Source organism: Lissotriton vulgaris, chromosome 11, assembly GCF_964263255.1.
Source record: "Lissotriton vulgaris chromosome 11, aLisVul1.2, whole genome shotgun sequence".
Taxonomy (NCBI): Eukaryota; Metazoa; Chordata; class Amphibia; order Caudata; family Salamandridae; genus Lissotriton; species Lissotriton vulgaris.
Window position 1 is genome coordinate 1,016,360,870 of NC_141699.1, and position 144,179 is coordinate 1,016,505,048.

The following is a 144,179-nucleotide window of genomic DNA, read 5'->3' on the forward strand; positions in this document are numbered from 1 at the left end:
TGGGCTTTAGGTGACGGAGGATTAGGTCTTCCAGAAACAGCTCCGTGCTGTCCTCTTCCATTCCTTCCGGTACACCTACCACGCGGATGTTGCTCCTTCGGGCCCTCCCTTCCTGATCCTCGAGCTTCATCTCCATTTGTCGTTGTTGGTGAACGAGCTCGTTTACCCTGTCCTCCAGCCATTTTTCAGAGGCCTGCAGAGTCTTTATTTTCCCTTCATTAGTCTTGGACCGCTCAGTGGTTTTTCCCAAGTCCTCGCGCAGCAAAATGACCTCGATGGAGATCTTATCTATTTTTGTCTCGAGGTTAGCGCCTAGGGTTTGGATTGCGGTCATGATGGAAGTCAGGAACGGTTCCGCCTGTTCTTTACTGTCCTTTGCCGGCTTGGCAGATTGCTGTTGCGTTCTTGTTACCGCGTATTGGTCCAACTTGTTGGTTTGGGTCACCGGTCCCCCTTTAGGCCGCATGACGGAGCAGGGCCTTTCGGCGCTAGGCGTCCGCGCCTCCTGGCCGGGATATTACCTTCTGCGGGCCTGTGCTGGTGCAGGGCGCGGTCCGTACGTGAGCCAGCGACTACCGTGCCTCACCCTTTTCACTGGCGTAAATCCGGGCTCTGGCCTAATCACTGTTGTCCCGCTGCGCTTGGTGTCTGACGCACTCGAGCAAGGCACACAGTGTCTTCAAGATGTCCGCGCTCCTGCGAACATCAGCGCTCACCGGCGCTTCGGGCCCTCGTCCTCCTCTGATTGCGGCCTCCTTCGCTGCTCTAGTCCAGGAGACCGGTCCGGGTGTAGTTGGCCCTCAGTTTAGGCCATACGGTAGCAAGGGGTTCCGCTACCCGGCTCACTATCTGTGGGGACCGGACAACCCTGGGGCTCAGTCGCGCACGGCCTGTACGCAGCCCGGTGTCCACCTCGCGGGAGTGGCGTTGAGTCACAGCCCTTTCTTCTTGTCCCAGGCTTCTGCCAGCCTCCTGCCCACGTGTTAGGTACTGCGCCCCGTTCCAGTTAACCAGTCCCGGTGCCCAGACTCACTGTGCAGGTTCCACCCACGCCGGCTCTGCCGCACGTCAGCCCCGCTCTTGATGTAGGCCGCAGTCCTGGGCCTCAGTTTTGGTGGCTGGCCGGGTCTCGGCCCTCCCTTTGGACCCTTCGGGTGCTTGGAGCTCTATCCGTCGTTGTGGTCAAGGCGCCCCCTTCAGATTGCCCGCTGTCTTGGCGCCCCACTCACTGTATTCCAGAGCGCCACCCGCACTGGCGCTGCCGCCGCACGTCGGCCCCGCTCTCCGCACAGGCCGCAGTCCTGGGCCTCGATTTTGGCAGCTAGCGGCGTTCGGGCTCCACACCTTCGCAGGGCTGGGACGCCGGAGCTCCGGCCGCGGCGCTGCTGTCCTGGGGGGTCCCAGGGCTCCGCTTCAAAGGCGATGCTGTCGGCCTTTACCTGAGGAAGCTGGGGCGTCATTGACAGTACGCCCCAGCAAGGATTTATTAGCCGGATTTCAGGGGACAGTCACGGTCCCGGCGGGAGCTCTGAGTTAGGCGGCCATTTCAGTCGGCGCCTGGCCACGCCCCGACTCTGGTTCCTTTCTGTGTGTGCAGGATGCAGCCATTTGAAATGTGAGTTGGTCAGGGAGCAGCTTCATCCCAACCATCCTGTCAACATCTAGTCCCCCTGTTTGTCTCACTGCCTGGTACCAATAGCTAAGCTATTCACAGTCATGTGACCCAGTACCCTGGCAGCAGACACCAAATGGCTAAGGCTGGAAAATGCCAACTTTCTATAAATAGCACGTTCAGAATTGTGATTCAATATGTGACTTTACCATTAATGAGGATTTCAAATTACAATTCATTTGAGTGCAGAATGACAATCTCACCTGCTCCCATAAAAAAGTTAGCACTTATTAAATGTAATAAAGTATCCCAATATTATCCAATGGGAGAGATAGGACCAAGACTGTCTCTGTAAAGTCTAAACTGAGGAGGTATGGTGTAAAAATAACAATAGACTTGGATGTGGCCTGAGTAATTACAGTGGCTGGGATTCAATCAAGCACTCCACCCATCACTTTTTTTGCATTCTTTAATCTGTTTTTTTTCAACACTTCTACTGAATTGAAGAATTTTTATACAACTTGATAAATCTTTCCAAATATGTTCTTACCAGATTCCTATAATGGACCACTAATTTGAAATCCTAGATATTGTGCCTACTATTGTAGTTATCCTGGTATTCATATACAAAACAGATATCTGAAGTGAAGGTGTTATGATATTTTTGCATTATGAAAGATAGGGATACATTATTGGTGGTGGTAAATTAATTATGAAGATGAAACTGCAATCAGTAAATTCTGATCCTAGAGTTTATGGAATTTGCGGGGAAAAAATCTCCCATTATGGGGTTTCCTGCTCCAAATGAAAGTTAATTTTGGGTAAAGGGGTGAGTGTACCTGGGCCAAATATAAAATTAGACAAGTTGCAGAGAGTGGTCACAAATTGCTGCATGACCTTTTGTAATTGGTTTTTGACTTTGCAGATCAAACTATGTACTAATAGGTCTCATATGCCTAATGAATATTAATTAGGTATGTCACTAGGTGTGACCCACTGTGCTTAGATTCAAACAGAGGGATGGTGCTCTGCAAGGAACAGCAAACTACCATGCCTGTGCTTGCATTTCAAACAGTGAACTTTTTTTTGAAGCAGCTGTTGTCCCTTTTGTGAAACTTTTGGGGGAGCCCTCCAAGGTCATCCAACACCATTCACAATGATTTATGACTGCTGTATGAATTACTCTCCACCTCCTTTGAGGTGTTGGTAACTAATCAATGGTTTGTGACCATAATTACAATCACAAACCATTGATACATGAATATATGGCATATCTTGCATGTCTTTCTAAATTATGATATGTTGGATCTATAAAAGCCATTTTGCAAGTCAGAAAGTGTTCTCCAATTTGCGAAATGGGATTGATACACACCAAATTGACCTTTTACGTTTGCAAACCTTGTAATTTTTGTTATCTGTAAGGTTTTTGATCAGAAAATACCTTTGTATGTTTAGTGTGGCATTCCATCAGCTTTCTCATCTATATTTCGTTAGAATTTTTAGATGCAGGATGAATGGGTAACCATTAGGATCTGCAATCATTTCTTCCCAAAAGGTCATTTTGATTTGGGTAAAAATTCACATTTGCTTGAGACTCATATTAGCTAGCCCCACAAAATAACGGATAGAAGTGTTTTCAGTTCTACGTTTAGTGTAGGGATTTTGACATCATATTTGAAAAGATATTTTAAAGCCAACCTCTCCTATAGCTGGGAATACCTAGAGCCCTACTATTTATGTGGTGTACTTTCCCTGGTTCTTCCCAGCACACCTTAAAACAGGTGCGCCAGGCGCAAACAGGGAAAGTGCGCCCTATTTCATAGAATGCCCTGCCCCCAGGGCAACTGCGAACTTGCGCTGCCCTGGGGGTGGTGCATTCAGGTGGAAAACGGAGCGGCTTTTAAGCAGCCACTCCATGTTTCACTGTGCAGGCTGCAACCTGGCCGCACTTTTATAGGGGATTGAGGATCCCCTTGCCTACGGGTGCAGTGAGTGACTGCACCCGTCTGCAAGGGGATGTCTGGGAGGATCCACAGAACCCCCCTTTGCCCCTCCAGAAGGCTGCTATCAGCATGCACCCTAACAGCATCTTTACCTCTGCACCTACATCTATAATAGGGCGTGGGCACAGAGGCAAGGATTTCCTAATTTGCATAGGGCCACGCGCCCATGCAAATGAGGGAATGCCCTCTAGAGAATGCCATGGCGCTGTATGTGCACCAGCTTTTTCAGTATTACAAAAGGGGTTGCACAAGTGTCTGCCCCCATTTCTGTATTACCAAAGTGCCCTGGGGGCACACAAAGCACGTGCAAACGCCCATTATGCCCCCGGAGCACTTTGTATATTACAGCCCCGATGCTTAGAATGAAAATGGGTCATCCAAGGATGTGGCACCAGGCTCAGCAGCCCACAAATGTCTCAATTTACTTTCTCAGCCTGTGTAGATTTAGAATATTTAGGTTTGGCAGAGTGCAATTTAAGCATTAATAAATATCCATCCGTGTGCAAAAGCCTTTCATTCAGTTTACTGGCAAACATTATTTTGTATTTCGTGGAGAATAAACAGTGTCTAGAAGGTATGACATATTTTGCAGTTTGGCACAAAGATGCAGAAGACAAAAATTCTTGGCTTGGACTGTTGTCTATTTTCTGAACATTTAATTGTTTTCAACTTGGAGATATGCTACAGCTGTGTTGCAAAAAATCAGAAGATATTAAGGCATTTGAGTGCTATTAATTTAGAACTGGCTTTCAGAAACGCACTTTCTTTTGTGGCCAAACCAGCTGCACATTGTTGTAGGCTAAACATTAAAACTGCTTGTAGCTTGCCAAATCTATTTGAAAGGTTAGCAGATAGCATTTCGAGCAGTTGACATTTTTCAAAGGGACATTGTTAAGCATTGATCATAATGGTGGAATTTATCTGAAATTATATAATGATACGATTTTATTGAGTTTGCAAATGTTACAGGAAAGTCTGTAGGCCCAAATTGATACAGGTATAAGTATATGACTATAGCTTATGGATGTCTTATTTTGAATCCTAGGACTTGATTCATAAAGTAATTTCCTCTGGTAAAGCTCTGTCATGCATTCTGTCCATCAACTGTGTTTTTTGCAATTTTCACCCCGAGTGGGCTGGGTATGCTCAGACGTGAGTCCCATGCTCTCCACATCACTGGAGTCAAGCTATCCAGGCTGATGAAGGCTGATAGCCAGAAACCGGTCCTTGGATGCTTGATTCCAGTCTAGGAAAGACATGGCTTGGTAGTTCGGGCTGGACTGTTCCCATGAGGCACAGGGTCAAGGCTGATTTGCATATAGCCATTGTCTGACCTAGGGTGGTGTGGAGTGGATTTAGGCCCAGATCTTTGTACTGGGGTGAATGTAAGACATTGTTCTGCATTCTGTCCATTAACTGTGTTTTTTGCAAAGCTCTGTTATGACCAACGTTGTCCTTCCATTTCTGAAAGCCTGATATTATGCAGGAGTAAATCATAAGCAAATGGTGGGGTGTGGGCACATCAGGGGCCTCATTTACAAGAAACTAACGCATCACCATTGATGCATCAGTTTCCTTTCACCTGCTTCCAATGCCCTTGCAACACCATGGATGCGCTGTATTTACAACACAGAGCTCTATGGCCAACAGATTAACAGTTACATCAGATATTCTGGTGCATCTGTTGGAGCAGAAGTGGTGCATTGCTGGAGCTGGTCATAAAACTGACGCAACACCAGCAATGCACCATAACACATAGGCGAGTCCCATTGTAAAAGCCCTGTGTCAATCTTTATGCCTGGTCTGAGTAGGTGTAGGGATTTTGATGCAGCCAAGTCATAGAGTGATGCAGTGAAATGTTATAAATTACACTGTGCCACTTCTACGTGGCTTTTGCGTGGGAGCACCTACTCTGCATACATTATACCTGCTGTAGGTATAACATGACGCAGGACTCTACAAACTGACGCATTGGACCACATGAGTCAGTTTGTAGATAAAGAGCAGTGTGGCGGACTGATTGCACTTTTGCTGCATAAAAAATAAAATGTGCCGCAGCGGTAGTGCAAGGGGCTTGTAAATGATGCCCACCATATGTTAAGCTTTCTAAGCTTGTGAAGGCTAAAAACATGTGAGGTTGAGAGGGTTCACAAACTCCTCTGTGACCCCTTCCTACCCAGAAAATATGAAGAGTAAACCCTTTTCTAGGGTGGAAAGGGGCATAGCACATTCCTAAACTTCTAGCAGTTGTAGAAGAAGGAATTTCTCCTTGTGAAAAATATTTTCCCTAAAGAGAAATGAAGAGAAAGAAATGTGATTAGACATAAAAGTGCTAGAATTTGACAGTGAGCAATTTCACCCTGTGAACATCTACATATTTTTCAAAAGTTAGCACCTAGGAAAACATGTAATTCAAACAATGTAGGTGGATTACACCGGGAAAACTGAGACCCGAACACGACATATGGGGCCTCATTTATGAGGCTGTCCGTCACTTTTACGCCGCCAGTGCGTCACTTTTTGTGACGCACCAGTGGCGTAAAAAATGCGCCTTGTTGTGCCATATTTACAAAGTGACGCATCTGGGTAGATACATCATTTTGTAAACCCCTGCGCCACATTATACCTGCACCATGTATAATGTATGCAAGTGGGGTGTATTGACGCAAGGAAGGGTCGTAGAAGTGACGCAGGGAAACCTATAAGATTTCACTGCGCCACTTCTAGGATGCAAATGCCTCAATATCTTACGCCTGCCTCACAACAGGCGTATGACTGACGCAGGCCCTTTCACATGGGGCTTGCCCCATGTGAAAGGACGCATTGCTGGAGTTGCGTCACTTTTGTGACACACTCCAGCAATGTGTCACTTTTGCGCCATACAGATACGTCAGAAATACTGACGTATCTGTAACTCCTTGCGCAATGATGCATCATACTGTAAATATGACGCATCATTGGTGTCGCAAGGAGGGTGCAATGAAAAGTGCCACATCACTGTTTTCACGCAGTGATGCGTCACTTTTCATAAATGAGGCCCATGGGATGTAAATCTCTGCACTTTTTGTTTGCCAATAGGGCACCAGGTATAGTCTAGTAGGATCTTTCCGTAGTGTCTGTCAGTATTTTCTAAACCTCCTTAGGCCTCATTTAATATATTTTGAAGCACTGCAGAGCAGCAAGCCTTCCTGCTGAAATGCTGTGCGTCACAATATAAGAGCAGAAATGTGCCATATTTACAAGATACACCTCATTCCTGTCCTCCCCTGCACCAGCGCACAAACATTAGCTGTGAGCCAACGCAGACACCCTTGCACCATGGTGCAAGGGTGCCTGCATTGCAGGGATGATTGCTGGTGTGCAGGAAGGGGTACCTCCCTGCACAAATACAATGATTAATTGCGTTTTGCTCCATCTATGTGTGCTGCAGAATGACCCACGTCTGGGCATACCCATCCCACTCAGAGTGACAAAGGCAAAAAGAACAATTGATGGACAGAATGCAAAACAATGTCATACGGGCTGATGAGGGGTTGAACCCTTAAAATGGTCCTAAGATGCTTGTTTCCGGTCCAGGGAGGACCGGTCCAGGGAGGGTCTGTCTGTCTTCCCTGTGCCCCATTTTCTTGCCCCCTGATTGTACATGTTTTGCATGCCTTTTTCTCCCTTGTTTGTGCTCATTTTCGTGCCTTCTGCTCCCCTGATTGCACTCGTTTTTCTTGCCTTCTGCTCCCCTGATTGTACTCACTTTTCTGCCTCTGCTCCCCTGATTGTACCCGTTTTTTGTGCCTCTGCTCCCCTGATTGCACTCGTTCTACTTGGGTTCTGATCCCCTGATTGTACTCGTTTTTTTGCCTCTACTCCCCTTTGTGCCTCTATGCCACTCGTTTCCCCAGTTTTTTTTTTTACCTTTCTGGCCTTTCTTGGGACCTTTGTGCCTCTGTGCCACTCGTTTCCCCCCATTTTTTGTGACCTTTTCTGTCCCTTCTCGTGACCTTTCTGCGTCTGTGCCACTCGTTCCCCCCCCGTTTTCTGTGACCGTTCTGCCCTTTCTTGTGATCTTTCTGCCTCTGTGCCACTTGTTTCCCCTGTTTTCTGTGACCTTGTCTGCCCTTTCTTGAGACCTTTCAGCCTCTGTGCCACTCGTTTCCCCCGTTTTTGTGACCTTTCTGCCCTTTCCTGTGACCTTTCTGCCTCTGTGCCACTCGTTTCCCCCCTTTTTTTGTGACCTTTTCTGCACTTTCTTGTAACCTTTGTGCCTTTGTGCCACTCGTTTACCCCATTTTTTGTGACCTTTCTCTGCTTTTTGTGACCTTTGACCCTGCTTGCAGGCAGTTCCCCCCACGCCGCTGCTCGTCACCTGACTGCCTGGTTTCTTCCTCCTTGCTGCCTCCTTGTTTCCTGGGTTTTTCCCTCCCCTCTGCCCTGTGCACCAGTTCCCCCTGCCCACCGCCGCTCCCGATCTGCTGCATCCCTGTGGCGCCTCCCCTCCTGCACATCCATTCGCCTCCCCGCTCCCGCCTCCTAGCTGCTTCTCCTTCCCAAGCCACCTCATATGCAGGCAGGAAAGCAGACGCGCAGCGGACGCGCGCAGCGGACGCGCGCAGCGGGTGCGCGCGCCCATCCACAACTCGACCACGCCCAGTGCTAGAACCCCTGGACCCCGCAAACGCCACCACGCCAGAATCCACTACGGCGCCAGCACCTTCCACCCACTCAACGCCGTCCGAAACCACACCTGCTTCCAGGCCGCCCCGAAATGGACCCACGGACCCTTCTCCTTCCACACCTGCAGCTTCACCTATGACAGAACCACCAAACCTCCAAGGACTGGACCTAACTACCTCCGCTGCATACTCCTCAACACCCGCTCCACACGCAAACACGCCGTCGAGTTCTGGGATCTTCTCAACACCTCTGCCCCTGACCGAGACCTGGTGGAATGACTCCTCGGCACCTGACATCGCCATAGCCATTCCAGACGGTTACAAGATCAGCCTCAGGGATCGCGCCAACGGAATCAGAGGAGGTATAGTCATCGACCACAAGTCCACCCTCAACGTTGCCACCCAGGCTGACGACACGCTCAACACCACCGAACATCTCCACTTCCGGATCCACACCGAGCCCAACACCACCCTCAGAGGAACACTCAACTACAGACCCCCTGGAGCGCGGGCTCAGTTCAGCGACTCCATCGCTGACCTCGCCAGCACCCACACACTCGCCTCCACAGACTACATCCTCCTCGGGGACCTGAACTTCCACCTCGAGAACAACAACAACGCCAACTCCGCCACCCTGATCGACAACCTCGCTAACCTGGTCCTCAGACAACTCGTCACCGCACCCACCCACGCCGCCGGCCACACGCTGGATCCCGTCTTCTCCACAGGCACCCACGTCGCCTTCGACCACACCACCGAACTTCACTGGACCGACCAACGCTGCATCCATTTTACCTTCAAGAAACCAACCACGCACCACCGCACCTAATAGCTGCCTCGCCGCTGCTGAAGCAAAGTCACCAAAGACCAGCTGATCACCTCCCTCGCCAAGAACCCACCCACCCACCGACCCTACCAACCCAGACGCAGCAGCCCGAAACCTCAGAAAGTGGATCTTTGACTGCGCCAACACCCTTGCCCCACTCAAGAAACCCTCCAACAGCCACGCCAACAAGAGAGCCACCTGGTTCACCAACAAGCCCCAGACTTCTAAACGCGCATGCCGGAAACTAGAGAAGACATGGCTCCACGAACGCACACCAGACAACCACGCAGCCCACAAGGACGCCACCCACAGACACCACCACCTCATCAGATTAGCCAAGAGATCCTCCTTCAAAGATTGCTTGGATAACAACACACACAACAGCAAATAGCTCTTCAGCATCATGAAGGAACTCTCCAACCTCAGGGCCAACGCCAACGACATCCCGCCCTCCAAGAACTGTGCGACTCACTAGCCATCTTCTTCCACCGCAAGATCGCTGACATCCACGACAGCTTCAACACCACGACCGCCCCGTCTACACCAGACTCCACCTTTCCTGTGAACACCACCAGCGCCATTCGCCTGACCTCCTGGTCCAACATAAACGACGACGAGACACGCAAGGTCATGAACACCATTCACTCAGGATCTCCGTCTGACCCGTGCCCACACCACGTATTCAACAAAGCAGATGCAGCCATCGCACCCCAACTACGGAAGGTCATCAACATCTCCTTCGAAACAGCGACATTCCCGGAAAGCTGGAAGAACGCCAAAATCAACGCCCTCCTCAAGAAGCCCAAAGCGGACCCCAAGGACCTCAAGAACTTCCGGACCATCTCCCTGCTCCCGTTCCCAGCAAAGGTCATAGAGAAAATCGTCAACATGCAACTGGCCCACCACCTCGAAGACAACAACATCTTGGACCAGTCCCAGTCCGGATTCAGATGAAACCACAGCACCGAGACAGCCCTCATCGCTGCCACAGACGACATCAGGCGCCAACTAGACAATGGCGAAACATCAGCACTCGTCCTCCTGGACCTGTTAGTCGCCTTCGACATGGTCTGCCATCGCACTCTACAGACACGCCTCCTAGAAGCCAGAATCAAAGAGAAGTCTCTTGACTGGACCACCTCCTTCCTCTCCGGCAGAACCCAGAGCATCCGCCTCCCACCCTTCCGATCCGAAGCCACCAACATCATCTGCGGTGTCCCCCAGGGCTCATCCCACAGCCCAATGCAGTTCAACGTCTACATGGCCCTCCTCGCACAAGTGCAAACAAAACAGGTGATGGACCGAATGTGGATCAATGTCACACATTTATCCCAGTCCAAAGATCTGGGCCCAAATCCATCGTTTTTTTGCACTCCACACCACCCTGGGTTAGACAATGGCGATATGCAAATCAGCTCTGACCCTGTGCCCCATGGGAACAGTCCAGTCCAAACTACAAAAGCCATGTCCTTCCCAGAACGGAATCAAGCATCCGAGGACCGGAGCGGTTTCGAGGTAACACCTCTCATCAGCCCGGCTAGCTTGACTCCAGTGGTGTGGAGTGCCTGGGACCCACGTCTGAGCATCCCCAGCGCACTTATGGCGGTATTGCAAACAAAACAGGTGATGGACCGAATGTGGATCAATGTCACACATTCATCCCAGTCCAAAGATCTGGGCCCAAATCCATCGTTTTTTTGCACTCCACACCACCCTGGGTTAGAAAATGGCGATATGCAAATCAGCTCTCACCCTGTGCCCCATGGGAACAGTCCAGTCCGAACTACAAAAGCCATGTCCTTCCCAGAACGGAATCAAGCATCCGAGGACCGGAGGGGTTTCGAGGTAACACCTCTCATCAGCCCGGCTAGCTTGACTCCAGTGGTGTGGAGTGCCTGGGACCCACGTCTGAGCATCCCCAGCGCACTTATGGCGGTATTGCAAACAAAACAGGTGATGGACCGAATGTGGATCAATGTCACACATTCATCCCAGTCCAAAGATCTGGGCCCAAATCCATCGTTTTTTTGCACTTCACACCACCCTGGGTTAGACAATGGCGATATGCAAATCAGCTCTGACCCTGTGTCCCATGGGAACAGTCCAGTCCGAACTACAAAAGCCATGTCCTTCCCAGAACGGAATCAAGCATCCGAGGACCGGACCGGTTTCGAGGTAACACCTCTCATCAGCCCGGCTAGCTTGACTCCAGTGGTGTGGAGTGCCTGGGACCCACGTCTGAGCATCCCCAGCGCACTTATGGCGTATTGCAAACAAAACAGGTGATGGACCGAATGTGGATCAATGTCACACATTCACACATTCACACATGTCACACATTCATCCCAGTCCAAAGATCTGGGCCCAAATCCATCATTTTTTTGTACTCCACACCACCATGATCCACATTCGGTCCATCACCTGTTGTGTGACTACAACGCATCCAAAATGCCTCCGCCCGACTGATCGTCAACGTCCCCCACCGCAGCCACATCACCCCCCACCTGAGAGACCTACACTGGCTCTCCGTTGACCAGCCTACATGAACAGCAGTCTCAGCTTCCACACCCCCACCCACCAGCTCCACTCCGCCAGCCTCGCCCTCGCCGCTGTCCCCCCATCCAACGAACGACCTCCGGTGGCAGATCCTTCGCCTACCTCGCGGCCAAGACCTAGAACACCCTCCCTACCCACATACAGCAGACCCAAGACCTACTCGCCTTCAGAAGACTCCTCAAGACCTGGCTCTTCGAGCAGTAGCTGCACCCCCCTCCACTCCCCTCAGCTCCTTGGAAAACCTCACGGGTAATTAGCGCGCTTTACAAGTACTCTGATTGATTGATAGATTGATTGGCTTGACAGTTCAGGCTGGACTGTTCCCATGAGGCACAGGGTCAAGCCTGATTTGCATATGAGCAGGTCTAAACTGGGTTGTGGCATGGTGAGCATAGGAATGAGGGATGTAACCTAGATCTCTTGACTGGGGGTGAATGTTTTGATTTGTTCTGCATTCCGTCCATTGTGTGTCTTATGGGAGAAGCCCTACCTCTGCAGCATATAGAGTTGGCGCACACTCAATGTGCCCCTTGGAAGGAAGAAACAAGGGATCCTTTGGACCCCCAGACATTCACTTGCAGGCTGGTGTGGTCCCTCCCTGCACCCCTCCTGGAAGATCATGTCTGTCTCGCTCTGTAATGCAGACTGTGCTATCTTCTGCGCAGTAAAAAATCGACCTGTGGCTTCAAATAACCAGTGCACTTTTGACTACAAAACCAAAGCAGGCCTTGCAGGCATGATGCTTTACCAACATTTAGCAACATTGCAACCCTGCCTGTATTGAAACCTTTGCCAAGCGTGCACAATTATCTGAAGAACAGTTCACTGCTTAGCACGACAGATAAGCATTCAAATCTATTAATATAATTACATTTTGTGTACACATAATTAGAAGATTGCAACTACAAGTCCCAGAAGGCTCGGGGTCAGTGATCAAAAAGCAAGCAATTGTCCAAATGTACAGATTGAATAAGGATGGCGTCTTTTCTGTGTCTGTTGAAGTGTATTGCAGGAGTGTGGCGTGCATGCGCCATCTAGGGGTGGCACTGAGGTAGTATGAAGGAAAAGGAACATCAACTCAAACCTGGACAAATGTGGTGACTTTCTAAAAGTTATTTCATTCTAGCACACAATAGCATAATGGTGAGATAAAGCCTCCTACTTATTTTTTGCGCAATTTAACAAATCGACACTACAAAAAAAACCTATATATATATATTTTATTTTTTATTTTTTGTATAGGTAATAAAAACCATTACAAGCTTCTTGAAAAAAACACATTAAAAAGTATTTTGACATTGTTTTTAGAGGAATTTTCTCAAGGCCGGACAGAAAAGCAGGAAATTTAATTACGTGCCCCTTCGGGACTGCGCACACATGATGATGATGCGAGACCCAACTAAACTTTCTGGCGCTACCTCAAGGTACGTTGCATACATACTGCGCAAATGTTTACAAATAAAAGCTGAGGGTGATCCAACAAAAACTAAGATATTGAAAAATGCGTATTAAAACCAAGGTATCAAAGCTTTCAAGTCAATGCGAACGTGGGTGGTCCTATGGCTCCCTGAAGGGGTAGAAGGACCCCCAGAGGGCATAGAGTGGTTAGAGTCTGTCGCTGTTGCAGGGGTGCAATATACCAGTTAATGGGATTCGAATTAAAACAGGCATGTTGATTATATAAATTCATTGGGCTGGCCCAGTCGGTCAAGGGCCTCACGATTGCGAAGTGTTCATGCCCCCAAGAGTGAACAAAACGAATAAAGTGCTGTCTGGACTAATTCATTGGTTGGATAATTCTCAAGCTTTGCTATTAGTATGTGGAGCCCCCCCCCCTCCATGTGCTAAAAATGGGTAAAGAACTATCTAGATTGAAGACCCCCCACTCCCCCACTTCCAGGTATGCGGGCCAATACGTGCTTTCTAGACTGTGAATAAAAGGCTTTTTATTTTTATATAGAGCGAACTAGAACCGAGGCATCGGGTATCAGAGCGCTTTACATGAGTACCAGGGGGCATATTATCAAGGGGGTTTATCTCCGCTTTTTTGGCTTTAAAAGCCAAGAAAGCAAAGATAAAATTATCTCCCTATTACCTAGCTGTCGCTAACACCAGTTAGCGACAGCTAGTAAGAGATAGCGACCATCTTGGGCCCCACTTTGCATGTCAGTGATATTTATCACTAATGACATGCAAAGTGGGCGTGCCAAGATGTTAGCGACTGGAAACAGTCGCTAACATCGCTATCTCCTATTACCAACTTTTGTAGATATTCGCGTTATGCGCGAATATCTCCAAAAGCTAACACCTGCCCTGAGCAGTTCTTAGCCATGTTATCCAATGGGAGGTGGATAACATGGCTAAGAGACTTAGTTCGCTAATGCATGAATATCATTGACTTTTCAGCGATATTCATTCATTGCGGCTGATTTTTATCGGATTTGCGATAAACCTTGGTAATACCAAGGTTTATCTGCGATAAAAATCGCCGCAGCTCAGCGATAATTTTTTCACGCTAACCAAGCAATAGCGATAATTATCGCTATTGCTTGGTTATATGCCCCCCAGTTTCGTTACAGATGGACAACTTCATTTTTGTTAGGCAGGTGGGGATTAAGGGGCAGATTTACAAGGAATTGCTGCGCTGCGGCAACGAAAGCTGTTTGGCTGCGCCACGCTGCAGCACTTCCAAAGCACAGGAATGAAACATATTTACAATAATATGTGCAACATTCCTGTGCTCTCCCTTGCGCTGGCGCATAAATAGCTGCCTTGCACCGACACAGGCACTCTTGCACCAGGGTGCAAAGATGCCTGCGTCAATGGGAAATTGTTTTTGTGCAGGAAGGGGCACCTTCCTGCACAAAAACAATCACTACAAGCATTTTCCTCTTTCAATGTGTGCTGTAGCATACAGCACACATTGAAAGAGGAAAAAACTAGGAGAAATTAAAACATTTCTCTTCATTGCGCCTCCCCTGGGGAAACGTAGCATTCACACGCATTTCCAGATTTACGATTCCTTGTAAATCTGGAAATGTGGAAACGTGGAAATGTGGAAATTACCCCGCCACCACCAGAACCATCCTACACGAAGGGATGAAAGACGTTGCAGAGTGGATGAAGAACAGCCGCCTGAAACTGAACTCAGACAAGACAGAAGTCCTCATCCTGGGATCACCACCCTCCGCCTGGGACGACTCCTGGTGGCCCCCTGCCCTGGGCACCACTCCCAAGCCAACGGACCACGCACGCAACCTGGTCTTCATCCTGGACTCCTCCCTCTCGATGACCAGACAGGTCAACGCCGTCTCCTCATCGTGCTTCAACACCCTGCGCATGCTCCGCAAGATCTTCCGATGGATCCCCACCGAGACCAGGAAGACCGTCACCCAGGCACTCGTCACCAGCCGACTGGACTACGGGAACACCCTCTACGCCGGAACCACAGCCAAACTTCAGAAAAGACTCCAACGCATTCAGAACGCCTCCGCACGACTCGTCCTGGACATCCCCTGACACAGCCACATCTCCGACCACCTGAGAGACCTGCACTGGCTCCCCGTCAGCAAGAGGATCACGTTCAGGCTCCTCACCCACGCACACAAGGCTCTGCATGACCTGGGCCCCAAGTACCTCAACGACCGCCTGACCTTCTACGCGCCCCCCCCGCCAGCTACGATCGACCAGCCTCGCCCTCGCCGCCGTACCACGCATCCGCAGAGCCACCGCCAGAGGAAGATCCTTCTCCTACCTGGCAGCCAAGACTTGGAACTCCCTCCCCATCCACCTACGGCTGACCCAGGACCACCTCTCCTTCACGAAGTAGCTCAAGACCTGGCTGTTCGAGCAGTAGCAGACCCCCCTTCCCCAGCGCCTTGAGACCCTTCTGGGTGAGTAGCGCGCTATACAAATGCTTTGATTGATTGATTGGTTCCATGGGTGTTGTGTGGGAACACCCACAGCAACACCCATGGAACGCCCCTTTCATGCAAAGTGCTGCATGTAAAAGGGCCATATTTACAAGGACAGGAAAAGCCACGCAGGGTGGCTTTCCCTGTCCTTGTAAATATCGAAGAGTAAAATACGCCACCAGTAGGTCACAAAATGTGCCGTACTGGTGGCTTGTAGATCTGCCCTTAAGTGATTTGCCCAGAATCACAGAATGTTGAGCGCGGTTGCCTGATACTCGAACCCGGTTCCCCAGGTCCGAGGTCGACCGCTCCAGCCGTAAGGCTACATAACACCCTCATTAAGGGACTATCTACATGGGTTCACAATTGTAAAGTGTTCATGTTGAAATTATGCCCCCTATGCTAATTTCAAAAGCACACGGCAAGGTATGAATCTGTTCAAAATAGAATATATATTTGCTACAGCTCCCTAGAACCTAGGTACAGCATGTCAGCCTCCCTGCATGACAACAAGTCTGCTGCTTATATCATGCCCCATGATGAGCGAGTCTATTTCTTTTCTTTTCCAACAAAGCTCTTGTTTTCATTTGACCTCCCTGCTCACTGGGCCGTCAGCTGTCACTTTAAGTACCGCGCATGAAATCTTACAGAAATCCGTCTCCAATTTTCTCTGCTGACAGTTGTGATTCTTTTGAAAACCTAGCACCCACTGATGTAACAAAAATAATGTTTACCTCTTAAAAAATATATTCTTCCTCGGAGAGCTCTTAATCATGCCAGGCTTACCAGAGCGCACATTATGCTGGGCTGTTCTGTCTTATTAAACTACAGAAGGAGCACGTGATGTGTTTAATGATAACATATTGTTGATACCTCACTTACTTAATATGTCTGACATAGAAGTGTATTGAAGGGTTCATAGATTTAAGTTTGCACAGGATGTAGTCAGATGTTGATGCAAACAAAGGTGAAGCTAATTAACCATCAGTGCCCTGTTCTCTTGGTCCGGGGGTTTGCAGCACCGATTTCAGGAGACAGATACAATACATATTTTCTTTCAATAAATCTAAATTGACATAATTAATTAGTTTGTATATTTAACTGAAAACGTTGATTGAAACATGCCTTGTGGCCCTACATTGGACACCCCTCTACTGGTCAGTGTCTCATCAACTTTAGAGTGCATGGCAGGAAAATGGAACCTGAGACTGCAGGATTGACGTTGGCTTTGTTGGGGAGCGGTCCAAACACTACAGTGCTGCTCAACTGGAGGAGGAGTTGAAGCGCCACAAAGACGGTTCAGCGGGCCGATCGGTACCCTTCAGAACCCAGAAGAGGGCTTCTTCAAAGAAAACCAGCACATCCTTTTGGGATCATGGGTAAGATGAATGCTAGCGCGCAAGAAGGCGGTTCAGTTAACATTTGTGCTGCCACCTCATCAATTGATAACTATCTCATATCTGTATTGAGCACTATATATACTAAAATAGGTCCAGTAGGGCAAAGGGTTGATGTTGTGAGCCTGCATTCTGGTCAGCTGTCACCTGAACTTTAGAATGCAGCAGCCTGTTTGTAATCAGGAAGCTCTGACACTGGGGATGGTTGGTGTCCAGTCTGCAACCACAAAAGAAAATTCCAATAAAGGCTCTATGATATATTTAGACAATCCATGTGTTATCTCAAATGATTCTCCATTAAAGGTACCATGATATCATCTAACTCTCCTGCATTAAAAAGGAAAAAAGAAGGAGCGAGCGCAAGTATCTCAGAAGGATATAGGAAGTCCTATAGCAAATAGGATAAGGGACCGCCATCCTAGTGCGTGTATTACTGTTTCTAAGGTGGAGAAAGAGGTGAACCCTGATGTTCACGACCGGGATCTTCAGCAAGATGATCTGAGGGATTTTGCCATCGAATGCTTCGCAAAATTTGAGGAAATTGTTAAAAGGCTTTCGTGGTTCAATTTCAGACAAGTTTAAATCTTTGAGAGGCAAAATCTCTTGTAATTTACTAGCTAATCACTGGATGGTTCCTACTACTGTGTCTAAGCCTGGAAAGATTGCTCCTGTCTAAGTAGACTCAATCGATATGAGCACTAGTACCAATGCACATCTGGATATCAGAAACCCTCTGGAGGCTCCTTTTGATTTTAAAACTGGGTCCTGGAAGGAATTAAATGAACCAACAAAACATTCCCTGACAATGTCCCTTGTAGTTATTAGGAAATACACAAGAAGTAATTGTATTCTTCAATTGCCCCATGACTGTTCTCTGTATGTTATTGTTTTAGATGGGGTTCCTGTGCTTACAAATGGAAAGAGGGGATATTGCATTGACTTAAAATGCAAGGTGGTTCTTTGACTGAATTCTAATTCAGGGTTTCCTGGCAAATTTTGTTGTTGAAATTCTTTGAATCGGAAATGTCGGGTCAGTTGGTCACTGTCCTAAGCGATTGGAAGGAGACTGTGTGGTGACAAATAACAAAACAACTTTGCTGGTAAGAAATCTTTCACAACATTTGGTGAATGTCTCAGGCAGAGTTTAGACTCACCCCTTAGATTATGACTATAGGCTGTCCCCCAAGAATTCTGAAATGTGTAGAGATCTTGCATCCAGCCCTTCTACGAGGAAAACCAACCAGCCTGCGTATTGTAACAAGGAATAGATGTCCCCCCATCCCCAATAACTTAGTTGAAATTGACTGACTCTGATAACAAAGGCTCCTGATATGATGCCTTTGTTATCTTCTGATAAACCTGACTACAAAACAGAATCCTTAGCCTTACTTGAAAACCTTGATGCTAACCTTAATCCAGAGGAGCTCCCCTCAAAGTAAGGATTTAGATTGACCATTCTAAATGATCTAATTCAGGATGGCTGGCATTTATTAAAATTTAAGATCCTTTTTTAGTCAGGAATCGTTGATAACAGATATATTTTTTAAATAGATGGGTATCACTTTTTTTTTCTTTTACCCCTGCAATACCTTCCATAGTGTATAGGGTAATGGGGTCATGACCTCTTTAGAAGCTGTTCAAATTTTCATACATTGTGGGAGAAGTTATTTGATGTAATACCTGGTTTCGAGTGTTACATTTGACTGTCCCAGGCACATTGGATATCCTGTTTCTAGACTTTTACTATAATATTTTTGATCAACGGTCAACTGAGGTTATAGGCCAATTCAAGTTTTATTATTAAACGTAAATGTCAGACTTTTTTGAATATGGGCCGGGGACTTTAAAGTCACTGAATGATGACTTAGAGTCAAAGCAATTTTGCAACCTGACAGACACGAGTTTTGATGAAATTACTCACTTTTGGCATATCCCGTAAAGGAAGCGCTACTCAGATTATTATTCAAATACAAGTTGGTATTTGCAGTGATTTGCATCCATTGAATGACCATCAACCACTGACTTTTATTGGAAGCAGAAATTGTAGTACAATTGATTTCTTTTTAAACCCAATAGAGCTTCTTTCACTGTTCTCACATTTTAGGGTAAAAATGTATGTTGCCAGTAATCACATGAGAATTCTATGGGATAGGGTTGCTACAGATCACTTTATTACTCTGGTAATAAGAAATAATCAGACTGCTTTAGAGGCTTGTTTTAGTTTTGATGTGAATCTAAGTGCCATTACAGGTAGTTCCAATGTGTTGTGTTCTTCCATTTCACAAATCTTATCCGCAAATAAAGCATGAATGAAGTACAGTCCATTAGATGGCTTAATTGTGCCCATAGGTGTTCCCATAGGAAATTATAATGAGCTCTTAAGCCTACCACTAGGTATCATGAAGATATAAAAACTGCCTGTATGTTACATAAGAAGGAAGTCAAAGACAATAAAAGAGAAATAATAATTCAAGCATGGGACGATCTTGAGGCTGCTGGGGGACCTAAAGATAGTTGAGGGGCCTGGAGTGTAGTGCACCACCCTTATTTTACAGACAAAGTAGTCCTTGTGGTCAATTGTTTTATACCCACAAATACATGGGTTGATCCATTTTCTAAGGTATTTGGCAGGGAACTTGAAAACGAATCAATTGATAAAAAAGTAGGGATGAAATAATTGATACTAGTGTTGTGCCACCTTTGAGTTGATCTATCAATATGAAGTTATAACAGCAATTGAAAAAAGCTTATCGGGTAAGGCGCCAGGTCCGGCTGGAGTCCCAGTAGACGTTTTTAAAGAGAATATTCCATCATGGTCCCCAATAATAACAAGCATACAAAGGGCAATTTTCATTAGTCCAATCTCTGGGTGATGGAAAGAAGCTCTTATTCTACCTGTCATTAAGAAAGGGGACAGGAATCTCATGACATGCTATAGTCATATATCTTTGTGGCACTCGATTTCCAAAATCTTAGATCGTATTCTGCTTTATAAACTAGAGGCCTTGGCTGGGGAAAATCACCTTTCATAAGATGTTCAATTTGGGTTCTCCCCTTGGTGTGGTGATGGTTGATCAATCATTTTAATTATATCTTTAAATGGGAAAGTATATCGAAGCCAGTAGAGGACCCACACATTTGGCATTTATGGACATTTCTTATGCTTCTGATTCTGCAAATTGGTCCAAACAATGGTACATAATGTAAAGAGTGGGGGATGAGAAAGTCCCTTGTGGATCTGTTGAAACAGCTCTAATTGTGGAGTACTGCAAGGTTGTGTGTTGGCTCTTTTCTTGTTTCCTATTTATATTAATTGGTGGAGAGAGATCTTTTATTTAAAGGGAAGGATATGCTGCAAATTGAGACGCGACCTGCACCAATGTTTTATCTGCGGATGATGCTGTTCTCATTGCAAGAATTGCTAATGGCCTTCAAGTGTTACTGGATTTATTTACTCCTTATGTCAATGATTTGGATTTAGGATCCTTGAAGTTACACAAAATAATAGAAGCAGTTCTCAGATATGTCTTCTGCGATGTCCATGCCATAATTTGTCACATCAAAGCACTTTATTATTTTTGCTCTTAATATAGACATTTGCATAGGCAAGTTTTGGTACCAATTTTATGAACTACTGACATTAGGCAGCATAAGACTGGAATTATTTATTTATACTAATTAGTGTTGCGTCAAATCTATTTACAAATACTAATTATGTTAGAATTTCCCTAGCATACAGGAATAATTATGGAGCACTAAAATAGATATAATTATATGAATTTGTATTTGGTTTAATATTTGATAATTTTATTTTTGTTGTTCATGAAGGTTTCATTATCAGTATTCAGTGTATGAATTTTTAAATTCTCATATTTAGGTATCAGGCTATTGTATTCATTTGGATAAGTCACTTTAAGTTGGCTTGTACATTTTATGGGTAGTCCCTTTTAGGTTTTGTTAAAGTATAGTCTCTGCAATATTTAATATTTATGCACTGTGTTATATGTTATATAAAGTGTTTTTGTACTGAAGTTGATTTAATCAAGTCTTTATGTTTAATAATGCCTTTTTGTGGATGTATTCTTCTAAGGCTTGTAGCCGAATAAAATTGATGGTGATGATGATGAAATAATATTCAGTTTCTTCAGTCTTGAATGAAAACAGCTGTTAATATTGAACCATCAGCTTAAAGGAGCTCAAATCAGATTCATTCTATATGGTCCAGTGTTTATTTATAGACATTCAAGTGATAGATTACAAGGTATTAGCAAGGTATGCACTGGTACAACATGGTCACAAGTTACTGATGCAACACAGTTTTGAAGTAATGACAATATAAAGCTATTGAGGAATCCACTTCAATGCAAAATACTCACGAGTTACCGTAGCCAACCAACACATGTGAGAGAACATTATAAGATGGCTTAGATGTGGGTAGAGCAGGCAACTCCATGGTCTACAAGGATTCCATAAATCATAAACTTTGTAAGACTTCACTGTAATAACAACTTTTCAATACTCTAATCATCGCTAAACCTCACCACTCGAGCACACCATATAATTAAATCATAGTACAGCATAAACATCATTCCTTCACTTAAAATTCAGCAAGAGAGAAATCACACCCTGCATTACTCAGTCAGTCAAGATATCTTTATTCGGCTTATTTAAAAACCATACAAAGAAAAGAAGAATAAAATACATTACATATAACATTTTTCATAATACACATGATATAGGAATTTAACAACAATTTTAAGATTGTAATAAACAGTTAAAAAGGTTGTTTGACATAAATAACTAATCTTGACAGACAGCTTTCGCCCTTGAGGCGGCTACCAGAAATTTAGCAACGCAAAAGGTAATGTGGGGATTAGGTAGTAGTTGTAAGAAGAGCAAAGCCGGTCTCACCTGGGTGAAGCCGGCTTCCTTAAGAATTGGCAACAATACACAATACAATCTCATACTCCCTCCGCAGTGCCACCTTGTCTTATACTCTCACATGAGTCTCTAAGCAACACACAAACCATGATCATCACAAAACCAACAAGAAATCCCACCACTCATGCAGGGCCACACTAGATAGTATAAGACAATTTGAAGCCATGGCACCACACAAACCACACCAAATGATGTTCCACCTTAATATTGATTCAAGAATATCATTGGACAAAAATATAATTTCTAAAATAATTGTGGAGCCAAGAACATCCTGGAACATAATATAGAAGTTTGAATATCATTCCTTAAAGTAGTTTAAAAGAAAATCTATATAGTTATAATATTGTTTACTTTAATATTCTTATATGTCATTTTTTGTTCTATTTTGTAAGCTTACATTTTAGATGATAGCATTTTTTTTAGTACTATAACATTTTTTGCTATTGTAGTTTTGTTACATTATGTATTATATGTTAGAAGTTTTCATAAAATATATTTTGATAATATCATTTTTGTATTTGGTTGTGTTTTTTATTATTTAGGAGTTGTAAAGTTGAAGGGGAATAAGGACCTCATTACGATGACGGATGGACTTCAATCCATCCGCCATCGAATAGGATTTGGGACCGGACACCTACGAGGCGGCCTCCCAACAATCCGAATAATGATGCAACCGCAACCACAACAGTCACATTCCCTATCTTTTGTTTGAGGGCAGGGATGCGGCTAGCAGCCCCGCCGCAATACAAAAAATATGGAGTGTACACAACCCTATGTTCAACCTATCTATTTAAATCAACACATTTTGGGAATCTATGTTTCATTACATCCCTTTAATTCTTTATTAACTCCTTGGGAATTTTGTTTTCTATACCCAGATTATCTCCTACATCTTTTAACACGGAAGGTGTTAATCTTTTTTTCTTATAAGTTTGAAGGGATTCACAATTTGTTGTTAATGCATCTTTTAGGAGGGGTCTTTTTATTCTCTATGAAAATCTACAGTCCTGAAGATGGTCTCACTAACTTAATGCTAAAGAGACCAAACGTTGATGCGTTGCCAAATTTCTATATGAATTTGTTGATGTATGTGCTACTTTGTAACTGAAAACTTTGCATAGGATCTGGATATTTAAACACACTGATTTATGGTTCTGAAAACTATGTAAAATGAGATTATAACCATAGTGAATGTGCGTTTTTCTTTTAGACTGATCCAATTTTGAACCCTCTTTTATATAATAATAAATAATGGTTTGAATATCAAATCTTGAATAACTATAGCTGCCACTAAATTACTTTCGTTCGAAGAGTTATATTCCTTCGTAAATTATTTCCTTAAATAAATTTGAAGTGATATTTGGATGCCATATTTTGACATTTTGAATTATTTTTAAATTATCCATCATTTTGTATAAATTAATTCTTTTTGGTTCCTGTCTATTGATTGCTCTATTACTTACCCAAACCCCCAATGGAATACAGGGTTTCACTTTTTTTTGGATGTGCTATAACAAAGATGGCATTTTCTTGCTCTTAGCATTTTGGGGCCTGCAGCCTGTCATAGGTCACATAACTGGCTGTAACTGGCAGTTACACTTAGTGAATTCCTCCCACACAGTCATGCAATAGAGGGATTAGGTGTCCCTGAATGGGACATCTGCTGACTGGATGGGGCGGAACTGGGCACAGCCCCATTGCAACTGAATAGGTTGTGCTCTGCCTTCACATAAAGTACTAGTCACCACTGCATTCTTCCTGCTTCAAGCCTGGAGCCACTGCAGGTAAATCAGGAAATTCCAAGCACTTCAAATAAAAACCTCTAGAAATGTCTCCCAACTTCAAAGAAGGACAACATATAAAAATAAGGCCCTCAGACCCACTCTTCAGTTTGCTTTTTAGACCTGTCAAAGGACAGTCAGAGGACTACCTGCCACTATAACTAGGGCTGGGCGTAGTTTGCGAAGTAGCACTTCGCACTACGCAAGCTATGCATAGCACTACGCAAACTGTGTAGTAGGCTGTTCGCACTGTGCAAGATGCATTTTCAATGATTGCACAGTGCGGACAAGCATCCGGCACTGTGCAATCATTGAAAACGGCATCTTGCACAGTGCGAGCTGTAGTTTTCTGCCGCTCAAGTAGATTTTTACTGGAGCGACAGCTTTGTCAACGCGGACTGGTAGTTTCTCATCGTGAGCGGTTGCGAGCATAAGTGACCACTTGCATTGAGAAACCTGACCTCCCCGCATCGAGAATCTCGCCGGGAGGTTTATTTTCCACGCTTGCGACCAACAACTTGATGTTGCTGATCACAAACAAGGAAAAAGTCTTGCCCGCATGTCATTTTGCTTGCTCGCGGTCGCCAACTTGACGTTGAGGACCGCGAGCAAGCAAAAAATGACCGCAGCACTACGCTACGTGTGATCGCAATGTGCTACGTGCTGCTCGCGTAGTGCGAAGTAGCGCAAACTTTGCAAACTACGAGAGCGTAGCGTAGTGCTTGGCCCAGGCCTAACTATAACCTGTTGTGTGCTCCACAAGACTGCTTTTCTGCACCTGGAAGGACTGTGCTGCCTGCCTTGAACTCTTGGAGAACAGTCCTGCTGCATGAGCCCTGATTCTCTCCCTCAACCCAGGACTACCAAACTGACTCCAACAGCTAATTTTATGGCTTCCTGTTCAGAGCCACAGGGACATAACAGGCTCCCACCATCTTGAACCTGGACCTGGACCCAGCCTATGTGAGTCCTAAACCCCCAACTGGTGATACATCCATAAATAAGACATGGAATTTTTCTTAATTATAAATGTTATAAATATGTTACTCTCTAGGATCCTATGAGGTCTGCAGTGCACCTTACTGTGACTTCCCTTTCATTCATGTACCTCAGTCCACCACAATAATTCCATTAACCGCTTTTTGAATAAACTAAAGGAACATATGTTGAGTAAGTCTTTTTATCCAGTTTATTGTAGTAACCAATTTTCTATTGGTTGAAGGCATCTCATTCTCATGTATGGCAAGTTAATGCTTACCATTTGAAAAATGAAACATTAATCCTTTTCTGTAGTCTCTCATGTTGCTCTCTCACAGCTCATTTGTGTTGAATTTGAATATCACTGCATAAATGCATTTCATAACAAATCTGTCACTGAAAGTACTAAAATTCAATAAAGGGACCAGAGATATGACTTTTAAAGTTTTGACGCATCCTCAACACTTTTTTCAGTTTGAAGGCTTTATTCTTGTATCACATAATAAAATGCTTTAAGATTAATTAAATAGCAATATAACGTATCTATTACACTTTGAAAATGATGTCTAAGATAAAATAACTAAGAGGAAACTTAAAACAACTGGTTTTAGTTGGCGATAATAGCAGTATACATGGAAGCAGCTATTAGAAGAAGCCTATAGGAATTTAGAAATGAAACGAAAGAAAAAAGATTGGCGAAGAAGGGGTTAGGCAAGTCATACTAAATACATTCAGTTCATGCAATGAACATCTTACAATATATAATAGACCATGTAATAATAAAAAGAATACTATTACTGACTCAAATTGTGAACAATATCTTAAAAAGGGAAAGAGAGAATGTATCGAATTATGGAGGTTCATAGTCACCTTTCAACTGTTTGTTTGTGGAAACACTAGAAGTATCTAAACAATCTGTAATATGTGACCACATCATCTATCTTGAATTAAGTAATACTAGGGGCATGAATACAGTTTCTACTCTATGATTGTAACAAATTAAATATAATTACAATTTAAAAAAGCATTTACTAAATTCTTTCAATTAGTAGTTATGATTTGAAATGCAATTGCTGATAGTAAAACAATTTTATTAATGATAAACATAGATTATGACCAGATGTCAGACAAGCTATACAGAAAAATATCAACACTTTTAAATGAAAACTTAACATGAAAAATGTTATTAATTCGGTTCCAGGCTTGTTTCCAAACGTTTATAGTATTGAGGGACAAAAACATGTAAATAAATTCAGGATGATTAACATTGCAAAATCAGCAAATCGAAATGTTTTATACATGTTTTATATAGATTTAGGGTGACAAGTAAACCATTATTAATAAAGTACAATGTTTGAGTATTGTTTGCTCAAGGTTTCTGCAATTTAGACCAAATTTTATTCTACCAGAAGACAGGCCAGGACACACTGGTATGTTTTCCAGAACAATTCAATATTAGATTGAGGTCTAACAGGATTGGTTGTTATAAAGGATCTACACATAGACGATGTCGTAGGGTTGGATAATAACAATGGGAGGACATTTTTTCTAATGGGTATTATGTGAATCATGGTGCTTGAACTCAAGTATTTTCTATTTATTTTAATGTATTGTACCAAAGAGTGAAGTAATGAAAATTACTTTTATTAATTCTCCAAATTCTAAATACGGTTTAAGAACTTTTGTAAGTACATTTCAAACAAGAGTAGAAAACAAGGGTGTCTAGCAGAAAAAGTTAAAAAATCTTTAAAAGTAAAATGATGAATGAAAGATCAATCCACAGTGGGAAAAATATTTTTTATTGGTTAATAGACATTAGGATGATTGTCTTATAGTTAAGGCTTTATAATATAAGGAGAAATCAGGAAAAGTAATGCCTCCAAGTAGACAATCTCTCTTAAGCTTAGCAAGCAAACTTATAGGGGGCACATACTCAAGGAGTTATCGCTGAGTTATCAGCACTTTATTGCAGCCAAAGTCTTAATACAATTATCACCCCATTCACAGGCTTGTGCTAACAACTCATACCACCAGTTTACCTGTGATAGCAGCAGCAAAAACCTCGCCACAGATGACCCCCGCAACTATCACTAATGAGATGCAGAGTAGGCGTTCCTGTACAAAAAGCTGTGACAACACCACTCCACAACATTCTCAACGACCAGCCAGATCGGCGATACGACCACAAAACATGCAATAATGCGTGTTAGCAGCAGGAAATTAACACCTGCTCTGACCTGGTGTAAAGTTGGACCACAGCCTGCACCAGAAAAGGGAGTCAAAAATCATGTTGAGAAGGTGTGTCTTTCACACATCAAAAGACAGAGAGAGGGCGAAGGAGAGAGAGAGATACAGAGAGACAGAAAGAAAGGGAGCGAGAGAAAGATGGACAGAGAGGGGGAGAGAGCGATTGACAGACAGAGAGGTGTAGTGAGAGAAAGACGGACAGAGAGGTAGAGAGAGATAGGCGGACAGAGAGGGGGAGTGAGAGAAAGACAGACAGAGAAGGGGAGAGAGAGATAGATTAACAGAGAGGGGGAGAGAGAGATAGAAGGGCAGAGAGAGGGAGAGAGAGATATACGGACAGAGAGGGGGAGAGAGATAGATGTACAGAGAGGGGGAGAGAGACAAAAATAACAGAAGAGATGTACAGGAATAGAGAGTGCCGACACTGTAAACCCAGGCCACACTGCTCACCTGCTGACACCAGTGTGTCTCCCACCACGTGCCGGTATGTAGTGCAGTTCACCAGGTCCCATATCTGAAACAGACCCGTCATCTGAGACAGAGTCCAGAAACATGAATGGCAAAGTACATACAATTGAACACAACATCAACGCCGGTCCGTCTCTGCTCACCCAGGCAGATGCATCCCATCCCCTCCCACCACCCAGCAGTGCATGACCCCCTGCGCACCCAGGCCTCACTGCTCACCTTCTGCCACCGGCGTGTAGCAATAAGGGTCCACCACATGCCTGTGCAAGCCACAAGCCCAGGGACCACAGACATGGCACCCTCCACATCATGGAGCCCCACTCCTCAGGCCATCAGGTCTTACATTTGATTCTGGGTCTTGATTTCTCCATGGCATGCACCCGGCATCACCGCAAGCTCCACACCCGCTCAGCCTTTGAAGTGCCACTAACTCTGTGATCCAGGAGGTGACACCATGTTGTGGTAGGCCCCTGCTGTCTGCTGGCTCTGGCCTACACTGCGGTCCAGCAGGGCACACAAATCCTGAGCAGTCCGGACCGCCGGGACGGGACCTCATCGCAGCTTCACACCTGCTCAGCATTTAAGGTGCCCCTACCTCAGTGCACCGAAAGTCACCGTCCTATGGCGGGGTGCCTGTGCCGGCCACAGTGTACCCGGGGCCACCAAGTCTGTGCTCCGCAAGTCATGGACCCTGTATGATTGGGTATCGTGGTGCGGACACCATCATGTCACCTCCAGGCCGGCGGAATGTGATGTTGCAGGGCCCTGGGCCACCATGCCAACATAAACACCACACAGATACACCCTGAGAGAGGTTGGAAATGGTGTTGAGCATGTGCGCCCGACCCTTTTTATTGGCAGGGTCACATGTCCTGTGACACCTGGCTGGACGGGTGTGGTGTGGGTGTATACCAGCCGTGAGGGAGTGGCTGTGGCATGTGGACAACTAGACCTGTGATCAACAGATTACTACAGGGCAGACCTGGGCCATGTAGCGTTGCCACCCCACCCTATGAGCGTAAGCGGAGTGGGCTGGCCTGGCGTATGCCAGTCCTTAGTAGGAGTTTGAACAATGACAACAGGGCTCTGGGCGTGGTTCCGTACTGGGCTGGACTGGACTGGAGTGGAGAAGTGTGGCTCAAGTGGTTGGAGCGGCAGACCCTGATGCAGAGGTCTGGCCCGGACCAGGGTTCAATTCCCCGCCTCGGCGGGTCTTGGGCTCAAAATTTCCCCGGACCTGACAATTCTCGCCTCGGTGCCTATTCCAATCATGGAGTCCCACTCTGTAACTCTGGGCAATAGCTTGCTTAATCTCCACAAGGGCCCCTCGCGGCGGGATGCCTGGCTTTCACCTTGTGGATGCCCAGAAATGGGTTATCTCGCAGGGGAATACCAGGACGGGTTCCCTAAGCAAGCGCCGGGAAACCCACTGCGGGTAGCTGTGCGCTATACAAGCTCAAATACATTTACATTTACATTTGGACAAAGAAGTAATAATGTGTGTGTCCCTGTTGTTGTATTGGCGCCACCTGGACTGCATTTGGCAATGTGTTACCCTGTGACCCAAGTCCAACGACATGAGCCACCTGGACGTAAGAGGACTTCACTGACCCTACATTTATCCATACTTGAAAGACCATATACATGACACATCTGTTTGGTTAGGAATGTTTAATGCACATTCAGTGGAGTGTTGCATCTAGAGCAGTACAGGGTCGTGCAAACACAACATGACAATGTTGGCCCATGGAGGGCAGGCAGGAGTCCTTCAGGGAGTGACAAGTCCAAAGGAAGGGCAAGAGTTCAGTCTGCAGTCTGTTTGCTGTGTCATTGCCGATTAAACAGAATATGGCAGTCCATGTTGAAGTCCAAGGTGAGTATTGCATGGTGCATCGGGGAACAATGGAAGGTGCTGATGCAGAGACTGAGCTGAACTGAGCAGAAACAGGCCATATGGCGGAGATGAATGCTACTGCGTCCTTCTGACCACGGATGCGGAATCATCTGCATCTTTGTCCTCTGCTGTTTCATGTGCCTCACATGTGGGTGGTGGTGTTCTGTCTCCTGCTCTCTGTGGTAGTGACACTTCGCCCGGAATGTCTGCCGCACTGTGTAGCACTGACACTTCAGGGGCGGAGATGTGGATGTAGCGGTAGCAGCAGCACGCATCAGCGCCAGGCCTTGTGGCAGCAATGCCATGAGGATGATTTTGAGGTCACTGAGGAACCCAGCTAGCACTCGCTGGTTTGCAGCTGTTCTTTCCACATTCGCCCGCTACATGGTCTCCATTAACCTCTGCATGTTTCCCAACTCCTGTGTGACATCACTAGAGCCACTCTGACTGGACAGTTGTTCGATTCTCTGAGTCAGGGCTACAGAGATGTCAGCCATGGTCTGTTGGAGAGCATGGAGCAGACTGTGGGTTGTTGTTACGGACCATGAGTGGTCCCTCATGGGACTCAGACACCCACGTATGGCATCTAGTTTGTCTGCCATGCGGTCAAAACTCACCAGCACCTGTTCAGCTAGCTGCTCCCGGCACCCCAAAACACAGCATTGGAAGGCTATGTGTTTGTCGTGGGGGCCCTGGGAGGCAGCCGTGGTGGTGGGTGCTGCCAGCTGTGTGGTCTGTGCAGGGGGTGGGGTCTCCTCAGGATCCTGTTTTCCTGCGGACTGAGCTACTTCTTCCTACTCTTCTTCCCCTTGGCCTTCCCTGACCCCGAGGTCCCAGGCTGGGCCTCCGAGGGGCTTGTGGGATTCTGGTACTCCTCTGTACTTGCTTCAGCAACATCCATTGTGCCTCGCAGTTGTTTGGCATTTGTTTGTCTATTTTTTCCTACTTTTAGGGGGATTTTTACCACCTGACGTGTGTGAATTGCAGGCCTGTAGGTGGTTTTCACTGATTTTTGTATAGCGATTGGCCTCATCTCAGCTTTTTTTGCGCTCGTGTTTCGCATTTTTGCGGCGTGGTGCTGATTTTAACGCGGCCCTTTGACTTGTTATCTGGTGACTATTGCATGGTACAGCCGTTTTGTGAATAATTAGTTAACACTGCGTGAATTTTCCCTCGATAGACTGCGATGTTGAGAATTACTTTTATTATGTTATGTTATGTTATAGTAGATTTGTAAAGCGCTCGTACACCTGGTTGGTTTCTTGCCGCTACTGGGAAACAGTGACGGTGGTGAGATTATTCGAGAATTATGTTACTTATATGCCTGTTTAAAAAGCCATATTTTTAGAAGTTTGCGGAATGTCATGAGGTCGGTGCAGGATCTAATCTCTAGCGGCATGGAATTCCAGTATCTAGTGGGCCAGTGTAGCGAACCTGGATCCTCCAAATCATTTCTGTTTGAAGGAAGGTGTTGTCAGAAGATGCAAGTGGGTGGATCTCAGGTTACTGGTTGGATTGTATCTTTTGATCATGCTCTCAATGAATTTAGGATTTCTGCCATTCAATGATTTGAAGATGATGAATCCCAGTTTAAAGGCGCATCTCTGTGATATAGGAAGCCAGTGAAGTTTCTCCAGAAGGGGGGTGATATGTTGCAGTTCGTTTTCCTGTAGAATCAGTCTGGCCGCCTGCTTCTGTACCAGTTGGAGGCGGTGAGTGAGATATGCTGGGATGCCATAGTGTAGGGAGTTGGCGTAGTCAATGTGTGATATCACCATGGCTAGGACTGCCTGAAGTTTAGCTTCTTGAGTAAGGTACCTGCTAATTTTCTTTATTTTCCTTAATTAAAAGAAGCAGGTGGAAATGACAGATCCAATTTGGGATTTCATGGTAAGATCTCAATTGACCACCACTCCCAGAGTTTTGGTGTGTTTGGATGGGGTCGGGGTTATCCTAGTTCTATGGGCCAGAAATGTGAGCTCCAGGGGTTGAGTGGACCTCCCGTGAGGATTAGTTCTGTTTTATCCGGGTTCAGTTTCAATTGATTACTGTTCAGCCAATCCTGGATAAACAGCATTGTCGGTTGAAATTCATGAGTGGAGGTCAAGGAGTTACTGATCTGAAATACTAACTGGAAGTCGTAAGCATAATTGAAGGTTTGAATGCTCCTTTCTTTTAATGCATGGACCAAGGGGAGAAGGTAGAGATTAAATAAATGGGGTGAAAGTGAGGAACCATGAGGGACTCCACAGGTAGTCTTAATCATGGGGGTCGTAAAGCCACCAAGATGAACTGACTGGGATCGGTTAGTGAGGAATGATGTGATCCATTCTAGGGCAGAACCTTCAACACCTGCATACCTGACACGGTTGATCAGGATGTTGTGATCAACCGTGTCAAAAGCAGCAGAGAGATCTAAAAGCACCAAGGCTTGAGGGAGACCCCTGTCTGCCTTGTCTCTCAGAGTGTTGAATACCAATAGAAACACTGACTCTGTTGAGATTGCAGGGAGGAAGCCTGCCTGATGTGCGTCCAGGTATTCCGTTTGCTCCAGAAAGGCAGATAGACATTTAGTTACATGGGCTTCAAGTAGTTTAGCTAGTACTTTAGCTAGTGCTTTTGCGATGGTTATCACACGTTCTTGAGAATATGCCCCAAGGTTTTTATTGTTCCATAGAAATTTCAAAAAAATTAGATGAAGGAACATTAGCTGGCATCCTAGAGATGAGGTATAACATCCGAGGAGAAAGCATTATTTTAATGGAGTCTAGTCTATCTCACCAAGAAAGGAACAACGGGCTCCCTTTAATAAGAAGAAAGTCTATTTTTTCATTATTAGTTTCTTTAATAGAATTAGTGAACCTGAATAGTTGATCTTAGATGGAGCAAAAAAAGAAATTTGAAGTGCTAAATATAATCTTTTGTACAAAACGTCTTAACATGCAAAACCCATGTTTTATCTGAATTCATTTTGTAACCTGAGACCTATGCAAAAATTATGAATTTTCTGTAATTTTTGGGTAAGGTGGATTAAGCGCTAGAATGAAATAAAATAACAGCATTAAGATATGCTGCTAATTTGAACTGCCTAGACCAATTTTTAAAACCAGGACTGTTAAGGGTTTCTCTAATTCTTCATAAAGAGGGTCCAAGCAAAGCTAAATATTTTTGGGGATAAAGAACAACCTAGACAGTCTCCCCTGTGTAAAGAGAAATCATTTGAAATCATACCAATTAGGATCAAACTCATACCATTTTAATGACTGAAAAACAAAGTTCCAATCAACTCTATGAAATGCTTTTTCCACATCAATAATGATGGTTGATGTAGGAGTTTTGCAGAGAATGTATTTAATCAAAACATCAAAAATAATTCTTGTATTATCAGATGATAACCTTCTCTTAATCTAACCAGATTTTTCCTTTCTAATTAATTGAGATAAAAAGGGGTTCAAGGCATTAGTACAGCATTTTTGCATTTGCAAAACTTTATAATCTATATTACTATGTTATATGGGCATGCAATTTATATAGAGGAACTGATATTTGCCATCTTTGGGGATAAGACACATAAGTGCCTCTTGAAATGTACCCTAGCATAGCCACTACATATATAATAATGAAGAAGTTAAAGTAACTTGGGAAAAAAATATGTTAGAAAAATGAGAATAAAATGTTTCACTTTTTAATATAGAAACTGATATAACAATGCCACTTATGGAAATGTTTTGTTCTAAAGAGGATATATCAACCTAGTCAGTGTAAGACTTTTGGATGGAGCTTAAGAATTGTTTAACTTAATCAGAAATTAGAAGGGATTCTGAGTATGAAGGTGTTCTTAAAATGTGCCAAATTCACAAATAATGTCGTCATTTTTTAAAATATACGAACAATTGCTGACAATAATTACAGCTTCATTCATTCTTTTCTGTCTTTAAGATAAATTAGCAGCAATTTGCCCTCTTTGTTTTGACCACTATAATGTCAGGCACTAGTGCTTAAGAAAGACAGTGGAAGCATTATCTGTAGAAGATTTATTAAAGGTCATCTTTGCTCTAATCAAATCTTCCAAGACTTGTTTGTAAATAGACGTGTACAATTTATGTTCTAAATCTTTATGTTGTCTAAAGATAATTTAGATGCACAAACCATTTTCTTTTTTCAATTAAAAGCAATATGCATTCTAAAGTCATAACCTGTTGCTTTAAACATATCCCATAGGATATGTATAGGGGAATCAGAGGATTTATGGATATCAAAAAATGAATTCATGAAATTTCTAAAAGAATCAATAAACTGGGAATACTCAAGAAGAGAATTATTAAATCTCCAATCACTGGAATTTTTGTTATGTGGAATTAAATCAATATTCGTAATTACAAGAGCATGATTAGAAGTCAGTCTGGATCATTTTTCAGAACTGATTAAAAGTTGGAGCAAAGGATTGCTTGCAAAATATGTTCCAATTTGCAGTGAGAACTATGGACCACAAACTTGGATACTGTGGTTGAGATCAATATGGTTCCGTTATTGGCTAAAACTAAAAAAGATTTAGTAAGGATGTATAATTTGCATCTGTCTTTGGTGGGGTGTACTAATGTTTTAAAAATGATGATTCTACCTAGGTTTCTTTATTTATTCAGAACAATTCCCCTTTTTTTTAGGCCAAATGATTTAATATCCTTGAAGGCATTTTAAAAAAGGTTTATTTGGGCTTACGGAAGAACTCGAAGGGCGTATAGATTTATGTCTCTATCAAGAGAAAGAGGGGGCTGGGGCGCGCCGGATTTTAGGCTGTATTATTTAGCGGCTGCACTGCAATATATGCAGGGATTGGTTGGAGGTGGTGGTCAGCTACAGAAGATCACAACTATATCCACAGAAATTTATGCAGTAGTACTAGGACAAGAGGCAGAACATTGTTTCTTATATTATACTGAGTTAGGTCATTTTAGAAGAAATCAATATGGAAAGCCTTTTTGAAAAAGTTGGGTCTGGGGAGATACAACAGGTATATTAAATTATATAATAATAAATCCTTTCCTCCAGAAATCTTTTCTGATTCAGTAATGGCTGCTTGGGAGGTTAAAGGAATTAGACAGATAGGTGACTTAAGGAACCATGAGGGAATAATGCAGTTTGGGGACCTTGTAAGTAAGTATGGCGTAGATAGAAGAGATTTTTGTAAGTATCTACAGGTTAGGAGTTTTTTTAGCAATAAACAGGGGGGTCTGGCAGGGTATAATTGCAACGATTTTCTGGACAATATAATTAGTGGTGGCGAGTCCACGATTAGGTCAGCGTATGCGTTTTTAGTAAGCGGTAAGCCAGATGATATGGTTAAATACAGCAGTAAGTGGATAGAGAAAATAGGGGCTGAGCCTGAAGCCTTCAAGGAGTCATTGGATCTGGGCCGTACTATCCTGTGTTCAGCACCCCTGCAATCCCAGCATTATAAGACTTTATATTCACTTTACTACACGCCAGCTAGGATTGCTAAATGGGGGGCTCTGAGGGGACGACTTGCCCCAGGTGTATTTGTTCATATGTTCGCCACCTGTCCACAAATTCACACCTTAAATAAAGACATAGAGGGGTTTTTGGGCAGATCATTAGGGATACAGATAACCTTAACCCCCAATTGGATCCTGTTGGGAATTGGATCAGAAGGAAGTAATTATGCACAGGCTGATTTTTTGCTCTTAGTTATGACAGTATACAGATTAACGTTAGGAAGGGCTTGGCTCGACAGGATCCCCCCGACGATGCAAATTTGGTTGGCTAATGTAATAGCTGCATATAATATGGAGAAACCTATTTTTGCTAGGAAGGGTAAGACAAAGGGGAGCCCGAGGAGTAAGAATTTGGGAGCCTTTAGCTCGTTGGAGGGAAGGGATAGGGTAATACGAATATGATCAGGATTTTGTTTAAATTCTGATCCCGGTTTAAAATTTATTTGAGACTTATGAATAATGAAAAGTATAATGGGGTGGTTATAATTTTCTGTTTTCATATCCCTTTTTTTTCTCTGTAAATTGCGTGTGCTGTATTATCATAATGAAGTTCTGTTTGTGAAGTTAACAAAATGTGGAATGTATAATGTGTGTGAACTGAAGTATAATAAAAAAACATTAAAAAAAAAAGAGAACTAAGGACCAAGGGAAACAAAGAATATACCCTTAAAAGGGGGTTACTAAGTCTTCAGGAATCTGTTGAAGGTAGTTGTTTAATAGTAGATCCAAATAGTTTGTCCATCCTGTTAGGTATATATTTTATGTTAGATATCTTATCTGTGAAAAGATCCATTACCTGATTCAATTACCCTCTACCAAGAAGTATTTGTCATTGAGCTCTAAACATTTTTTCTATATCAGACTAAAAATGGTAATCACTAAACACAAGAAAAGGGGGAGAAGGACTAAACCTTACCTATTCCTCCTCCAAGACGATATATATACACAAAAGGAAGTAAGGTTAATGACAGTTGCAAAATTTTACGAATGTATGAATTTATGTTAGGAGCACAGTCACTTTGTAAAAACTACACTCACCCACTACAAGTTGTGCCATCAAAGGGCTGCTACTAAATGCCTCTGTGCAGACCAACTCTAGAGGCAGAGCAATAGAGAGGGGTAGACAATACAAACAATTAGAAACAGGAAAAGAAAAGGATCCTAAACAGGTGCGGATAAAATAGTGTTAAAACTGACTAAGAGATATTGTCATAACAATTATATTCCTTGATTCCCTAGTCAGGTATAAAAAAAGGGTATAAGAATACCCTCATATGGAGGTAGAGTGAGTGAATTTTGCACTCACCACTCCTCCGTTCTGCATAGATGTCAAAATGTTTCTGCCGGATTCAGTCTCTCTACCGGCATTCGTCAGGATAAACGGGATCCCTATGCTACTTTCCTAGTTGTTTTAAATCCCCCTTGGTATTTACACTGTACTAAGTTTTACACCACCTGTAAGTCTGGAGCAATCCAGTAAAGTTACTCATCAAATGACATCGAGTTTCTTATGATGCGCGCTAGAATAGGCACAGGAATAGAGGGCGACCCCTGTTGTCACACTTTCGTTAAGGGTGGTCAGCCGCGACCTAATCGGTCTCCACGGGTGCCGGAGTGATGTAATATGTGAGGTCATAAGCAGTGCATTGTGGGGGCGCAAGTTATAGTTAGCTCAGCTAACTATAACATCTAAATTTCTCTGGTTTTGTATGAGTGAAATGTCAGCCTAACTATAACATCCCTGTAACCCTTGATTTCCACGTAGATAGATAGATAGATAGATAGATAGATAGATAGATAGATAGATAGATAGATAGATAGATAGATAGATAGATAGATAGATAGATAGATAGATAGATAGATAGATAGATAGATAGATAGATAGATAGATAGATAGATAGATACTCAAACTCCCCTCCTTCTCCTTCTGGGACCCTTCTATCCTCTCGTCCCCACCAAGTAACACCCAAAAACAAGGCTCACTGGTCCAAATTCAAACTTTATGATGACCATTCCATCTCGAAAAATCTACCCTCCTTAAAACCAAATACCCACTTTAACGACCCTCTCCCCGCCAACTGCTTGGCAGAGACTACCTCACTCATCACTCCCATCGGGACTACCATTATCAATGCTTCCCTTCTCCAAGGGACCATATCCAACTAACTGAACACCGGGCAAGTCATCCACATCATAAAAAAACACACTCTGAATACAGAAATTCCAGATAACTTCAGACCCATTTCCAATATCCCTCTGCTCACAAAAGTACTGGAGATATGTGTGCAGATACAACTAAGTCAACACATCACCAATTTCAATCTACTCAATGAATTCCAATCTGGGTTCAGGCCTGGGCACAGCACTGAAACTACTATTCTTCACATCGTTGACAATGCTCTCCTAGCCCTTGACCAAGGCAAAACATGTCTTCTGATCCTTCTGGATCTCTCCTCTGCATTCGACACGATCAGCCACAAGAAACACCTTGAATGCTTTGAACACAGGATGGGCTTAGAAGGTACTGTCATCAAATAGTTTGGTTCCTTCCTCCATAACCGCACACAGAGATTATTTGTCAACAACAACCTATCTGCTCCCTCTCCGATCTCCATCAGTGTCACTGAAAGGCTCCACTCAGTCCCCTACCCTCTTCAGTCTCTACCTCGAGCCTTTAGCTGAAATTCTCCATTCGGCCAACATCTCCTTCCACATGTATGCCGACAATACCCAGATCTACATTAAAATCTCCTCTCTTGAGATCACCCATCTAAAGGATGCCCTGAAACTGACTTTCCATTGGCTTGCCAACAACCAGCTCAAACTGAATGCCCAAGAAACTGAGTTTCTTCTCATCACCACCCCCCCTCAAAAAAAAATCTTCTGACATCCTTGAATGGACTTACTCCATCACAGCACTAAACTGCACTGCCAAATTTCTTGGGATTACTTTGGACCGCAACCTGAATATGATTGAACACATCAAAACGATGGCCAAAACTGCCACATTCCATCTGAGCTTCTTGAGAAAACTAAAACCCTTCCTTGGCACTTCTGACCTAAAAACCACTGTGCAGGCGCCAGTTATCTCCAGAATTTAATATGGCTGCTCCACACTATCTGGCCTGCCTAAGACTTTGACTGCCCCCCTAAAAGCTTGCCTCAACGCAGCAGCCAGACTCTTATCCGTTTCAAAAACATTTGACCATATCTCTCCACACCTGAAGGCCTTGAACTGGATTCCCTCTGAAGGCAGAATTCATCTCAAGCTAGCTGTCAGGTTCTCGAATCCTCAGAGAAGTATGATGCTCAAAGAGGTCCACCTCCTGATAGCCCCTTGGTCTCAGTAAACTAACAGACTCAAAAGAGTGATCAGGTGAGGGAAGGAAAGGATGGGAACAGCAGGGAGGGAGATCTGGAATGAAAGTAAACAAGAATAAGTACCCAATACTTTCTTCCACTATAAAGCAGAATACCTCATATAAGCCTATATTTATAACCCCAATACCTGTAAAGAAAAGTAACTATCCCACTGTTACAACCGGATCTATGGATAGAACAATGATATGTATTTACACATCTAAGATACTGTTTAGACTGTAACATAAAACTCTATTTCAATGGTAACATACCCAAAGGCCTCATATGTGACACGTAACAGGGGAAGTGTAACTGTCTTTGGGATGAGCTCAACAAGCCCCTGCTGTAGAGATAGAGACAAACAATCCACCATGAATACAGGGACAGGCTGCATGGCTGTATATCACAAAGATTCCATAATGAACTCCACCGTAACACATCATATAGTAATGAAGCACCACTGCTACTAGGATCCTTCCTTATAGTTCAGTTCAAAGGAGTTTGACGTAAAAAAGAAAACATTCAAGAAAAACAATACTTGTGGTAGGCTAAATACTCAAAGTCATTCAGCGAGCAAGATCACCCTTACCAGCTGCTTCACCATAATTACTTCATTATGGCAAACCGGATATTCTTGCAGTGCTGAAAGAACAAAGTCATGAGAGCTACCTAAGCAATCGCGCAGCCGCGCCTGCTAACCAAGGTTTAAAACAAAACCACCTCCGTCCCTCCAGAGATCCTGGAGACTTAACGAGGTATAAGAGAAGCCCCGCAAGAGCCAGGTACTGCCTTGTCCAACGGGGCTACAGTCGTATCAGACTTGCTTCACGCTCGAGAAAAGGTGAAGCAAGGATCAGGAAAATCAATCATGAAGGCAAACAAGGAGAGGTTGGTCCGGATAGCACCCCTACTGTTTCTTCGTACATCCGTCACAGTACTGTGTGTATCCTGGAATTAACAGCACCCGACTGGTGCCCTGGAAGCGCTTACATTCAGCTTCCAAGAAACGGTGTGACGTCACCGGTGTGACGTTCCATAGCTTCATGGGAACTGTAGTTTGGCAGTCACACTTTGCCCGATCACGGGAAAGCCTTGCACTTCAGTGTTCTCCGCCTGCCACAATAATGCGACGTGACACTGGCCTACATCACTCACAAATCCTTGTACACGAACTCCCCGGCATATCTCGCCCAGAAACTCATGTTATCTGAGAGATCCAGAAACTCCATATACACCAGAGACCATGTGCTCCAGCCACCCCACTTCCGCAAGGCAAAAACAGACAATCGAGCATTCTCCAGAGCTGCACCAAGAATCTTGAACTCACTTCCTTCCTCCATCATAAGAATACCTTCTCTGGCACTCTTAAAAAAAAAAAGCTAAAACCTTCCTAATGAGCAAATTCCTCAACTAACGCTCCCTTGGTGCACATTTGTATGGGCTACAATGTGTATCAACTCTCACACCTTCCAGTGCTCCCTGTACCAGTTTTTGTGCACATCTTTTTCATCCTATTGTTATCAAATCACCCGCCGATCTTGGAACTGTATTGACACTTGTATATCTCCACGGCTTTGCCCTACTTTTGTCATTTCCCCAAACCCCATCCCTCTATTCTGCCCGCACCAACCTTTTCTTGGATCTGTACCATTTATTATATATCTTCTCCTTTTGCCCTATTGTACTCAAGTCATAGCTCATTTTGGAACTGTATTGACTCTTGGATATGTCCCACTGTTCAATTCTCCCTATCTCCAATCCCTGTACTTTGCCCATGCCTTTACGTATCTAATGTACCTTTCCTTGTAAAGTCCTCTGAAACCCTAGCGGGCCATGTTTGCGGTATATGAAACTTCAAATAAATTAAAAAAAAATGGATAGATAGATAGATAGATAGATAGATAGATAGATAGATAGATAGATAGATAGATAGATAGATAGATAGATAGATAGATAGATAGATAGATAGATAGATAGATAGATAGATAGATACTCAAACTCCCCTCCTTCTCCTTCTGGGACCCTTCTATCCTCTCGTCCCCACCAAGTAACACCCAAAAACAAGGCTCACTGGTCCAAATTCAAACTTTATGATGACCATTCCATCTCGAAAAATCTACCCTCCTTAAAACCAAATACCCACTTTAACGACCCTCTCCCCGCCAACTGCTTGGCAGAGACTACCTCACTCATCACTCCCATCGGGACTACCATTATCAATGCTTCCCTTCTCCAAGGGACCATATCCAACTAACTGAACACCGGGCAAGTCATCCACATCATAAAAAAACACACTCTGAATACAGAAATTCCAGATAACTTCAGACCCATTTCCAATATCCCTCTGCTCACAAAAGTACTGGAGATATGTGTGCAGATACAACTAAGTCAACACATCACCAATTTCAATCTACTCAATGAATTCCAATCTGGGTTCAGGCCTGGGCACAGCACTGAAACTACTATTCTTCACATCGTTGACAATGCTCTCCTAGCCCTTGACCAAGGCAAAACATGTCTTCTGATCCTTCTGGATCTCTCCTCTGCATTCGACACAATCAGCCACAAGAAACACCTTGAATGCTTTGAACACAGGATGGGCTTAGAAGGTACTGTCATCAAATGGTTTGGTTCCTTCCTCCATAACCGCACACAGAGATTATTTGTCAACAACAACCTATCTGCTCCCTCTCCGATCTCCATCAGTGTCACTCAAAGGCTCCACTCTGTCCCCTACCCTCTTCAGTCTCTACCTCGAGCCTTTAGCTGAAATTCTCCATTCGGCCAACATCTCCTTCCACATGTATGCCGACAATACCCAGATCTACATTAAAATCTCCTCTCTTGAGATCACCCATCTAAAGGATGCCCTGAAACTGACTTTCCATTGGCTTGCCAACAACCAGCTCAAACTGAATGCCCAAGAAACTGAGTTTCTTCTCATCACCACCCCCCCTCAAAAAAAAATCTTCTGACATCCTTGAATGGACTTACTCCATCACAGCACTAAACTGCACTGCCAAATTTCTTGGGATTACTTTGGACCGCAACCTGAATATGATTGAACACATCAAAACGATGGCCAAAACTGCCACATTCCATTTGAGCTTCTTGAGAAAACTAAAACCCTTCCTTGGCACTTCTGACCTAAAAACCACTGTGCAGGCGCCAGTTATCTCCAGAATTTAATATGGCTGCTCCACACTATCTGGCCTGCCTAAGACTTTGACTGCCCCCCTAAAAGCTTGCCTCAACGCAGCAGCCAGACTCTTATCCGTTTCAAAAACATTTGACCATATCTCTCCACACCTGAAGGCCTTGAACTGGATTCCCTCTGAAGGCAGAATTCATCTCAAGCTAGCTGTCAGGTTCTCGAATCCTCAGAGAAGTATGATGCTCAAAGAGGTCCACCTCCTGATAGCCCCTTGGTCTCAGTAAACTAACAGACTCAAAAGAGTGATCAGGTGAGGGAAGGAAAGGATGGGAACAGCAGGGAGGGAGATCTGGAATGAAAGTAAACAAGAATAAGTACCCAATACTTTCTTCCACTATAGAGCAGAATACCTCATATAAGCCTATATTTATAACCCCAATACCTGTAAAGAAAAGTAACTATCCCACTGTTACAACCGGATCTATGGATAGAACAATGATATGTATTTACACATCTAAGATACTGTTTAGACTGTAACATAAAACTCTATTTCAATGGTAACATACCCAAAGGCCTCATATGTGACACGTAACAGGGGAAGTGTAACTGTCTTTGGGATGAGCTCAACAAGCCCCTGCTGTAGAGATAGAGACAAACAATCCACCATGAATACAGGGACAGGCTGCATGGCTGTATATCACAAAGATTCCATAATGAACTCCACCGTAACACATCATATAGTAATGAAGCACCACTGCTACTAGGATCCTTCCTTATAGTTCAGTTCAAAGGAGTTTGACGTAAAAAAGAAAACATTCAAGAAAAACAATACTTGTGGTAGGCTAAATACTCAAAGTCATTCAGCGAGCAAGATCACCCTTACCAGCTGCTTCACCATAATTACTTCATTATGGCAAACCGGATATTCTTGCAGTGCTGAAAGAACAAAGTCATGAGAGCTACCTAAGCAATCGCGCAGCTGCGCCTGCTAACCAAGGTTTAAAACAAAACCACCTCCGTCCCTCCAGAGATCCTGGAGACTTAACGAGGTATAAGAGAAGCCCCGCAAGAGCCAGGTACTGCCTTGTCCAACGGGGCTACAGTCGTATCAGACTTGCTTCACGCTCGAGAAAAGGTGAAGCAAGGATCAGGAAAATCAATCATGAAGGCAAACAAGGAGAGGTTGGTCCGGATAGCACCCCTACTGTTTCTTCGTACATCCGTCACAGTACTGTGTGTATCCTGGAATTAACAGCACCCGACTGGTGCCCTGGAAGCGCTTACATTCAGCTTCCAAGAAACGGCGTGACGTCACCGGTGTGACGTTCCATAGCTTCATGGGAACTGTAGTTTGGCAGTCACACTTTGCCCGATCACGGGAAAGCCTTGCACTTCAGTGTTCTCCGCCTGCCACAATAATGCGACGTGACACTGGCCTACATCACTCACAAATCCTTGTACACGAACTCCCCGGCATATCTCGCCCAGAAACTCATGTTATCTGAGAGATCCAGAAACTCCATATACACCAGAGACCATGTGCTCCAGCCACCCCACTTCCGCAAGGCAAAAACAGACAATCGAGCATTCTCCAGAGCTGCACCAAGAATCTTGAACTCACTTCCTTCCTCCATCATAAGAATACCTTCTCTGGCACTCTTAAAAAAAAAAAAGCTAAAACCTTCTTAATGAGCAAATTCCTCAACTAACGCTCCCTTGGTGCACATTTGTATGGGCTACAATGTGTATCAACTCTCACACCTTCCAGTGCTCCCTGTACCAGTTTTTGTGCACATCTTTTTCATCCTATTGTTATCAAATCACCCGCCGATCTTGGAACTGTATTGACACTTGTATATCTCCACGGCTTTTCCCTACTTTTGTCATTTCCCCAAACCCCATCCCTCTATTCTGCCCGCACCAACCTTTTCTTGGATCTGTACCATTTATTATATATCTTCTACTTTTGCCCTATTGTACTCAAGTCATAGCTCATTTTGGAACTGTATTGACTCTTGGATATGTCCCACTGTTCACTTCTCCCTATCTCCAATCCCTGTACTTTGCCCATGCCTTTACGTATCTAATGTACCTTTCCTTGTAAAGTCCTCTGAAACCCTAGCGGGCCATGTTTGCGGTATATGAAACTTCAAATAAATAAAAAAAAATGGATAGATAGATAGATAGATAAATAGATAGATAGATAGATAGATAGATAGATAGATAGATAGATAGATAGATAGATAGATAGATAGATAGATAGATAGATAGATAGATAGATAGATAGATAGATAGATAGATAGATAGATAGATAATCACCTACTGGGGGTTGTAGGTAGGACCTACTTTCCAAAAGAGCCTTTTTGTTTTGCCAGTATCTTTGGTTCCGCTTGACAAATCATCACACAATTTTCAAGACAAATACCTTAGTCGGTTCAGCTGCTGTGGTGAAAGTTTTGGGATGATGTGCCAAGTGAAGTTGAGAAAAAGGGTGGGGGTGGTAATACGTGTTTTCCCCATGTTAATTCCCATAAGGCTTTGAGCAAGCCTACAGCTCGAACTGCTGGACAGAGTTACACCAAATTTGAGAGAAATGCTGATTTGAGTAAGCAGATCACAATTTTTGATTTAGTGTAAATTTGTTTAGTAGTTTCTGAGACATTAAATGTAAAATATTATAGATGTATAGGGACGCAGATCCTCCGTGGATCCACCACGAGTCAATCTGCGGATTCAGGTTCCAAAGTAAAAACCGGATTGGCTGGTTGCAGCTTCACAGAAAAGTTGCTGCCGCCATTTTGTTTTAACAGGAAACAGTGTCCAGGGTTCAAATTTGGACTGTAATGTTTATAAACAGTTTGAGTAGAGAGTCTCTGAGTACATGGGGGACATAAGAACGTTATAAGCATACATTGTTAAGTTAACATTCATGTTCCAATAACTGCAGATTCGTCTGCAGGGCTCAGCTTGGCCCCTGTGTGAATTCACGGGTTGACATAAAAAAATGTCAAGAAAAAATGAAACTATAAATAATGACACACCGACTGAAAGAGGCAGCCAAAAACTCTCACGTGACTCTCACATCCAGAGAAAAACTCTTGCATTCATTGTTACAGCCAACCAGACAGGAACCCTCACACCGACTGCCACAAGCAGTGACACCCTCTGACACCCAGCGCCACATGCAGACAGATACTCTTACTCACATACCCATCTATACACTGTGCCACCCATTCACAAACTCATACTGACACTGTGGCACCCATTCAAGTACTCTAGAGACAATGTTACATACATTCACAAACCAATATAACAATTCTTAAAATCACACCTACACGTATAGACATACTCTTGCATCTACTCATATTCCCATACAGTCACTGTTACATCCATTCATATACTTTACAGACACTATTACATACATTCACAAACCCATGCACAGACTCTCACTTCCCAATTTACAGTCATACAGACACTCTCTCACATCCATTCACAAACCCATATACACACTGCCACACCCATTCACAAACGTATACAGAGACTCTCACACACACACCTACATGTATATACATACTCTCACACCAAGTCATATACCCATACAGTCAATGTTACACCCATTCTCATACTCTACAGGCATTGGTACAGCAATTCACAAGTCCATACAGAGATTCTTACATCCACAGATACACCCATGCAGACACTCTTACATACCCATACCAATCCTCTCAGATCCACTGTTCAACCATACAGACACTGTCACACCCATTCACAAAGCCATGGAGACATGGTCATATCCATTGCCAAACCTATACAGAGACACTAACACCTAAACTTGAACCTTTACATACACTCTCACACTTACTAACATACCCTTTAAGATACTTTCATACCCATACAGGCACTGTCATATCCATTCAAAAAACTACATGGAGACTCTCTCATCAACACTCACACATGTAGACACACTCCCACACCCACTCATATGATCAAACAGAGACTGTTCCACCCATGCATACCTTTACAGACACTGTTACACCCATTCACAAATCCATACATAGACTTTCACTCCCAACCTTACACTCTTACAGCCACTTTGTCACCCACTCACATGCGCATAGAGATCCTCTCAGACCCAGTGTTACCTCCATACAGACAGTAACACACCCATTCACAAATCCATACAGACATGGTTATACCCATTCCCAAACTTATACAGAGACTTATATACCCATACCTGCACATATATACATACTCTCACATCCACTCATATACCAAGACAGGAACTGTTGCACCCATTCACATACTCTACATACACTGTTATACCCATTCACAAACCTATACAGAGAATCTCACACCCATATTATACCCATACAGACACTCACACTCATTCACAAACCCATACAGACACTTTCATACCTATTCACAGATGTATACAGACTCTTACACCCACACTTAAACATATAGATATACTCTCACATCCACTGATATACCCTTACAGGAACTGTTACACCAATTCATATACTCTACATAAACTATTAGAATCATTCACAAACCTATTCAGAGACTCTCTCACCAACAGTTAAACCCATGCAGACATTTTTGTAGCCACTCATACACCAATACAGATAGTCTGACACCCTGTGATATATCCATTGAGACACTGTTACAGCCACTATATGCATGGAGTCACTTGTGTACCTAAACCTATTCCCAATTAGATTCTCTTATATCCACTGTGAGACTTATTCAGAACTGTCTACTAGAAATAATAAATGTGCTGTTTTGCATTGAAAATGAGCTTTTGTTTGTGGATCAGCGACGGATCTGCAGATTCATTAAATTTAAATCAAAAAGGTTTTACAATAAAAAATAACACCTGTTTTGGACATAGGGTGTCTGTTAGAAGAGTCATTGTGCTCATTGTGCGTTTATGATGACTACATATATGAGCAGATGTAGAGTTGCTCAGAGACACTATGTTGCCTTAGTCCGTGAAGTGAACATCATCTCTTCAATATAATTAATGCATGTTGAAGCACATTTTATTATTGAAGATAGAGCTCATGTTATGGCCTCAGAGAAATGTTGAAACCGTTTTTATTAAAATGTTTCCTTGCTTTATCTATTTGAAGACAACATTGAGATGACCACTTCTATTTCTGTCGCTGACATATGTTAGAGAACACCAAGGCAGTTTGAGGGTAAAGGTATCATTTGTCCAAAGGTATATTTCATTGGGATTTCCAGTCCTACCCCAGTCACTGTGCCCAGGTCATTGCCACCACAGTGCACAATCATGAGTTCTGGATTTTGGGAATCCCTAATGCTTTCAACCAATGGATGCAATTGGGGCCACTTTAGAACTCTCCGGCCAAACCAACTGATATCCACATTAGGCAAACCCCGGTCCCTGTGTATGCCACTCTTTCTAGCATATTCTCTAGCCCTGTGCACAGAGCTGTGACATACAATCCTGATTCTAACCATTTTTGAAGGATGGAGCAGTAGCAGACCGGAGACAGCTGCAGCTGACTGAGGCACTTTTGAAGTGACAGGTCAATTGAAAATGGAGGGTAGTAGGAAGAATTTAAAAGAACACATTTTATTGATTGTTGTAAATATGTTGGTAAATGAAGCTAGATAGGGATTTTGTGAGAAAAGTAAATAGATGTTGGATTTATTTTTGAGAAAGTTGAGACAGTGTTGCTGTTTGAGATATGTGTATTCTTTGAAACATTCAACCACACCTGCTGTATTTGCTTTGTAAGTGAGGATGTTGCTTGGAAAAACTGTTATGAACTGTTGACCTACCAGTCCTAGAGAATGTTTCAAATTATGTTACCATGGTAGCAGAGCTACAGGAGAATAGGGTGAAGGAAATAAAAAAGACTAGACTGTGACTCTGTGGTTGTAATCAGTGTTCTTTGAAACAATGTTAAGTGTGAAAAGATGTTTGTATTCAAAGAGTATAATTGGAATTGTTTGACAATACATAAATGAATGTTGTACTTCCACATGAATCCGCTGATTTACCCACGGAGTTACATGGGGCCCCCCTCAGTTCTGCCGACCCCCCGGGGAGTTTCATTGGGGCCGCACTGAGCCCCACAGATTCATCCATTGATCTGGCAAAAACTGATATGGAATTGAGCAATCTTTTGAGGAGTGTTGGAAAGGGTTCACTATTGGAATCAGTGAGAGTGGTGTACCATTCTTTTGCATGGTTTCTGCTGATTCTCAGTGAGAAAACATTCTAACTGATATTGAGAGGCAAATATACAGATGAACAAACACTACTTAACAGGTTTGTGTAGTAAAATGTAGTTTAATTGAAAAAGGATTACTATAGGGGTCATTGTATATAAGATGACTGGAAGTTAGTACTATGTTCATAAGAACTAAAAAGTAATATAAATAATACCTATGTGAAAACAGTACGGAAAACTAGAATAATTAGGAAAGGAAGGTTACAGTTTCCATTTTGCAAAGAACTGTTAGGTAGGCTATATGTAGGGATCACAGTAGGAGGCTTTGTTATTAAGAGTTGAAATATATTTGTGTCCATTGAAGGTAGTTACATATGGACTTGGAGTGACATATGCTGATAAATATATATATGTGATCAAGCTCTCTTGTAGAGTGAAACGCGTCATCCTTAATAAAATACGTCTTCCCTGCTTCCCACTGGTGGATTTACTTTGTTGAGGCTGTATTCAACTGCTGGTTACGAGGCTTTGTGAGGTCCCGACCGTTGGTTCCGGTATCTTCCTGGAACCTGGACTGTTTGCTTCATATATATATATATATATATATATACATATACATATATATATATACATATGTATATATATATATATATATATATATATATATATATATATATATATATATATATATATATATATGTGTGTGTGTGTGTGTGTGTGTGTGTGTGTGTGTATTTATATGTGTGTGTATACATGTATCTATTTATATATATATATTGATATCCAACAGCAAGAAGCTCCGGCGGGAGATCCCTCGCCTTGTCAGGGCTGGCTCGTTGCGAGTGGAGCAACCAGTATTAAATATCAAAGTCTGAACGGCGTTCCAGCGAGCACTCGGATCAAACAAATAACATCAGTGGTCAATCCTTTAGGTCAAAATAGCCAGGTTTATTAACTTCATAAACTGATTGTGACACGTTTTGCGCTTCCCAGAGTGCTTGTTCACACAAATTGGCTGAATAAAATTGGTCCTTTTAAACAACATGCTCAGTGTTACAAATCATGATCATAGAAAGCCGACCACACCTTCAAATCAGTTTCAGGCGCCATTTCGGACTTAGCCACAACACGAAAAATGCAATACATTACATATACACGTTTATAACATTATATCCACAAATAATATATGCTACATAATGATGTGTATTATTCTGGAAATATCTCTGTAGGAAGATAATGGTGTATAGGACTGGCGGGTGCACTAGTCTATTGCTTCCAATGGCTGTCCCGGTGCATGCTGTCCCTTGTAGTTAATAAGGACACCACGCCCTCTTCTATATGATCAAACTATGACCGAGTGCGAGTGAGTTAATACAGGATCACCAGTGTAATTGTGGTGCACTGTGTATGGGTCCTTCCTCCGAATCTGACCTGATCAAGTGCCGGTTAGTATATTATACAGGCAGAATTACATGTATCGGCAGTTAGTGCCTACGTATTACGATGCTAATGGGAAGTAATGCCTTCATGAATATCTGCTAAAACCAGTCAATGCCTGGTATCCTGGCTTGCTCATTCATCTAGACATAACACTATCTCGCTGTCATTAACAGGAGCTGCGATCCATATGTATTAACTACTCAATAGTATCTCAAATCATGGCTGGTTAGTGCCAGATCTCAGTTAATTGCACGTGGATTCTGAATAGTGATGTAAGGTGAATACCTAAGAGGACCTAAGTGTGTACCACTAAACACCATACTCTGGCGGACAATTCTCAAAAACCCTCTAGGTTATGAACAGTATATAAGTGCACGTGCTACAGTAAAAGTACAATTCCATAAAACCATCAAGAAACAATAATTTCATTAAAAAAAATTACATTAAAAAAAACGGAATGCAGTGATAAGAAATAGAGAATGAAAGCACGGTGAAAGGATTAGGGAACCAGTGCTGCAGTCCTGTGACAATGCCCCTCCCTTCCATCCAGTGGTAGAGAGAAAAAGAGAAAGGAAGTATATTAAAGGCACATTAAAACTTGTAGTATCATACAATTAGCATTTCCTATAATTCTGCATAAAAATTCTTAAGTTATAATTATACAAAATTAGAACAGGTCAGTACACACGTCAATAACATAGTTATAGCTGGCGAAGAGTTAATTAATTTTGTAAATGTATCGCCAGCTCCTCATCCATGTTATGACCTTTAGGATATTTGGTACACATAATTATAATATATCTAGATTCCTTTTGTCTGAGTCTCGGAGTGTGGTTTCCTCCTCTTTGTTGCAAGGTCACCTGCTCTACAATGAAATAGGAAAGTTTGTTAGGATCTGAAAAGTGACATGACTCGAAGTGCCGTGCTTTAGGATATTGCTTAGCATTCTTACTTATGGCTCTAGTACGTTCAAGAATACGTTTATTTGCCATATGTGTCGTACTGCCCACGTACTTAAGGTTGCATGGGCAAATCAAAACGTATATAACGAAAGCACAAGTACATGTCAGAAATTGATTTATGGTTTTCATACTATTGGTGCTGGCATTCCATTATTCTTTTACCATATGGCTGTTGTTGCAGGCTTTGCAATGTCCACACGGGTAAATCTTGTGTAGATCAACCCCTCTGTTGAGACCGTAACTGCCTATGTTATCATGTACTAACAGGTCTCTCAAATTTCGACCCCGTCTGTAGTTTATACTTGGGCGGTCAGGTAATTCTGGACCAATTATCGGGTAATTTTTCACATTCTTCCAACTCCTATTTGTGCATTTCCGTATTTGATTGGAATTGCCATTGTAGTTAAGAATGATACATGTTTGAGAAAAATCACCATTTGTTATCTGTGTCATTTCAGCGGAACTCAATAGGGTTTTACGTTCTGCAGTTGTAACCTTTTCAGTGGCTTTCTTTATTACCCATCCTAGATAACCTCTCTGAAAAAACCTTTCTGTCATCATATTCTGTTCTTTAATGAAATCTTCTTCCCTACTACAATTACGTTTGGCCCTGAGCAGCTCACCATACTGAATACTCAATTTAAAGTTCTCTGGGTGGCAGCTCAGGTCATGTAGTAAGGAATTACCCAGTGTACTTTTCCGTAAAACCACCGTTTGCAGTGCATTGTTCTTAATTTGTATCTTAGTATCTAGGTATTTTACCTCTTTGTCACTTATATTGCTTGTTAAGATGATATTTAGCTCATTCTGATTCAGTCTGGACACAAAATCTAAGGCTTCTTCCTTAGTGCCTCCCCAGACCACAAAAATATCATCTATATATTGTAGCCAAGTAATAACTTTGGAAAAGTCAGACTGAAAATTATTATCTGTCATGATGTCATTTTCCCATGCACCCATTAACAAATTAGCAAAACTTAGTGCAAACCATGTTCCCTTTGCTGTACCATACATTTGAACAAAAATCTCATCATTAAAAAGGAAAAAATCGTTAGTGAGGCAGAACATAATCATCTCCAAAATCATTCTTGTATGTTTTAAATAGCAACTGTTTCTCCCTCTCAAACATCTGGCACAGTCTTCAATTCCTTGTTTATGTTCGATTATCGTATAAAGGGAATTGACATCCATAGTTATTAGTAGCAAATTCTTGTTCCACAGTATACCATCCACTTTCTCGAGAAAATCTTTAGTGTCCCGTACATATGAGGGTAATTTCACCAAGTACTCTCTGAGGAAGTGGTCGACATATTGGGAATGCACTGCCTCTGGACGAGATTATAGGCCTGCCCGGTGGATCGATTCTGCATTTATGAATTTTGGGCAGTAGATGAAGGATGGGCAGAATAGGATGATCTTTTTCTAAGAAACAGAACTCTTCCCATTCAATGAGGCCCCTGTCTTTTCATTCTGTCCATTTTTCCCAGATGTTGTGGATACTAGTGGTATATTTAGAGTTTAGAAAAGCCCATAGTACTGTATCAGCCTTGGTGGTAGCCACAGAGGAGATTCGAGATATAATAGATAAAGGTGGGATGGCTGCGGTGGTACTTTAAGATCTATCTGCAACCCATGACATGGTCAGTCATACAGTTTTAAAACATCAATTGAGAGAAGTAGGTATTCGAAGGTCAACGTTTGATCCACTCTGCTCCTTCCTAGATGAAAGGTAACAATCAGTTGCTCTGGGAGACTTTAGTTCTAAATTATTCGCCTTGCTGAGTAGTGTCTCCAAGGGGTCATTGTTAAGTCCCACACTATTCAACTTGTATGTGGCTCCACTGGCTAAATTTCAGGAACTTTTTGGCTCTCCGCCATATCTTATGCAGATGACACCCAAGTAGAGGTATCCATTGGAGGTAGTGGCCAAGTGATTTAACAACTGTATGCGAGCCATAGTGAATTATATGAGCAGATATTGTCTCAAGTTAAATTCTAATAAAACAGAGAAGCTCATCTTTGACAATAATATTTATTTTTGAGACAACAAATGGTGGCCTTAAGATCTGTGTGATCTGCCTATTCTTGTCATAAAAATGAGAAATTTGGGATTATTGTTGGATCTAAAACTTACTTTAAAGAAGATTCTACACTTCATACTACTCGATCTTAGGAAAACAGTTATCATCACCCTGGTCTTTTTGAAGCTGGATTACTGCAATGCTCTTTATTTGGGCATGGCGCAAAGGGTTGTTAAAAAAAGCTGCAGAGGATTCAGAATGCAGCAGCTTCAGCTTGGCTACTTTTTAATATCAGGTAGCGTTATTCTGTTTTGGCAGTGTATGTAGACCTGCACTGGCTACTCATTAAGAAAGGTTAACTTTTAAAGTGCTTTGCACTGCCCACAAAGTACTCTATCTGCTGGACTCAAATATTTCAAGAAAAGATTTTTTCTGTATTTACGTAAGAGGAACTTGCAGTATACAGTAAAAAAAAAAGCAGTAGTATCAAAGATTATTAGAGCCTCTTAGTGGTGGTAGAGGCTTTGTGTATTGGACCTCAAAACTTTGGTATTCTGTTCCAGAACAGCTGAGAGGCCAATCTAGGGGTTGATTATGATTGCGGTGATTCCGCATCCTCCGGGCCGGTGGAAGCCACCGCCGGCCCAGAGGATGCGCCATCACCGCTGCGGACCTTCAAAACACCCACCGCCAGATTATGATGGCGGTGGGATCAGGGGTGGACGGCAGGTCCATCCGCCGCTGATCCGCGGGGTGTTGGCCGCAATTTGTTGGTGGTGTCTGCAAAACACCGCCAGCCAAATTACGATGGGTTTGAAAACATGCTTTTCCGCTGTGGATTTACTGCAGTGGAAAAGCATGTGGACAATAGCTTCTGGGGGGCACTTGCGGGCCCCCAGGGTGTCAGTGGGTGGGGGTGCACATGGGGGGTACCTATGGTACCCCCCTGCATTTACAGGCACAAAGCGGCAGGCACCGCGCAGTGCCTGCAGCTTTGTGCAAGTAAATGCAAATCATGCATTTTTAAACTTGCGGCGGGTGCTGCTTCAAGCAGCACCCGCCACAAGGTTAAAGATACGGGATGTGACCGCCAGGGTGGCGGTCACATCCTAATTGGGATGGACGGACTGCCGCTGCCCCTGCGGACGGTCCCTCCACCTCGGGGTCCGCCATCCTAATAGGCGCCCTAGTTTGATGACTTTTAGGAGACAGTTAAGAACTTGGCTTTTTACTTTCCCTCTTTAATTTCTTGTTTGATGCAGTGTAGAGTATCCTTTTGCAGTTGCATATCGCCATGACCCCTTTGGGCATATGTTGCACTTTATACGCTTTATAATTCAAATTCCAGGAATGTAGAACAAGTGATAGCTGAAGAAGAACAAGGAAGGCGTAAACAGGCTCCTGTGTACAAGTGGAAGTGTAATAGTATGTGTACTATCCATCAGAAATCAATTAATAAATCAAAAACTTTTTAAAGATACTTTTCATGGAGAAGTCTGCAACAGAAAATTAAAATGCTCCAAGAGTACTATCCATACAAAGTTAGGAAATCCACTACTTACATGGCAATTCACTGGCATGTCTTTCATAGAAAGTGTGTAAAAGTACTTTTCAGCATTTTAGAATGTTAGCTGTGCATCATTCAAAAAATGCTAAATGTAGTAAGGAGAAGTTATTGTGTTAAAACTCAAACTTTATGTGTAGGAGATATAAATAAAGTTCTATTAAATGACACTGTGGCAGAGGTTGACAAAGTTTGTGAAGAAATTCAGTTCCATTTCTTTGGTCTTTGAGAAGAGTATAGGGGTAATGACAAGGCAGTGAGTAGAGGTGTGAGCAATAGGACACAGAGATTAGTATTGGAAAAGACATAGGCAAGCTCAATGCACTATGTCCTGAAAAATGTGAGTATGTTTGTATTTGTTGTCACCGTACTCATTACAATAACTAAACTCATAATGTGGTTGCAGAGCAAGATAACAGAAATGAGTGACAGAATTTTGAAAATAATGTATTTGTAGAACAACCCTTTGATTTAGCCACAAACAATGTGTAAGTATTGCTATGATAAACTTGAGGATAATAAAAAAAAACATCTAAAGGAATTCATAGTACATTAGAGTTGGTACCTATCCCACAGGAACTTGAGCAATTAAATGTGTATGAATCAATTCTAATACAAACTGCCCATCATTTCAAGCAATAATTTTGAATGGAACCTAAAACAGAAAAACTACCACTACAAACCGAACTACAAAAAGGACTTAAAGGAAGAGTAATCTATTTACCTTTAGATTTTATTTAAAACAAATGTTGCACTGTGGGTGTTGAGAGAGAGAGAGAGAGAAAATGATTATTCTAGTAAATGGAGTGCCCACAAAAAGTAAAACAATCTGGTAAGAGTTAATGGATGTAAATAAAGTTTAAAAATCCACATTATACTGGAAAGAAAATAATGTTTTTACAGAAAAAAATGATATTATTGAAGATGTAAGTTGTATTGATTATGAACTTCTACAATGAAGTGGGCAAATAGAAAAAGTAGGTAAGGAAATTTCAGAAAAATATCTGAGCTCTATAGTATACATCCACTTCATTCAAACACAATGTCATTGATTTGTTTCAAATTTTCAAATGAAACAAGCTAGAAGATCTCCAAAGAGTATGTGGGGAAAAGATTTAGAGGCCTGCTGCTTTCCACATCTATTTCTCACAGGAGTAGGCAGCCGGTACGATGATCGACATCTGCAAATACCAGCAGCTGCATTTTGTTCAACAAAGCTATATTCAGAGGACACTAGGTTTCGATAGTGTGTTCCCTATATATGCCACCTGTTATTGTGAGTGACTATTGTCTTAATGTGTGAACAATTTTTTAAATACAGGATTTAGTCTGCAAAATGTTTCTGCAAGGGAGTTTGTTCATAAAAAAACAAGGTAAGGATGAAAATCTGGACAATAAAATAATGAATTTGATGGCATGTGTATGTGGAACAAATTAATATTGGTAGCATCGTCATGAAGAATGTATGCTCTGAAATGTAGGTGCACCTACTTTGGTTTGTGACACTTAGTAGCACAGAGTATGCATGAGAATATTTACTACAATTTCTAAGAGAAGCAAACTCTAACATTAGGGATATTGATTAGAAAACAGCAAGAACACTTTGCTCCTTGGATCCTGCCAATGTATATAGGCATTCTATCCACAAGTTTCAAGCAATGCTGGCTTTCATATGCGATAAAACAATTTGTCCTCTTGGAGAAGGTCCAGGTATTGTTTGGGAAAAATAATACCAGGCCAGTGGTGCTCCTCATATACACATGCTCTTATGAATGATACACCTAAATGTGGACCTGATACTAATGGCTGCATACTGTCTTTCATAGAGGAGTATGCTACCTGTACCATCCCAGATGAGAGCAATAACAAAACCTAAGACAAAAGTTCTACGGTTCCAATCACATAGATGTGGGAAATTGTGCCACCGAAGATACAGAGGTAAAGGTAAACTGTTTACAAGTTGTCTTTCTGTATTTCCATGGCCTGTTATCTCCAAAGGAAGAGTGAAAAGATTTTAATCTGGAGTGACACATACTCTCACAAGACAATCTCCAGAAAATACATATAACCTGAGAAGATCTGAGGCTTCCAAATATATTAATGTTTACAATCATCGTATTCCAAAATTATGGAATGCAAAAGTGGACACCTAGTTAATTGCGGACAACTCCATTGCTGTTGCTTGCTATGCCACTTCATACATCACAAAGTTGGAGAAAACAGAGAAGAAGGAAACATGGGAGGAGATTTCTGCACATAAATCTCTATGTAAAAAGTTGTACAGTTTCTCTTTGAAAATGCTTTCACATAGGGAGATAGGTTATTTTGAGTGATGTGACAGAAGAACCAAAAGCCTACCATGATAACATCTGGATTGCTGATGTGCAGCGTACGATAAACTTCTGTGAATCGTAAAATAAAAAAAAATGAATTACTAACTGTGTGCTTCATATCCTGGAATGGCCTTTGCTAGGCTTTTACGTTAGAGATGGGGCAAACTCATGGCCACAGAGAGAAAACAGTCTGTCCCCCAAACTGATGCTGCTTGTTCCCATTTAGTACTCTTTTTTTCTTTGTCTACTTCCTTTGCTCCCATCCCCTCTCCCTGAATCTCTCCCCTTGCCTGCTACACTACCAAGCCCCCTGCCCTTTTGTGCCCTGTTAATAAGCACTCCTTCTCCCCTTGTTGGGGAAAGATCCAATATTTATACCATTGAGTCTCAGTGAACCTGCTGAGAGAGTCCACAGCGCCAAGGGAGCCACTCACAGTTGAGGTATGGTATGGCACCCCTTGCAAAGCCCTCCCTCTCCCCTTTTTGGGGGAAGGATCCAGTATGTAGACCTGGGAGTCTCAGAGACCCCTCTGAGAGAGTCCACTGTGTATAGGGAGCCTCTTGCAACACAGATGGGGAAATGATACCACTTCCCCTGGGACCACAGTTTACTGGACTTTGGACGCAGCTTTGACTCGTCTTCCGGTTTGTGTCCCATCATCCTTCCCTCCCCCTCCCCTCCTCTTTCCATGCTGTGTCTCTCCGCCTCCCCTCCCCTTTCCCTCCTCCATTCTCTGTCTACTTCCCCTGCTCCTACCCTCTCCCCTGAATCTCTCCCCTTGCTTGCTTTTTCCCTTATGTATATGTCCTTCTTGTTTGTCTCGGCCTTACATGAAACTATGTTGCAATGCTCTAATAACTGTGTAACCTTTGTAACAATGTAACCTGAAACTATGGTCTGATACTCATGTAAAGTGCTCTGATTCCTCCGGGTCTAGCCAGCGCTACATAAAACCTTTAAAAAATAAAAAATAAATACAATTTAGCTTATACCCAAAGTCTAGGGGAATTGTTTGGGTTAGTATACGCCTTCCAATATGCGAAACAGAGTCTTGAAGTCTCCCCCAGAAAGTCTGTACCTAGCAGACTTAGATTCAAAGAGTACATATTTTACTCAAACAAATATGTTGGATACCTATAATCCAAGAATAAGTACACACCTTGAAAATATGTGTCTAAATGAAACTCTGCAATACTATAAGTACCGGAACAATGTGAATAAAAACATTGATGAAGGCAAATTTTCTGTCGTTGGTTGCAATCATTTTTTGGTTCTGTATGCAACAGGTAACTTATTAAACCATGGAAAATGTACTTGTCAAACTGCTGAGAAAAAAATATTTTTCTACTTAGCACTTCTCCAGCTATTCAAACCTTGGTGTTGTGAAAAAGAGTTACTTAAACAATATCACTGCTATGAATACTCGATTAATGCTGTAAAGGACACAATTCAATGTCCACTATTTCCAAACTACCTGGACATTTTTAAAGAAGACACTGAACAAGAGGAAACAATTGCTACTGAAGTTCCCAAAGAAGCCATACTTCTGGAGCTCTTAGTCAATATCCTCTTGGATAGCCAGTGTTAGAACTGGGGGTCTCGAATTGGCAGAGGTATGCAGTGTTCTTCAAGTAGTAACCCTTGCTTCTTGTCAGAGTAAGGGGAATACATACTCTAGCGAACCACTGCTCACCCCCTTGGTAGCTTGGCATGAGCACACAGACTTGTCCCAAAGGCAATGTGTAAAGTATTTGTACTCAAAATACACTGTAACAAGGTGATAACACTACAAATGGACACCACACCAGTTTAGAAAAATAAAGTATCTTAATTTAAACTCAACAAGACCAAAACCACAAAAAATCCAACATACATGTAGTAAAATAGCTCTCAAAAACAGTTATATCCACAATAAAGCTTGTAGAAAACAAATAGCTCCACATGGGGCTTTTACAAAGTTGTGTTGCAATAAATCCAAAGTAAGGCACCTACCGCGAGGTGCACAGTTTTAGGCAAGGAGCCACATGGACCCCCAAACTAACAGTACCTATGGAAGAACAACTCTATGATGATGCACAGCGTTGTAGAGGTGAGACGCCATTGCCGTGGTCGAGGCAGGTCCCTGGCAACCACAGGGGAGGCAAGGCATTGTGTCTGAGAGGAGGGGACATTTTGAATCCAGGACAGGGGAAGTCTGCTGTGTCTGAGGTGAGGTGCCAGTTCCGGTGAGGCGATGTGAAGTCGGCGAGTTCATGCAGTTACCCTTGTCGGTTAACAGCGATGTGATAACAGGAGGCAGGCATTGGAGATGACAGAGTTGGTGTGAGCGCTGGCATCAGGAATGCCGATAACTGCAGGCATTGTCTGGTGTCCGACCTGCAGTACAGGCCGGGTGATGCATCCTGCACTTCACTTATTTTTTTGCTTCTCTTAGGTTTCTTCCAGCTCCCAACAGCAGGAACAGCCTACAGAGGATCAAAACTGGAACAGGCACCGCCTGGCAGGTCAGAGATCTCAGCAATCGAGTACATGCAAACTGGGGGATGAAGTCTTTGTGTCGCTGAGATTTTAGAACAGGAGGCCAGCACACAAAATCACTTGGGATTCCTCTTCAGGCAGGTTTCTCAGCAAAGTTCCAGGCTTTGTCTTTTCCTTGGCAAAAACAGCAACTGCAGGCCATACCTCTTTGTCACTTATATTGCTTGTTAAGATGATAATTAGCTCATTCTGATTCAGCCTGGACACAAAATCTAAGGCTTCCTCCTTAGCGCCTCCCCAGACCACAAAAATATCATCTATATAATGTAGCCAAGTAATAACTTTGGAAAAGTCAGACTGAAAATTATTATCTGTCATGATTCCCATGCACCCATTAACAAATTAGAAAAACTTGGTGCAAAACATGTTCCCTTTGCTGTACCATGCATTTGAACAACAATCTCATCATTAAAAAGGAAAACATTGTTAGTGAGGCAGAACATAATCATCTCCAAAATCATTCTTGTATGTTTTAAATAGCAACTGTTTCTCCCTCTCAAATTTCTGGCACAGTCTTCAATTCCTTGTTTATGTTCGATTATCGTATAAAGGGAATTGACATCCATAGTTATTAGTAGCAAATTCTTGTTCCACGGTATACCATCCACTTTCGCGAGAAAATCTTTAATGTCCCGTACATATGAGGGTAATTTCATCACATACTCTCTGAGTAAGTGGTCGACATATCGGGAATGCACTGCCTCTGGACGAGATTATAGGCCTGCCCGGTGGATCGATTCTGCATTTCTGAATTTTGGGCAGTAGATGAAGGATGGGCAGAATAGGATGATCTTTTTCTAAGAAACAGAACTCTTCCCATTCAATGAGGCTCCTGTCTTTTCATTCTGTCAATTTTTCCCAGATGTTGTGGATACTAGTGGTATATTTAGAGTTTAGAAATAAAATAAAATAATATAAAAGCAGGTGTCATAACTGAAATAAAGCGAATGATGCAACAAGGAATTCTAAAAGAAATAATGAGCAGTCTGTGTAGTTCACCTATAATTGGCATTAAGAAACCCAATGGGAAATATCGGATTGTTCAGGATCTGAGAAAAATAAATAAAATAGTGGTACCTTGTTATTCTGTAGTGCCGAACCCAGCAGTAATTATGTATCAAATACCATGAAATGCAGGATGGTTTTTTTAGAAAATAACTTGTGTCATGCATTTTTCTCTATTCCATTGCACCAAGATAGCCAATATCTCTTCTTGTTCAAATGTGAAAATCATATCTATGTTTGGAATTTAGTTCCTCAAGGGTACACGGAAAGTCCTTCAATTTTCTAATCAGATTTTGAAAAAGTGTTTAGAGACACTAGTGATGCCCTGAAATTTGGTTTTGGTCCAATATATAGATGATTTACTTGTTGCATCAAAATCACAAGATGATTGTGTCCTTGATTCGATTGCTTTGTTACATCATTTGGCTGATGGAGGGCCCAAGGTGTCACCAGAGAAATTGCAATTCTGCCAAACCAGAGTTAAATATTTGGGACATAAATTAGAAAGAGGAGTGAGGAAAGAGACACCTAAAATAATTAAAATAATACAACAGATGCCGTTACCGCAGACCCAGAAAAAAATCAGATTGTTTCTTGGGGTAGTATGGTATTGCAGGCAGTGGATTGTAGTGTTTTCTTTATTGGCAAAACCACTGATACAAATGACAAAAAAACAAGCAAAAGGCCCTATTGAATGGGATGATGAGAGCATGGAGGCTTTTGTGAGACTAAGAAACTGCCTATATGAAGCACCTGCTCTTGGCATGCCAGATTACACAAGTAAGTGGCACATTTTTCTGCTACTTTAAACCCAGTAGCCTCAGCATTACCTGGTTGTTTGGAAGCAGTAGCTGCTGCTTGTACAAGTCTTGAACAAAGTGACTCAATTGTGTTGGGAAACCCTGTGAAGGTATATGTCCCTCATTTAGTAGAAATTCTTCTGACCAGAACCCGAACTAGGTATGTTACTCCAAGTCGGATGACTAAATATGAAAGAATTATATTAGGAGCAGGGAATGTAACAGTAATCATGTGTAATATTTTGAACCGCCTTGTTACCTGATGTGCATGGAGAAGAAGTGAGAGAGGATGTCGAACATGACTGCCTATATGTTACTGAATATAGCACTAAACCTCGCCCAGATATACAGGAAGAGCCCCTAAATAATTGTGAAAATGAACTCTTTGTAGATGGCTCTTGCCTAAGAAATGAGGAAGGAGGATTAAGTGCTGCTTATGCTGTCTGTACATTGGCTGGAATATTTGAAGCATCCTCTTTACCAAGAGTCAAGTCTGCACAAATAGCTGAATTGATTGCTTAAATTAAAGCTTGCAAGATTGGGAAACATTGGCGAGTAACCATTTACACTGATAGTCAGTATGGTTATGGGGTTGTGCATGACTTTAGCCAAATTTTGGATGCAAAGGGGTTTCATGACTTCTTCAGGAACTCCTACCAAAAATGGAATGTATGTAAAGGAGCTTTTAGAAGCAATACAACTGCTGAAAGAAGTAGCTGTGGTCAAATGTGCTGCACATCAGCCAGGAAATGACTATGTGACTGCTGGTAATCGTTATACTGACCAAGTTGTTCAATACTGTGCTAAAACCAAATTGGCAGTAAACAAGAAAATTGAAACAGCTGGAATCAGATGCCAACTTATGCTTATCTCAGCCATAGAGACATGGGATGAAGTGAGACATTTATCGGATGCGGTAGAAGTAAGTGAAAAAGAAGGTTGACTAAAAGTAGGATGTCAGAGGAGAGAAGATGATGGTGTCTGGATTTATCCAGATGTTAGACCAATCATGCCAGACTGCTTACTCTCACAATTGGCCAGAATGTACCATGGAGATACAAACATAGGTAGAGATGCCATGATCAGACTCTTCAGACAGGATTGGTTCAATTCGAAGTTTAGGACTGTCGCAGAATGCCTGTGCCAGAGATGCTTAATTTGTCAACAGAATAATCCAGGAAGAAATAAAGTGGTCAGTTGGGGAAGAATAGGAAAGGCTGTAGGACCATTCGTGAGGATGCTGGTTTATTTCATTCAGTTACCACCAAGGAGGGGATTGAAGTACCTCCTTGTCATAGTATGTTTGTTTTCACCGTTGGTGGAGGCCTATCCTACCAGAACGAATGATAGTATAACAGTTGCCAAATTGTTGTTTAGGGAACTTATTCCTTGTTTTGGTTTTCCAGTAGCTGTAGAATCAGATAGAGGATATAACTTTAATAATGAAATAATTTGATTGATCTGTGAAGCATTTAGAATTGAACAAACATTTCACTGTGCTTACAGCCTAGAGGCTTCTGGAGGGGTAGAACAATTGAATGGCACAATAAAAACAAGATTGGCAAAGGTGTGCGCATCTACTTTGCTGTGTTGGCCAGATGCCTTACCTCTTGTTCTAATGGGACTCAGAAATAATCCTGACAGGAACACAGGGTTGAGTCCCCATGATATACTCATCGGAAGAACAATGAGATTAGCCATTATACCAGGACACAAACTGTTAAGCATAACTGATGATCTAGTATTAGACTATTGTAAAAGATTGGCTGACCTACCGCATTCTGTCTTTCACCAGGTTGGAGAAGACACAATTGCCAGGCAACCGGACCAAGGTCATGATCTAAATCCTGGAGATCGGGTGGTCATAAAGAATCACACCAGAGAGACATGTCTTGCACCAAAGTGGAGTACTTTGAAACAGGTCATACTGGTTACAACTACAGCTGTGAAATGTGCAGGTTTGCCTAACTGGATATATGATAGTCATACCAAGAGTGTTCCAACTCCTGATAAGGAAAATCCTCAAACTATTCTAGCAGTTGAGGGTGCCGAAGGTTGTGCAGCTGAGGAATCTAGAATAACAGATTTCGGAGTAGCTGACCAAGAACAACCAAGCAGTAGTCAGGAGGATTGGATTCCAGTGGTTGACATTCCTGATGTAAATATCAAAACATGAAGCAGAACACACTAAGAAGAGCAGGAAACTAGTGAGGACCAGACAGGTATAGAAAAAAAAAGCTCAGGAAATTGAGTTCGAAATTTTAGAGACACTAACAGACAAGGAAAAAAAATACATTCAGACAGAGGTGAATAAAAAGATTCACAAATCTGAGAAGGGACAGGTAGGTTTAGAAGAATGTGTTCAGGCAGCAGACAAGTCAAGTGCAATAAGACCTGATCAAGACAAGTTAGGAAAAGAAGAACCAGTTCAGGAAGAAGAAGAAGAACAAAAGCCAAGTAGAACACCACCTAAACAGAACCAGATAGAGAAAGCAGAATGTGTTCAGGCACATGAAGACACAATAAGAAATCCCGAACCAGGCCACTTAGAAAGGGATTCAGAACACGAAGAAAATCTAATTGTGCCACATCATATTGTGAATAAAAGAACCCTCGAGAGTGACGAGGAAATTGAAAGTGCAGTGCAAACAAAAAGAGCTTGAAAAGGTGATCATTGGCCAAGGCATGTCAAGAGATTAAGATACCATCTAAAGACAATAAATGAAGAACCTGAACAAGTGAATGAAGTCACTAGTCAATCAGAGAAATCACACGGAAATCCAAAACGAAGAAGTCAGAGACTGAGAATATTGAATAACAAATTCAAAGGCCCTGAGTGGACCTATGTGATACTGGAAGAACTTAAAAATCTTGATATAAATAAAGAAAGTGATGAGGAAATAGATGCTGAACAGTTTGTCGTAGGGGAAGTGAGACCTCCTTGAAGCAATAGAAAAACTTACAAAAATTATTTCTGAAGTAAAGTAAAGAAAAGAAGAGAAATTTTCCTAAAATGGCAAAGGAAAGGGTTGCTGAAAGACAAAACACTAAATTGTATAAATAAATGCTGTAGAATGTGCATATGTAGCATCCTATTAATGATTATAGTATGGTTGTGTTTAACTATAACAATACCTTATGTGATGAGCATAGAAAAGAGAAAAAGTACAGACATAAATGGAAAGTTAGCTAACATGAAGGGAGATAGAGTAGAATTAGAAGCATCAGATGAGTCAGAAATACATTACACAGTATCAGATAATAACACTGATTTAAATGTTTTCACCAAGTTATTGTTTCAATATGTAGACACTATGGAGGTTAGTGATTGTTATGCATGTATGACGTTACTCGCTTCTGTAGCAGAAGGTGTCACATATCACCATTTACCGCTAACATATGTCATTTCATGTAGTTTACAAACAAGTTTGTTTTATAAAACAGGCAAATTGAAGTATTATTATTCAAACTTAGATGTAATATTTCCAGAGGTTCCTGTTAAAAGAATTTGAATCTAGTGCTCACTAGTCTAGCAGCACAATTTATGGGAGAATTTTTCTTAGCACAAAACGCAATCGATATAGCAGAAGCTCACAAGCATAATTTAATATGTTCTTTGAGGGAAGAAGAAAATATATTTTTAAATTTAGTAGAAGAGAGGAGACAGGATTTCCAGAAGTAAGCCAACAAACAGAAACATTATTTTCCACTGTGGGCTGAGAAAGAAATCATTTTTACACCTGGCAAGGCTCAGGCTGCGATGGCCCTAGATTTTAAAAAAGAAAGGGAAAATCTGTCTCCACAGATTAAAAACAGACTATAACAATGTGTTTATTGGTTCCAGTGAATGTGAACATAATGTCTTGGTTATTGGAGGATGGGGACTAAAAGGGGGAACAGATCCAGTTTTCCCTTGGATTTATTACATATGTGGAAACAAAGCTTACTTTAAGATACCTGCAAGATCTTATGGAAGTTGTTACTTTGGAACTCTATTTCCAAAAGTTTATCATATGAAAAGAATCACTGGAAGCAATAAAAACAATAATGAACTAATCCGTAATAGGAGAGCCAGTTTTGCAGTAATAGGAGGAGACATATTTAGTGCATTGATACCTTCAGTGGGAGTAATTCTGAATTAAAAAGAATTTGTCAATTGTCCACAGTGGTTGATCGATTATCAACTGATATTGCTGGAGGTTTCTTAATGATCAATACTGAATTATTTGCGATCAGACCTATGGTTTTGCAGAATCGACTTGCCCTAGATATTCTATTGGCAAAAGAGGATGGTCTCTGTAAAATGCTGAAAGCGCAACATTGTTGCACCTACATACCTGACAAAAGAGTAGAAATTAGAAACTAGATTAAAATTATTACAAATTAGAAGAAGATCTGAAACCACTGGAAGTTGATAGTGTATGGAAGAAACTAACAAATAGTCTAACATCAATAGGATCTTGGTTTGTTAATTTTAGTAAAGGAGTTGTAGCTCAAGTAATACTACCTATACTTGGAATAACTATGATAGGGTTGATAAAAATGATTTGGTGCAAATGTTCAAGAAAAAGGAGGAGGTATGAAGTAAATAAGCAAGGAAAGAAAAGAAAGTATGAAGAAATTAGGCTGGAGGAAATGAAAGGAGAAATACACAAGAAAATGAAAAACATGAAAGAGAAAGATGAAGTTGGAATTGAAAAGATAGAGAATGGAATCGAGATGTGCTAAAAGTTGGCATTTGATTTGGTATGGGTAGTTTTTGATGGCATAAATGCCTTCAGAGATGGGATTGATGGAGCAAGGATTTGTGAAAAGGCGACTTGCTTGGATGCAATCTTCTCATAATAACCCTGTAACTTAGTATTAATAATGTTTGTAATACTAATTTCGCACAAATTCCTACATTTCTAGAAAAGGTGGAAGCTTGCCTATGTGTTTTACTAACAAGTAACCCGAGTGCAACTAAAGATGGCTGCTAAACGTGGGAAACGAATTGCGCATGCTCGCGCTCATGATGTCTTAACTCTTGGAGGGAAAGATTTGCTTCTGCGCAGTAACAGCTAATATGGTAGCTTAAGAACTCACATGCTAAGCATCTGCTCCGCTGAAACTAAACTGTGTTATATTCTAAGTGCTAATGCATGAATAGTCTTTATATTTAAACGGGATTCGAGTAGAGATAGGTGGTATACAGTGATATCATTTTATTTGAATTTAATACTTTGTCTCCTTGACCTTTCTATTAGATTGTGTTTGGGCCTTAAAGAGAGCTAAGGGCTGACACCCACGTGAGGGCATCCGCAAGCGTGGAAGGGACAACTCAGAAGCGGTGACCTCAAGTCTAGGGACCTGGCCAAGGACATCTTCTCACTATGTCCTGAGAACCAGCTGAAAATCCTGAAGACTCAATGGACAACTGTAAAAAAAACTTTATACATTGTTATTAAGGCAATATGAACATGGGTGGAAAATAAAGCTTGGTAGGAACAAATTATTGGGCAGAAACATAAGACAATACTCTTAAGAAAAAGTATTAAACTTAGCATGGTGTGATGATCATCCCCTCGGTTTGTCTAATCAGAACTAGGAGTTTCACTAAGTTGAATCATTTGGGGGTGGTACTTGCCACTAGAAGGTATAATTGGGGTAGTTAGTTAGATTAGAGAGCTGTCGCTGCCAGAACGCTGAGAGATAGAGATGCTGTCCGAATGCTGATCAAAATACCTAAAGAAGCAGACTTAAAATTTAAGCAAAACAGAATTAGAAAGAAGATCGCAGAAGAATCAAGGAGGTGAAAGAATTAGAAAGAAGATCGCGGAAGAATTGAGGAGGAAAATAGTATCAAAGAGGGGTGAGACGCAGGTGTTGAATCCAGAAAAGGTTACCTGTCCTGTCCTATTCCTGTCCTGAACCTATCACCTCAATTTCCTAAGGGGCCTATAACTCTTGGCCAAAGGGGTCTGATATCGAACCACCCTAGGAAAATATAAATCTGTGTGTTGTGTCAATGTGCTTTTTCTCTCTATCGTCTCTTCCTAAGGTACTTGTCATTGAAGATCTTAGTCTAATTTAGATAAATCAAGTCTTACCTCTTCGGAATGATGGAGTTAACACTGTAATTTGTCTTTGATTCTCATAGTAAAATTTCAGATAAACTTTTAAAACTTATCCGAGCCTGTGGTTATTTAATGAATAGAACGGGTAAATATTTCATGTCATACTTATCAAATATAATCAACTAAAATAAATCCATTTGTAAAGAAAGGCCTTAGTTTAAAATAGGCTCAAGACTGAGAAGCAACAGACATATAGATCTAGCCCTAAAATTGATCCCCAGCGGTGTTCATCAACCAGATAATGAGTGAGTGTGGTTTTGGGCCCAAATGAGTATTTACTGATAGTTGTCCGCAGGTTGGTGTCCCGCTGGATCATAGGCTGATCATCATCCACTCTGTGCACTCTATAAAATTCCTGACAGTCTTCAGACAACAGGATACTTATTTTTTACTGGATTCCAAGTCCTCATAGTTTGCTATTTTACACTGCACTGTAGCTGAAAATGAAGTTCATTCATTTTCTTTTTAAACCAGAGAACAAACCGTGCAGTCACAAAGAGAGTAGGTGTCAAGAAAGTTGGAAACTTCAGGATTATTGCTGATCTCAAGATGATACTTAAAATATCCAAGTATAATAAAACTAGCATATTGAAGTAGAAAGAGCACGAGTGTTTCTCCCAAAGAGGCCAAGAAAATATATCCGAAGACTAGCAGACAATAGATCAGGACCCCTGAAAGTGATTTGGTGGGTCTATTTTTAAAGCAAAAGCCAAGGCTTTCTGCTTCTTTCAATCAGTTTAACTCAAAAGTGCAGCATTGGGTTGAGTCACAGAAAATGATGGCAAGGCCACCGCTACTAAGCTCATCTCTGTCGCGCCTAAGAAAATTGTAACCTAGGGAAAAAGTTTGAGCAAAATCCGGCTAAAGCCAACATTGTATCCTGGCACCTTGTCAAGGACAAGGACATCTTATTATCAGTACGGCAACCAGTATTTGGTTATATAGATAAGGATTTCTGAGAATTAACAAACATATCTCCAGAGACTTAGAGCTCCTTAACTATTCGAGTGAAATGTGCACTACCCGGGTTTGCAAGTGATGTCTATTGAAATCCAAAAGATCTATGAATAAGTAGGTGGGGACATGGATGTGAGTTAGAGAGAAAGGCTGTATGCCTATATTTATTGTTGAAACCATTTACAAAAGAGGACTCAAATAAAATACTATTAAATATATATGAAAGACTCCTGCGAAGACATTTTTAGGATCAGGCGATCGTCTAGGCCAAGAAATGTTTGAGCATGCTTCTGATTCTTGCAGAGAGACACACACGTATTTGCAGAACAGTTTGGGAGGTATCCATGGAGCCTCACTTATTATCCATAACATGTAAATGACTTACATGAATCAATGAACAACTTGTTCAATAAAATTATTTTGTCCGATCGTGGTATAATAGAAGTGATTCCAGTGAAAGGTAAGTGCAGATTAAGTAAATAAAGAAAGGCAAGAAAATTCAGTTCTATGGATAATCCCATGCATACCAACCTGATGCACTGGATACCAGCAGGATCATAGCATAGATTTATTTAGATCTGTCTGCTGTCTTTGACACTGATGATGATTCCAGATTTGCTATTATACTCCAGAAAATGGGTGTCAGATCTCTAATCCTTTATTTGTGAAGGTAGTTAAGAGGTTGCCTTAGTATCTAGGTCCTTTCTTGCCTACTGCACAGGGAATCACGACTACCCAATCACACACCACAACACCTAATCAGGGAAGCAATGAAGCACAACAACCAACCAGCCAATACACAGCTGATTCTTTCATTAGACAAAGGGTCCTTTAGTACAGAAGTTAATTTCCGAAACTGTCTGTCTGAACCACTTAAAATGCAACAGAAATGTAATGGAGATCTTGCTATTTGGTAAGTCCAACTGCTTCTCTCCACTTCAAAGGTGGTCACATTTGGTACCTTCCCCCCCTGCCACATTGGAAGTAGCATGTAATCTAGAGGTAAGTTTGACATCTCACTCTCCCTCTTCCCCAAGCTCTTACTGTGGCTGGGAAATGCTTGTGACTGGTGCTATTTTTCAGGTTTAGATTTTAGTCATCCTAGACAGCTGGAGAGCTTATTTTTTAAAACTTGTTTAGTTAACCTTCCACTTTTATCGCCCCTTTTGCCTTCACTACCGTTTCTCCGGTCCACCACGGAGTCTTCAGATTGTGTGGAGGAAATTGAGGCAGAAGGCGGGGGCAGGCATCTGATCAGTAGGTCAGGAGGCAGAGCCACTGAGTGCATGAACAACTGCCTGCTCGGACGTGCAACGGACGCGCGCAGCCGTCGCGCACAGCGGGCGCACTGCTGGCGTACCTCTGGCGCACCTAAGACAAGCATGTCTGCGCATGGCCGCGCAGGGCCAGGACCAGGGGTCAGGAACTCTGCCCCTAACGCGAGGGAGCTTAGATATTTAGGCCCGCAGCTACTCGCCCTACAGGGGAAACTTCACGAAAATTCCATCCACAGCATAAATCTGTCACAAGGACATAGATCCTGCCCAAGCTGTCCCTTTAAAGTTAAACACCCTGAGTGGGGCTCAGTCAAAGCGCAGCATACTACGGAGCTTAAAATGCTCCTTTTGAACTGCAGGTCTTTGACAAAGCACATAATGGAAATCAATCTAGTACTCAGTGAGGAGTAGCCAGAGGCACTATTCCTGACTGAAACTTGGCTACATAAAGATGCAGACCCAGATGTGGTGCAGGCACTGCCACTGGGCTAGTTTATCCTTAGGAGGGACAGGATAGTTAGGAAGGGAATAGGGATTGAGATTATTTTGAAAAAAAAGTATCAAGGGGAGTATAACCCCTGATGTTTTGCAGAATTGCAAAAGCATTGGCTTTACTCTCTCCTTTTGCCCAACCTGCACACTGTCAGACATTTTGATATATCATCCCCCAGGTCCTTGTGGGATGTTTAATGATTCCCTCATGGACACTGCAGCAAACATGGCTTGCTCAGCATCAACCGTCATGATCCTCGGAGATCTCAACCTCCATTTTGGAGACCACACTACAGTGGGGGGCTGAATGTTACACAAAATCTACAGGCCCTTCAGCTCCTTCAAAAGGTTACTTGCCCCACATATGAGAAAGGCCATATTTTAGATCCAGTATTCTCCAACAATGGTCAAAGGACTTCTTAAAAAGTCTAACTTAAACCAAGAGGTATGGAGCAATTACTGTCCAAGCTCTTTTCTACCTATGACTAGCAACATTTTGGAAAAACGTATCAATAAAACTCTTACTGACTTCTTAGAATCCCACGCTATCCTGCACACCTCCCAGACTGGTTTTCGCCCCAACCATGGGACGGAAACCGCGCTGCTTACAGTGTCAGAAGAGGCACGCCAACTGCTCAATCAGGGTGGCATAGTAGCAATCATCCTGCTAGACTTAAGGGCCACATTTGACGCTGTAAATCATAAGATAGAGAACCTTCCAGGTGTTCGACTGCACTTATTCCCCAAAATCTATTCCACTGTTGTGTGGCGTCCCGCAAAGCTCCTCATTAAGCTCCACCCTGTTTAATGTATATCTTAAACCTCTGACTGATCTGGTCCTTCCCTTTGGAGTCCAGATCGTGATGTACGTAGATGACACACAGCTGGTACTGTCCCTTAACCACCCGACCGAGCATGAGATTGACCTAGAGGCCTGTCTGAGTGCAGTAGCTACTTGGATTAACCACTCATTCCTCAAACTGCATAGGGAAAAAACTGAGCTAATTATTCTAGGGAACAATAACAACAGCTCCCCCCAACTGAAATGGCACAGCAGCCTAGGTGGCACCCCATTCCTAAAGAGAGAATCAAAAACCTAGGAATATGGCTGACAAATCCCTAAATCTTGAACACCAAGCAGTAAAGGTTGCAGCCACCTGCTATGGAATTCTAAGTTAACTAAGGAAAATTCTGCCTCTGCTTCCAGACTCAGCCCGCAGAACACTAGTCCACGTCCTCGTATTGCAATGACTGGTTTACTGCCACTCCTTATATTTGGGTACCCCTAAGGCTACCACGAGGAGATTGCAGGCAATCAGATTTCTCCACAATGTTCCCAGAAAACAATCGCCCAAGCCAGCACTTAGGGCTTTGCACTGGTTACCGATGTTAGAACAAATAAAGTTCAAGTCACTCTGCATAGCGCACAAAACTCTGTGGGGTACCGGTCCTAAAATCCTATGAAACCTGCTGTCTTTCTACCTACCATCCCGAATCTTGAGATCCTCCAATCTCTATTAAGCCAGGGTCCCCAAGATCAAGATATCAAGATTGGGCGGCCGCCTGTTCTCAGTCAATGCCTCTGTTCTCTGGAACACGCTACCAACCCAGCTACGCTCTTTGAACAACCATCTCAAATTCAGGAAGAAGCTAAAGACTTGGCTCTTCACGAACTTTCAATAAGTCTCCTGTTTTCGGTGATGGTTGGCGCAGAGCACTGGGATGCCTACGGGTAGCCATGCACTATATTAAGAACGCATTGATAATAATAATAATAATCATAAAAATAATCCTTCAACTTAATTAAATCCCTAAGAAATGTTGTGATTTCTTCCCATTAGCCACCAGAAAAACTGTTGCTTTTGCCCTTATTACCTCCAGACTCAAGTAATGTAACAGTCGCCACGCAGGATCCTCAAATATATTCTTCACATGCGGCAGCTGGACTTGTGCTGAAACCCCCAAGACGGAGCTCCGCTTCTACTGATCTAAAGCCTTTGCATTGGCTACTAGTATATAAAAGTATCCTCTTCGAGATCCTGTCACTGGTCTTAAGAGTTTTAAAAGGAACGGTCCTAAATACTTGATGGCCAGAATCACTCCCATACAACCCAAAGAACCTTAAAATCCCCCCAGATGAATCTTGTTAAGCCCCACTCATTCAGACTTAAAACCTAAGGTGGTACATCCTTCTGGGTGCTAGGGTCCAAGGCATGGAACCAGCTCCCCAGCCCTTTGCGGTTCATTGAATCGGAAGTCCTTTTCAAAAACCATTTAAATACCTGCCTCTTCATGGCTCCTGATGCACTCCCTTATTTAGTTAGCCTCTTTTCTCTCTTTTGTGTTCCCTCCTATCTCAGTTTTTTGGTTTTATAGTTGCAGCACCGGGATGTTCCCTGGGAGTGGCAGTGTGCTTTATAACTGTATATTTTGTTAATTCAGGGAGGTGCAGCTAGTGCAGGAGGACAAGGCGGTAACCTTGGCGATGGTGCTGCATTACAAAATATCTTACAAGCTTAAATGCAGCTGCTGCAGTGTCCTTTATGTGCCCATAAATTCTCAGGTTTTAATAGAAATGTAAAGTTAACACTAGTGATTATTGTAATTGCTGGAGAGATCTTAGTTGTGTATCGTTATCTTTGACTCCTCATAAACATTAATTGTTTACTGCAAAGTACAATGTGTATCATGCAAATCACAGATTTGTATTCTATGCAGGTTGCCAAATGGGTTATTGTTTTTTGCCAAATAGATCCTTTTCTTACTTTCAGTACATAAATTGCAACCCTTCTAATATAGCACAGTGAACTATGAACCTGCATCAAAGAACTTTCACACAACTACAACAATTGTTTTTTTTACTTGATCTTTTATTAATCTAAGGTTGCTGAAGAGGGTTCCTTTAGACAGGAATGTATTCTTTTTTAGTGCAGACTACCCAAACCACTTTATTACATTTTACATCCTGCCTTTGTGCTTCTTCAGACCAAGCCCTCTTAACATGCAATGCCTACCAGTATTGACAATATGAGTCTTCTACAACTTGCAGCCCTTATAGTCTTGTGTAATATGTCCTATAGATTGATTTACACACTTGTAAGACTCATTGGGCCATATTATCAAGAAAGGGCGATACATTATCGCCGCTTTTATCGACAGGAAAGTCTGCGATAATGGGCTTGATAATATGCCCTTGTGAATTCCCATAGAAGCCCAGGTTAACACCAGAACCTGTGCTTCTCTGGGAATTTACTAGGGCATATGATCAAGCCCATAATCGCCACTTTAGCGGCAGTTTCCTGTCGATAAAAGCGGCAATAATGTATCGCCCTTTCTTGATAATATGGCCCCTTGTCTCTCTGTAGTATGTGTGGGATGTAAAGCATTCTGACACTGAGATCAGTAGCGCTATAAAAGAAATTGAATCAAAGTGAGTGGGGGGCTACACAGAGATAAGGGGCGCCATCGGCGGGGGATTGTGAGGATGTCCATGAAGAAGGATATTTTTAAAGGAGCATCGACATTTTTTGTTTCTCTTGTGCCACCAGTGCTAAAGCTGATCCCGCTGAGGACATGCACTCCATAGCAATCATGTTCCTCACTTTGGTGTAGCCCATGTGTGCAGTTGGTCCCCTTTAAGCTATTGAAAGCCCTCATAAAACTGCATGCTCCCAAAAGGCAGGGCTACACTTTCAGATTTGAATGAGGCATTATGGATTCCAAAAGGGCACTGCAGAAGGTACTTTTTTCGTTTCAAATTCGATTTTAGGGAGGGAAAGTCCTAAGGGGCTGGATGGAGTTTTATTTAGAATAGAAAATAAAAAAGAATGGCGAAGGAACAGTACCTCCTTTTTTGCTTAGTTTATTCCTTTGTCTATAGATATTCAATCAGTTGTGTTGTGTAAAATTCCATCTAAGAATGCCTTGGCATAGGTATTGTTCCACTTCAATTAAATCAAATATGTTGTACGTGTCTATATTTTTGGGTGCATTGGCAAACGTCTGTTGTTTATTTATTTATGTATTTATTTATTCTGGTACACAGCGCTGCTGGCCGATCAATCCTCTGCAGCAATGACAGGCCTTCCACGTCAGTCATTTGCAGATGAACATAGAAGGCACTGGTCAGAAGAATCTTGCTGGCATGCCTTCAACTTAATCATAACTGACAGCTGTCAACAGAAGCTCTCCATAGCGCTTCAGAGAGGCGGGAGGGTGCGTGTGTGCTTGGTAATGGCTTTCTTTAACAATTACTCAAAGAAACGGAAGTCATTTATGGGTCAGTAGTTTGACAGCAATCTTTGCACAGCTCTGTTTTCTGTTCTATGGTCCAACCAGTGATAGTTTCAAAAATCACCCAAAAAAAAGAAAATACATCGTTTTGTTGCAGTAACTGCAAACGTTTTAAACAACCGTTTAGCAGATAATTAGTCTCTCTTCATTTTAAAATGTAAAATGAAGTACTCATGAAAAGTATACTGGGACCCCAAATACTATCACATTATAAAGAAAGATTGATTCGTCATATTCAAATAGGTATTGAATATCGATGGTTTTGCAATTTTAAAACAGCAAAAACTTAATGTACTAATCGAGCATAAAAAAATTTGTTTTTCTTCTAAACATTCAGAACATTTAAATGACCATTTACCTTAAATGCATATGTGAATCTGTGAAGAATACCAATGCAATAAGAATAACTAAATGGGATATGAGTGCAAAGAAATAAATGAAGCAAAGAAAACAATGGAACTTCATTTTCAGGGGCATTACCCCTCTTCAAACAGGTGATGCCCATTTTGCTTTTATAGTAAAACCTGAGGGTGTTAATGAGGAGAGGGTGAAAAACGTGCCTACATTTGACCGCGTTTTAACTGATTTGTGTATATGGAGGTGGTACCTTCTTTTCATCTGTTTGTTCCTTGTTTTCCATCAGTTTAGTATAAATATTATACTCTCATAACCAAATTTATTGTCATGTTGCACGTGAATGATATTGTCTGTTAACTTGGCTTCCTGCATAGCCCATTGTAGTTTTTCCTATGTTAGCCAAACGATACACGTTGTAAGCCTCTCTTTTTCCATTGCACACGTTACTATATAAACATGCTTGCCTCTGTGCCACATTGTTCTTTCACATGGAACCTGCATACATTTTCCTGTTCTGTTCTTTTCCTGGGATTTAGTCTGAGCACCACCGACAAGTTCAAACAACAATGCCCCTTGTCATTCTTTCTGGCCAGGCACTAGCACCTAGACAAAACACAAGACTGTAGCTGTTGTTTATGCACCCACACGTCCTTTCATATAGATGAGTACTTAAGCCACAAGGAAACACATGGACAACAGTTCTGAGACAAGAGCACTGCGTCTCTTATCAATCCCTAGTATATGGTACTAAGGTACCCCGGGCATGGGTACCCCAGAGGTCCCAATAGGCTGAAGCATGCATTATGTCACCCATGGGAGACCATTCAAAATGGAACTACAGGCCTGCCATTGCAGCCTGTGTAAGCTGGTGCCAGCACCACTTACTAAAGAAATAGGTTTCCTATATCTAGGGTCACTGCACTTAAAACCTATAAGTCACCCCTATAGCAGGCCTTTGCAACCCTGAAGGCAGGGTACTTGATTCTAAGTGTGAGGGTGCCCCTAAAGGAACAGGACACCTCTACAGCCTATGGAGTCCTTTCTGTTGGATTGTAAGTGATTCAGAAAAGGGGGTGGTGATGAACAGAGTGTCTGAATTAAGCAGACCACTCTTACCCAGTCCAAAGATCAGGGCTTGATCCATCACCGTTATTTAGCTCACTGCACCATCCCAGCTCAGAACCTGGCTATATGCAAATTAGTCTGTCCCTGGCCCAGTGCATCATGGGAACAGGGCAGTCCAAATTACCAAGCCAATTCTTCACCAGAAAGGAGACAAGCTTCCGTGGACCGGTTTCTGGCATTTCAGACGTCGTCGGCCCGGCTTGCTTGAATCCTGATGGTGCAGTGAGCAAGGGACTCATGTCTGAGTATACCCTGCCACACCTATAGTGGCAAAAAACGATTCAGAAAAGGGGGTGGTGATGAACAGAGTGTCTGAATTAAGCAGACCACTCTTACCCAGTCCAAAGATCAGGGCTTGATCCATCACCGTTATTTAGCTCACTGCACCATCCCAGCTCAGAACCTGGCTATATGCAAATTAGTCTGTCCCTGGCCCAGTGCATCATGGGAACAGGGCATACCAAACTACCAAGCCAATTCTTCACCAGAAAGGAGACAAGCTTCCGGGGCCTGGTTTCTGGCATTTCAGCCGTCGTCGGCTCGGCTTGCTTGAATCCTGATGGTGCTGTGAGCAAGGGACTCATGTCTGAGTATACCCTGCCACACCTATAGTGGCCAAAAACGATTCAGAAAATGGGGTGGTGATGAACAGAGTGTCTGAATTAAGCAGACCACTCTTACCCAGTTCAAAGATCAGGGCTTGATCCATCACCGTTATTTAGCTCACTGCACCATCCCAGCTCAGAACCTGGCTATATGCAAATTAGTCTGTCCCTGGCCCAGTGCATCATGGGAACAGGGCAGACCAAACTACCAAGCCAATTGTTCACCAGAAAGGAGACAAGCTTCCGGGGACCGGTTTCTGGCATTTCAGCCATCGTCGGCCCGGCTTGCTTGAATCCTGATGGTGCAGTGAGCAAGGGACTCATGTCTGAATATACCCTGCCACACCTATAGTGGCCAAAAACGATTCAGAAAAGGGGGTGGTGATGAACAGAGTGTCTGAATTAAGCAGACCACTCTTACCCAGTCCAAAGATCAGGGCTTGATCCATCACCGTTATTTAGCTCACTGCACCATCCCAGCTCAGAACCTGGCTATATGCAAATTAGTCTGGTGATGGACAGAGTTTCTGAATTAAGCAGAATACTCCTACCCAGTCAGCAGATCAGGGCTTGATCCATCACCACCCCCTTTTCTGAATCGTTTTGTCCACCATAAGCGTGGAAGGGTATACTCTGATGTGAGTCCCTTGCTCATTGCACCATCAGGATTCAAGCAAGCCGGGCCGATGACGACAGTAATGCCAGAAACCGGTCCCCGGAAGCTTGTTTCCTTCCCAGTGAAAGAATTGGCTTGGTAGTTTGGTTTGCCCTGTTCCCATGATGCACTGGGACAGGGACAGACTAATTTGCATGTAGCCAGGTTCTGAGCTGGGATGGTGCAGTGAGTTAAAAAACGGTGATGGATCAAGCCCTGATCTGCTGACTAGGTAGGAGTATTCTGCTTATTTCAGAAACTCTGTCCATCACCACCCCCTTTCTGAATCGTTTTGTCCACCATATGCTTGGAAGGGTATACTCAGATGTGAGTCCCTTGCTCGTTGCACCATCAGGATTCAGTGCAAGCCGGGCCGATGACGGCTGTAATGCCAGAAACAGGTCCCCGGAAGCTTGTTTCCTTCCCAGTGAAAGAATTGGCTTGGTAGTTTGGTTTGCCCTGTTCCCATGATGCACTAGGACAGGGACAGACTAATTTGCATGTAGCCAGGTTCTGAGCTAGGATGGTGCAGTGAGCTAAAAAACGGTGATGGATCAAGCCCTGATCTGCTGACTGGGTAGGAGCATTCTGCTTAATTCAGAAACTCTGTCCATCACCACCCCCTTTTCTGAATCGTTTTGTCCACCATAAGCGTGGAAGGGTATACTCAGATGTGAGTCCCTTGCTCATTGCACCATCAGGATTCAAGCAAGCCGGACCGATGACGGCTGTAATGCCAGAAACCGGTCCCCGGAAGCTTGTTTCCTTCCCAGTGAAAGAATTGGCTTGGTAGTTTGGTTTGCCCTGTTCCCATGATGCACTGGGACAGGGACAGACTAATTTGCATGTAGCCAGGTTCTGAGCTGGGATGGTGCAGTGAGCTAAAAAACAGTGATGGATCAAGCCCTGATCTGCTGACTGGGTAGGATTATTCTGCTTAATTCAGAAACTCTGTCCATCACCACCCCCTTTTCTGAATCGGGTTGTAAGTGAAGCAGCCATATACTATATAGAGGGGCACTTCGTAATTACGCTATGACCATCTCAAAACTGGCTGCAACGAATCGTATCATGTTTGGTATCAAACATGTTGGAATCATACCCCCACTCCGTAAACGGTGTTGGAGGTATGATTCCAAACACTGGAAGAAGCTCCTGTTAGGCTCTGAGGGCCCGATTCACAGAACTAACTTAAGACAAAATCCTAAACTTGCTACCATTTTGGTATTCACAGAAGGCACTTACTCATTTTGGTATTCACAGAAGATACTTACTCATTTCGGTATTCACAGAAGTTAGGAGTCCTAACTTTAGGACTCCTAAATGCATTCTGTGAATAACGAAAGTCTTAAAATTAGGATTTTTCTCAATTTAGTAGTAGTAAAGTTACGACTCCTAATTTTAGGACTCCTAAATGCCTTCTGTGAATACCGAAAGTCTTAAAATTAGAACTTTTCTCAATTTAGTAGTAGTAAAGTTAGGACCCCTAACTTTAGGACTCCTAAATGCCTTCTGTGAATACTGAAAGTCTTTAAATTAGGATTTTTCTCAATTTAAAAAGGGGATATAAATAAATGGCCAAGTCGAATGAGATTATACACGGATAAAAAGCTAGTTTAGACAAAACAAACCAAAGATGTAAATATAATGAAATTAATGACGATATGGAAACTACATCAAGCCTATCTCATTATGAGAGCCAGCCATATATCTACAGGTATCTGCAACATGTCGGACTACTATATAGAACAAGATCCAAGATAGAGAATATTTATTATTTTACTTAGCAATCGCTCGGGGTATGAAAAAACGGGTGGTTGCTTCTATAACATTAAACTACCTCATTATGCAAAATGGCAGCAACACGGCAATGAAAATCTCACCCAATCATGATGGAGACTCACAGATAGCTAATTCTACTACTCAAACCTATGAAGATGCTCTATTAGTATATTTACCTGATAGAGTCTATGGTGTTCTTATATAAGGTAACGTAAGGTGACGTTAATGTCATTCACAGATAATGTGTAGAGCAGCGAGAAAGGTATTTAAAAGACTTCGCCACAAGTATCCGTGGTAGAGGATAAAACTGAAAAGATAAAGGGGGGGGGGGGTGGAGAAACGAAGATGACATATCAGCAGGTAACACTGGTGAGGTAGTACAAGAGATGACATACTTAACCCTTTCCATGCTCATGACAAGCTCAGCTCGTCATGATGCACGGTTGAGCTGTGCTGGTGACGAGCTGAGCTCGTCATGAAAGAATGGAAATAATCAAAAGTCAGCACAGGAGGGGAAAACACCTAGCAGCCAAGGTGTTAATATACTAAAGAGATGGGTAACGAGTCATAAGCATTCTAACCGATCAGGTACCTTATATATTCAAATTAAGTAACTCAGGATACGTGATGTCTGATATACATCAACAGGCAGGGACGTCTGGTTCCAACAGTCATTTCATGGCTGCAATGATAATTAATATGGATACCTTAAGTTGGTTAACCAAAAATCGATCTAAACTAAGTGCAATATACCTAATAAGCAATAGCTTCTGCGAGCACTGACGACTCTGTAATACTGACGCTCGCTGGCTCTTACCTCAATGGAATGGTATTTTAGTGGGCAGCAAGATGATGCTGTTCCGACGGACATAGTATGGCAATCTGTCCTCCGCGGCAGAAAGGATAACCGCCGTAATGGATTCGCCCTTTTAAAACCCCAAAACGGCGCGAAAACCACAACTAGTGTAGCCAAATGCTAGAAAGTGACAACGGGCTAGTGCGGCTGTGATCTCGAAAATGCGGCCCATTCCAAAATGGCGCTCGTGCATGGATACTGAGCGTGATAGTAAAAGTACGCGAAGAAGGACCAAGTTGCTGGCCACGGGAAGAATAACGGGAAACTTAGAGGGATAAGAGTTATTAACGATCTATTACCGTATTTACGTCCGTCGGAACAGCACCATCTTGCTGCCCACTAAAAAACCATTCCATTGAGGTAAGAGCCAGCGAGCGTCAGTATTACAGTATTACACGTCCTTGAGGCAGGCTATATTCTCTCCAGGGGTAGTCTTACATTTGCCCATCCTGTGTATCTGGACTTATACAAGGCTGGGGGAAATTGACAAGCGGGCAATAGATGGGGCACGGTCCAGTCTCGGCGGGCAATGGATGGGCGCAGACATTCCCTCCCTTGGCCTGGGTACGTACCACACATGACCTGAACTACGGGAGGGAAAGGTGCCTTTTAAGGTGATTGGCCCTCCTGGTAGTCCAAAAACATATGGGACTCGGAGTCCCTCAGCGAGGCTGATGCGACATCCTGTTGAAGCAATCATGCTGCGGGAATGAAAAGTGCCTTTAAAGGTACTGGGCCCTCCAGCTCCTGGGCCTACCTGGCAGAGCTCAGGATTCTGGGACCCGGAGTCCCTTAGTGAATCTGGTGCAGCTGGTGCGATGTCCTGTTGTAAATTCATCCTTTCAGACTTGTACTACTGCCAAGTTTTAATATGGAATTGTAGTGGTTCAAAACATTATGTTAGTAGGGGCTGAAGAATACCAACGTGGGGGTCTCGTTTGAGCTATTAGGGTTCTATATTTTGTTCAGACTATAGTTAATCCATCAGATTCTGTTACCAAACAATGGAAGTTCATCTTTTTCCTAGAAGTTATCGAGATTGTGTGCCAAGTTTGTTGTAGCAAGAAGATCAAGTTAGGGTTGACTCCCAAAATATATAAATCGACCGATTGTTAAGTTTTACTGCAAGATCAAATGGAGAAGATGGGAGAAGTAACCATGAGCACGGAAATATAATGTATATGTTTTTTCTGCGTTTTGTTTTTGTTTTTAAATTATGTTGTTTTGTGATATATATTCCTGAATATTTTTTTTAAAAAAAAATACAATATGATAGGCGAGAGGTTGTAGATTAACGCCTGGGGAGTGTGGTCGACCTCAAACCTTGGGAACATAGGGGGTCATTAGGATCGCGGACGGACTGGAGTCCGTCCGCGACCCCAGAGTAGGAGGGAACGTCCGTATGGGCTGCGGCGTTCCCTCTGTGCAGATTAGGATGTGACCGCCAGGGTGGCGGTCACATCCTCTATCTTTAACATTGCGGCGGGTGCAGCTTCAACCTGCACCCGCCGCAATGTTTAAAATGCATGCACGGCATTTGCGTGCACAAAGCGACAGGCACCGCGCGGTGCCTGCTGCTGTGTTGCGTGCACAAAGCGTCAGGCACCGCGCGGTGCCTGCTGCTGTGTGCACGCAAATGCAGGGGGGTACCATAGGTACCCCCCATGTGCACCCCCCACCACCCCTTCACCCAGGGGGCCTGCAACGGGCCCCCGAAGTGAAGGTCCGTATGCTTTTCCATGGCGGAAAAGCCGCCGTGGAAAAGCATAGAAGTGCAGACATCCTAATATGCCTGGTGGTGTCTGACAGACACCGCCAGACATGTTAGTGCTTTTCCGCCGCGGTCGGAAGGCGACTGCGGCGGAAAAGCTGCAGACAGAATACCAGACCCACCAGCCATCCTAATTTGGTGGTGGGTCTGTGGAGGCTCCGCAGCGGTTTTCCCGCATCCTTCGGGCCGGCGGTGGCTTCCGCCGGGCCGGCGGTGGCTTCCGCCGGCCCGGAGGATGCGGGAAAACCGCAATCATAATAAGCCCCTAGGTTCGGGTCTCGGCAACGACGCTCAACATCCTATGATTCTGCGCAATAATGTAATCTCCCTGTGCATAACAAAAATGAATGTGTCCTTGTAAGGTAAGGTAAAATGTATTGTGCAGTTAATTAAAACCATTACAAACAAACTCCAAATTACACAGTTTTAAGCTAAAAAAGAGAGGACAACAAATGACAAAAGTGTTATTGCAGTTCATCGCTAAAAGACTACTTGTTCAGAGTACAAAATAAAAACTATTAAAGCATGTGTTTAGTAGTTTATAAGCCTCAAATATGCCTGAAGGCTAGCCCAAAGCCTCCTTAATCGGAGCCTCTTATACCGCAGAGTGTCCTTGTGTAACAACTGGTGCTCATGTAAAGTGCTCTGATACCTTCGGGTCAAGTTTGCGCTACATACAACTCTGAAAAACAATTATAAATTATAAAAATAAGGATCTACAAGTCTCTGCACGGTAAGTACTATGACCGAAAAACAGTGATGCAAGTCATGCATATTACATGAACTGATAAAATATCTGTACATTGTCAATTACACATAAGAAAGCTATGCCTGATATTTGCCTGGGGATATTTACATGAAAAAAGATTGTTCGCCTGAAAATAACTATTTTCAAAATGTAGGAAAAGAGAATTTCTATTAAGTCTAGAAAATATAAACTTCTTTTGAAACTCAGACTACTCGAAAAAGTGTAGTCTACAGTAAGCAGCCCTTGTATTGGCTGAAACCTGTGCTTCGAAATTGATAAATAAGAACAACAATAACTTTTCAAGCACATCCACCAACGTCAACAATGGCCCAAAGCATACAGCAAGGATTCGCCTGCCAAGAAGCATCTGAAAAGCTGTTCAAGTTGATTTTCACCTTTAGAATTTGCCAGCTTTAAACTTAACTGCATCTATGAATGTTTGTTAAAAGCCTTGTGCAAGCTCAGTTTTCGACCTTCATGTAACCCAGCTGTGCAGTTGTCAGATCAGCATATGCATAATGACAGATGTTGTGCATACGTTAGCCCTGTTCCCTGACTCAGAATGCTCCTTGAAAAAACTCTGAAGGATCCCTTTGACACTACAAAGCGAAGTGAAGTTTAAAAACACGACATGCCTGCTTTCACACACTTTGTTCGCAGTTCTTTACTGAGGCCTTCTTCGAGTCATTAATATTCCGTTTTATCCAACCATTGATTCCACTTGGAGTTTTACACAGCAAAATTACTGCTATCAATAGGCTCTTTCCAAAAATACCACCACTTCCGGTAGGGCGTGAACCACCTGGGGGCAGATTTGTGTTAACTGGCGCATCCCGAGGGATGCGCCAGTTAACGTGCGCCACAGTGCGCCACAGCTACGCCACCCATTGTGCGCCGCATTTATAATGCGGCGCACCATGGTGCAAAAACGGCACAGATGCGGGACGCATCTGTGCCGTAAAGGTGGCGCATTGCTGGAGTTGCGTCGCAAGCACGATGCAGCTCCAGCAAGGCTCGGGGGTGCGCCATTCTACTAATGCTGCATCAAGCCTTACGCCTGCTTCAAGCAGGCACAGGGTTTTGAAGCAGCATTGGCCTAAAAGTGACTGAGTGAAATCTTGTTGATTTCACTCAGCTACTTTCAGGAGGGGTTCCTGCACAGGAACGCCCCCCCCCCCCCCCTCCCCTGCGCAGGAACGCCTCCTTATGGCGCAGTGCTTTACAACGTGACGCATGTCCTAGATGCGTCACATTGTAAATAGGGAGCATTGTTTGGGCCGCAGTTGCGTCAAATAAAGTGACGCAATAGCGGCGCAAAGAGGCGCAACGGCCTCATAAATCTGCCCCTTAGTTTCCAGAGAAAGATGCTTAAATATGCAGTCAAGTGCATATCCAACAGGGCTGCTTTTTAGGTTGAGTATTCGAGACCTCTTGTATATACTTTGTAGTTGAGCCCCCCACTGTAACCAAGTCTGCTACAATATCAGGGGGTCTTGCCCTGGGGCAGGAAGGATAGCAAAGGAGGGGGCTTCCGGTCAAGGGTTGATGCCAGCGGCACCCTTGACAGCTTTGTCAGCAGAGGGTAGCTCTTTGAACACTAGCAGAGGATATCTTGGGAACCACATGGATCCTAATAGACCTATTAGTAAACATACTTTGCCATGTATAGATTTACCTTCTGCATCAACCCCCTATACTGTCATTCTTACTGGGGTTCCTGAGCTGGAACTAAACAAAGTAGAGCAACACCCGGAGTTAAAAAACAACGCATTTTTTGGCTAAATAAATATAGACCATTGCCCTCCCTAATCCAGAGCGAAATGTTATTCGCTAGAAGAGTTAGTTGGATAGGACCTAAGAAAAAAGATATACAGGGGGACTGTGTATTGATTCATTTTAGGGACCCTAGGGCAGTCCATCACATTTTACAATGGAATCATGTATGGGACACTAATGGTATAAGGACCCTTCCTCTTGGCTACTTTTATCCTTCCATTTCATTATTGGAAAGTATGGGTGGTGTATACAAAAAATGGGAACATCGGGCTAAGACTGATTTCTTACCACATATCCCTCAGGGTTTCGACACACTTCCATCCTTCAACATCCCAGTTTCTAATAGATGTAGCAGCCTGGACTTAGTAGATTGACTAAACCCCCCGGTAGAAATTGCTGAAGGTATAACTACCCAGTCACCATCGCAGCAAGAGTGTGATAGTTCCATGCAAGGGGTTTGCTACCTTGAGGAGTTAACCAAGGTTGTAGAAGACTTAAATAGATTAGGAGCTCCACCCTGTGAACCGGGGGATGTTTTGGGAATCCTCCATGGCTGTGTAGGGCCACTTTGCTCGACTATTCAAAAGGAGGCAGAAACCCCTGACCCCCCGATTGCAAAACCATTGCCCTTTGTAACCTAAGGCTCCTCTCTTGGAATGTAGCAGGTCTAGCTTCCAAGTTAGACCATCCAGATTGGGGAACTTTTGTAGATGACCATGGGCTATGTCTCTTTCAGGAGACATGGTCCATTACTCCAATACATAGGATAGGTTTTGTAACTTACACAAATCCAGCCCCTCAGGGCCAGAGGGGGAGACCTTCAGGAGGCCTTTGTATCTGGATTGCTACCTATTTAGTGTGTACCATCCAAGCTCTTGATACTGGTTCCCCGGATATACTTTGTACCCTCCTCTTGTTCAAGGATCAATTCAAGTTGGCTATTGTAAATGTGTATTTGCGCCCAATGAAGATGGGGCATACCTCTCAGACCTTAGATTCTTTGTCCCTTTTCCTTTCTTCCCTTCCTGAGTCTGTCCATCTAGTCGTTGGAGGGGATTTAAATTGTCATTTTGAACCCTTAAACGGCATTAGTTCCAATATCACTAGTGAAGAAGATGCTGTCTGGTCAATCCTGTTATGTAATACCTATCCGACTAGGGGGTGGTCCCCCCTTGCCCTTCAATGGACGTCACTAACTTTAACCTACTCATTAAGGGCCTGTAATGGACGACTCCCAGCAGATAACCCAGGAAAGTCAACTTTTAACAAGATAGGACAGGCTTCTATAATCAACTATATACTGATTGATGTGGAGACTTGGTCCAAAATCCAGGATTTTGTTGTGTATCCTAGATGCGAAAGTGATCACAACCCATTGGTCCTGGCCTTATGTATCGCTCAGCTTGGGAATGTCCAAGTGCACTCTACTCAACCCCCCTAAATTTAATTACATGCGAAGGAAGTATAAGAGTCTGCTGTGGCACACTGGCTGTCTCTGATGAGAAAATGGCCACTCTGTATTCCGAGATCATTCCTTTCCTCGAGTCTGCTTTTAATATTATTGGCAACTATCAAGACCAAGAATCTTTGACTTTGATGAAAAATAACCACAATGAGATGTTGGTAAAATTGGCAGCCTTTTTTTATATACATGATAATAATAACAAACCCAACCCCAAATCGAAACATTCATGGTTCAATAAGGCTTGCCGGGAAGCCAAAACTGCACCACTATCTAGAGTCAAGAACAAGGATGTCCTAGGCACTAGACCAGCTAGATCTCGCTTTAAATCTATTTTGGCTGAGGCAAAAGTAGCCTGGGAAAATGAAAAATGGGAAGCAATCTGGAAAGCTTTGAATAGTAGAGATATGCGTTCTTTTTGGAACCTAGTGAAGTCAGGTCATACAGAAGGTAACCTGGCCATTGCTTCAAATTTAGCAGAAGAAACATGGAGACTAAATTTTAAAATGTTATACTCTAGGTCCGTGAATCTTACTGAATCTCAGGGGTTAACGGATGTTCTTCACATTTCCCAGAACAAGGCACCACCCCGCTGTACTCTGGCTGAAGTAAATCTGGCACTTGACAAGTTACTGCCTAATAAAGCATCTGGTCTAGACAGAATCCCTGGTGACCTGTTTAGATCAGAACAGGCTGTTTGGGCTCCGTATCTCCAGTCTCTATTTAATTCTATCCTTCAAGGCATTGAGCTCCCCCCAACCTGGCTTGGTGCCAAGATTATCCCAATCTTTAAAATAGGTTCTCCTTTAGACCCGGCAAACTATCGGCCTATTAGCCTCATTGATGTCACCCAAAATATTCTTGCCCGCGTCCTTCAGGGGCATTTGCAATCCTGGATGGACGAGTCAGATATCCTTACCCCTCTACAAGCAGGATTTAGGTCTACAACTTTGACCGTAGACCAAATCTTTAGATTACAATTAATCTACTGGAAGAATGTAACCCTGGGAGGGGGGTAGTCTTTATCTGACCTTTGTGGACCTTAAGTCCCCATTTGACTTGGTCCATCGTGAGCCACTATGGGGTTTGTTATTTGACATGGGACTGCTGGTTTATCTTTGCTTGATCTTAAAACGTTTACATGAAGGCACCTATGCTAGGGTCAGATTTGGGAAAAAGGGTGAACTGACAGCTCCTTTTCCGGTGGAGCAAGTGGTCAGGCAGGGGTGCGTGCTGACCCCAACTCTTTTCTCTCTGTTCCTGAACGGCCTAATAGATACTCTCTTGGCCGTAAAGGATATAGACTCTCCAAGGTTAGCAAACAGGAAAATACCAGCTCTGATGTTTGCTGACGACACGCTGCTCCTCTCTAGATCACCTATGGGGATGCAGCGTGTCTTGGATGAGTTCAGTTCATTCTGCAGGAATAAGAATTTGGGGATTAATATAAAATAAACAAATACATGGTCTTCCGCGTTAAAGTAACTAATTGCCCTCCCCCCAGAAAGGATGGAAGCCCTTTAGAGAGAGTCACCACCTTCGATTATCTAGGTATCTCGTTGAAAGATAACATGGATTGAAGATCCCAGATAATGAAGGCTAATCTGAAGTTAACTCAGTCCTTGGGAGGCATTCTTAAAGTGTCCAAAAAATGCTCTCGAAAAGTACTTGGCCCTCCAGCAAAAATGTATAAAATACAAGCAAGGGGAGCATCTCTCTATGGTGCTTAACTTTGGGGACACTGTTCATCCCATCCACTGCAGGTAACTGAGAACACCTTTGTCAGACAGTTGCTAGGGCTGCCTAAGAGCACGCCCCTAACACCGCTTAGGATGGACCTTGGCATCAGCCCCATATCTGACCTCATCTCCTCTCAGCCCCTCCTTTTCTGGCGCCGCATTTGGAGTACGCAAGAACTAATTTATTATAGGGAGGAATTGAGGGAAGTAACGTGTAAATTGGGGGCCATACATTTACCATGGTTGTCCTATGTTAGGAGTTTGTGCTTTTCCTTAGGCTATGGCAATCTATGGTTGAACCCAGAGGACTCTTGTCCCAGTATCCCAAAAAAGGCCCTAGTTACAGCTATGAAGGAATTTAAACTTGCCCACTTAGTTAAGAGCACAATCTCTTGCTCCTTGACATCAAGGTTTCTTGATGTCAAGTAGCAGTATAAACTGGAAAAGAACTTGGATATCATTCAACCTCTTATGGCAAAAAAATTATTCATTCAACTCAGATTTGGAACCCTTCCATTATGTGCATTTACAAAAAAATGGAAGGGTTCAGACCAATATCTTTGCCCTGGTTGTGCTGCCGCGGAAGAGACAGAACTTCATGTAATACTCTTCTGCCCAGCTTATCATAGGTCTAGATCGAAGTGGGTCTATCAGTTGTGTAGCAATCTAGCGCTAAGGAATTACAATTAGGTTTTTAGGCTGCTTAAATATGAAACCTCACCACTTTTTGAAGTCACGACCTCAAAATTCCTCTTTGCAAAGTGGTGTACCCGTAGAGGAATCCTAAAGGGAAAAGAGCAGGGTAACAATTGATGTCGCTGTTTGCACTACTTCTTCACACTCCTTTTTGCTGCTATGTAACACTTTAGTGAATGAGATGCTAATAATGATGTCTATTTTATTGCTTAGTAATGTAAGTTTTTAGCCCCCTTCCCCGAATTAATTTTTTTACTATGTAGTCAAATTGAATATGTATATGAAGTCTTAGTGTTGTTTTTACTGTCCTTATATATTGCATATTAATTGTGCCCTGGGTTTCTCCTGCTTATGCTCCCGAATCTTGCGGGGTTCGGGTAGTTACTTATCATGTGTTATGGCTGCCACTGATGTAATCTATTCTCATATATTATTGATTCAGGCTCTTGATATATTTTATCTTGCCCTTTTGCATTTCCCCTATTTTTTAGTAACCCATCTGACGTATGTATGTTTTTATTGTGCTTTTATGGCTGTAAAGCCGAAATAAAGTATTTTGACTGACTCACTGAAATACTTTAGTATATACTTATATGTGTATGTACTTTGTGGGCTCTGGAGATCAGCCTTAGGACTTGTCTGCTTCTGCTTAGTGACTTAAAAAAAAAAATTCTGGTAACTGCCTCTATTTAACATTCCTGATAGAAAACGACCAGCAGAGGCCAATAAAATACCAGAATCACTTTAGCATTCTCAAGATTTCAGTCCATAGAAATTGTCTTCCATGAGCACCCGTAGACAATAGTATTTTTTTCAAATCTTGAATTTACAGTGATATGACCACCGAAGGCCCTGATTTTATATTAAAAACAGAGCTTTGGACTATACGATTTCATGCTGAATGGCAGCATTGCTCTCCATGTGTTCCCATACCTGGCATGTCACGCAGTTTGGTGATTATTTTCCCTACATGTTAAAGAACAGTAGATGTTTCTGCACCCAGGCTAAGGTGCTGCATAGCTAAATACATATAAGGTCCCAAAGGCGAGACCGATTGCATTGCAAATGCTTGTTGTCTCACTAGCAGCTTCTTGACTCAGGAGTCATTAGTTACCAGCGACTATCATGAGCAATGTGTACTTGTGCAAGATGTTGATTGGCGTGGATATGTTCACCTCCCTCTACACATGCAAAGTCACATTACCTCCTAATCATCAGCTCCTATGCATGCCCTGTGTTTTGATAAGTTCAGATACACATGTTACATTTTCAGAAATTAGTGCACATTTTATGAATTTGCTCATGTTCATAACGGGCAATTTGTCAAAAACAAACTTGCAATAGCTGAAAGGAGAAATTTGCAATCACGTAAGATTACAATATTGGAGTGCTCATTTGTGTAGCACTCTAGTATATGAATAATCGAATTAGTATACCTACATGGAAACATAGAGAACTTAAATAAGGCGGTAAAACTCTTATCTCATAACTAGTTTTCTGTCAAAGAAATGGAAGCTTAAAATGAAAAGTGAGAAAACTAAAATATAAAGTAACCTTCAATGGTGAAGGATGACCAGCAATTACAGAATATTCAAAATAATACACAAGATGTCAATTTTTCCAATGCAAATTCAATTTGGCACATACTGTCTTTTCTGGATTTGAGTTAAATTTGCCAATATTCTCGTCTGTTTTTTAGCTTGGGAAGGATTTTGTGAAAGTAGGGGATTTGCGCGCATCTCTGGTTTCTTAGCTGGGCATTGTTAATTGGAATGCAGAATAACTGGCTGTTTTCTCCAAGACAATCTATGTAATAGAAGAATGGTTATTTATTTTTAAAGCACCTTCTTGGTTGGCTGGACCCCTTTCAGAATGGAATGTTCTAATTGCCTAGAGGATTATTTGGCAGATCAGAACATAGTTAATAATTAAGAATATTTACTAGAAACAATAGATGCACACTAAGAATTACAATCCATACAGGCATCAAGTCACAAAGATCAAAAAATATGTGGGCATCAATGCCCCAGATGCACCGCACAAAATATTTAAAGGTTTAATTTAGTTTAGTTTAAAGGAGTTTGTAAAGCGCCTGGTGACGCCTCCCGGCGTGTCCCCGCGCTGAGGTACTTCAGGAAGCATCTGTAGGTTGGGATAAGGGCAAGACACGATGATGTGAAACGGGGGTTCAAAATTGTATACATTTGTAGATGCAGGTTATATACAAAAAAGGAGAACAGGATGACATACCCCAAAGATATGCACCAGTGATGAACTTGGGATAAACCTTAAGAGTGCATTGAATGATGCATCTATAGACAGAACTGGATGATGCTCTTCAGGTGAGCACTGGATGATACACCTCAGAAAAACACTGCATTCGTCACCTCACAATTTAATGGGGTGCTCTGCCTGTTGAAATCCATGAGTGATGTGCATGAGAGAAGCAGTGATGACTTACAGTGCAGAGGTTTAGTGCTAGGTGTCAATAGATGTGCAGCGTGGGGGGGCATGTGGTGAAGTAAAGCAATGGAACATGGCGATGTGTAGTCGAGAGTGCATCATAACCTGTTGTTGGTCAACACAGATTAGTTTCAATGAGCCCCCAAATTGTCCCATGTATGAATCTCTCCTCTACCGGTATCATGGCAAACCTGCTCTCTCCCTTTGCACCCATTAACCAACTTCCATTTATGGGCCAGCATCTGGCGGTTGTTCCCCGGGTGAGGAGGGAGAGTGCAGGAGGACGCTCCTTCTGCACCCTGCCTGCTAAACTTTGGAATTCTCTTCCTGTGCACATCCACAGTATGGACAACTACCTGGCATTCGCAAGGCCATTAAAATGCACCTTTTCCCTTTGCTTTAGGCTTTGCCTTCAATTAGTAGCCTCCCAATTCCTTCCTGTCAGCACTGGGACGCCCCTTTGCTGAGGCAGCTGTGTGCATACAAAACTCGTAACATAACATAACATATGTGCAGCTCTTCCAGTCCTGTTTTTTATACAAGTGAGCTTAGCCACAAACTGCCTTTTTATTGTGTTCAATAGTACTACAATAGCAGTATTAATGTACTACAAAATGGTATTCACAAACCTGCGTGCAGAGATTTCCACCTCCGCCTCGTCTATCTTTTCTATGCAGACATCTTGAACCCGTTTGCATAAATCTCTGCATCCATACTCATACATTTTAATAGCAAATGCGGAAGAAAGGGGAAGTGGCTGAAAAATAGGGAACACTTACTACTAAATTAGTGGGGTTAGGGAGGAGGAAGGGTTTGAGGGAGAGACATGCACCTATCCACAAAATAGTAAGCTCATTGCTATTCACAAACTGCCCTTTATAGTTGTGACAGCAAAAGAGGATCCAACACAATAGTAAATGTACTCCAGCTCAGAAATGGAGAAAGTGCGGCACCACACATGGCCAACTACTGGTTCTGCAGCACCATCCCATAGGACCTAAATACAACCCCATAGACACTAATTTTAAAATAAATGTAATTATTTAAAATATTTCAAAAATAGATGAATTGTATTCCTTGTTAAGAACATTGTCTATAAATAAAACTTCATTATTATTTTATATTAAAAAATGTTGTTACTCTTTTTAATATTAAAATTACCAGTCATTAAAAATAGTTACATTTAATTTCAATTTATTTTATACATCACTTTTCACAATTTTAAATTTGGAATGAAAAAATCTTTTTTTTAAATTGAGTCTTTTTTTAAACTTCTGAAATATATATTGTATGTAATATAATCAAAATTATTGCATTTTATCACATTAGAATGTAAAATTAAGTTATTAATGGTGTATCATTTTTTATTGTTCAACATTTTTTAAAATATATATATATGTAACATATATATTAATATTTAACATAAAAATACTCTTCTCCATTGAGGAGGTCTCCATAAAGTGTGTGAAACATTAGAGGCAGTTGTAAAGTCACTAGCAGTAGTTACTCAACAGTTGTAATTCTTGCGTTTACTGACTACCCCCTATTTCAGGGGTTGGAGACATGTAAGTCTACAATTTTGATGAACCTTACACTACTAAATGATAAATAGTCAAAAGTAGTAAAACTACTCAAAAGTTTAAGAGTATATTTTCAGTAAGTGAATCTACACATGTAGCTTCAAACGAGAAAATAGCCCCCCTTGGACAGTGTTCCACTATGAGGCACAATTTCCTTGTTTGCACCGTCCACATTTTTGAAAATATGCACCTTGTGCAAACAATGAGAGTGCGCCATAATATATTCAGTGCGCTGATTCAGGTCAGCTGCAAATTCGTGCAGCTCATGCAAGTGAACTACAGAGCAGATTGAAACAGCCACTCCATGTTTCACTGTGCAGGTGGTTATCCGCACTTTTAAGAGGGGGAGAGAACCCCTTGCAGGCAGGTGCATTGAGTGACTGCACCTGCCTGCAAGCAGGAGTCTAGGAAATCCATTTGACCCAATTCACCCCCTTCAGAGGGCTGCCATCAGGGGGGACAAAGAAAGTCTGCCACATTTTCGGCGGCACACTGTCAGCTTCTTTGCCTTGGTGCCTGCAACTATATTAGCACACTGCAAGCACAGAGACAAAGAGATTCCCTCATTTGCATGGGGCCAAGTTCTCATGCAAATGAGGAAACACCCTCTGATGAGAGTGCTGGCTCTATATGTGTGCCAGTTCTGTCTGTATTACAGAAGGGGCAGCACAAGTGTCTGCGTCCCCTTTTATAATACCAGAGAGCCAAAGAGGCACGCACTGTGGGCACGAACACCCATTGCACCCGAGGGCACTTTGTATAATATGGTCCAGGAAGTTTTACTATTCTTCCAATAATGAATAATGCAAGAGAAAAGTAGTGGACTACAAAATCTACACATAATAGATGATTTGGAAAACCAAAAAGGGCATTGTCAACCCTTGCTGATCATGTGTTTGAGTAATTTGTTTATATCAACTTGGCAATAATCGCGGGTAGATGCCCTATTTAAAATGAATTCTTCGTTCTGACTACATTGTACACACAAACAAGCACACAGACAGGTATCACTGGTTTCTCGTTTGCTACCTTAAAGTGTTCTTTAATTTTTCACAGTTAACATTTTCATCCAAGGATAGCTGTCCACTACACTTACAATTACTTTTATTTACCCTTCTCCACAAATACATTCCTAGCCAGTGTTTAGATAATCAGTGAAGTCTGGAAACAGCCCATGCTACAAATCAATATTAAGAGGCATACATTACAAACATTAAAAAACTGCTAATTATAGGGCAGGAAATGTACTACCTAAATCTCTGAATGAAAATATACATTTGACTGCCACTATAATTGAATGAATGTGGTGAAGAAGCTGTTCGCTATTCCTGAAGCAAAAATACATAGGATAACTTATTGAAAATGGATATTAAATATGAATGCCTTGCCAATATGTCTAACTGCATTTGGTGAAAGATATGCTGGTTTTTATGAAGATCTTTGTAAACATTGACATTTTCCCACACAAGCACATCTGAAAAAATTATATTGACATTCAGGCCGAATATCCTTATAGTATATTAAAACCAACAGCCAGTACAGAATGTAATAAGTTATGTCTACACTAGTGATTCTCTTGACTCCATGATACTAAACACAAAAGGGTCGGAAGAAAAGGGAAGGAAATGTAAGTATCAATATCAATTTGTGGAGACACAGGCGCTCACCAGCAGCAGTGTACAAAATTGCAATAAAAAACATGAAACGTGATTTTATTAAATAATAAAAAAAGTAAATTAGGTGAAGAACAAAAAAAGGTAATCTCCTAAGTAAATTCCTAATAAACCTGTTTGCTGTGCCTAACAGGTTCTCTGTTCTGAGGTGTAAAAAAGAAAGTTATATGGGTCTTCATTACATGTTGTGTTTTAAGTAATTTACCACACACACACATAGTTGTCTGACATAGGCGGAACGTATATAATTCATTTAGAAATTAAAATGCTGCATGGATTTATGAATGCCTGTGTTATAAATCCAACTTCAATAATTAAAATGTGTGATATTATTAACGTTTGAAAAACACTCATAATGTGTTTCCATTCCGAAAATAAACATAAAATAACAATGAAATTCACCACCAACAAACAAGACAGTAACTAACATAAAGGTGTAATTATCTCTAATAACCAGAAAATTCTGACCACAAATCATTAGAAATAAACCTACAATTCATAAAATTAACATCCCACATCAGGTCCCACATATCAACCGTATACACCTGAGGGCAAACACAAAAACAACCCATAGGTGAGAGGAAGGAACTCTTTAACATTGTTGGTTGTTTCGGGCCTAAGGATGTAAACTGATCCTAGGGGGTCATTAGGATGGCAGGGAGACTGCTACCAACAGGCTGTCAGTGGCAGTCTCCCCGCCATCATGACCAACTTCACCGCCAGCCATATCATGATTGTGGGCAGATGTGTGGCGGTCGTGAAGACACTAACACACATGGAGAGAGGAAAAAACGAGGAGAAATGAAAACATTTGTTCTCGTTACACCTCTTCTGATGAGGTGTACGCTTTTGGCGCAGACCCTTGTTTGCATGAATTTGTAAATCTGGGTCAGCATCAAAATTCATGGGTGTTACGTGGAAACACCCACCGCAATGCCCATGGAACGCCTCCTTGACGCAGAGTTAAGCAACGCCGAGCTTTGTGATGCCTTGCCTTACTCCATATTTATGAGGCCATCATAGATATGATTGAGAGGCTTGCATCACCAGAGCGTAAAACAAAATGATGTTCAAGCGGCGCAGGCCTCTTGTAAATAACCCCCCAATTTTAAACAGCATGATACTGCAGAGGGTCAACAACTCAAGCAGAAGAGGACAACCTATTCACAAAGATGAACTAGGTTATGAAGTTTCTAAAACTGCCGAAAGACACTTGCATTGTACAAGGTTTATACAAAACGTTCTCGCTTTATAGGCAATGTCATTTAGCATGGGGATTTTCCATTAAGAGAGTATTTCATTGTGTTCTAGTTTCTGTCGACCTATTGGAAAGTGAATTGTAAGGTATACTCAGCTTTTATTTACGATCGCTTTTATATCTCAATCCCTGTGCTATCATTGGGACTGTCATGACAGCATTCATGTTACATGAACGTTTGGAGTGTTTGCAGGTGCATTGTACACGGTGCAGACTTACAGAGTAGGTTTGACTGCACATCCAAAACACATACATAAGTTCATTTACAAGTGCAAAAAAATGTAAAAATAAAATGAGCTTCATACAAGAAAAGGAATGCATGAAAAGAAAATCTCCACACTTTTGCTCTTCATCTGTCAACCCAATTTTCATTTTCTAATGGATGTGACCTCCACCCCTGCTGTAGACTTTCCCCTGAAAAGATTGAATGACAATACATGGTTTGATCATTTGCAACAATGCAGCACTATTGGGTAGTTTTACATAGCATTTTGCACTGGGTTAGTGTCACTAAAGTGATGCTAACTAGCACAAAATGTTTTTTCCTAATTGACTTTCCAGTGCAAAACTTGTTTTGTGCTGGAAAGTACCCTGAAAGTAACACAAAGCTGTGTGATGCACAGCTTTGTGTTACTTAGCGCCCAGGGGGCATTACATGGATGGTACATGGGCATTCCCATGCTACCACCCATGACTTATGACGCAAAACCCTATCTACAAACAATAGTAGACAGGGTTTAGCATCAAGGGTTAACACCATTTCAAAGAAGGAGCTAAGAGGAGGAATGTTTTTATTTCTCCTTTCTTTTGTGACTTGCATGCTGGTGCAGTGTGCAGCACACATGCAAAGTAGGAAAAGTTTTAAAGTGTGCCCATGTATAATATTGTGTACTGGAAGTGTACCCTTCCTGTACAAAACCTGTGGTAGACTCAGACACACACCCTAGCACTATGGTGCTAAGGTGTGTGCCTGGCGCAGGCAGCTAAAATCAGCACTGCCGCTAGGGAGAGAGGAGGAGAGAGACATATCTCTGTAGATATGGTGCTCCATGCTCCCTCCCTGTCACGCAATGCAGCACAGCATTTTTAGGCTGCTGTGCTCTGTTGTAGCGCCACTGGACCCGATTTCTTTATAATCCCTTTCTCTCCTCCACTACACTTCAGGTTCATTCACTTGGTCCTCCGATGGATCTAGTTCTCTGCCGAGAGGGGTTGGACATAGGGGTTCTACTCCAGTTATCCAATGAGGACAATGATTTGGGTAACTGACCTACAAACTCTTAATTAGATTCATATATATATATACCAAGCTATACAAGTACAGTATTATCACGGCTAGACCAAATCATCGGTGAACAAGCCTGCTGGTCAGGCGAAACGCGTCCGAGGGCGACAGAGAAATAAAATCACTTTTGGTCTGCACAAGTCTCGTCCTGGTAGTTTTGTCTGCCTGAGAGGTGAAGTGTTGTCGGGATTGGCTCCAGAGGTCCCGTATGAGACGAGACGCCCGCTGTTTTGGAAGGTGGCAGTTTTCTTCTGGAGAAGGAGGAGTAGTATATATCCATACTAATAATATAAAGAGAGAGCCAAAACCTTTGAGGTGGGTAATCTCAGGAACCACAGCACCAATCACAACACCCAATACAGCGTTGGAAAGGGCAGTTGCAGCAGAAGGTCATAGGCTATGCAGACGCCCACCATATACATTTAAAATGTAAAAGAACCCTGCCAGCAAAGTAGTCCCTTGTGGGCGTGTCTGCGTTGTGCTGTGGGCGTGTGCTGGGGGCGTGACAAACGCTGGGGGCGTGTGGTACGTTCCGCCCTTCATGCCATGTCTCATATCGTGTGCTAATCCCACCCTGCTCCCTTTAAATACCCCTGCACCCCATAATCATAATCCACCCTTACTCCTTAAAATACCCCAACACCCTTAAACACTAACCCATCTTAATCCTATAAATACACCCTGTACCCCAAAACCCAAACCTATCCCTAAACCCTAAAAATACCCCTTTACCCCAAAACCCAAACCTAGCCCTGAACCCTAAAAATACCCCTGTACCTCAAAACCCAAACCTACCCTTGAACCCTAAAAATACCCCTGTACCCCAAAACCCAAACCTAGCCCTGAACACTAAAAATACCACTGTACCCCAAAACCCAAACCTACCTCTGAACCCTAAAATACCCCTGTACCCCAGAACCCAAACCTACCCTTGAACCCTAAAAATACCCCTGTACCCCAAAACCCAAACCTAGCCCTGAACACTAAAAATACCACTGTACCCCAAAACCCAAACCTACCCCTGAACCCTAAAATACCCCTGTACCCCAAAACCCAAACCTAGCCCTGAACCCTTAAAATATCCCTGTACCCCAAAACCCAAACCTACCCCTGAACCCTAAAAATACCCCTGTACCCCAAAACCCAAACCTAGCCCTGAACGCTAAAAATAACCCTGTACCTCAAAACCCAAACCTACCCCTGAACCCTAAAATACCCCTGTACCCCAAAACCCAAACCTAGCCATGAACCCTAAAAATAACCCTGTACCTCAAAACCCAAACCTAGCCCTGAACCCTTAAAATACCCCTGTACCCCAAAACCCAAACCTACCCCTGAACCCTAAAAATACCCCTATACCCCAAAACCCAAACCTAGCCCTGAACCCTAAAAATACCCCTGTACCCCAAAACCCATACCAATCCCTAAACCCTAAAAATAACCCTTTACCCCAAAACCCAAACCTAGCCCTGAACCCTAAAAATAGCCCTGTACCTCAAAACCCAAACCTACCCTTGAACCCTAAAAATACCCCTGTACCCCAAAACCCAAACCTAGCCCTGAACACTAAAAATACCACTGTACCCCAAAACCCAAACCTACCCCTGAACCCTAAAATACCCCTGTACCCCAAAACCCAAACCTAGCCCTGAACCCTTAAAATATCCCTGTACCCCAAAACCCAAACCTACCCCTGAACCCTAAAAATACCCCTGTACCCCAAAACCCAAACCTAGCCCTCAACGCTAAAAATAACCCTGTACCTCAAAACCCAAACCTACCCCTGAACCCTAAAATACCCCTGTACCCCAAAACCCAAACCTAGCCATGAACCCTAAAAATAACCCTGTACCTCAAAACCCAAACCTAGCCCTGAACCTTTAAAATACCCCTGTACCCCAAAACCCAAACCTACCCCTGAACCCTAAAAATACCCCTATACCCCAAAACCCAAACCTAGCCCTGAACCCTAAAAATACCCCTGTACCCCAAAACCCATACCAATCCCTAAACCCACCCCTGTACCCCATAACCCAAAACTATATCTGAACCCTTAAAATACCCAAACACCCCAAAACATATACCTCAGTACCCCAAAACATATACCCCTAAACCCATACTTACCTTATTCAAACATTTAAAAAAAAAAACATGCTTTTACCATTCATGCATTTACAACGAATTTCGTTGTAAATGTATGCGTAGTAAAAGCATATAAAATGTAATGCCTTGCGTTATAATGGCATTGCGGAGTCATGGTAATTTCGTAATGAAAGTATGCGGAGTGATGGTATGCGGAAAGAAAGTTGCAGAATAATGGGTGTTTACCCTCCCCGGTAAGTACATTGGTGGCACGGCGGCCCACATCTCCAGCAACATACTCATATTTTTTCACCACCCATTTGAAAAATGCACAGGTCTCTCTCATTGATGGCCAGCACCGACATACACTTTTAAACACACCTCTTGCCACAAGTTCTGGAATTGCAAACTTTAGAGCTGGGGAGCTACGTTTGAATCTCGGCATCAACTCAACATCCTGTGATTCCAGGCAAATCGCTTTGTCTCCCCGTGCCTACCACAAATGAATGTGTTCTTCTGTAATGTAAATTGTGCTCATGTCACGTGCCCAAGTGCATCAGCAGTGCACTGTGAATCGGAGCGTTTCACAGGCCTGTCACAGATAAGAAATGCTATCAAAATGAAATCCTACAAAACAATATACTACTGGCCGGCAGCAATTCATACCCGTTCAACGTCGGGACGGGCTGCTAGTATATATATATATATATATATATATATATATATATATATATATATATATATATATATATATATATATATATATATATATATATATATATATATATATATATATATATATCAGAACCAAGCTATACAAGTACAGTATTATCACGGCTAGACCAAATCATCTGAAGAAATTCAGTCGAACGAGAATCATGCAGACCAATAATTCAGTCAAAGATATGCAGAATGTTAGCATTAGTATCAGCAATCCAGAGATCTCTCTATTAGAAATCCCATCCCTCATTAATAACTCAACAGGAATGCACAATCAATTATTGGAGAGGAATCATGTAGAGACCAAAACAGGATTTAGTTAAAGTTACATTTTTATCAGTAAATTAAGAAGAGTAAATACATCAATCTCAGGCATTTGAGATTTAAGTGTACAGGATAATCAAATGATTCTCTTTGATTGCTAATAATTACCAAAGCTCTAGGAAAGTTTAGGAAAGGACAGGAACCATGGCAGCTCAAAAGCACTCTCCCATGAGAGGGAAAGCAGTCTGGGTATAGTACACAGCCTATGTGTCAGCCAAAAGAAAGGCAATAGACTCCAAAAGGAAGTTTCAAGAAGCGAAAAATGTGTCTCTCAGTCTGCAAGAAAGAACAAGGGAGGAAGGAAGGGAGTCCACTTTCCGTCACATCAATGTATAATATAATCCTCAAGTTCTGGGGGACGCCTCCTGCGTCACCTCATCTGGTCAGACCACTCAGTCCAGTGGTCAGTTCAGATAGGGGGATTGTCATGGAGTATAAAGAAGACACTTCTTATAAAGAAAAGGTGGTGATCATCACGCAAGTTTTCGAACCATCCAGTGTATATACATTTCAAACATAAATCCTTTTGCAAAAGCACATGAGTGAGTTAAATAGCACAGTTTCTCATGACAGATGTTCCCAAATTAATTAAATTGTTGTGAATATAAAATAATGGAAATATACATTTCATTTAGGACCGTTTGAGACTCTATATATTTCTTTCAACTTAATTGCATTCATAAAGCATTTTTGGTTTGTTATAAATAACATATGTAACTATGACATATTACTGCATTTTCAAAGTACCAAGCTATAACATTATTTCAAAATATAAATTGTTAATATCAGTTTAGGTGATTCATATTAGTACATATATGAAGATTATTCCATTATAGTTTCGGAACAATTGGCTTTAGTATGAGTGTTCAGCACCCTTTTCACCTTTCTCACTTGGTGCACAATTTACCATATGCAAAATATAGAGTTTCAGAATGAAACCTTTCAGTATCACACATAAATATCTCTAAATCATGTTAGATTTCATTAAATTGTTCAAACACACATCATTAATTTTGATAAGAATGATTAGAAATCGTATAACACCTAAATACATCGCAATTACCCTTTGATTGTTGCACATTGGATTAGCAACTGAAACGAGTTAATTATGTATTTATTTCCATTCTACCCTACAATTCATCTGCATGCTTTTACAATGCAGTAACTAAGTCTCATGGGTTTGTTTCTTTATGATTCTGGATGAGGTAGAGTTAGCACAATTAGTGCACATTTGTCATTTTTCTCTCAAATGTGTTATAATCGGTTTTATGTGTCAGTTAAGGGAGTCAGCGCTGAGCGGCGCCTATATTCTGCCCAGCTTGTGTTTGCTCTTGACCTAGTTTGGTTTTTGCTGACTACTTTCGAGGTAGTGTTGACACACAAACTCGAGGTCGTTTTCTAGAGATTATGGAGGGCTCTGCTGTTAAAGGTCCCAGCGCCTGTTAAAGCAGATTAGGTGAAAAAAAAACACACACACTATTACATCCGAGGGATTTCGGCTGTGTATTTACCGGAGTCATCAGTTTGCGAAATATACACCTTCCTATCTATGAGCGTCCTTTTGAGCTACGGCCTAATAAACACTAGCAATAACATAATGGCTTTTCACCTCTGGGAAGATGGCGTCAAGATGTCGCGAGAAGTGAACGTGCCAGGCCGTTGCAAGCTGTTCAGTCACCGAGCAGCAGAGCGGTGTAATTAGAAGTCCTCGTTTATCAGTTTGGCGGTGTTATTTCGAAATTCATAGTACTTCCCCTCGCTGCTAAGTGATAAAAAACAGATTAGTCAATAAGACGCATCCTGGGGTGTCAGAAACAGAGGCTGCTTTTATATTTATCAGTGTTATCGCCGCTCCCCACGCTTCTGTCTCGCGCGCACTAAAAAGCAAATTACATTACATCGCCTTTCCCGTATGAGACAAGTCTCAACGCCAGAAGCACGCCCTTCATATAAGTGCCTCTGTCCTCCTACAGGATAACACACGAGCGGCTGTTGCATTCTATACGTATGCTAGATAACACAACACCCCGCTTTTTATGTTAATTTGTGGTTCAATGCAAAATAAGTGCTCTGAAATGTTGATGACGCATACATTTGCTGATTGTAACATCATGTTTGTACTGGTGTGCACAAAAGATACCTGCAGACCGACTTAGACTTGAAATGCTGCCAGCCCTGGTGGTATCCCTCACCAAAATGGAAGACCTTCAAATAGTGTGATTCCAGTGGTTACAGCGGTATTCATTTACTATTAAAATGTAGTATTCATTTAGTAAGCATGAAGGCTAAGTAGTATGCCCACAAGCCGAAATATGCTAATGAGGGAATACTAGTTCTACTCAACTACCCTTCAAATACATAGCGAATACTTCAATTGATTGCTAAAAGAAGACTAGTAGTATTCTATAAGAATAGTATTTGAAGCTTAGTAGTATTCTGTTAGGGTTTATTTGCAGCTCTTGTGCTATTTCAAGAGCAAAATGAAGGGTAGTCTCATTGATTGTGACCACTATTTGAAGACTAGTGGTATTCTTTGTGACCACTATTTGAAGACTAGTGGTATTCTTTGGGACCACTATTTGAAGACTAGTGGTATTCTTTGGGACCACTATTTGAAGACTAGTGGTATTCTTTGTGAGCAGTATCGGAATATTAACGGCAATGAGCGCGGGGAGTCGCGCAGAGGGGTGTTGGCGCAAGGGGGGGGGGGGTTCACGCGGCAGCCGGCACTCCTCCTCACCTGTGTCTGTGGTGTCGGTGCTGGCTGCGTCTCTCTCGGGTGTGGCCTGCCTGTCCCACGCTGTACTCCGGGCTGCAGACAGTCCAGACACAAGAGCAGTTGGGTTACGGTGACTGCTGCAGCCCTGGACCCTGTCAGCCCCGCCTTCGATGACACTAGCTCAGTATGTGGACGACGGCGCTGCACCTCCGAGTACGGTGTGTGCCAAAAGAGGCAAATGAAGTTTAAAAAATAAAAAAAATGATTACATTCACTAAGCAAACTTGTCACTGAATATATACTTTTATGTAGCGCTGCCACAGTATTTGTTGTAATTAGCAAGTATCACTGACTTCCAAATAGAATTATTGTCAGTGAGGAGCTATTTTACGATATTTGGAGCCTTCTACTATCCTCTAACGCCATGTAGTGTCGTTTAGAGCTACCCTTTTCCTAAAACCAACGGTATAGACTTAAGCAAAATGCAGACCTATAGGATTTAGAGTAACAGAGCATGTTCAACATTTAAATTAAAAAAAATGCAGCCCATGATTTTCTCAATCTGCTAGTTTTACAAATTGGTTATAACTGGGGTTATGTTTTGCTCTGCATCAAATGAAAATATAATCCAGCAAACATCATGTCATAACCAAATCAATTCTTTTAGGGGTGTTCAGAATTACAGAGTTTTCCTCTGAAATATTGTGAAGTTTTTTTCAAAATTTCCCAAATTTCGTGCACTTCACTAAAGTTCAGAAGATTTCAAAGATCGGGAGTTACTTCATAGGTTTATATTGGCATGAGTGCTCCACATGAAATGTGTTAAATTTGGGCTTTTAATGTTGGACAACAGTGGCCATCCAAGCACACTTTATCAGTGACCCACTCTGTGCCACTGTACAAGGGGCAGGCAGAAAACAAGCATTTGCAATGCAATAGGTCTCGCATTAGGAAAGTGTGAGCTATTGGTATTGTAAATGACAATTTTCTTTAATATGTGTTGGCTTTGAAAATTAAAATTTAAATTAATAGCAGTGGTGTCCCAGAGTGATGTGGGGGTGCCCCAGAGTGATGTGGATGTGGTGGTGTCCCAGAGTGAAGTGGTGGTGTCCCATAGTAAAGTGGTAGTGTCCCATAGTAAAGTGGTGGTGTCCCATAGTAAAGTGGTGGTGTCCCATAGTAAAGTGGTGGTGTCCCATAGTAAAGGGGTGGTGTCCCAAGGTGATGTGGGGAAAAGTCAACAACTTCAAACGGCGGCCACGCTGCACTGGCACATTGCGGCGGCCTTTATAATTTATTTGGGTACACTGATACGAGTGAGAAACGGACGAAACAGATACGAGTGAAGGATGGACGAAGGTGACCAGTGAGAGATGGACGAAGGAGATACAAGTGAGAGATAGACGAAGGAGATACCAGTGACAGTGATATAAAGTAGATACCAGTGAGAGATGGAGAAAGGAGATACTAAGCTGAGTAAAAAAAAGCTGGGACCGCGAGAATAAAGGACTAACAAGGAAAGCAGGGGCATATAATTGAAAATGATGGGAGATGAATAGAAAAAAAGATATAAAGAATGAAAAGCTGGAGGCAGGAGAGAGGGAGGAAGGAAGGTAACAGTAGAAGGATAGAGGAGGAAAAAAGGATTGTATTTATATAGCGCTTGTTACCCCTGATGGGGTGTTGAAACATGCTATTCAGGAAGCCCATAAAGGATTAGTGGTGAATTAATATGGTGAAATATTAAAGTAATTTCAATGGTGGATATTAATCAGTTATTTGGAGTGAAACGGATAGCGGAGGGATAAAAGGGAAAGAAAGGTTTGCATTCATATAGCACTTGTTACCCCGATGGATGTTGAAGTGCTTTTCTGGCAAGTAGCACGCCACTCTGGAACTCAAAGGATTAGTGTTGAAAATTAGTATAGTAAAATATGAAGAAATTTGAGTAGTGGCTATGTTATTCAGTTTTTTGGGTATAGAAGTGTAGGTGGCGGGATAGTGAAGGGATAGAGGTTTGTATTTATATAGAGCTTGCTACGCCTGATGGGGTTTTGAAGCGCAAGTATAACTATAGAAATGGAGTCTGTGAACATCAATAGGGTTGCTGTCTTGTGGGTGCGTGCATGTCGTTCCATAACCCGCTCCTTAACCATCACTAATCCCCTCCTTACTCCTCCCTTAACCACTCCCATTTAGTAGCAAGCATTCTGCATTTTCCAGCCATGCCACCGTTCCTCCCACATTTACTTCTAAACGCAGGCATATGTGTGCAGAGATCTCCGCAGTTAGAGTGGAGAGCTCTACATATAAAAAATAGGAGAGACGGAGGCATTAACATCTGTATGCAGGTTACCGAAAAGCATTTTGTAGGAGTACTATTTGGTACTACTAATGTTCAGCTGCGTCCCGCCCATAAGGGTGAAGGGGCCACGCCCCTCACCTTTTTCCAGAGAGGAAGAGTTTCTGTCAGGCTGAGCAAAGGTCAGCCTGCGAGACACTCCTTGTCCTCATAGTGGGGTCAGGTCAGCAACTCTCACCAAACCCATCCCACACTGTGATGCGTAGGGGACTGCTGCCTTCCCTCACTGGCTATACAGGAAAGCAGCAGTCACACCACTCCTAGGACCTCTGAGGCTTACCTTTCTCTGAGCTGCAGCAGAGGTACGTTTTGTGTTTTTGAATGTTAGGTGCGTGCGTGTATGTATAAACATATGAATTTGTTGTAAATGAGCGCTATGAATGGGTGCATGAGTGCATGTTTGTGAATGTATGGGTGTATTTGTGGCCCGCCCGCCCCCTTCCCTATCAAAATTACCAGCAACCACTGCTAATGCACTGCAAAAAGGCCGTTTGCACATAAACTCCTTTGTGTTCATCTCCAGACACACAAAGAACATGTGTATAAATTTCCAAAATATGCGCAATGCTTTGGGTTTTACATACATGGTTGGATATCGGTGATCTTATTGTGAGTTTCAGAAATGAACGTGAAGTTTCGCCAGTTTGGTAGAAATCTATTTTAATTTTGTTGCATATACGAGTTGCTTGCCCTATTGCGCTGCCTTTGCGGTGTTTAACTTTGCACTTGCATGTGAATAGCATGTTTTACCTTCCAGCACCACAGAATTCTTTGTCCACAGCTGGCCAATTACTCGTTAGTAGTCACATTTGCCCTATCGCTGGAAACCAAGATCTATATAAATGATGACGTAGAAAAGATGGATACGCATCAGAGTAACAGATTCCTTGATTATGGTACAAACTCCTAGTTGTTTTCCCTTTAGTTTGTCTGCCTTAAAAGTCCCTGAATCTCGGCACAGCGCCAAGTAACCCTGACATGGTGATAGAGTGCTTAGCAAACCCCCATAGCATAAAAATACTGCGATAGAAAACGTGCATATTATAGGCATGGGCGGAAAATCCGTTCCGCTCGCGGATTTTGCGGATTTTCGGGAAATTCGCAATCCGCGAGATTTGCGAATCTCCCGCAAAATCCGCAAATCCGCGAGCAGCGGATTTTGCTCGCACTGCTCGCACTGTTCGCGTGAGTTCGCGTGAGTTCGCGCCCCGCGAATAAGTGCAAAATTGCAGAAATACGATTTTAGCAAAACTGAAAGTAACTACTTACCAGGTTCAAAAGTTCAGGCTCATCATTAGTAGCCATTTCCTGTAGTGCTTCCTGAGGGACCCCTCCAGAGTTCAGTTGCCAGTTGAAACTATTATGTGACCCTGCTCTGATCCTCAGAATAGTTACACATATGCCACAAAGGTCCTGAATTACAGCTAATGGAGACAAGCAGGAGCCAGGCTGGAAGTTAAAATCCATTAATCAGCCCCTAATTCATTATTGTCAGTTGGGGCAGGGCAGGTGTTGTAACTAATTTTGCAACAATGAAAGCACTTAGCAAGTGCAAAAGATCACTAATCAGGGCGCACTAAGGAAGCAGGTGCCAGCTAAAAAAATATTCTGTGACACATTAATCAGCCCCAAATTAATTCAGGTCACTTGAGGCAGGGAAGGTGTGCTTTGCTTTGCCGAAAATAATGTACACTGGACAACCAGAGGGTGTGGTGATGAAACAGAGGGTGGCATGGGTGGGCCAGAGGGTGGCATGAGTAGTCAGAGAGTGGCAGTGGTGACAGAGAGTGGCAGTGATGAAGAAGAGTGTCCCAAACAGGCTGGACACGTAGAAACAACAAGTTCGCGAAACTTGCGACCCGACAGGTAAGTTCGCAATTTGCGAAAGTGTACAAAACCCTCGCGAACTGGCAGAAACACGGGCGAACACAAAAAAAAAAAAATCCGCAAATTTGCGGGAATTCGCGGATTTTGCGGATTGCGAATCCGCAAATCCGCAAAATTCGCGAACGCGAGATCCGCAAAATTCGCTCATGCTTAGCATATTACAACTTTGACATAAAATGGACAATGACAGGACTGCGCGTATTTCAGATAACACTTGTTGTCATCCCAGTTTGTTCCAAAGAGGACTGAGCTCCAAAGAAGCAGTAGATTTCCCAACAGGTCAGCTGGCGTTTGACTGAGCCTGCCATAGCCCTGCGCTGCCTGGCCTGTGACTGGCCCTGTCCAGTCCTAACCTTTTACGTATCACGTGACATAGGTTTTGACGTTAGCATCGCTCCACTTCTCTTTCACACTCCGACTGTCGGGATATCCCTAGGTACCCAGAGCTCAGGCCGCTTTCAGCTTTTCTCATCCAGTCTTCACTGGCATCTGTTACCATGAGCAGTCGGATTGCCTGGCAATGCTGAAATAACGCCTGACTTACCTCAGAGGCTGGCAACTTACCCCACCTGGTGTCCACGACACCTGATCCGAATGAGTGAGCAGCGATGGGCACCACGCCAGAAGAATGACTCACAAACCACGGCAGTTGACAACTGCAAAACTGAACAGATCTGAGAAGCTTAGTCATTGAAGTTCAGGTATTGCCGCCTCAGTGGCGCCATGAAAACACCTCACGCTCTGTGAAATAAGAATTACACTTGGAACTGTTACCACTTCTTACCATTTCAAAGACAGCACATTCTTAATTGTAAATAACCTACCAGGGTGAAGCATACATGATTTGATATTTAAGAAAGTCTGAGGGGAACATGTGCGTTTTGGGGCACTAGAAAACGTGCTGTACATATGCTTTAATTTCAGAGAGGCTTGAGGTAGAAAAATAGCTCTGTGCGTAGAAAGAACCGGTGATGGAGAACCGGCGTTTGAAAAGCAACTCAACCTGGTGACAAAGAAGGGTCTTCCCCAGTCAACCAAGCCCACTGCGTCCACCCAGGTCCAGGTGCACCTCATTGCTGGGATTCCCTCTGCATGGTGTCCAGGCATTCTGCAAGCATCAGTGCTCTGCAACAGGCCTGATACCCATATTCTGCTGGTACCTTCACTCTCATACAGGATAGGACTGTATAGGTTATAAGAGTGGATCTGTGCACAGAGAGAGAAAGATACTTTACCTAGAAAGCATGCAGTAGAAAGATTTATACTTGCAAGAAGTAGGCCTTAGTGTGTTCCACTCCAGGAAGGTTTGTCAAGCAATATACCAAAAAAATCTGTGGGGGAGGGGGGAGCAGGGTAACAGGCAAAAAGAACATATATGATGTGCCCTGGTGAATCTAATAGCATTGCCAGTGCTTGTTGTACTTTCAGCAGTAACACAGCCCACAACCATTGCACTGTCACCATAGATAGTCATACTCAAGACACTATACTTTAAACATAATCACACCATCATGCCTGCGCCCAGGGCAGCCCCAGAGCCCTAGGATTGGCACAGCACCGCCTCACAATGGCTGTCCCCATGAACATAAACACCAGCAACACACACACTGCTAATAAAATAACCCCCTCGAATGCACAATTTTCAGTGGTACAAAAGCAACCAGGTTTGTGATACGTATACTACAAGCATTGGCAAAGTCAACAGGTTGGTCTTAGTCAAGCACACATTTGTTATCAAAAACGAAAAACAGATAAATGGATACAGGTACAGAGTGACCTGCAGCGGAACACAGCCATGTAAGCAAGCAGAAAAGGGAATCAGTTTCCCTGCCTCTCTGGGAGGGTTTGCCCAAATCCGGGGAGGGTCAAGCCCGGACCATAGGGGGCCTGGTCTCTGAAGGAACAGGGCAAGAATTATGGAAATGGATGGAAATATGGTAATTGTCCATATCGCTGCAAATATTTTTGGGCAGATTTTCAGTGTGAACTCAACCAAAGTGTAGTGGAGCGGTATGACTACCAATTAAAATGCACACAGTCGCATTCCTCTTCTTTCAGGCATGTAAAGATTAAGTGATTTGCCCAGAACAACAGGCTGTTGAGTCCACATCGGTACTCGAACCCCGTTCCCCAGTTGCAAAGCCGGCAGCGATGACCGTTAAGCCACATTGATCACTTCCCAAGCACAATGAAAATACCTTTCCTGCAGCTGACCAAATTCAACTTGTGCAACACGTTTAAAAAAACGAGAAAAAATAGTATGGTTTATGGATCATTTTTATCTTCGCAGTGCATTTTACATCATGTCAACTAATATTGGAGCCCATTTCGCTGCAATTAAAGTGAGCAACAAGGATCACAACCTGCAAGAACATAACTGTTTAACAGTACATTTCTAAAATACGAGCTAGCTTTAGCTTAAGCAGTTTTTCATTATTAGTCAAATGTTACTGTCGTGAAACGAACCTTCAAACTGCAAGTATTCCTGGATCTTTGGAGAAATAAACCAGAAAGAAATTAAGGGAGCCAGAAACAGTTGTTCGGAGCCGGCCCCGCACCCGCACCAGGGCAGACGTTGTGAGTGAGCTACACGTCTGTAACAGGGCCGCACCCACTGACTGCAAGCAGTTGCACAAAGTATTTGTATAATGTAAATGATTAACACACACACATACTCAGATGGCTGCAATGCACCCCTCAGTCTCACTTACTCATTTACTCTTCATATTAGCAGGCAAGCATTAAAAAGAACAGTTGACACTGGCCTCACACTTACATGCAAGGACAGCAATTCCGGTTACTCCCCGGAGTCTGATCACACGTTTTCACTCGTCTCCAGTCCATTGGGAATGGCAAACGTGCGTGCACTCCCGGAGATCCCCATCAGAATCCCTCAGGCTCACAACAGGGGCAGCAGCTCAGAGCGGGTCACTCAAGAGCATTGATTTAAATTTACCGCCGTGGCCAGTCGGGCGGTACGAGCAGCGCCATCACGCAGCCTAGGCTGACAACCTCCCAAACTTTGAACTGCGGTCCTATTAGGAGCCATGCAACCAATGTACGTCATCGCGTCAGCGCTACGCAAGTAGAACAGGGAAAAAAGTACTACTCACAAAACGGGAGGCCACAAGCAATCTAGCAAAGTATCCAAACGTCCAGAAAGTGGCAATGACTGGAGAAAGAATAAAATATGAAAAGTACAGAAATCTAATTTAAAAAAAAGGCGAATGTGAAAAAATAATAAATAATCCAAGTAAACCAGCATTGAAAATGAATTAGGTCTCGCCCTCCTTTAAGTTAAAGCAATTCTGTTTGAAATTAGGTGGCTTTTTAGCTTTGCTTTTATTAGTGTCTTTCACACTTTCATGTACATATCAAGCATATGTATGCATATATGTGTATATGTATATATATATATATATATATATATATATATATATATATATATATATATATATATATATATATATATATATATATATATGCATGCATTTTTTATTTGTATTTACATCATAGATATGCAGATTATATACATTCTTATATATGTATGCATATATATACACACACACACACATATATATGTGTGTGTGTGTGTGTGTGTGCATATGTGTGTGGGTGTAGAGGTAGAGAGTAGTAGAGAGTAGAGAGTAGTAGAGAGTAGAGAGAAGTAGAGAGTGTGTAGTAGAGTGAGTAGTAGAGAGTGAGTATTAGGGAGTGAGTTGTAGAGAGTAGAGTAGTAGAGACTGAGTAGTAGGGAGTAGTAGAAACTGAGTAGTAGAGAGAGTAGTAGATAGTGAGTAGTAGAGTATTAGAGTGAGTAGAGTATAGTAGAGTAGAAGTGAGTAGTAGAGAGTAGTAGTGAGTAGTAGAGTGAGTAGGAATAGAGAGTTAGTAGTAGAGTGAGTATTAGAGTAGTAGAGAGTGAGTAGAAGAGTAGTAGAGAGTGAGTAGTAGAGAGTGAGTAGACAGTAGTACAGAGAGAGTAGTAGAGAGTAGTAGAAAGTAGTAGAGTGAGTAGTAGAGAGTAGTAGAGTGAGAAGTAGAGTGTAGTAGAGAGTGGTAGAGAGTGAGTAGTAGAGAGTGAGTAGTAGTGAGTAGGAGAGAATGAGTAGAGTAGTAGAGAGTAGTAGACAGTGAGTAATAGAGAGTGAGTAGTAGAGAGTGCGAAGTAGAGAGTAGTAGAAAGTGAGTATTAGAGAGGAGTACAGTGAGTAGTAGAGAGTAGTACTAGTACCAGCACGACCCTCCCCCGATCCCTACACTCAAACACTACTCTGCACGACCCCCCGGCACTACCCTAAACCTTAAAACACTACCCTACACTACACAAACACCACAACACTACCCTAAACCCTAAAACACTATCCCCAGCATGACTCTCACCCGACCCCAGTCTGGTCCCTTTACTCAAACACTACCCTGCACGAGTACCCGGCACTACCCTAAACCCTAAAACACTACCCTACACTACACAAACAACACAACATACCCTAAACCCTAAAACACTACCCCCAGCACAACTCTCCCCCGGCCATCCCTCTACACCCAGTCCAGTCCCCACACTAAAACACTACCCTGCACGACACACCAGCACTACCCTAAACCCTAAAAACTACCCTACACACACACCACAACACTACCCTAAACTCGAAAACACTACCTCCAGCACGACCCCCTGATCCCCATTCCTAAGATAAGAAACTACTGTTCCTCATGCTATGAAAGCATCAGCGATAATGCAAAGATATGCACGAACACCCATTGTCTGAAGGATCTTACAGAGCCTGGTGCTGTTGCTTTTTTTGTCCAACACTCCATAATTGAACAGCTAAATACTATGTTTAAGAGGAGAGATTTTACGGAGGAAGTGAGAACACACAGATATGAGCACTACAAACAGAATGGAAACTCTGTAATAGGTGGTGTTTATGATGGAATTGGATACAAAAACCTGTTTGATAAGGGGATATTAAGTATGAAAAACAATATCAACAGTTTTAAAAGTAGTAAACTAAGCATGTGGCCTGTGAATTTGATGATTAATGAGCTCTCCGTACCAAATAGCAAAGCAAAAGAAAACATGCTTGTCTATGGAATTTGGATTGGGCAAAGAAAGCCATATATGTGGACATACCTACATCCTTTAACTGAGGAATTGAGTCGTTTGGAAAAGGGAGTTATGTTTACAGATCATACAGGCTCTGTTTTTGTATGTCGTGCTGCACTACTTTTATGCACTTGTGATCTACCAGCTCGTTGTTTGGTTACCAACAGTAAGCAGTTCAATGGGAAATTTAGCTGTTGGTCCTGTTTACAGACAGTTATGACTTCAAGATCGGGAATGGGGCATTGCCATGTTTTTCCTTACAATGATGATGATCCTGAAGGACCACCGAGAACAACTGAAAATCTGAAGACTGATATAAATGAAACATTAGCTAAAATACAACAGGGTGAACATGAATATTCAGTTCATGGTGTGAAAGGCCCTTTCCGGTTTCTATTCCTTTCCCTTTTCCCATGTATTAATGGATTTCGTTTAGATTATATGCATGGGGTCTGCGCAGGTGTAATGAAACTGATGCACACATTGTGGTTCGGGAAGCAATATGAGAAGTCAAGCTTTTCAGCACACTCTTACAGAGACCTTGTTAGCAAGAGATTACAGGCTATCAAGCCTCCACTTAACATATCAAGACCTCCTCGTAGCCTTGAAGATGTACATTTATGGAAATCCTCTGAATACATAAACTTCTTGCTCTTCTGGGGAATACCAGTACTAGCTGATGTATTACCCAATCAGCTATTTGTACATTTTTGCCTCTTCTCAAAAGGAATATATTTACTTGATAAAGAAAGTCTGACTTTTTCAGAAATCAACCGAGCAGAGACTTGCTTGCTCACCTTTGTCAAAATTTTTGAAGACCTGTATGATCAGAGGTTCATAACTATGAATATTCATCAGTTAGTGCATATTTCAGACTGTGTACACCACAATGGGGCACTCTTTTCAAATAGCTGTTTTCATTTTGAAGACCTAAATGGCTACATAGTGTCTCACATCTCTGGAACACAAAATGTAGAAATGCAAATTTTGAATACTGTGACATTAATTCAGATGATACCATTACTTAAAGCAACCTGCAATATTGATGGCGAGATACAAAATGCAATCAATAGACTTATGGATCCATCGATACGTGTGGAGAGAATGGAGATAATAGATGGGTGTTTTCAAATGGGGAAAATGACTATAAAAGATTTACCAAATGATGAGTTCCTAGCAGCTCAAAAAAGAGTATCTGTATACTTTGAAAGGAAAGTAGCATCATATGATAAAATTAGTTTAAGGAAGGGTTATTGCTATGTGTATGCAGCAAACTACAACAAACTAGTCAGACGGGACCAAAGTACAATAAAATATTTAGATAATTCAGAAATACAGTTTGGAAAAGTGTTGAAATTTATCCAGGTCAACGACATAAATAGAAAAACTCACAACTTGGCACTATTAAATCCAATGCCTTGTGTAAACACATATTCCAGTGACTGCAATGTTCATCAAGTTAACCCAAGTTGGAACAAGATAATAGCAGTATATATTTCGGAAATAGTAGGAAGTTGCTGCTTTGTTTGTACCACAAAATTGTCATTTGTATGTGAATTCCCAAATCACTATGAGAGAGATTAGTGGATGCTGTTGTATTAGCCAAAAATCTACATGCCCAGATCTTTAAAAGGTACCATACGTTTTGGCAGATTTGAAAAACTGATATGGGGTTAGCAAACTTCACCCTGGAATTACTAGGAAATGATACACAATCCTCTGTGATCGGAAATGATACACATCACTTTAAACTGCAACCCTCCCCCCCACTGTAAACTGGTAATTGCCAAGGCACTCATAAGGATATGCTTACTTTTATGTGTTTACTTTTTATGTGTTTACTTTTACCAAATGTAGCTAGGTTTTAACACCATAGGAATTCACACTGTTGTGTGCTACTATCAAATGTACTTAAGAAAATTAAATTAAATTCAACCATATAGTTTTCCAAGAGTTTTCAATGATAAATGAATGGGCTTCTGTCATTGATTGTGGATATTGTTCCTTGTCTTACCGATACCCCTTATACTTTTACTTGTTATCTTTGGACTGTTGAAAATAAACTAAAAAGTCAACCGAGTATTGGAATACTTTGACCATTAATTCAAACAAATATATTATTGAGGAATGAAGAGACCTCCCACCTATGCATGTGTAATTGGGAAATATCTACTAGTGTACCTGTTTATTTGTTAATATTGTGATTATTAGCCTAGCCATACTTTTTCGGTTTAGCAATTGACCCAAAATGCTTTGGACATAACTTTTTATAGAATCTGCAGCTATGGGTAAGTGCAGTAGTATTCAAATTGTATGTATTCAGTAAAAGTTCTGCATTGTAAATGAAGACTATACGGTTAGCATAGAAGTATTTGCTTACTATTCACCAGCAGCTTGAATAGTAGTCTGGGTAAAGTGCAGTAGTATTCAAATTGTATGTATTCAGTAAAAGTTCTGCATTGTAAATGAAGAGTATACGGTTAGCAAAGAAGTATTTGCTTAGTATTCAGTTAGTGTTCAAGAATAATTACTCACATATCAGTAGTCTTCATGCACTAGCCTTCACAAAAAGAATACTACAGAATACTAAAATTGGCATAAAATAGTCTTCGAATGCTATAAAACCACAGGTTAACCACTAAATGTAGTATTCCACTTCGGTAAGGGATGCGCAGGGGCAATAGTGCTCCGGACGGTTTTGAGAGGGATACGTTCCAGCAATGTGACCCTACGGGTTTTTGGTGCCCCAGGCACGACAGTTTTTAGTGATATCTGCGTGCAACAACTTTGAGATTTTATTACTCATTTCCTGCTAATTTAGGCTGCATGATACCAGACAAACGTTTAGGAATTAGGTCCCACGAAAACTGTTGGACTATATATTTCAGGGGGCACAAAAAATCCTTAAATTAACCCTCGGCAAAATGAGAGTGAGTTACAGATAATAGTGCAGAGAGAAGGAGAGAGGTTGAGATCTAGAATTAAGTAGAATTAAGTGTGAGAGAGAGAACTTACACAGAGGGTCTATTGAAAGACCCACTTTGCACACGCCTTAAACAATCCGCTGTGCACTTGCCTTAAATTAATCACTGACCAGGTGTGGAAATATGGGGCGAGTTTAATTCAGGTGCATTTCCTCATGTGTTAAAACCACCTGTGGGTCATTTCCCTTCTGCCTATAGCAGGTGAAAAATGTCCTTGGTAAAGTCCCTCAGTTTGGGAATTTGCATGTAGCACAGAACCCTGTGTGAACAGGTACACAGTATTACCATTTCTCTGGAATTGAAAAGGTAATGCCCAGATTCAGGGGTGGAGACACTGATGTGAATTGTGAATTCTGGCTCTACTGTCTGGCCTCCTGAACGTTGAGCAACTGAGAATGGTACACTAGATAGCCGTTGTATTGTTTCAGATGCGTGAGGCCTATGTCTGCATAAGATAAGTGCATTTTCTGTGAAAATGATAAAATAGGTTACCTTGTGTGGCATGTCATGTATTTCAGTTTGTTTATTTGCAAGTGCGCATTCATCTTTTCTCTCCCTCTCTCCAACACCCATACATATGCATCAGCTCTTGTCTTCACACCTCACCACACACCAACTGGTTTCATATAACTTCCTCTACAACAACACCCTTTCAATAATACACTCAGAGGTTGCCCAGTGGCGGCCTAGGAAGGCAAGATAATTTGCTATGATTGGCCAGAAATTGTGTGCGTCCATAAAAAAGTGCTAGCCTTCCATAAAACTGTGATACTTGTATTTATCCAGCTGCCTGAACTTGAACTTTAAGGATCAGACACACATAGCATTTTAATGCTATTAAAGTGTCTTAGCTACCTAGATAATTCATGGTGTTTTTCTCTCTCAGCAGCACAGATAGCAGAAAGACAGCAATTAAGATACATGGACTTTTAGGTCTGGTTTGACAGCGCAACTGTCCCCTGACCTTTTAACCTACACCAATATTATTCTACAGTTCTTTGCTTCAACACAAACTTGTTAGGATTAAGAAGCACTATACAAGTGATACATACAAACTTACTCAACATTTCAGAAATTGCTTCTGTCTACACCAGGGTAGAAAAAGGATCACAACACAAAACGATATCGGCATGAACACAGTGGTTTTCATTTAAAGACAGTGATTATTGGTGTTCAGAATGGCCAGATAATATTCACGGTTACCAATAACAATGCAGTGGGGAAATATTGCATTATTTAGTGTTTCCACCTAGGTATCACAAAAAGACAATATAAAAAGGCAAAATGAACCCATGTAGTAATTGCGAGTGTGGTGAGCCCATAGTTGTATATGCCTAAACAATGTTTGTACTTAGACAATACACCCAAAAATAACAAATAACCCTGCAAAAACACCCTAAAAATGTATAGACACAATAGCAAGAGAAGGGGATGGTATTTCACTAGTACATTAAGACGTGGTATCACATAAAACTTTGAAAAATAGCTATTGAGAACATACAAACATAGGGAAAAATGTTGTTTTATGTGTACAGTAGTGTAGGTATTAAAGTCATCTTTTATATCTTGGTGGACTGGTTCTGTCACAAAGGTGATAGATATCCCGTTCGCTGAAATATACTTCCCATAGGATGTAATGGGATTTATACTTCAGCGAACAGTATATACGTCTCCATTGTGGCGCAGTAACCTGTCTGCCAAGATCTAAATTAGGCCCTTAGTTTCTTGTACTCCTAATGTGAATTTTATCTTTTTCTTTGTGCTTCTACCTATGGGTATTTGTACCGGATTCATTTTTAAGTGTAATTATTGGAAGCATTCTCAATTTTTAATGGCTATCGGTAGATTAAATTATCCAATTTAAGAAAATCCTTTTTTGCTGTAATTCTTCTCAGAGCTAACTCTGTTTGTGCCTGCATTACATGGTATATTAAGGATACATTTTTCAATGAGCAAATGTGGTACTTAATTGCAAAATGTGGGCCCGATTCACAGAATGAACTTAAGACTCAATCCTAAACTTACTACTATTTTGGTGTTCACAGAATGCACTTACTACTTTTGGCATCCACAGAAGTTAGGATTTTGTCTTAAGTTTGTCTTAAGTATATCTTAAGACAAACTTAAGACAAAATCCTAACTTCTGTGAATACCAAAAGTAGTAAGTTATTTCTGTGAATGCCAAAAGTAGTAAGTGCATTCTGTGAATACCGAAAAAGTAGTAAGTTTAGGATTGAGTCTTAAGTTCATTCTGTGAATCGGGCCCATTGAGTCTGCACATTGTTCTCAAACACACTCCTTGTGATTTGAAGCTCTACATGATCAGTTCAGACTAAGCAGGCTGGCTTCTGCGCCCAAGAAGAAAGTAGCATAATGTACAAACACAGGGGCAAAATTATCAAAGTGCCCTAAGAGTGCAGTGAGTATTTGCACCCACGGCTTTCATCAGTGGTCCTGCTTGCAGTATTAAATTTGACCCTTCTGTAATTGTAGTTAATAGTGTTAATTTCCTCATTTGCTGGCTATATGGAAAAGATTTAACGTCTTTGTTCCTGCACCTGAAGCATGTTCGAGAAACAAGTATAAAAGAAAAGAGGCTCTCAACCCATGTGATTATGGTATGTAGATAAGTGACCCCATCCCTTGGGAGCTGACAGAAAGGGATCCCTCGTGGTATGCCAGGTCAATCACAGAGAGAACCCAACTGTGGAAGAAAATGCCATCTTCTAAAACGCAATTCACTGGTGTTTCCCTGAAGACAATGGCAGTGCCTAGAAACAGCACTCTCAGCATCTCTGTATGCCCTAATTGGACTCCAGTCTCTGGAGAGGGCACTGAATGCTCCCACAACGATAACTGTTGTCTGGGATTGCACACACCCAAAAGGTGGTCCTATGGCTGCCTCTAGAGCTAGGGCTTTCTCTTTCCTGAAAACATAGGGCACTAGTTTGAAGCACAACTCTATATTTCTCTGTTGCCCCTTCTTCCATGCATGGACTCAATCTCATATTCTAGTTTGTGAACTGGAAATACTTGTTGTGTGGGTAGTTGGATGCATAGCCCAGCTCTGCTCCGAGAACACCCATTGAGAGTCATATAACTCCACTGACGTTCTCCAGAACTGCGCTATTATTCTCTGTACACAAAGCCTTGAATGCAGTCTAATTGTGTTATCACTATACTCCTGTAAAATGTGCAGTACATCATTACTCTATTGTAATACATTGTTACAGTTAAGGTTTGATGTCTGAGTGTCTGATGCTGGAGCAAGTACAGAATGATAAATCGAAATTCCTGCAATTGCTAGCTAAGCAATGAAACGTGACAGTGCTACATAATTTTCTCAAAGGATCTTCCTTTGTTTCTCTGGTAGCAGTCAACAACTAACAAGGAAAAGCTGGTGTTTTTTGTTTACTGGTTTAGGTCAGACCACAAGAAACCAACAGCTTGTCACTGCCTTATAAAACGTGCCAAAACTGTGGAGAACATTCCAGTGAATTATTTAGTATTTGTATTTCTGACGACTTAAATGATTGATTTTGAGTTTGTTCTTTTTTCAGTTTACTTATTCCACTTTTTAAATACCTGCAATCAATTGCAAAACCTGTTGTAGCAAATGGAGTATGACCTGTCAAGTATTGATGAGGTATTAGGCTAAGGAAGATATTTCTGGTTATCTCATCATTCTGTAACTTTTCTAGGTCACAGAACACAATGATGGCTTATAATATCTTTTATGCCTGTAATAGATTGTACTCCTTATATTGTTTATGGAATCCCATTTCCACAACCTCAGCACACATGGTTATGTTTTCTTTCTTTGTAACTGGTTTTATTCGTGACAGGGTGTAATGTGTGGTAATGTATTACATTTTGTGAGTGTATTTCTTTAAGTAGGTATGTCATATTTGGAATGTAGATAGAATGTAGATTGTTGAAATATTCTTGTGTATTAGAACCTTTGGCCCATTGATTACTCTGCTGCTGTGGCTGGAGTTCGTGGGTCCATTGTAAAAAATAAACTAAACCAACGTTTTCCTTACTTCGTCTGGATTTCATTATTATTACCTTACTACAACTGCCAACGTGTATTAATTACAGCCGCTACGAGTGCTTCATAGCGCGGCATTCAAGCATTTAGTCTCGCGCTTACCCTATCAGCGCTCGAGAGAATGTTAATTTTTAGCTGACTGTGGCACTCGCATGGCTTGTTCTTATCTTTGAATGCAAGTAGGAGTTGAAAACGTGCATGTCATCACGATACCAAACGTTGCTGCAACAACCTCAACTCACCTTAGAGAGCACGTCGAGCACGTTTGATGCCCATCTTACTGATTGGGAAAGTGATCATTACTAGTTGCATTTTCACGTTGTTCTCTTCATAATTATTTACCGGAATAATTTACTTCAACTGTTTTAACAAGAACTTGCTTATTTTGGAACAAATATTCTATGGTTTACCTCTTCTCTTCAGTTTGACTTCTACAAGTAATATTTTATTTATTCTTTTTCTTTGTTTTGGACATTATGCATGTTGTATTTTCTGTAACTGGCATATATGGTTCAGAACTATGGGGATTTAATTATTTGAACCAACTAACAAAGGCCGAGAATGCATTTCTACGCTGTTTAGTAGGTTACGGCCTCTATTATATTGGAGACGTATCTGGACAGCCCCAGAACTAGCTCACTATGCCCTTGCATTAAAGGATATTATCAGGGCAGATCGTTTTCATTCTATCCCATGGCTTAAAGAGATAAGGGGTTTATTATCAAAGCTGGAACTTGACCACCTATGGGAAGACTCAGACGTCTCAAGGTTCCCATAAAAAATAAATCTGAAAAAAAGTATTGGGAAATGATTTGGATGTCCGCCCATAGTACCTGTGTAAACACTAATTTAACTGGACGTTTCCTTGAATTTAAGCCTTGTCCACTCTGTGAGGCTTATTGGGATAATATAGAGGGTCAGTTTGACCGAAAACTGTATTTCCAGTTTAGAACTGGGACTCTTCCTGTAAAAGCTTTTAGCTATAAATGCTCAGCAACCCGGGATGATAAATGTCACAACTGTAAAGATCTGACTGAGAACATAGCCCATATGTTGTTTGTATGTCCCCTTTATACAAGCCCTCGTCGGAAGTGGCTAAAACCAACATGTATTAAATTGGGCACCCAGAGGTATAGTGAGGCTCTAAGGATATTAGTCCGATTGTTCACCCTGTATATCGATTGCTGTTGCAAAATTTTTAAGGTGGGCTTGGATTATAACCACTTGCACTTTACAGTCCCTAGAAGCTAGCTAAAGAACTCTAAGACATCTAAAAATGCAAGAACGATCTTCATTTTATGCATAATTTTAGTTGTTTAAAATACTCTTTTGAAATTTTTAATTCTGTAAATGACAGCAATTAAGATTTAATATACTTTTTAACATTGAATTTTGCTATGTAATATTTATAGTGTTTGTGATGGGATGTTTACCCTGCTTTTATGACATGCTTTCGAATAAAGCTTTGAAAATTGATTGTATTTTCTGTAACTGGCATATATTGATTGTGTGTCATGGCTTCTATTAATACTGTTTTGCAACCACCTCCATTTCTTGAGATTGCTGGTAAACCATTAACACCGTGGCATAAATGGTTTAGAGTATTTGAAGATTATCTTGAAGCCATAGATGGCAGCAAATTTTCACATTCAAGAAAAAAAGCTTTGTTATTCAACCATTTAGGCAGTGCTGCACAAGAAATTTTCGATAATTAACCAGTTTTTCCTGCGCCTACTGGAGATGAAACTTGGAATGTCTTCAAGGAAGCGTTAGCACGTATTGGTAAACAATATGTCAATGAACCATTTGTTATGGTTGAGAGACATACCTTTTTTAAATGCAAACAGACATATGAAGAGTCTATTGAAGATTATTTAGCAGCATTAATTTGTTATAGCTTCAAAGTGTGTATTTGGTAATTATTTAGATACTGCGCTAAGAGATCAATTAGTATTTAATTGTTTCAATAAGAAGATTGAAGGACATATTTTAACATGCAAGAATCCATCTCTTGAAGAATTTATGGATATAGCTAGGAGTATTGAACATTCTGGTGTCTCGTCTAAAATGTTAACTGAATCTGCCACCACAATTCTTTCAGATAATGCAAAAAGCGGTACAAGTAGCTAAAGTATCTATTATTAGCAATGCTGATGTTAATCTCATTTCTCACAAGAATATACTTAAGAAAACTAGCGAAAAGATGGTTGGAGGAGCATGCTACAGGTGTGGATCAAAATTTCATATGGGCAATTATCCTAATCGTCCTGCCCAAGGTAAAAGATGCAACATCCGCAAAGAATTCGGGCATTTTTACTCTCTATGTAATTCTAACAAAAGAAAATTTAAAGTTAGTCAACTTGATGTTGAAAATGACATTATTTCCAAGGCAATTAGTAATATTTAATTATCGGTGAGGTTAATGCTTTAGGTGATTCTGAAAAAAGGTGCAAAGGTATCATCTGTGAAGTACAAATTGGTGTGATTAACATTGGTTTTATGGCTGATTCAGGGTCTCCCATTACGATTCTAGCCGAAAATACATTCAACAAGTTTTGGTCTGGGAAACTCCTGAAATTTACTACTATAAATCCAAAAGCATTTGGTGAGTATGATATAATCATGAAGGGTTATTTTGATGACAGCATTGTATTTAAATGAAGGAACATCTTTACTAAAATTTACGTTGCAGTTAATGGACGTGATTTACTTGGGCAGCAAGATCAAGCTAATATAGGTATTATGCTCAGATCTGGGCATGCTGAACCAGGTACATTGGGTGATGTGCCAGTGTCAACTGTTCAAGAGACCAATATACATGAAGGGATTATATAAGACTTGTGTTCTTAATTTTCTGCTGAATTTTCAAAAAAGATTGGAGTTCTTAAGGGATTTCAACATACAATTAAATTGAAGAGTAATGTCACTCCTGTAATTCAAAAGGTAAGACCTATTCCTCTTTCTGCTAGGGAGGACCTTACAACATTATTAGATGATATGTGTTCTTGAGGAGAAATAAATATTTTTCTACTACTGATTTACGCTTGGCGTACCATCAAATTCCCTTAACTGATGATTCACAACCTCTTACAACATTTGTGACACCTTTCTGTGTATATATGTACAAGCGTATGCCATTTGGTTTGTCATCCGCTGCCAGCATATTTCAAAGATTAATGGATCAAATGTTCAGAGAGAAGGGTATACAAGCTTTCCAGGATGACATTCTAATTCACACTGAGAGTTTAGATCAACACATAACCTTGTTAGAGAAGGTTTTGAGCAAATTGGGTTCTCAAGGAATGACTATTAATATTGACAAATGTAAGTTTATTTCTTAAAAGGGATCACTGACATAATATCGAATACACAAATATAGAATTACCTAAATATTGAAGAAAGAATATAGTATGCAAAAATATTGAATTCCTATCTACAAACAGGTAAGTACAAAAATATCGAATCAAAAATATTGTTTTAAAAATTGTAGTTAGTCAAAATATTGATTTTATTTAAATGTCTTAAAAGTATTTTAAAATTAATGAAATAATAAATATAATTAACTAAAACATACTTTACAATACTTAAATAACCTTCAAATTATTAAATAATTACTTTAAGTTATAAAAAAACATACAATTTTCTTTTTTAATACATATATATATATATTACCTACTGGCGGTCGCCAGTAGGTAGTTATAGTTAGGATTATTTTTAATGCAAAATCTCAATATTTTATTGTGAATAACTTTGGCGCCGGTTGAGGAATCTGCCTGAAAATTTCCTCAAATTTGCCTCGCGGCACCCCGGTCCTTCCCTGAAAGTTTGGGGGGAATTTGTCAAGCGTGGGCCGAGATAAAAGGGGGGTCCCAAAACGTGTTTTCCCCATGTTAATTTCCATAGGGCGGTCGACCTCACTTTTAGCCCGAACGGCTGAATGGATTTCCACCAAACTTGGCAAAATTGTAGGGACTGGTACCGCGATGTGCCTTTGGTATGTCTCAAGATATATGCTCCAGTGGTTTTTACGAAAATTAACTTTGAAAAAATATATATTGGGCTACATATATGTTAAAGCCCAAATGTAGCCCAATGTAGCCCAAAGATGGCCACCAGAGGCAAAAAAAACAGATGTAGCCCAAATATCAGCCAGATGTAGCCCAACTATAGACCAATGACAGAATGTCCCAGAGTGTTCTAAAGAACAACTAGAGCGCTAACAGTCTTACTTATGACAAAAGTATGGCACACCTGAAGTCATCTTGATTGGAATAAAGTGTTAACACTTAAAACATTTAATTTGCAAAGGAACAAAATGAGGGGGTTCATTTTGCCATAGAAATTATGATTAGTGCTGAGGAAAGAAAAATTAGGGCACATTTTGAGTGACTTCTCAAATCCTCTTATATTTCATTAAAAACATTCTGATATGCAGTCTCCCAAGATGGCCACCAGAGACAAAAGAGCCCAAATGTAGCCCAAATATCAGCCAGATGTAGCCCAACTATAGCCCAATGACAGAATGTCCCAGAGTGTTCTAAAGAACAACTAGAACGCTAAGAGTCTTACTTATGACAAAAATATGGCACACCTGAAGTCATCTTGATTGGAATAAAGTGGTAACACTTAATACATTTAATTTGAAAAGGAACAAAATGAGGGGTTTCATTTTGCCATAGAAATTATATATATATATATATATATATATATATATATATATATATATGTATGTATATATATATATATATATATATATATATATATTCACTGAAAAAACCATTGGTTTCACACCAGTTAAAGTTAGGTGGAAATTTTACTCGCATAAAACCATTGAAATTCCCACGTTATAGTTAGTTGGACTCACTATAACTTGCGCGTGCAATGCACTGCTGATGACATCACATATTACATCACTCATGACATGGTCAGTGACATCACTCATGACATCACTGATGACATCTCAAATGACATCACTGATGACATCATCCAGTGAATGTGTATCTTTCTGAAAAATAAATATTTTTTATATGTGTATATCTAAAGGTTGATGGAAGAATAAATGGGTAAATAAATGTCTAAATGGATGTTTTTTTGTGTAAAATTGATTGGTTAACTGACTTATTAAATGTATCTTAGTGAATACATATATTAGCGAGTAATGTTTAAATATTTAAATATCTGTATCTGTGTCTCACTTTGTGTATAAGTGGCTGCATGGGTTGGTGAGTAGCTACATGAGTGTGTATATGGGTTATTAGTTGTTTTTTTGAGTATCAGTATCAGTGTCTGTATGGTTCGGTGGGGGATATTACTTAGAGCACAGATGCATTAATGAGTGACTCACTATTTGTATGTATTTTGAAGACAGCATGTGTGCAAGACTGTATGGGTGGATGATTGTGTGTTTGGGTGGGTTAGTGAGTATGTGCTTTTATAATTGATTGTTTAAGAGAGTAAATATGTTTCCGTTTCTGTAGAAGTATGTGTAGTGGTGTGCATATAGCAGTATAATCAAGTAAATGGTTTTTTGATAGTTTAATTGCATGTCTGAATTTGTGTGTGAGTAACTATATGGATGAGTATTAGTGTGTAACAGGATATATAGGTGTATGAGTACATATGATGAGTAAGTACATGCATGAGTGACTATATAGAACTGTTGGTGAATGAGTGGATGTGTATGTAAATGTTGGAATTACCTAATAAGTTGTTGTAATTGGTATTGGTTTCTTCTTTTTTAAGAAAATGTTAGTTTCTATTTTTGAGTGTGTGTGTCAAAGGTTATTTTATGCTGATAGGAGGTCTGCCACTTTGTCACTAGGATGTTGTCATCAGTGATGTCATTTGAGATGTTATCAGAGATGTCATGAGTGATGTCACTGACCATTTCATGAGTGATGTAATATGTGACGTCATCAGCAGTGCATTGCATGCGCAAGTTATAGTGAGTCCAACTAACTATGACGTGGGAATTTCAATGGTTTTATGCGAGTAAAATTTCCACCTAACTATAACTGGTGTGAAACCTTGGTTTTTTCAGTGAATATATATATATATATATATATATATATATATATATATATATATATATATATATATATATATATATATACTAACATAATATTAATGAAAAATGTACAATATTTTTACTGTATGATAACGGGAGGGTAACATTTACTATTACCACTCCTGTGAGTGCAACAGTAGGGAAAAAGTTGGATAGCGTAGGGGTAAAAATTACTATTCCCACTCCAGTGAGTGCAATAGTAGGGAAAACATTGGATAGCATAGGGCTAAAAATTACTTGTCCCACTCCAGTCAGTTCAACAGTAGGGAAAGCGTAGGATAGTGTGAGGGTAAAAATTCGTTTTTCCACTCCAGAGGGTGCAACAGTAGGGAAAGCGCTGGATAGCAGGAGGGTAAAAATTACTATTCTCACTCCAGTGAGTGCAACAGTAGGGAAAGCGTTGGATAGCGGGAGGGATTAAAATTACTATTCCCACTCCAGAGAGTGCAACACTAGGGAAAGCATTGGATAGCAGGAGGGTAAAAATGACTATTTCCACTCCAGAGAGTGCAACTGTTGGGATAGCGTTGGATAGGGTAGGGGTGAAAATTACTATTCCCAATCCAGAGAGAGCAACAGTAGGGAAAGCATTGGATAGCGTAGGGGTAAACATTACTATTCCCACTCCAGAGAGTGCAACAGTAGGGAAAGTGTTGGATAGTGTAGGGGTAAAAATTACTATTCCCACTCCAGAGAGTGCAACAGTAGGGAAAGCGTTGGATAGCGTAGGGGTAAAAATTACTATTGTCACTATAGAGAGTGCAACAGTAGGGAAAGCGTTGGATAGCGTAGGGGTAAACATTACTATTCCCACTCCAGAGAGTGCAACAGTAGGGAAAGAGTTGGATAGCGTAGGGGTAAAAATTACTATTCCCACACCAGAGAGTGCAACAGTAGGGAAAACGTTGGATAGAGTAGGGTTAAAAATAACTATTCCCACTCTAGTGAGTTTAACAGTAGGGAAAGTAATGATTTAATATATTAATACAAATAAAATAAATATACCAATAAAACAATAATTAAAATGAATTGCCAATTTAATAGTATGCAATAATTAATCAATTATAAATACAAATAAATATAAGGTATTAAAATTAATTACCTATTCATAATTATTAAACAACAAATTAATTTTCAATAACAACTCATTAATAATAAAAATGTATACCGATTAATAATTAATTCGCAGCAAATTAATTATCAATACACAAAAATTATTTTTAAGATGTAATTAATTACAATTAAATTACTTCCCACCCTATTCCCCTATAAACCCACAGCCTGCTACAGAAAATAAATTAACATAATTATCAAATAATAAAAAGAAATCACCAAATAAAAATTAATTAACAATTAATTCAAAATGAATACCAATAAATAAATGAAATATATATATATATTTTAACAACACTTTTTATTAGTCTGCTCAAATAGAAATGCAAACCCCGGTCACCAGGTTCTGTTGCATACATCAATGAAGCAAGCAAAGCAGTGTCAGACAGTTTCATGTAACACAAACACCCCCCACCCCACCACCCCCCGGTTGCGCTGCTACCATGTCCCAGTCTACTGAGGCCAATAAAGGAAACAATGATCGTATGCCAAAACCGTCAGAGCACTTCCATCATGCTCCAACCCTCCTTATGATTAAAATGTCAGAGTGGTTTCGTTTTCCGGTGGGGGGTCAAGGTCCAGCCCCCTGCAGTCCGCCCACCTTTTCCAAATCCGAAAGTGCTTACAGGGGCTCCCTCTGGCTAGAAAGACAGGCAATTAAGATTAAACTGCTTACCACCCTATTCCCCTATAACCCCACAACCTTGTACAGAAAATAAATTAATACAATTAACATAATTATCAATTAATCAATTAATAAAAATTAATCACCAATTAAAAATTAATTAACAAATATTCAAAATGAATACCAATAAATAAATGAAAATATTAAATTAATTACAATTAAATTACTTCGCGCCCTATTCCCCTATAAACCCACAACCTGCTACAGAACTAAAACACAAAATTAAATTAAAAATAATTCGGATTTTCTCAAAATTAATATTTAGTTTAATATAATTAAATTACTTCCCACCCTATCCCCCTATAAACCCACAACCCGCTACAGAATTAAATTACGCAAAAATTAAATAACATAAAATTCATTACTTAAAATAAATTACAAAAATAATATGCACTTTTCACACATATATTAACATACAAAACACTTTTAAAAATTCGATATTATAAAAAATTCAATATATTTTAATACCTATATTATATACTTCGATATTTTTACTTTCTATATTTTGAGAATCAATATTAAATAACTTACCTTCAAATTCGATATTTTTCACCACTGTATTCTGTCCACCATTCTATATTTTGACTTCGATATTTTGGTAATTCTATATTTTGAATTCGATATTTTGTCTTGTTACCCTTAAAAGAAGTCAATTATTTCAGCCATAATATTTCTAAGGAAGGCATTAAACCTACGTTTTTGCTGTTGAAAGGTATTGATGATGCACCAATTTACTGACAAAGATTCACTTAGAGCCTTTCTTGGTAACGTAACGTAACGTTAAGTGAATATTATGCAAGATTTGTTCAGGGCTATGCTATCATTATTCAACCATTGAGAAATCTTTTGAAGAAAAATGCCAAGTATGTTTGGTCTGATGAGTGTCAAAATGCTTTTATTTTAGTCAAAAAAATACTTATAACTGCTTCGGCCATTAAACCGTTTACTCATTTTGAGAAATATATTATCACAATGGATGCAAGTGCTAATGGGCTTGGCGCAGTAATATTCAAATAGTGAACGGTAAGGAGTGCACTGTTGCGTTTGCGTCACACACTCTTAATGATGCGGAAAAGAATTATAGTACTATTGAGTGTGAAGCTCTTGAATGTTCATGGGGTTCTGAGAAATTAAAAATGTACATTTGGGGAACTAAATTTCAATTGCATATGGATCATAAGCCCTTGATATATATGTTAGGGGATAGTTGTTCTAATAAGGCTTCTTCTGGACTCATTAGGTTATTGGCAAGACTACAAGAATTCAATTTTGACATAAAATACATACCAGGAGGCAAAAATGTCACAGCAGATTGTTCATCACGGTTATCTGTGGAAGATAACTGTGTTGACTGTAATGAGAAAACTGATTTGAAATATGTTTTTTCAAAGTTAATGATATAAATGAACAATTTAACATTTCTAAAAAGGAATGGCTTGAAAGTTGTGAGAAGGATGATTGTATGATTCAGGTAAAGAGGTTTCTCATTGAAGGTTGGCCGTGTTACAGGAGTATGTCTACAGACGTAAGCATTTTTTCACAAGTTGCTTCAGAATTATCTTTAGTTAATGATATTTTACTTAAGCAAGATTTATTTGTTCCTCCTTTGAGTCTAAGAACTACAATTATTTCTTTGGCTCATTAGGGTCATCTGGGGATTACTGCAACTACAAAGAAAATTACAGAAATGTATTGGTGGCCTGGTATAGATGGCCAAGTTAAAAGATTTGTAGAAACATGTGCAGAGTGTTTATGTTCTGACAAACACTGGAAAACATCCACAGTTCCTTTGTGTCCTGTTAGTTGGCCCACACATGCATGGGAAAAAACTGGCCTTGACTTCACGGGCCCTTTCAATATTTTTAAAGGGGACAAAAGAGTTCTTAAAGTTGCCATCGACTACTTCTCTAAATGGTTGTACTTTTCTTTTGTCAAAAGTGCGGATTCAGCTTCTGTGGTTTCATTCTTGAAGCATTTGTTTTGTATTGAAGGTAGGGTGAAGGAAATTGTTACGATAATGGGTCTCATATTATTTCTGAAGAAACATGATGTTAAACATATTCTCGCACCATTATATAGACCTGCTTCCAATGGTCTAGTAGAAGGGGCTAATCGTTTAATAAAAGATGGTGTGCAAACAGCTGTTGCCAATAACTTAGATGTAGCTGAATACTTACATTTTAAAGAGTGGAATTATAATATTACTCCACAAAGTACAACAAGAGTTTGTCCTTTTGTGTTGTTAAGAGGGAAACACCTATTTCTGTTCTTAATCCAACATGGTTGTGGATAAGATTGAGCTATCTCACAATATTAACTTACAAAGTGTACCGGAACATGTCAAAGAAAATCAAGATATGTTTAAACTTAAGTATGATAAAAAAATGCATGTCAAAGAAGGTGTTCTGAATGTTGGTGATTGATTTTTAATCAAAAAACTTATTAGAATCAGTAAAGGTCAATCAAAGTTTTCAGAACCAGTGAAAGTTTTGAAATGAACTAGGATGACTGTTTTACTACAGAATAAAGGATGGTGGAATAGAAATGCCTTAGTTAAAGTGACCGGAGAACAAGCTAAAATAATTTTGCAAAAAATTAGTTTTTCGAGAGGGAAGGAAAGAAGTAATTGATTTGATCTTGATACTTTGCCTCATTCAGTTCGTAATGCAGGTTTGCAAATTTGTGATGTAAATGGTTCTAGTACTGACTTGGACAGATGTGATAATTCAACCACCATAAATTGTCCTGCACACTCTAAAGCTACTTCTGGAGGTGACGGAGACAACTTGATTAGATGTAGTTCTAGAGTAAGATCAGCTCCTATTCACTCCAGAGATTCCGTGTGTTATTAATTTATTATAGCTTTTTTTATTGAAAAAGGGGGGTATATTGTGTGGTAATGTATTACATTTTGTGAGTTTATTTCTTTAAGTAGTTGTGTCATATTTAGAATGTAGATAAAATGTAGATTGTTTAAGTATTCTTGTGTATTGGTACCTTTGGCCCATTTATTACTCTGCTGCTGTGGCTGGAGGTCGTGGGTCCTGTGTAAAGAATAAACTAAACCAACGTTTTCCTTACTTCGTCTGGATTTCATTATTATTACCTTACTACACAGGGCTGAATGTACAGATACTTACAGTTTATCAAAAGCATGCCAACTCTTATGAAGTGAATGTTTAATTTTGCGCTTTCTACATCAATCCCTAATATGGTTTGTTCTATCCATTTCTCTATAAGGTTCTTAGTTTAATTTGAGACTTGCTGATGAATAGGGAACAGTTAATGGCAAATGGTGATTAAATAGTGACTACAGACTTAATGTATGGCTGTATGAATGAGGGAAAGGATATGTATGGCCTTATGGAAGAGTTCCCGACTTTCTATGGAATTTGGGAGCTACGTTAAAAATTCTGCGCAGGCTCAACATTGTGAAAAATAGAAAAATGCATGCAACCTTGTCTAATGTGACTGGTGCTCCAGTCAATGGTGGCTGCAATTTACCTGGATGGCGGGGTGGGGGGAGAGGGGGAGCTTTAAATTAATAGAATAAAAAATAAAACACTTACCTTTAGGCCAGCCACCGCCTCTCAGTCCACTTGCCACTGCTGCCGTTTGCTTCTGGGAAGCAGGAACCAGGAATCCCCAAGCATCATGAATCCCCAAGCCAATCACAACGCTGCAAAGCAGCATTGTGATTTGTCTGAGTGCTGTAGTTCGGTGCTCAGATGGGGAATGTGGACCTGGGCATGTTCTGCACCTGGCTGTAATGCAGCCTGGGTGCAGAATATACAAAGTGCCCATGACTGTTATGGTCGCCCCGAGAAGGCCGGCCAAACAGCTATGTGCACTTTAGAGTGGGAAAATACTCCTCCTCCTGAGCCCTGCCCTGGCAATCCTGCCCTGCCCACACAAGGAAACTGAAAACTACAATCATAATAACACTGGTTATTTTAATTTTACTTTTCCATTAACTACTGCTTGCAGAGCAGTGGGGTGACACTCCTCTGCCTTAGCAGAGGAGCCCCCTAACTCCACTACCTTCTGGTCCCGTTTACACTGTAAAAAACAAAGTCTGGGACAAGGTGTGCAGCTGCCCCTCACAAACTATTAGGCAAAGTAGATGGAGCCCAACATTTGCAATTGTGAAAAAAGCATGAGTAAAACCATTAAACAGTCTTGGTAAATGCATATTTTACAAACACATCTTATGCTGTTGTCTTAAAAAAGTAAAAAGACACATTAGTTCCTAAAAGAAATGCAATTTGTATTCTACTGAAAAACTTCACTAAATGTTTATTAAGATAACCATGTAAATTAATAAAATTGCTAATGTCTGAATGATTACTCATCCAAATTCAAAACACCACTGACCTCAAGATGTTATGCTAATGAATACAGTGACTTCAGACATCATCAGCAGCACTGTATAAAAATACATAACATAGGACCAATTCAAAATTGAATTTTTGCAATACACAATTTAGTACTCCTTTAAATACTCTTTGTAGCTTGACCTCAAGACATCTAAAAGGAGAATATTCGATGAATAGTCATATACAATTAGTACAAACAGGACAGACTATGCCCTCTTTGAACTTCTACTAATAGGCAGTTAAATGTTTTGGGGCCAATCCACAAAGCCATGTAAGAGAACATAAAATTCCTCTTTCCTGTAAATCAGATTCTCTGAGTGCACTGTTAAAACCCTGTCTGTAATCCTACAAACCTCTTAACAAAGTCATTTAGCTAACCAAAGGTAAAATCAGTGCGACTATGCCCATGTGTGTGTATATGAAGGCATTTAGGTTTTCAGAGGAGACACTGTAGGTGACATCTCCATGGCAACCTTAAAAACATATTTTATTTCTACATTCCACACTATTTGGGGCTTCTATGATATAATTCTTTCATGTCATTTGATGCTTTAAATAGTCATTAATGAATCTTTTTTTTGTGACACAGTATGCCTTTATTCCATTTTAATTAGTGATTCAGGGTTTCTACGAATTGTCACATTGACAGAGCAGGAAAACATTCCACAATTCACACACTCTCTTGCCATTGCACTTCCACCCATCTGTGGATAGATGTCTTCCAAGGGGTGAAAGGCGGTCTCCATTTCTTTTACCACTCACATTGAACTACCAGAGGCTGTCAACCATGGCGGCAATTAGTGTCAATTGTCAATTTTTCAATTTTTTGCAGGAAGGTGAACAGATGTGCTAGGGGAAATATACTGCAAACATACAATTTCAGATTGAGACCTCTCCGCTTTGAGCAGGTAGGAGACAGTGTGAAAGGCACACAGCACAGCTAATAATTCGTGTGTCATATTTTTCACACCACATAACAAATCTGTCAGTCACTTTACTGTTTTCAAACACAGGCAGGGTTGCTTCACAGAATAAGCTATGACACAGTTGCTAATAACAGCAAGCTTTATTCTATAACATATGTCTTTCTGATTCAAAATGTTCAATTTAAATATTATGTAGCTAATGTTAACACAAACAACATCAATACATATTTGTAAGTTTGATTGTGGCCTAGAATTGGTATAAATTCATTTTTGAAGTCCTTTGCCATGGATTTATTTGCCACCAGTCAGCAATAGAATGTGTTTAAGACGATTACATATTCTTGCCTTTGCCTCACACCAAAGTCTGCCTCAGATCAATCACATTCAGAGAATTACATTGTTTTCTTGAAGTTACTAAACCTAAGATTACTTATAACAGTCCTGTAGAAATTAGTTTATTAGTTGTGTGCCCTGCACAAGTAAGAGGTTCACAATCCCCCTACTGGGAACCAAGCACCCCATTGTAGCGCTTGACTCTCCCACAATAGCGGGGCTAGGCAGTCCAAGGCCAACTCTGGGCAGATGGAGTGGGCTGGTAATCACCATTCACTGACATGCAATAATGACATTCAATAAATAATTATACAGTCAGTACTTTTTCTTTAGAAACAGGAGAAGTGCATCTATTGCACACACGCACATGCACACACACACACGCTTCTAAATACTACGCAATAATTTACAAATACGTACATTGACAGGTGGAAAATATCATAGATGACATTATATAACCACCTTGACCCCCTAAAGGGGTCACACCATAATATCAAGTGAGTTGATTGATTTTTTCAAGGTCCAAGAGCAACAAACCACATGTTAACATCATCACTTTGTACCTAAATGCATTTATCTGAAATAGCAATCCTGTCTTAATGCATCTATGAATGCTAATAGACATATACATGTGAGGAATAAACCCTGTCAACATAAAGTGAAAATAAATGAAGCATGTAAAAGAAGCAAATAATGTACAGTGAAGTTTTGTGATAGATTTTCCAGTCATCATTGTAATTATAAAAGCAAAACCCTAGAGAGCATCACATTGAAATGTCAATACTTAGAACTTTCAAGATATGCATTTCTTTGAATGACTTTTGAGCCATCCAGGTCATAATAACTGTAACCTTGACCAATGTTCCTAGACAGTGCAGCACTCCCATACTATAGCGCAAAAGCTCCAAACCTGGGAGTGTTTGAAATAGATGAGGCAATCCTAGGGATGGTAGTCGTTTCGAGTACCACCCAACTTAGGGTGGGGATTCCTCAAGTCCTTTTTGGGAGGAGGCTGCGCACTTGCTGACATTGTTGGTGCTGACACCACCATCTTGGAGCTATTAAAACAGGGAGAAAGAGGAAAATAAGGGGCAAAAGAGTGCACAATGGTCCAGCCCTGCAGGGCATTATGAGGCGTGCCTTCAGGAATAGTGAATATTTTATTAGCAGCTCTCCTGTTGTGCTGAGGAGGGCTTCTACAGATCTGCCTTCATTTTTTTCTTTTTTTTAGGGGGTGCCTGGTCCCACCAAGACACCCCGCACTTGGCCCATGTTGCGAGGGTGGTCCAGGAAGCCCACTCCTGGCTATCCCCACTGGCTTCCCGCCCAGGCAGCAGTCTTCAGTGCAGCTGTGGAAGTCACCAAGGTCTCCCTACCTGTCCACCCATGAGAGCAAGTGTGCGGTCTGTAACTGCTGCCCACTCCCCCACAGACACGGCACGGGGAGCAAGGAATCTGTCCACACTTGGGGGAGCATGATGGAGCTCCCCCATCATTTCTGGCCTGTGGGACTTAGACATGGGTTCCTGAACCCTTAGAATAGAGCAGGCCCAGGGGAATGGGCTTCCTGGGCTTGGAAAAGAGTATAGGAGGGGGCCCCACGCATGTCCCCTTCCGAGGGCAATCAATGAAATATTCTTGTGCCGACCCCGAGCCCTTGCCAACCCCAGGGGAATTTACAGGGGAGACAGTAGAGCCCCACAAGCTCCTTGCAAAGATATGCCAAAGGTTGCCAACATTTCACATGCCATAACTCAGGCCCGTTTTTTCTGAATTGGATGATCGTGGGCTCATTTTACTCCTGGTCGTGAACTCTCTCCACCAAGGGCAGTTGCAACAAACCTCGTCACCTGAAAAGAAGTGCAGTCCTTTTGGACTCCCTGCGCCAGTTCTCCTTGTGATCTTGGCTTCTGCACACAAAAGTCCAGGCCGTTCCTCCAAGTGAACCTCAGGGGACGTAAGAGGACCAGCCTCAATGGCCTTTAGGGAGACCCACTGGTTCTGGGGTCAACTGGTAGACCCTTTGGTCATTTGTGGGCATCAGGGGGTTCCTCCTTCCAGTTCTCCATGGTAGTCCCAGGCTCCAGCAGCGAAGTGCAGCTTAATTCACAGGCTCTCCCTTGTACGAGAGTTGTTAAAGGGGAGAGGACGGTTCCAGAACTGTAGCACCCCTGGCTAATCCCATGGTGCCACATCACCTATCCAGCCCTATTCCAACCCTTCTGCACAGCATGCTGGGGCTGTTCAAAATGGCATCATCCTGGAGTCACTGGTCTCATTTGCTCAGGATGTCTCAGCTCCACCCCTCGCTGACATCACTGCCAGGGTTCTGCACACCAAAAGTTCAAAGATAGCCCCATCCTGGGTTGGCTCCAGTTGTCTGGGCTCCCTCTTTTGTTCAGAGGGCTTGGGCAGGCTCATCACTGGTACAGTGTGACAGCTGATTTATTAATGCAGATCATTCCACCACACCCCTTTCCTCATCAGGAGCTGGGTGAAGTACTGTTCATTGCTCCTTTAGTTTGAGGTGGCCTCTCTTCTAGCTGCTGGAGAGCAATGTAATTAACTGGGCTCAGCAGGGTGACAAAAAGTCTGGGCTCTGATCCCGAGCTAAGCCTGGAAAATATGACAACTCTGTATGAACCATTGTCGTGTAGTTCCCAGGAATCCCCAGGACCGGCATGTTTTGGATGACCTAAACTGAGGGCTTGGTGTCCCAACCACTTCCGGACACTCCCACAGGATATGTCACTCGTTAGACTAGCTAGCTCTACAGTACCACTACTACTCCCCTGTATTCTACAGTAGTGGAGGTAGTTTCTGGTAACCACTGAATATGACAACCGATTCCTGAGGGATCGTGGAAAACAGTACAGTATTTTTCCCTCAGACACTCGTGCTCCCAGGAAATACACAGTTTGGTGATTAGGACATTTCAGTACGTTTTTATTGGTCCAACGACAGCTTTGTGTGAAACATATGTGCTGCGACAATCAGGAGACAGAAGCTTAAGGAAGCGATTGCAAGTACCAAGATAGTAAATAGTAGATACATTTCTACCATAGTGCTAATAAAATGAACATAAGCAGTTCAGATAAAAACAGTAGTGCTTGCATATTCCTAAAATGAGTGCCCTAAGTAATTTGCCTAAATGTACACCTAGCCTAGATATCTATGTGTAGCATGTATATGCATATGTATAAGTATGTATCCGGCCAAGAAACCCCTAGGGAAGAACCATCCTCCTCACTTGATGGTTGGGAATGAAGGACGCCATCTCTGCTTCAAGTATGACATCCCGTAAGAGATGTCAGACCACTGTGTGTCAAAGATTCAGGGTGGAGGACCCTGAGTCAACTTGGAAAGAATTCTCCTCTAATTTGCAAGGTAATAAGGGTCTTATATACTAGAGTGGTCACTCCAGGGTTTCTTCTAGATTCGATATGTTTTGAAAATAATCATCAATATTTTGAAAATAATCATAAATGTTTTTCCAAACAAATGCAATCATGCACAGCTGGCTGTTGGCCAAGGATGAAAAAAGTTGTGACCTTTATACGGAATAATTATACCATGCCTGAGGACATGTTTACGTACGTCAGGTACAGGCATTCGAGTGCCTGGTGTCAAAGAGACAGTAGCAAGCTACTATATAAAAGGTCACCTGTTTAGAATCGTTATTGTTGTGTGGATAGGACAAATATATGTAAAAAGGGGTATACATGACAGGACTAGCCTGAAGGACGTGACACCAACAAGTTTACAATTATCATCTTTGAAATTACAGAATTGATTTTCCTGCACAGATAATACCCTAATTCAAGGCTTCAAAGGAGTCTGTAGGCCAAATGCAAGTGAAACTGCACTCTAAGGGTGTTCTCTCCCTATGTGAATAATAAAATGTCACTATAGACAAAACAGTAAATCACACAGACTTTCCCTCTTAGTGTACATTAACATTAAAAGGCCTATGCCAACTAAGTATCTAATCCTTCAGAGCCCCCATTATGTTGGTTTTCCTGTGCGTAGTTACTGGGCTGCACATGGCAGCAGTCTCCCATGTGCAAGCCGCATTCATGTGCACAAGTGTGTTTACCTGTGTTCACATGTAACCAACCGAGTGTCCCTTACTCTTGCTGCATCGTAGAGGCCTTGACACTTGCAGTCCATCTGACTTGTGATTACCGTGGCTAAGACACATGTAGTGAGACTTATCCACAGTCAAAAATCCAAAACAGGGTGAGGGGAAAAAGCAAAAAATCCAGGTGTACTAAATGGGTGGAACCCAATTACAAGAAGCCCAATCACAGCACTTGACCTTAAAAGTGATGAGACGATCGAGCAAAAGTATAGTGTAGAGGTATTAAATATGGCACATGAAATTCCTATATAAATGCTAAATCAAGACTGTGGGCCAGATGTACAACCCTTTTTTGTGGCTGCAAACAGGAGATCGGCCCGTTTGCGACCTCAAAAAAAGGTTCCAGGCATATACAAATGCTATTTTGAGACTCTCACTATTAGGAAGGGGCGTCCCTTCCTAATAGCGAGTCCTAATAGCAGTGCCCTTTGTGAGTGTGTGCATAAATATTTTTTAGCAGCAGGCAGTGGTCCCAGGGACAACTGCCTATCCTTAAAAAATAAAACTGAAAAGTTTCATTTTTCTTTTTTCAAAATACAGATCGTGTTCCTTTAAAGAAAACTGGCTGCATTTGAAAAAAGAAAGACTGCTTTATTTAAAAGCAGTCCCAGACATGGTGGTCTGCTGACCCCAGCAGGCTACCATCTCTGGGAGTGCTAACCATTCCAAATGGAGTCGCAAATTGCGACAGCCTTCTTTAATATTCATGAGGCATGCAATTTGCGACCCCATTTGGAATCACTAATAGTGTCTGAGACACTGTTATACATCCCAATTTGCTGGTCGCAAATGCAACATAATTTTTAAGTCTCAAATTGGTGCATCGTACATCTGGCCCTACATGTGCTAAAGTCCCCTTGAAGCAAAACGAGTTAAAAATATATAAACCAACATTACAATTATAAGGGCCTGAGACCTTACAGTGATAGACTGGCTGTAAAGAATCTGGGTAGAGAGTCCCAGATCAGATAGAGCTCACTGTAGCACAATTGTAACTACTAGGATATTTTGCCACCTGGGGCCCCTACATTGTGGAACCCCCAACTGTGAACTGTTGGAAAATTGCACTCTATGAAGGGACACCCCAATTTTTTGTCTTCCTTCTCCTCTTTTCCTGGCCTTGTTTTGAGGGCATTAGGACTCTGCAAACTTTAATACTGTTAACCAATTCTAAAATGCATGTGCTCTCTCCCTAAAACATGGTAACATTGGCTCATACCAAACTGGATTATTTAATTTGCTTATACGTCCCTAGGGAAGTGAACTGCATGTGCCATGGGCCTCTAAAAAAATGCTACTAGTGGGCCTGCAGCACTGATTGTGCCACCCACAAAAGAAGCCCCTTATTCATGTCTCAGGCCTGCCATTGCAGGTCCTGTGTGTGCAGTTTACTGCCATTTCAACTTGGCATTTAAGACTACTTGCTGAGCCTTAAACTCCCCTTTTATTACACATGTGTAACCCCTAAGGTAGCCCTAGGTAGCCCTAAGGGCAAAGTACTGCGTAACGAAAAGTAGGACATTAACTTTTATATCTTACATGACCTGGTAGTGACAGACAGCTAAAATAATTTGACACTGATGTGAGGACTACTCTTCTTATAAGCTAACACCTGGAATTCCTTAAAATACCTTTAAGCTGTAATTCCTCATTATAAAGGAGTAGCTCCATCATGTTTCATATCTTTGGAATGCTAATGATAAATCCTCTTTACCTGTAAAGTCAGATTTAACATTACTATTTTATAAATGCCACTTTTAGAAAGTGGAAATGTTTCTGCTCTTACTGCTCTGTGTGCCTTGCAGCTTTGCTAGGTGTGGCCAAGTACCCATCTACATACATCTTCATTCTGATGGCCCTTCCTGGGCAAGGGTAGTGTCCTGACCCCACAAAGGTATATTTATCCCCCACAGATAGCTTGGCAGGCAGGGCTGGGTTGAAAGGGATACTGGTGCACTTCAACGCCATTTTTTGAAGTCACCCCCACTTCAAAGGAATATTTGAGTATAAGTACTGGGTCTCTGACCCCAGCAAATCAGACACTTCTGGACATACACCTGAACCTCTGGTAGAAGAACTGCTGTGTTGCTCAAAGGCCTCTACCAGACTGTTGATCTGGAAGCCTCACTTTTCTGTTCCTTGCCCTGCAGAAGGGCTTGTTAACTTGCCTCCAGTAGCTTGAGAGACAGGGATATCAAAGGCTCTACCCCTGGTCGTGTGCCGGAGGTGCTGGAAACGGTCCAGGTTCTTGTAACACAGATTCATGTCTGCGTGTAGCAGAACGTGTGCATCAACACAGTTGTCAGAGTAAAATTGTAGTTGTAAGCAGGGGAAACCCAATAAACCCTTGTAGGCTTGGGCAACGTATAATTCAACACAAAGAGGTGCTACAAGGGATTTATTTTTAGATCATTCAGTCTTAGTTCTGAGTTGTACTATAGTAACACTCAACAGTATCCACTGGATAACAATATTTCTTTAAATGGATTTTACTCTAACACAAAGAGGTGCTACAAGGGATTTATTTTTAGATCATTCGGTCTTAGTTCTGAGTTGTACTATAGTAACACTCAACAGTATCCACTGGATTACAATATTTCTTTAAATGGATAAACGAATCAGTGGAAGGTTGGAAGAAAAAGCAGAGCAGGGGGATTTTATGTTTGAAAAAATCTTTACTGAAAACAAGTTGTGGGAGATAAATGTACAAATTAATGATAGCAACAGATCATGAACAAAGATTAAAAACAATTTATCTATAGTTCATGACAAAACACATTAGCTCCTATTTAGTAAACAAAACATAACCCAAAATGATCAATTAAATGTGGTTACGAATATGTGTTGTAAAACAACATTAGTGGAGTTGATGGAGTGTCGACGTTTCGGTCTTGGTTGCAGATGTCAAAAAGACCATCATCAGGACGAGGATGTTTCAATTGCTGAAGCAAAGACTCCCTTGGGATGTGAAGCGGTGTGTCTCCTTTAGTTGGTTGTCACAGAATTTTCTAATATTGCATCCATAAAATTCTTGGAGAGAAATGCTAACCGCGTCAGTCAATGAATATCGATCGCATGACACGCTCTAAGTTCGGTGTTATCTCTTTCAATTAATGAAGAAAAATAACGTCTCAATCGGTTGCTGAGGTACAGGTTTGACACATCAGAGGTGTTGGACGTTATTCAAATCTGTTGGTGATTTCTATAAAGGTCCGGTTTGAAGGGACAGCGTCTCCTTCCTCCGTGAAACAACGATTCGTGGCTCAGTAGTCAATCAGTTCCTGATTGACTACTGAGCCACGATACGTTGTTTCACGGAGGAAGGAGACGCTGTCCCTTCAAACCGGACCTTTATAGAAATCACCAACAGATTTGAATCAGTTCCTGATTGACTACTGAGCCACGATACGTTGTTTCACGGAGGAAGGAGACGCTGTCCCTTCAAACCGGAACTTTATAGAAATCACCAACAGATTTGAATAACGTCCAACACCTCTGATGTGTCAAACCTGTACCTCAGCAACCGATTGAGACGTTATTTTTCTTCATTAATTGAAAGAGATAACACCGAACTTAGAGCGTGTCATGCGATCGATATTCATTGACTGACACGGTTAGCATTTCTCTCGAAGAATTTTATGGATGCAATATTAGAAAATTCTGTGACAACCAACTAAAGGAGACACACCGCTTCACACCCCAAGGGAGTCTTTGCTTCAGCAATTGAAACATCCTCGTCCTGATGATGGTCTTTTTGACATCTGCAACCAAGACCGAAACGTCGACACTCCATCAACTCCACTAATGTTGTTTTACAACACATATTCGTAACCACATTTAATTGATCATGTTGGGTTATGTTTTGTTTACTAAATAGGAGCTGATGTGTTTTGTCATGAACTATAGATAAATTGTTTTTAATCTTTGTTCATGATCTGTTGCTATCATTAATTTGTACATTTATCTCCCACAACTTGTTTTCAGTAAAGATTTTTTCAAACATAAAATCCCCCTGCTCTGCTTTTTCTTCCAACCTTCCACTGATTCGTTTATCCATTTAAAGAAATATTGTTATCCAGTGGATACTGTTGAGTGTTACTATAGTACAACTCAGAACTAAGACCGAATGATCTAAAAATAAATCCCTTGTAGCACCTCTTTGTGTTAGAGTAAAATTGTTGCATCGCTTAATAAACAGCCCTTTGCCTCCAGAGATCGATGCATGGGACAGCTCTCCGCTGTTGCAGCTTGGTGAGATGGATGCATCCCCTCGACTTTGTGGCAGAACCTAGCATATTGCTCAACTCCTCCCGACCCCGATACCAGTCTTCAGAATGCAGCTTTTTTTCTTTTTTATGTGTATAATATATATCTAACTTTGAAAACTGATTGAAAATCCAATTGTTTTATAATTTTAAATTTGGTAAAGTTTTATCTGCTTTTTTGTAAGATTTTAATTAATCAAACAAATAAATAAAATATGAAATATAACAGTCTTCAGAACAGATGTATCACCTTTACTGCATGTAGAAGATCGACGTATCTCGCTGCTTGTTATCAGGAAAGGTACATTGTTAACGTGGGTCTGCATGGGTCCTGTAGCCAGCCGGTGCTCCATCGCAGAAAATCAGAACTTTGACATTTTTGAGGAAAAATGGTTTTTAGAGGTCAGTGAATGGGCGCACTGCCAGTATGGAAGCACTATAGGATAGAGTGGACGGTGGTGCAACTGGGTGAGTGGACAACCATATAACCACTCAAAGGAGAAGTCAGCTAGCTGTACTAATCCAACGTTACAAAAAGAGACATACCCTATGCACACACTCAATGAGTATAAGAAGGTCACAGTGTGGCCATGAACAATTTTACAATTAGGTGCAGAGGAACAACAGTAATACACACAATGATACGCAGTTGATGCAATTGAATAAACATATATAGGCAAAAAAGTCTTGGTGTCTTGGTTTAATTTATCACAGCTTGAGAACAACCAGCCGACACGTGTTTCATCGCATCTCGCGAATCTTCAGGGCTGGAAACAATACAGAAAAAAAGGGGCTATTCTTGCGAATGTGTACAACTGAAAATGGCAAATGATAGCCTTTAATCCACTTATGGCCGGCTATCGAGACAAGCATCAAGAGAGAAAACTTCATGCATAGGTCTATACCCTTGAGAAGGTTTGAGGAAGACATCCTTTGGTGTGCTAAGGTGCCCTTGGTTACATCATTCGCTATATACCGGTATTGTGTACATTCCATGCGATTGATTGAGCACTCATGCGCATTGACACCCCAAACAATTCGTGTTCGGTCTGTGTATAATAATCTGTGATTCTATGCCGAGACTATTCATAGTGAAGTGCTAAATTTATTTCGACGGTGATGTGAAAAATCATGCGTACAATGAGTGCACCGTGATTGAATATAAAATATTCCAACACATACCTCTGAATGGTTGTGCTTGGACCAAGAGGTCTAAAGTTAGAAGTAAATGAAAAAGACAGGAGAAGGAAAAGAGGCATGGGAAACAAGAACAGAAAAAAGGTGGGGGAAAAAAGGGAAAACAAGGAAGGAATCAAAACTAAGTATGTAACTATGCGCAGACTTAAAGTCTGATCTCATCTGTTGCATCAAGGATAATGTTAGCCTTGAGGGCGAACTAAAGTTAATAGTAATATAGCAAACAAAATATGTGGAAAACGATGGGGTAGGCTCACCGCTCTTCCGGTGATAATTCCGACCCGGAGGGGCCCAAGACCAGTATTAAATTCAATAGTCAAGTTGAATTGGTTGGCTGTAACAGAGTTAAACAAAAATAGATTCAGGCGTAAAGCGAGTAGACTGGTAAAGCTCATTTATTAGCTGTTGGTACTAATGGCGAGAATAACTAGTTGTCACAAGTGATATTTATATCTGAGCTCCACTAGTCTATATATTATTTTTAACATGGGTACTAGTATGCCAGACAGAATTTGCAACATCTAACTCCTAGTTACGTAAACATTGTAATGGAGTATGTTATAGAAGTAAGCAGTGAGATAGAGGAATCCTGTATTTTCCACATCTCACATCACTCTATTTAAACAATCCTCAAACCATGTGGAAGTTGTGTCCACACATGAGGAAAATTAAATACGTTAAAAATTGTTGCCAAATTACCTTACAAGCGTAATGCGCTCTTATAGGTCACCCGGGAGATGGTATAACGGTCAAAAATGTCAATTCGTTCCGTATCTGAAACATCATGTACATGGGTAGTATTAGGGTAAAATATTATCACGTTGCATAAAGCATGCATTTATATCGAGTAAAAGATTGTATCTCAAGTTGCTTACCCAAGTATTCTTAAACGAGGGCTGAAAGAGGTCGCTCTATGGCCTCGTGCAAGTAGCCGTCTGAAATGCAAACAGTTAGAGCAAACCGTTATTCTCTAACTTGCCTCCTGTAGCTTGAGAGACAGGGATATCAAAGGCTCTACCCCTGGTCGTGTGCCGGAGGTGCTGGAAACGGTCCAGGTTCTTGTAACACAGATTCATGTCTGCGTGTAGCAGAACGTGTGCATCAACACAGTTGTCAGAGTAAAATTGTTGCATCGCTTAATAAACAGCCCTTTGCCTCCAGAGATCGATGCATGGGACAGCTCTCCGCTGTTGCAGCTTGGTGAGATGGATGCATCCCCTCGACTTTGTGGCAGAACCTAGCATATTGCTCAACTCCTCCCGACTCCGATACCAGTCTTCAGAACAGATGTATCACCTTTACTGCATGTAGAAGATCGACGTATCTCGCTGCTTGTGATCAGGAAAGGTACATTGTTAACGTGGGTCTGCATGGGTCCTGTAGCCAGCCGGTGCTCCATCGCAGAAAATCAGAACTTTGACATTGCCCCTGTCCAGCGCGACTTAAAGTAACCTTTTTAGTGGTAATTGCTTCTAAGGCCTTTGCTGCATTTATTTCTTCAAAATTCAATAACTCAACTTCTATACACAGGATGTTTGTTGTTTTGGTCTTGTTTAATTTATATAAAGTCATACTTTATTTTTCTAAACTCTTGGGGAGACTTTTAATGGTGTTTTCACTGTGTTGCTATGAGTTATTGCACAAATATTTTTCACATTGCCTTCCTAATAAGGCCTGCTGCTCTGTGCCAAGGTACCAGAGGGTGAGCCCAGGATAATTTAGGTTGTGTTGTGACTTACCCTGACTCAGATTTTGGTCTCTACTTGGACAGGGTGCATACCTCTGCCAACTAGAGACCTAAGGGGAATATTTACAATGAAATGGCACAGCGCAGCGCTGCAAGCAATTCTGCTGAGCCGAGCTGCATCATTTAAAAAATGCAGGGATGCACCGCATTAACAAGAATTATTGTTTATGTTTAGGAATGTTTCTCTCATCATCATCATTAATTATGGCACTTTGCTCCTTCAATGTATGCTGCAGAATGCAGCACACATAGAAAGAGAAAAAAACTAGGAGCAGTAAAAGTATTTCCCCTGGTTGCACCACTCTGATGCCTCCTTTTGAATGGCATTTGTTTTTGATGCTACCTGATTTACACATCCTTGTAAATCTGGGGCATTGTCAAAAAGGCATGGGTGTTGTGTGGGTATGCCTACAGCAACACCTATTGTATGCTCCTTTGACACAGAAAACTGCATGAGAGGGTACAATATTTACAATGTGATGTTAAGCATGCAAAGTGGCTTAGCACCGCTTTGCAAATATGGGGCAGGACATTGCCCCACCAAAGCGTTGTAAAAAGTGAAGCTCTGTTGGCACAATGCCCTATAAATATGGCCCCTAATATCTAACATGGATGAGTACCCCTCTTCAGCCCTTGATTCTCAAGATAGCGAAGCAGAGCAGCACAACGGCACCGGGGTGGTGCTATGAACTAAAGAGTTAGAACTTAGCAATGCAACAAACAACACTTAATAATCCCTCTGCCTATTAAAAGGTAAAGTACTTTATTACACATTCTACACCCAAACGTACGTGAGGAGAAATCAATTATCAATTAGAATGGACAATACATCAGATTGAATTTCAATCCATTGCTATTGTATAGACCAGTAAGATTATCAGATCGAAAAGGGCCGACTCAACAGTCATCCAAGCTCCAAATAAAAAAACAATATCTGCAAGCCTTAATAAAACATGAGGGGTGGTTTTATCAAAAGTGGGGTCTACTAGCTTTGCTAGGGTGTCAGCACAACAATCAGAAGCTAAATTAGAGTGCAAAAATATTCAAACTTTGCAGGATGTTACCAGCTTGCACTCACATTCATCAACATAGACATTAATATACTGTCAACAATTTGAAGGTCAGTAAAAATGTCAATGCTTAATATTAGGCAGTGTATACATCTTTATTCTACCATCAGCAAAGACACTATAGGACCTGGCTATTAAAAGCCCATTCACACCAGAGCCCTAAGAGTGAAGTTGCAGCTCTAGAAGCACTTCTAAAGTATAAGGCTCCTGGGGTGGGGGGTGGGGGGATCTGTGACTGTCCTGGCAGGCCTGTGGGGATGTTGAAAATCATTTGTGGAGCCCCTGCCCTTTCTCAGTCACTACCTTTGGATATATGCATTTTTCCCTGCATACCTGCATGCTTATTGGGTTAGTCTTCAGTTCAAGTAGCATTCCCTTGACATAGCCACTGTGGTCAAAAACCTTTCTTTTCTTTCTTTTTATTAAACTTACGTGCAATGTAAGAAATTGGAGTATTAGTTGAGGGTGGTGAGTCGCACCTCAAATTATCACAATCCTTGTCAGGGTGAGCAACAAAAATCATTAAATGAACATGTGCTTAACCCTCTGGCACACAAGCAATCAGGCTTAACTTAGAGTCAATGTGTAAAGTATTAATGTAGGACTCGCACAGTAAATTGAGTTATGTATTTTTAAAGTTTAGGGCTCAAAATAGAGCCAAAGAAGGGTTAAGCACCAATTCCGGTTGCCTGGTTGCACTAGGTCAAAGTCAGAAGTTAGGGCCAGATAAAGGGACCAGGTTCATTCTGTTGAAAAATGTTGCTTTCTGACATAGTCTCTCGGATGGAAGTAAAAAATTCCTATGGGGTAGGGCTCCATGTTGTTGTTAGCGAATGGTCGACTTCTCAGTAAAGCCTTTGACTTTTTCTCGGTTAG

General features: G+C 41.6%; 1 protein-coding gene across 1 annotated transcript; it reads left to right on the plus strand.

Moving 5' to 3' along the window:
* Window positions 1-18,309: 18,309 nt before the first annotated feature.
* Window positions 18,310-111,932, plus strand: LOC147683945 (uncharacterized). The gene is made up of 7 exons (XM_086942582.1): window positions 18,310-18,410; window positions 53,289-53,365; window positions 54,826-54,877; window positions 58,273-58,363; window positions 61,977-62,339; window positions 62,482-62,823; window positions 109,935-111,932. Exons 1-7 carry the CDS (start codon window positions 18,310-18,312, stop codon window positions 111,930-111,932), a joined length of 3,024 nt encoding a protein of 1,007 aa, XP_086798708.1.
* Window positions 111,933-144,179: the final 32,247 nt, after the last annotated feature.

Excerpts from the sequence above, each read along its gene's own strand:
- LOC147683945 (XM_086942582.1), top strand. The coding sequence starts at position 18,310 with ATGCCTTTGTTATCTTCTGATAAACCTGACTACAAAACAGAATCCTTA. Across the intron at positions 58,364-61,976 it reads TCAGAGATCTCAGCAATCGA|GTTGGAGAAGACACAATTGC; the intron begins GTACATGCAAAC and ends GTCTTTCACCAG. Across the intron at positions 62,824-109,934 it reads ACGAGGAAATTGAAAGTGCA|ATAAGAAACTACTGTTCCTC; the intron begins GTGCAAACAAAA and ends CCCATTCCTAAG.